Genomic DNA, 141,745 nt, shown 5'->3' with positions numbered 1-141,745 from the left:
CTGCAGCCATAATATATATATATATAAATTAAATTATAACTTTTAGTTTATTAATTAAAAGTTATAATTTTTTTTAACGGGGACAAATCTGAAATCCCACTAAGCCCCAATATACAAAAGAAATAAATGTTAGTTAACTCTACTATATTAAAGATGGACCGTTTAGTAAAGTTTAAATGTGGCATCATCGTAACCTTGTTTACTGCTTGACATCATCGACCCTTGGCTCGATAGACCGTCTCAAGTAGCTTCAGAGTATGATACAAAACAGAAACACTGGAAGCGACACAGTTTGACTTTGACTTTGTAATTCGTGTTCCCTGGTGAAACAATCTAAAGGAGCGTCACCTAGTCTCGCTGTTTGCCAGGATACATCTGTGCTGAGGAGGACACATGTTAGACGGTGTGATGTTTATTTTCCTTATTTCTTTGCATGTATGTATTCTAATATAATCTTTATCTTAATTGTATTATTATAATCAAGTGGGGTTTCATCTTCCATCTTATTCTATATTAACTATGGCACTATATCCCTGTTTCTATGTTCATTCTATGTCTATTCTTTACTCGGTGCATGTAATTACTTCATTGTAAAGCACTTTGACCTGGACTTCTTGTAATGAAGGGTGCCATACAAATAAATGTTATTATTATTGTTTTTATTGGTATAATTACCTATCATTAGTTTGATTACCTTGACTTAAGTTTTGACACATGTTTGCGTAGGTAGCCTCGCTGCATTCCATTGTGTTGCCAAGCCTTCAGTTTACATCATGTGGGTGTTTTCAAACCCTGTCATCTGATTTGATTTATGAATTTCGATCTTTGCTGTCATCCAGTGGTTGAAATGGGGTAATGCAGGTCAGGGGAGGCTCCACCATGTGGCGCTTTGTTGTAAATGCATGTTTATGCCAATTTACAGTAGAAATGTTTTGACATCTGCACTGCTCTGTTAATTTATTTTTATGTACTTTATTATGTTAAGAAAGATAAAGGAAAGAAAGAAGAAAGAACTCGATCCCAAAAATCATTATATTGCTATGTTGTTCAGAGACAGAAAAATATAGAGAAACGGGGGGGAAAAAAAACACAATATCTCAAAAGTGTACAACATGAGCAACAGTTTATCAAAATGTTGACGGGGGGGGGAGTAAAATTACAAAACCAATGATAAAACAATTAAATTAAATGAAAATACTAATCAGTTATTTGAGTTTAGTTAAGTGTGTTTTATTTGCACCACCGGCCACTGGAGGCGCTGTTACTAAAGACGCAGCCCGACATGTCCTTCCGCTGCCCCTTCCCTCCTCCCGCAACTGACTTTTTCTTGTGGGGCCGCGGTGAGAGCATAATGGCGATGCACCGGGGATCCTCGAAATGGCTCTTCACCCGGGAACAACTGGACAATACGCCGTCTCGCCGCGGCGGAGTTGAGGCCGACAGGGAGCTTTCTTACCGGCAGCAGGCCGCCAACTTAATCCAAGACATGGGCCAGAGACTGAACGTGTATCCTTTGGTGGAAAAAAGACGCAGGGGTTAGCATGTGTCGGGGGTTAGCATGGGGTAGCCTGGGGAGGCCGCGGCGGCGAGGCTATCGCTGTTAGCACGGAGGCTACTTGCAGTTATAAATGTCTGTCTTTCTTTTTTCTAACACCCGAAACCGCTACGGAAATGCCCGTAAACGCACACGGAGTACTGGCGACGCGGGCGGCCGCCGCCCGGAGCAAACGGCCGCGAGGCCTGCTAGCACACCGGCTAATGCTACGTGTCTGCTAACGGCCGAAGCTGCCTCTATTGTTAGCTCAGAGGCTTATTTGTGCTCCAGTTTTACAGACACCGAAGATGTTGAGGCGTTATACTCGGTTTAGGGTGTACATTTAACTTCCGGGCCGGGTTTCAGCCCAGTTTTATCTTGTAACATGTACGATTTGCCGGTTATCTCTCCTCTTTAGTGTGCTAGTGTGCCATGGTGTCTCCTCGCTCGCGGGCCGATCTGTGTGTCCTTCTTCTTCGTCTTCTTTTGTTGTTCCTTAACTTCTCTCTCTCCAGCTCTCAACTCATCATCAACACCGCTATAGTCTACATGCACAGGTTTTATATGATCCACTCCTTCACCAAGTTCCATAGAAACGTAAGTATCGTTCTTGGTATTGATCCGGGCGCCGCAGTTTGTAGCCTTTTAAGCCAGACTGAGTCATCTCTGTGTGTGTGTGTAGATCATCTCCCAGACCACCTTGTTCCTGGCAGCCAAAGTAGAGGAGCAGCCCAGGAAGCTGGAGCACGTCATCAAAGTGGCCCACGCGTGTATTAACCCTCAAGATCCTCCTCTAGATACCAAGAGCAACGTGAGTACATGATGATGAAGAGGCTGTACAGAGGCCAAAGGAGCACGGAAAACACCCAAACACACACACGCACTAACACACAGGCCGCTGACGTTCCCTGGCAGCTGCTGTTACAAGTGTAGTGCGACACACACACACCCCTCTGCCAAGGCCGAACATTTCCCTCTACCTCCTTTATTTGCCATAAGAGGCATTAGTTGAGCTTTAATGTGACATCATCAGTATGATAGTGCTCAGCTGTTCTGGGTGTAGATACATGAACTATCCCTGCCTGGACACACACACACACACCTCCCGCCCAGGTTGCTTTCTGGTGTCGACATGACATCATGGAGTGTCTGATCATTATTATTGACGAATCAGCGTTTATTAGCACATCTTTAAGTTATTTATTGATGTATTTCAGGCATTCCACCAGCAAGCTCACGAACTCGTGACGCTGGAAACAGTAGTGCTGCAAACGCTGGGTAAGTGCTTCTGCTCCCACAGGGTCAAGACCACACGCTCCAGGTCCCCCAGTCTGACGGGGCCGCTCTCTCTCCGTCTCTCCCGTGCTGTAATGTCGTGACGATTCACATCCGTGTGTGTGTGTAAGCGATCTGTGTCTGACCCGGCGTGAATGCGGTTCCAGGCCGTAGCTTCATCGCGTGCAGATTGTTCCCTCCTGCCGTTCCTGGGCGGGAGCGTCTCCACTGATGAATTTGAGCGGTTGAACACTTAAATGTGTCGCTCTGCCGTCGCAAATAAAGAAATTAACAATCTGCTCACCTCCGCCCCCACCCTCCACGTGGGGTCCAGGGCGGCGGCGCTGATCTGAGCTCAGCGAGGTCATACAGCCACAAACTGACCGGTTCAGGAATCAGATCAGCGGCGGAACAAATCTGATGGCGTTCATATGAGTGAAAAACAAGCTCGGCCTGCGTCGTGAGCGTAGCTTGGCGGCGTTGTTGCGCGTATGAAGCGTGAAGTCAACATGTGTAACACGTGACCCTGCAGAAGTGTCTGAACGTCTCCATTCCATCTTCCAGGTTTTGAAATAACAGTTGATCATCCGCACACAGATGTGGTGAAGTGTTCCCAGCTAGTGAGAGGTACAGACCCTTCACCTCTACTTCCTGTTTACACACAACACACAACACCCACACGCACCCACAACAGCTCATGTTTGCAATTGAACTCTTTCCTGAGTATCCAGTGGTAATTGGATGTTTGTTTGTGTGTTTTGTCTCTACAGCGAGCAAGGATTTGGCACAGACTTCCTATTTCATGGCTACCAACAGGTTATTATCCTGTTCCATTCTTGCACTGTGATGGCGCACTATAGCTTCCTGTCCTGCAGGGACGCCCCTGTCCCGTGTCCAACGCCCTGCCTGCAGCCCCGCCTCCCCCGGCCGGGCTGCAGGGTGTGTGCGGTGTAAAGTACCGGGGCTCTGTGTTGGCACGAGGGGGCCGGTCCTCAGTGTGAAGTGTAGTGCTGCCGTTTGCCTCTCAGCTCGCTCGGTAGTGCACATGTCTAAACACACACTTGGTAGCCTGAATATAAATTGGCGCTAAAGATTGAAGGGTGTAAACTTATGTTGTGCTGGTGAGTATCGTCACAGTTCATCCATGTTTGACCTTTAGAGTTTAACTGTCAGGAGCCAGAGTTGATTCTTATTCTGTGGTGGATTTTCCTGCTTTTTTGTTTTTATTAGCAGCACAACACCGTGTGTGTGTGTGTGACGTTTGGCTGAAATGTTGAGTAGCTTTAGGGAAGACGAGCAGCTGTGTGTGTGTGTGTGTGTGTAGCAATGGCCACCATTGATCCTTAAATCCAGAAATGTGTTTAACACCATCACAATCTAGCTGGGCCTTACGTGACCTGTGTGTGTGTGTGTGCGCTCACTGCTCTGTGACCTCGTACAGTGAAATGATCCAAGTGTAGTTTAAGTGGGTTGGAGGATTCTGCAGATGTTTGGCTCAGCAGCTCCTCAGCACAGAGCCATGAACCCACACAGAGCATTCAGGGGTACAGAGAGTGTGTATGATTGTGTGTGTGTTAGTGAGATCAGAACGTCTTTAGGAGTGTGACATGTTCTTTCGGGACCATTTTGGACTTGTGGGCGAAGTCGAGCGTTGGCAGGAACCATTTAGTTCTGATTGAGGCGTAGTCGGGCCGGGCGTCTCGCTCCCTATCTAATATGAAAGTGTGAAGGTAAATGCTGCTGTGTTGTGCTGTGAGGTCATAGGTCATGTGTGTGTAACTCTGTGCTCTGCTCTTTGTGTGTGTCGTCTCCTGCAGCCTGCACCTCACCACCTTCTGCCTGCAGCACCGACCCACCGTCGTCGCCTGCGTCTGCATCCACCTGGCGTGTAAGTGGTCCAACTGGGAGATCCCCGTGTCCACGGACGCCAAACACTGGTGGGAGTATGTGGACAACACGGTGACTCTGCAGCTGCTGGACGGTACGAAGCCATGCCCCCAAGCCCGCTGTCGCCATAGCGCCGCTTAAAGGCGTTGAGGTCTGACAGGTTTTTGCTTTTGTCTTTTTTCCCCAGAGCTGACCCACGAGTTCCTTCAGATCCTGGAGAAGACGCCCAGCAGGCTGAAGAGGATACGCAACTGGAGGGTAAATGTGAGCCATGCGCCATTTTGGAGCAAATTCAGCCGAGAAAGTTCTGGAATGTGTCGGTGAGACGTTTGTTTGTGTTTCAGGCCATCCAAGCTGCTAAGAAACCAAAGAGCGAGGGCTCCACGGTGGACAGTGCCTTCCAGGGGACGTCCTCGTCCTCTTCCTCCCTAGACAGCCTTTCCGGTGTCACCGGCTCCTTCTTCCCCTCTACGTCGGACTCGTCAGAGATGCCCTCCCTCAACGCCATCGGCGCCTCGTTCGACTCCTACCAGGCGCTGAGCGATCACTCCAAGGCATGCGGCTACGACCAGTTCCCCTCCCAGCCCCCGCAGACGGACTTCACGCTGGTAAAACTCGAACACAAAGCTGCCGGCGGGTCGAGTAGCAAAAACCAGCAGCAGCTCGCCGCCAACCCGCCTGCTTTTGCACGGCCGCAGAAAGTCTTGACTCTGGAAAAGTACAGAGAGAAACACGCGGCGGAGCTGGCGCTGCAGAACGGCCGTGGAGAGGAGCCGGGCGTGGACATGTACGCGGCCCCTCCCCCGCTCCCCACGCACCACCACAAGAAACGCTCACAGCCGCAGCAGAGCGGCGAGGGCCGCAGGGAGAAGTCCAGCTCTAAAAAGTCCCGCCTGCAGCCTTCGTTTGCCGAAAACGGCACCGCCAGCAGCGAGGAGCTCAAGATGCGAATCAAATTTTCATCTGAGCGTCACGGCGGCTCGGAGCAGGGCGCCGCTCTGCCCGCTAAAGACAAACACAAAGAGCACACGGGCCACCGCCACCCCAAACACGGCCACTCGCACCCGTACGCCCTCAGCGGCAACGGCAGGGGCACGCTAGACGCCGCCGCCTTGTCCCTTAGGGCGCCCGGCGGCCACGACGGCGGCTCGTCCGGCTCGTCTCGGAAGAGGCCGCACCCGGACGGCACCCACCACCACTCCGGCAAGAGCGGGCGGAGCTCTAAGGCCGCCATCGGCTCCTCCCACTTTGCGACAGAAGGCGGCCAGAGGCTGATGATGGAGCGACACGCCCACAACGGCACCAACGGCGTGCTGAGCAACGGGCAGCACACCGACTACAAAGACACTTTTGACATGCTGGACTCTTTACTAAGTGCCCAAGGAATGAACTTGTAACCCCGATGGTCCCGAATGTCGTCTAGGGTCAAAACTTAGGAATTAAGAATGTTCAATAGAATTTAAAAAGTTAAAAAAAAAAGAAGAATTTATTTCTCTTTAAGTTATCTGAATTCTGCTCGACCTTCAGTCGTGTCGACACGCTGAGTCTGGATGGTTAAGATGTCAAACATGTAAAATTATGCATTTTAGTCGTGCACACGCTTGGAACGGAAACAAAAAGCTGTCGACGTGATTGGAGAAACGAGTTTACCAGTTATTTTAACGCGAGCGATCATTCTGATTTTATCTATGTGCATGTTTGCGGTCACAAAGGGAAGAAGAAGAGGCCGGCTGTTTGCAGCAGCTGGGGACGGTTTACAGCGCGTTGACATTAATGTATGTACATTTTTGTATGTTGAGACGTTTTATTCCACTAAAAAAAAAATCTCAGGTCTTGAACTTTTTTGATATACGAAAGAATCTTCCTCCCGCTCTGGGTTCGTTCCCCCGTATCCGTGGAGACACGCTCATCCGTCTGGCGGCGGAGATTCAGTATCTTGTCCTAGGAAAACACGGTCTGCTTATTTTTCCGAGTGCATCAGAACGCAAACGTGAGTCGGACTCGTCTGGGGCGACACAGGAAGTTTACGTTCCATCTGCTGTGACAGTGCATCAGAATATAACGGGCTCCGACCCCACAGGCCTTGTGAATTGTACCTTGTCGATCTCTGCTACTACTCAGTATGATTAAATGTCTTAATATGAGAAAATGAAGATCTCTAAACTAAGATGATAAGTGTATATATGGGGACTGTAATCCAGATTAAACCAGGCTTGTTGCTTCAGTCCCCACCTTCCTGCGTTCAGTGTATCATGGGATCTAAAAGCAGACTCTGTATTTAAGAACATATCCTCAATTTGTGTATTGGGAGCCCGAATAAAAGTGTAAAAGTGACTTTTACACATCAAAGCTGCTCTCCTCTCATGTCTTTGATATGAACTCACACTTCTGTCACATGTGGGGATCGCATTTGTTTTCACTTCTCGTAGCTTGTCCATGTGGGACACCGGTGTCCCTGCTGTAAAACTGTAGATTACGGCAGAGAACCCGAAAACTGCCCACATTTTGGAATGAACGCAAGGAATAATGGAGTGCGACACTAAAGCTACTTCGCTTTTATGTTACTTGGATGTAGATGATTTGGTTTGAGGCACAAAAGGACGTCGACCTAAATCCTCTCCCTGTATTGTGTTATAAAAGTATCAGAAGGTTGCTCTGGTTTCTGTGGTGATGTGATTGTGACATAATGATGTAATTCCCATGAAAGAGGCGCAGCTGCAGTGAGGAATGAAGCGATGCCACGACGGCTCCACTTTGGGTTTCAAAGTCACACGTCAGGAATTACAATCTCGCTTTCTTCCATAAACCACACAAGGGTTTCAAGGTTGAAGCGGCTCCTTCCTCCTCCTCCTCGAACAATACGGCATAAATGGCTCATTTGTGGGTGGAACATAAATCCAGTTCCTGATAATTAAGCAGCGCCCTCTGAGCAGACGCAGCACTTTCACCCAGTATTACCTTCTAATTTTAGTGAGAGAGACAATGGGGAAATTCAGTGGGAGGACGTCGGTGAAAACTCAACCATCTGGACGTTCTGGCCCGCTGGTGGGAGGGTGATGATTTATTTTCAGCCGGATGAATGCGAGACGCCCACTGCTCCCAAATCCGCTAAGATACCACAGCGACCAGATCCAGAATTAAGAGCCATCTGAAGGAGAACGCAGTCCAAGAGCTCCAATTAGAACACACACCCACACACACTAATAACCGCACAATGGGACGGTTAAGGGTTGATTAGGCTGCACATACAGTATGAATATAAAGGATTAAGATGAAGACGTTTTATTTGATCTCAAGTCCTCCATCCAGGCCACAAGAGTCATCACTCCCACTTATTATGTTTCCATTTGTCCTCGTTCTTCACTGAAATGCAGCAGAAACCGTCTTCATGCAGGCGCACGCCTCTGCTGTACAACCTCGCCGCCACTAGATGGCAGTGTGACCTTTGGGCTTTTTGACGCATCGACAGGGGCGATCAGCAAACCCAAACATCCTGCATCATTCTCTTTGTGTTCTTAAAGAGGGATTTTTTTTTCTTTTTTGGGAGGCGAAAAGCAAACAAGACGCAGCGGCGGACGAACAACCTTGAAAAAAAAGGACACAAGGCGACCGCCGAGCTGCACGCCGGAGCCGACCGTTCTAATTAACAGATTGAGAGCCGACGGACGACGACGGCGGGCTCAGGGACGCGGCTAATTCGATCAAAAAGGGGGCCTTTGTGGAGCAGCATGTGGTGCACTTATGTCTATACGACGCCTTAATGCAAATGATGCCCAGGAAATTGTGCGGGAAAGTGGCATAATTATAAGCCGTTGAAAGTCTATTGTCATTCCAGTCTGAGAGGTCTCTCTTGAAAAATCAGGAGCTGATGGAAGCCGGAGTAAGTACCTGAGATAGAGCCTGAGGGGGGGAAGTGACTGGGCCGCCATTATGCCGCGCCGCTGCAATTATACCCGGAGATTGGCAGGAGCATAAATTAGCCTCTGCCTGGGCGGAGAGAGCGAGGGGGCGAGCGACGGTTCAGCTCAGGTGTGCGGCTCGCTCTCTTAAAGCAGCTGGAGAAAACAAGACCTTATTTCATTTCATCGTTCCCCCCCCCACCCCCTTTCTCCGTCCTCCTCTGTAATTACCCAACTCCCCCTCCTCATCCTCCTCTTCCTCGCTGGCCCCGCGCTTTATTGGCCCCGCCCCCCTCCCCCCCCCCCATGCGCACATGCCAACATCTCGCGGGCCTCCATCCACGCCGCAGATCCGTGTTTGCGGCACGAGCACCAGCTGTCGTCCTCTTTTTCCTTTTCTTTCTTTTTTTCTTTGTCAGAAAAAAAAGAAAAAAGAGACACGGCAGCGAGGAGGAAACAGTTGACGCGAAATGTCTTCCTTCCCCCTGCTCGTCCTCTCGCTCGTCCTCTCGCTCATCAATAATTCACCGCCGTCGACATTTGAACTAATTATGGCGCGGCGACGGCCCTATTTGAGCAGGGTCCTGTCACATGAAAGCAGCTGGGGCCTCGCTGTCAGCACAGGCAGGAGACAGCGGCGCAGGCTGGGGCCATTAAAAACTAACACACACACACACACACACATGCACACACACATGCATAAACATGATGTGCTACAGTAGCTCACACACACACTCACACTCACACACTCTCACACCGATGCACCTGTGTGGGTTGTTGGGCCTCCTCATCCGGGCCGCTCCGGTTTTAATTATCCCGCCGCTGAAGTGTTTTCCTTCTCTATTGTCTGAGGGCCGATGATAACGGCTCGGGCAGAGATGGAGGCTCTCCGCTGGTTTGTTTCATTAGGGAGCATAATGACCCGGCAATCACAACACCACCAAAACACACACACACACACACACACACACACACACACACCAGCGTAATTATTTCCCTCCCTGTACTTCACTTCACACTCGCACCGCCGCTCACACTGAACTGAACACACCGCCATAATAAACACAAATAACATTAAGCACTCACTCACACCGTCTTTGTAGCTTCATTTTAAAACAAACTTATATTATTTTCTGACACTACCAAACTATTTCTTGGGAGTATTTGTTTCTTTACTTGATTGTTTATATTTTTGTAATTTTTTCCAAAAAAAATTTCTGCTACAACTATAATACAGATAATAATAATTATAATTATAAACCTGCAGCATTTGTGCTTGGGATTGCAGGTGAAGCAGGTATCAATCAGTCAATCAATACTAGGTGTAATCAATAACACAGGTGTCATCAATCACAGTAATGATCCCTGCTGGCCTCACAGTTTGCAGCTCCGGTTCAAACAAATTCAAAAATACATATATTTTTGTCATTTTCTTACTTTTGCATTGCTGAATTTTCACCTTAACTGCTTTTACTGTGTTTTATTGGAGAGAGGAAAAAAAACTGTGAAAACTGCAGCCGAGCTTCATTTTTAGCAAACTGCACACACAAGGAGATTTTAATTTTTTACAAGGGAAGAAGGTGTGACATCATCATCATCGCCCTCCTCAGACTGGAGCTGAGCTGCTGCTGCATCAGGCCATGAGGACAAACACCAGCGGCCTTATTTACTACCAGCGTGCCTCAGGTGGGCGGCAGAATGCTGCTGCTGCTGCTGCTGGATGAGATGCTGGAGAGTCGCCGTCTGACCCCAAGAAGCAGCTTAAGGGAAGTTTGTTTCTCCAGAAAGCAGCGAGGAGGAGATGAGTAACTTTGTTTTTACTTTCAACACTTCACTGCATCTACGATCAATTGAATACTGACTCAGGGTTTTTTGTTCAGGGGTTCAATTTTAATGAGGTGTCTTTATTCAAATACTACTTCCACCTACTTTTGTCCGCCTGGTACTCAGATCCGTGTTCAGCAAAGTTACGCTGCTTTTGGAGCTGCGTCATTTCAAACTGCCACTGGGGGCAGCACAGAGTTGCTCACAGCGCCCCCTGCTGGCTGTAACGGCTGCTCGTTGTTTGTCTTCCTGCAGGTTTCTGTGTCTGACTGTGAACACTGACCTCTCCCACCTTTGTCTTCCTCTTTCACTCTCGTTTGCTTTCAACATTTCGCCTCCTTTGTGTTTAAATCGCTGCCTTTTACTTACTTTACCGGTTGGTTTTCGTTTTCATCACGGCAATGGAACAACTTAAATAGAAATTAATTGATCGCAGTTGCTGCTTGTTCCAGTTAAGTCAGTGGAAGCTATGAGCCTTCACACTGGACTCTCCCATTCATATTTTGTCCTCTGGCTGGTGCCATAGCAACATGGACACGTTAAAGCCACCCCTCATGTTTTATGCACGGCGGCTACGGAGACTGACCATCAGAATTACATAACAAGGAGGTGTGTGTCTGGTGTTTAACACTGTCCTGCTCAGCCCCCAAAAAACTATACCAAACCAGAAATGTGTTATTCCCCAGCGCCCAAAAGTTTCTGGTGTGGAGTGAAGAGAGCCATGACATCACAGAGCGGCAGACTGGAGATGCCAGGTGTTGTTTAGATGAACCAACATGGAGAAACAACCAGCAGTGACAAGAAGCTTCAGTCTCACAAGGATGGAAACCAAAACAATGCAGCAGCAGCGGCGGTCTGTTGCAGTCAGGAGATTCAACATAAGCTGGAGACTTGGCCAAGATAAACAAACTCCAAAAAAGCTGGAAAATAAAAAATATAAAAAGAGCCACAGGGACTTCAGCAGAGTGTGAGCCGGGCCGTGAAGTTTGAGTTTCACAAAGACCGAGCTGAGTAGAAGGTGGATCACCATGGTAACGCTTCATATTCACATATACGTACGGTACAGTGTAAATGTATATATTAGATCGTGAGTGAGTCAGTCTATAGTGTGTTCAGCTCTGTGGCTTGTTTTCCTGAAATCACTTTCGAAATTTTGCCGGTCGAAAAACAGATCGTAAACAAACTGCGCCATGGCCGTCTTGTTTTTTTTAGCTATTTTGGAATCAACACACACACACACACACACATACATACACACACACACACACACACACACACACACACACACACACACACACACACACACACACAGTGGCAAGGTACCTTCCCAAGGAGCCGTTTGGGACTCAAACAAAGAACCTTAGATGACTGGGAATCGACTCTTTCAACTCATCTCGTCAGGGTTTTGAGTTTCGTGCCACTAAGATAACAAAATGACATAACGCTGCTTTATCCTCCTCCTCTCATTGGCCAAACTGCATCATTAATTTCCTTGATGATCCTCCTCAATCCTGTAAGACGTTCCGGAACGTCTTTGACGAGCGGGGGCAGTTATTTAGTGAGTCAATCCTCGGATTGTCGGGTTTCAGTGGGAGATACAACCGGGTGTCATCAGCGTAGCCACGAAACAAAGCGTTTATGGATTATGTGGCCGAGTGGGAGGCTGAGGAGGAGGAGGAGGATGAGTTGGTTAGCGAGCACGAAGGAGATGAGCCTCTCGGAGCTGGATTTGGGTCGGCGGGGCAGAGAAATCTGGTTTGGTGTGTTTGCAGTGAAGGTGCTGCCAAGGGCTTATTGATATTTGAAGGTGAAGCAGCAGCAGATGAAAATAGAGCTTCTGATCCCATCTGACCTTCATCACTGCTGTGGTTTCATAGAAGACGTCGCAGCCTCACGGCCTCGCAACAGGCTTGACTCTAAATGTGTTACTGTAATCAGAAAGGGCAGAAGATTGTTGATGTTCCAGTTGTCCGTGGCGTCTTATATAAGTCAGAGTCCAGTGTTACAGCAGACACACACTCACACACACACTCACACACACTCGCCTAACAATCACACAAATTGCTTTGCCACCGAAACATTTGTAATCTTTCACCAGAATGATGAAAATGTATCCTTCTATGTCCTGAACAGCTGTGTGTGTTTGTGTGTGTGTGTGTGTGTGTGTGTGTGTCTGTGTGGAGGAGTGTGTTGATTTCTGTCTTCTTCATTTCTTTCCCTTTAATCAGGTCCTCATTAATGGTAAACATGACATCTGGACTTATTTATGCATATTTGTCCATTCATCTTCATCGTTATACACTGCCTCATCTTAATAGTTGGCAATGCGCGCACACACACACTCATACACCTGTAAACACACACACACACACACACACACACTTGGATCATTATTTGTCAGCTTTATTACTCACATTACTAGAATATGTTTGATTATTGCATTCACTGGATGCATTGTCTTCATTACTCTTACTTTTATTTGTGTGTGTGTGTGTGTGTGTGTGTGTGAGTGTGAGTGTGTTCCCCGCAGACGCGATTAAAATTTCACCTGAGCTTCATCATCATGGAAGGAGTCGCAACCGCGATGCCACGAGTTTGTCACAATCAAACGTAATAAGAATAAATGCACAAAAGGATATTAACCCTTTGAGATCCGTCGTCGTCTCTAAATCCTTTTCTACTGAGCTCCTTCTGCAATCATTAGGGTTCATGGAGAAAACGTAAAAAGAGATTTTGAGAATTAAGCTGTAATATATTTGAGAAGAAATTTGAAATGTTGTTTAAGGTCATATTTGCTGGAATACCCACAATGCACAGGGCCCTGGGTGGGCGGCCATCTGCCTTGACCGGTTGGGTTTAGAGAGAAAGGTAGAGACTAATGATATTAATACTAATCACAGGACAGAGTCTTCATCTCTGCAGCAATCTAAAGATTTTTGGCGTCACGTAAATGACAAAATAGCCTTGAAAGTTATTAAATTGAGCCAAATCGCCTGTGTATCACTATAATCAGTTCTAGAGCGCTGTTTCCTGTTTGAGGCTCCGTATCGGTTCCACAGTGCATCACGTATCACTAATTACTGGTGAAATTGGTCTCTCCATGGTCGCTCACATGTCATTCTGTCTCTTTACTGTGGAGATTTAAAGCAGTTGAGTGACAAACCGTAAAGGAACCGAAAGGGTTAAGAAAGTGGCAGGAATGTGAAGGTGCTTGGTGTGTCAAAAGGAGGAAGGAGTGAGAATAGAGAGACGATCCGCGTGGGAAGGATTCATTCTGTGCACCACCGACAAAAAGTGACGAGGCTTCTATTTCCATCCTCACGGAAAAAACACGGAAACCAGCCGTCATCCTAAAAGGTGTCAAGATCTTCCGGAAAAATGTAGATTCTGCTGGGGTTGCTGGGTCACTTTCCCAAAGTTCCATGTCAGACAACTTCAGCTGATTTTTTCAAAAACTTTGTCATTAAAGTTATCCTAGCGTGGCAAACATCCCTGTCGTCGCTCCTCTTCCTCAGTTCAGCGCGTCCATGCGGCGCAGACGGAGCTGCCGTCCGTCCACCTTAAACGTTTCTCCTCACATATGGGAAAAATCTGATTGATCACACTTAAGTGTTCCCAATCATAACTGTCGCTCAGCTGTCAGGAGACAAATGGATCATAATATTCGTCACCCAGCTGCTGTCAGAGCGCTCAGCGACTCGCACGCCGTGACACTCCAGCGCGCCGGAGATTTTCCAGAAGTGTTGATTTTTTTTGTGTTTTTTTTTTATTATTTTCTCCTGACAAGTGCTGATTGGAGTGTTTCCAGTTCAGCCGATACGGATCAGGGATGAGACGTTTGAAAGCATCTAAAGAAAAACAACCACTTTAATTAACTGACAGTGTTGAAGTATGAAAACACTGATTTTCACACGCGGTGATGATTTGGCTGTGGTAAATTAGATCACAGCCTCCGTCAAAGTCGAGGCAACAATTGAGTTCAAGTAAACCTAAAGAAAGAATCCTTCTTTACACGTTTAGAAGGTGCTGCAGGTTTGAGCGTAACGACTTCAGAGTCAACTGCTCCAATCAGCGAGATGGGACTGGGAGCTGTGTGTCGTTGAGCTGCCCCGCCCTATAAACACACACACGCACGGGCTGAGCTCTGATGTGATCTGCTCCTCTCTGCTCCTCAGACGGTCTCAGGAGAGGAGGAGCAGCAGCAGTGCAGGGGATTGATTGATTGTTGCTCATTGATTTACAACAGAACTGATAATCTATGAATGGAGGCGTGTTGTGGCGTTGTTGCCGATCCGTGTGTGAAGTGTGTGTGTGAAAGGGAAAGAGTGAAACCTCCAGCATGAGCTCATGTGACCTAAATAAGAGAGGAGGGAAGGTCACGTTTCGTATTTGAAGCGTAAATGTTTATTTACAATTGAATACACAAATAAACAAGTTTAACATTTATTTTCTGCATAATTCGGTTTAATGCAGAAATCCAGGTCATTGTAGAGAAACACTTTACCATCAAGTATCACAAGGCCAAAATGATTAAAGTGCCACCATTGGGTCATTTGATGTAAAGGAATTGAGCTCAGAAATTGTCAGAAAAATGGGCGTGGCCTATGTAGACGGACGCAGGAAATTCATTTTAAAAAAAGTGTAATTCTCGGTCGGTTAACTATTTGAAAAATCAAACAGATGGGCGATAAAAACAAAGTTCACGTCTCTGCACAGAATAACTTTGAGCTTCTTTTGCCTTTTGCACCGACGCACTTTGGCGCGGGCGTGAAGATCGCCGCCATCGCTCGGCCAGAAAAAGCAAACCCACTCAAACGACCACTTGTGAAACATCTTACCAGTTATGTCAGATTTACATTCAGGATGACACGCAGTGGGCGAATCTGAGGATTTGGATATTTCTGATCCTGTTTGCCACAGAATGTATAATAACATTGGCTGAAAAGGCATCCGGCACCATAATAACTGCTCCTCTGTTATCTATTAATAGGCCTTGGCTGTTTGATAATAACAGCAAAGAAAGCGGCGCCATAATGTGGGCTTACATCACAGCTTCAAACAGCCTTTGGCTCGCGCTGCAGCATTATGGTCCAGAACACCAAGAATTGTTTGCCGCCGGGAAAAGGTGTCTAGTTCTTCCCGCGTGTGTTCGGTCTAAATCGAGTCTCCGGCGAACCCCCGCCGACGCCGATGCGCTCTCCAACCGGCTGCTTCCCCAAACGCCTCCCGTTTAAGTTTGACTCCTTCCTTGGCCTCTGGAAAACTTCAAGCCTGTGTGTTTTTGTAGTTTTTTTTGGCGGTTTGCTAATTACGGCTACACGGCGCTCATCGTCCAACGGGCAGGAATCCCAGATTTGAATCGCCAGCCGAGCAGAATCGATCGTTTTTGCGGTTTCAAACGCCAAATCTGGAGGTTTACTGCGAGGTGCCACACAGTCTTTTTTCGGTTTTAGGCCCTTTGCGACTCCCTCAGTTTCCCTCCCGGCGTTTAGACGGTGTCAAACCTGCGTCGAGGACATTTCGCCACGCAACGATGTCAAGTTGTCCGCCGCGTGTTCCCGCCGTTATGTGATGTCGCGCGGACAGAGCAGAGGGCTGATGGAAGACGCTTGCAATCGCCCTCTCCTCATTAGACGGCGGGCTGACTGTGCTCATTAGGCCGGCGGCAGCGCGATGGGGCTCTATTCTCCAGAGGTGACCAAAGGTGCTTACACAGACCCTCCAAGCCTCAGTAATGATGCCCCGGACCTGTCACTCCTGTCACCAGACTGACATGACCTTTTTATGGCTCATGCACTGAAAAAAAATCCTCCTAATTTCATTGGATGAGGCAAGAGAAAGTCCTGTTTTTTTTCGCCCCCCAAATCTGCCCGTTTCTGCATGACACAAACTTTCTCCGCTGTTGATTCAGTCGGCTCGAATGTCAACAGGCGCCTTCCTGTGAATTCATTGTCGCTTTTTAAGTGATTGCGTGTTTTAATCTGGGCACAAAAGCCAGACCTTGCTATTAAGACCTTCAGTGTGAATTAGAGGCCCACTGAGCGGTGGCGGCGGTGGCGGCGGTGGCGGCGGCAGCGGAGCGGCTGAATAGACGTCTGGAAGCAATCTGTGAAGTGATGGCTGATCAATGAAAGGAAAATGAAATGGAAGATGAAAAGATGTCTTTCAAGGCCTGGTGAAAGGAGACGACGACGGACGTTTTTTTTAATTTTATTTTGGTTGGGCTTTCATTTTAACCTCAATCATCCGCTCGGCACACATGAAAGAGGAGAACGCGGCGATTCTGATGCCCACTGCGGCGCTTCCTCTGGTGTCAAGTGGTGGCAAAAACCTCATCCCACAGAGTTCCCCCCCGACGCCGGGAACACACACTGGGAGCGGATGAGAAAGAGGGGCGTGGCCTGCTAGCCTGAGCGCTCATAAACAACAAACTATTCCTTTGCTTTTTTTTTCTTCCACCTTTGTTTGGTTTCCCATGTTACAGCATCTTACCAATCACGCCCTTCTCACTCTTCTTCTACTCTCGCTCTGCCGCACTCCTCCGGTGCCTAACTCGTCCTAGAGCACCATCTCCTGGCTAAAGCGCGTAACACGGTTTGAGCTCGCGAGATCATTTAGGTGGTTGCTATGGGTTCTTACCGTCCATAAATGTGAAATCTGATACAGCCTCCTATAGCGTAAAACAAGTAATAAACCATGAGGTCGTGGAGTTATTCTTGATTTGCTAAATGGGTGATGTTGCTACAGTATTTAACTCTTTGGTGCCTGTGATGTTTAGATGTTTGTCTCAGTTTGCATGGCAGCGCTGTGCACATTAACACGCCGACACGTCTCAGCTTTAAGGAGGAAAGACGCAATAATAAAATCCAGCGGCGCTTACATCACTCTGACATGGCGTTTGTAAATCGATGTGGCGCTCGCAGGGGCCCTCGCCAAACAAAGCCTGATTGTAATGGGCCACCTGGAGCGCCAATTTAGACCCACAACAGCTCCGACGCACAAGCCAAACGGAGCAAAAAGCCAACACGTTACATTAATCCTCGCCAGATTGGGGACTGTATGAATTATGCTAAGAACCTTATCTGTTATTTCCCCTGATCTCCTGCTGGGCGAATTGATTGCGTTTTTCGCTCTTAATCCGCGGCGTGCCATGCATCTTGGGAGACGACCAGGGAGCCATCTTGAATAAATAGAATTTGGACTTGACAAAAGCCGTCTCCAGCTGAGCAATGAGAACGCGCCCCCCCCCCCCCTCCAACGCCAAAACCACATTAGGAAGTCGCCGGCTCGAGGTTTTAACGCCGTATCGACGTATCGATTTTCCTGCGTGCGCCGCGTTCCCCTTCCAGCTCCTCGCACAAGCAGCATTTGCATACGTGACACTCATCAGGATGGATCAGCCCCCATTTTCCCCAAACGCCTTCTGTTGCTGCGGCCCTTTGGAACGTCTCCGTGCAGCCGGAGACGCCGTTTTTAATGAGATTAATTAGATCGTTTATGAGTGATGGTCCTCCACCAATTACCTGGGCCATAATACTGTTTTCCCTCAACCCAGGGCGTCGCGCGCTGCGGAGCCTGCGCCAGCCTTCAGCGGACGCGGGGGCTGCGGTGGGGAAATGATTAATCATCTCATCGCCGTCCCCAGAGATAATGTGACAATAAAGACAAAAGCCCCTCGTCGGCTGTGCTTGTTTAAAGCCAAGAATCGCTTCCTAAACGCCGGCTCCAGAGTTCAATTAGACGACGCGGGCGCGGCGTTTCAGCACGTGCGTCCTCGTGATCTTACGCCGTGACGCCGCACAGGCCTGAGCTGCAGGACCGGGCCACATTCCACCAGGTGACACCAGAGTGTGAGGAAGAGATGGCGGCGTGCTTTGAAAATCGGCTTTGGCAGAGGGGCGGTGGGTGCGGCCTCCGCATGCGGTCGCTTCCTCTGCCTTGCTGAAGGGCAGAGAGGGTCAGGGACACAGAGGGAGCGCAGCAGAGAGCACGGCAGGCGGGATTCACACCGCGGCGGGGTCGGCCAGCCTGCCGGGTGCTTGCGGCGCCCCCGTGCAGGCTTTTATTGGCCCTTCTCCATCACACCTGTCACAGGAGATTGGGTTGTGCGGAGGCGCTGAAAAGGCCAAAGTAGATTATGAGGGCAGGCGAGGAAGAGGAGGAAGAGGAGGAGGAGGGAGGAACGGAAGGAACACCAGCAAACCTGACGCCACACCGCCTGAATGTAAATGCTGATTGAATTATGAATTATTTGTTTGGTTTCCCGCCGTCCGCCCCGAGTGTCGCCGCTCGCTCGCTCGCACGCCGGCTGAGGGAATTCCAAACATTTTTCCTGTCCCAAACCCCCGAGCGGACAGATTTCCACGACAAGCCGCCGTCGTTTCATTTAATTTATGCTTCTAAATTGCACCAAAGTGAAACCCGAGATGAGAACACTCCTCCTGCTCCGCCCCGTAATTGGAGGATCTTTGACGGAATCGAGTCACGGTGAAATTAATCTCTCCCTCATTGTGCCGGGGGGGCCGTGGACCCCTCAGAGCCCGCCGCACCGGCCCCCCTGGAGGATCCCTGACCCACATTTGAGAAACTCTGTGCGACAGCGTTGAGGCGCATCTCTTATTCTTTCAGATCACACGATCTCTGCGCTGGATCCCACCCATCCTGTCTTCTATTTCGGTCTCTCCATCCTCTCCTCTCTGCCAAACACATGTGAGGGATTTGTGGTCAATCTGCTCGTTCTGAATGTCGACCGCCTGTTAAGTTTCAAAGCTTTTACAACCAACTTTTTTGGTCGGATTGGCGAGAAATGTGGAACACACACTTGCCGTCCCCAGAGGATGAATTCCAACTACGGCGAGCAGACTCAGACTTTTCTGTTGCTCCAAGTTGCTCCAAGTTCCAGAGCACCAAGTTGTCTGCGTTGAACTTTGACCCCGTTTACAGAACATGCAGTTTACATTCCCGGAGCTTGAATTTGTATCAGTGTGGGTGTGTGAGGCTTAAACTCGATACTAGCGGTGTGAAATCCAAGATAGAAGATGCAGAATTCCGTCCTCGCTCGCTGACTTGGAATCTGGTTTTCCGAGCAAAGAGCTGCCGGATAACAGAAAAAGGAAAACGCCAAAAAAAAAACTTTTTATAAAGGGAATCAGCTCCGATTCAGCAATGTAACGATCGTCGGGCGTCCGGCCTCTCCGTGGTTGTCGGCGTCGGCGTCTCCATGGCTCCATGTTCCTCCTGCAGGCTGACGGGTCGTCCAACGCAAACACACGAGTCAGGCGGGCATGCAGGGCTCCTCTTTACCCAGAAGACCCTCTGGGAAGAACGTGAGACGTCTTCATCCGGGCGCTGCCTCATTACGGCTCCATCTGACAAATACACACACCTACACACACACACACACTCTACGTCCTCTCTCTTCTGCCTATAGACTTTCCCATCTGACAAACACACTTTTGTTTGTGGAACACACAGACATACGCGGATACATGCAGGACACTTTGTCACTCTCTCATACAGTTCCCTCTCTCTCTCTCTCTCTTTCTCCCTCACACACACACACCTTTTGGGTGTAATAAAACAGCAGATCAGAGTCATTGGCTGCTGACAGGGACTGACACTGAATCCTGCTGTTGTTGGAAGGCTGCCTGGGAGATGTTCATTACTCACAGAGCTTGTCGGTTTGGACAGCAGAGGAACGCCGGCCTTATTAAGTGGAGACCTGGAGCAGCCGGAGGGGAAATACACACACGCCCACGCTCGCACCCACACGGCCTCCCAGGAAAGTTTGAAGGCTCTAACCCGGGCGCTGCCACGCTGCCGACACAAGTTGTGGCAGAAGAGGAAGAAGATAATTTTTTTTTTTTTACCAAACTTTTTTTTGTCCTGGCTGTGTCTGAATTTGCTGAGCTCGGGGGTTTGGACGCAGCTGACAGACGAGACAAAATCGGGACACGACGACGTCCGCCAACGTGGAGAACCGCGAGGCTTTGACTCTTAGTGGCTAAAGAGGGAGAGGGAGAAGGCGGGAGTGAGAGAGCGAACCAGAGGGGGACAGAGAGAGAGAGAAAGAGGGAGAGACTGAGAGAGAGAGAGAGAGATAGATGAAGATTTCTGAGTGTTGAGGAATGTGACGCTCTCTTTCAGGAGCCTGCTGGTATTGATTGGAGTTTCTGATGACTGTCTGGCTCGTTGTATAACTCGCACAAGAGCAGATTCAATATTCCCGACATCGCTGAACCTGAAGCCTTGTTTCCATAGTAACTCGGCTCTCCGTCTCTCTAAACATAGCCCTCCTGACTGACTTTAGCTCTGCTCAGATCATCAAGCACAGCTGAGGAGGAGTTGGATGCGTGGAGACGGACAATAACGTTCTCCACTCCAGGCGCTTTGGACGGAACAAAACCGACATCGTTCTGTACTCCGACATCAAACCGCCGGTACATTTGAGCGCCGTAATGAAGCACGGGAGGCAAAAAGAAGCAAAGGAAAGCAGAAAGAAAATAGGTTTTTATTTCATTTGGGAGCACGTATCCGTCATCCAAAGTGCAGGGAGGAAGATTTACTCATCGAGGGCACCAATGAGGACGCGGCGTGTGTTTTAATCACAGCCCCTCCCCCCCTCTCCTTCATCTTTCACCTGCTACTTTCCACCAAGTTTGCACATTCTTAAAATAGCAGCGTCTCTCTCTAAACAACATGCTCCATTTCAGCCCCCAGCACAAAAAAAAAAAAAAAAAAAAAAGGGGGCCCGTCATAAATCACAACCGCCGCACTCGTGACGGTTCGGGGGCGAGCGGGGAGTCGGCTGAATTTGCATTCGACGGTGGTGAAAGTCTTTGGCGACGCAGCGCCACTGCAGCAGAGTCGGGCGCCATCTTTCAGCCACGCCGACCCGGAAAAAACAAGAAAAAACAAAAGAAAAAATTTGGCACAATCGGCTCGAAATTGGGCGTCACTTCCTCACGAAGAACCTGGTGATGTCCGAGGCGACCTTGGAGGCGGCGGCGCTCTTCTTCGCCCGGCTCCGTTCTTTGGCCTGCCGCGCCGTTCTCTGCGGAGGGGAAAATGGGACACGGGGCGAGAGAGAGTTTAGACCCAGCAGAGAAATGTGATCGAGTTTACAAAATTTCACGGTTGCCGGGGGAACTTTAGGTCTGAACTGGGTCACTGGTGTTGTGTGTTCTGGAAGTTGGATCGTTGTGAAGATTTGCCGTTAACTTAAGAACGTCTGTTGGCGGTGCGATCCAACTGATTCCGACGCTTACAGTTGGGTGCTAATGTGTGTGTTTTACTTTGACATTTGACCCTGAAACGCCACTTCCTGTGTCTCGTCTCGTCTCGTCTGAAGTGCTGAGTTGAAGACCAAACATCTCCAAAGTGACCCCAGACTCCTAACTCCCGAAATTCCGCCAAATCAGCAACGTGAACCTCGTCTCCCTCAGGCGTCGCTTCTGTTTACAGGCCCGGTTGTCGGTGATTATGAAATATTGATCGAAGACGTTGAAGTACCAAAAAAATCTTCCCAAGACAGAAGCGACGCCGGGTTCTTTTTCGCAACAAACGCCATACATCAATGTGACACGCGGCCACATCATAAGATCATATTACCGGCAATATCCAGCTTTGTGAGGGATGGGATGACTTTTGATCAATGTGGTTTGACCATGGATCACATTACTGCCACCATACGTGACCGTCAGCATGAGGGATGGCCGCCTCCTTATATATAGAGTGTATATATATATATGTGTGTGTGTGAGGGTTTGGGACCCGTGGACCTTAAACGCTGGACAAATTGCTTTTTTCTCCGTGAGCCCTTTGGCGTTAAAGCTGCTGTTCCGCTTGTTACCGGTGCGGCCGTGTGGAACGTGCACCTACGGCTTTGTGGCAGACGGTGCACAGGGTCTGCAGGTTGTCTAGAGAGCACTGTCCTCCGCCGCTGTACACCGGGCGGATGTGGTCCACCTGCCAGAAATGCCCCTCAGCCGGCGCCCGGATCATCTCGTTCAGCTGGAGGAACACACACACACACACACACACACACACACACACACACACACACACACACACACACACACACACACACACACACACACACACACACACACACAGACACACAGGGACTTAGTTTTTGTCATATTGCTGTAAATTGTTGTAGCGTCTTTCCTTTCAAAGTTTCATTAGAAGCTGCAAAATTTCAAAGTAAAAAGTAAAAAGGTGTAAAGTCTGCCCTTCTTCTCGGTGATGTCATACTGTCTTACTTATTCCTTATACTTATACATCTTACATACATAAAATGGACTAGCTCCTCTTCGTCGAGCACGGCCGGTGGTTTCATGGCGCCCGTCCTCCCGCAAACACAAACGCCTCCAACAAATCAGTCAGATCAAACCTAATTCCAGCACGGTTGCACTTCTGCAGCCCGAGCCTCACAATAAAAGATAATAAAAACAAATATGCTGGAGTCTGGATGAGGACGCGTGACGGCGGCGGCGGAAAACCCGGAGAAACGAGAGGCTGAGAGAGACGAATATGAAGGGAAACGCAGTTATGCTGGCAAATCAGCCGCCGCGTTTGCATGCAGATTGCGGCGATAAATCACTTTGTTCAAACATCAGGAAACGTCTTTAATGTGGCTGAAATCTCCACAAATGGGATTTTCAGACGGTTGCTAGACGATACTGATCGGTGCCTCGTACTTCTGTTCGATCCAGGCTTTACCGCTTTAACGCATCGACCCCCTTAAAAGGCCAAAATGTGACGCTGGTGATTACGCCGCCACCGTCGGGCCGATCAATCACCGGATCTTGTTGCGAAATCTTAATTAATTTCTCCCTAAATTCCCATTTTGGATTATGAAGCATCACTTTATTGTAAACTCCCTATTTCAAACTAATCTCTCTCTTTGTTATGCAGATGAACACATTATCTGTCATTCCTTAGGTAAATTAGCGGCTAGCTGACGGCGGCTCAGCGTTCCTCGTCTTCCTCGTCTTCCTCAGCCTGAGCTAATGAAGGAGCTGAACCCTCGCACAACCTGCAGCGCTCATGCGTACACGAGCAGGAGCAGATTACTGAGCTCCAGTGGAGCAGACAGGGAACACTGGGAACAATGTGACCTGGAAATTGAACTAGCGTCTGTGTGTGTGTGTGTCAATCACCAGTGTGCGTTTGCAGAAAAATGGTTTGTTATGAAAGTCTGAAGGGAACAAGGGAGCAGAGCAGAAAATGACAGAAAGAAAGACAGAGAAGAGAGAGAGAGAGAGAGAGAGAGAGAGAGAGAGAGAGAGAGAGAGAGAGAGAGAGAGAGAGAGAGAGAGAGAGAGAGAGAGAGAGAGAGAGAGAGAGAGAGAGAGAAGAAGAATTCCAAGGCCAATCCATTTTCCTACTTTGAGTGTTAGTCTGTTGACATTAGGCAGTGAGCTGGAATTGATCCCAAGAGATTTAAAGAACAGGAGCAGGGTTCACACAAACACACGGAGAGAGAGAGAGAGAGAGAGAGAGAGAGAGAGAGAGAGAGAGAGAGAGACTCCAGTCAATTGAACCCTACAGTGTGCAAACACCAGACACCTTACCCTTAAAACACACACCAAAAGACCCCACGTGTCACAAGAAAACACACACACGGAAGCAATGTGATCCACACATGTGCCGAAAGGTCAGAAAATATTAACACACATATGCCTCGATACTACTGCAATCACACACACACATGTGCGCGCACACACGCACACACACGCACACACACACACACACACACACACACACACACACACACACACACACACACACACACATCAAAAACTACCCCAAGGTAAAGAAAACAACCCTATACACATGTACACACACACACACACACACACACAGCCCCCCCGTACGGCGCCAAGAATGAGCCTCTAATCTTCAGGCTCCTCCACGCTGCGGCGTCTTATCATGTGGCTGAGTTTGTTTCCTCTAAAGCCGCCGCATCGATCGGCGCTGATGCTGCTGCGGGCGCTGGGAAGGAAGCGAGCGTGTGTGTGTGTGTGTGTGTGTGTGTGTGTGAGAGAAAGAGAGGGAGAGAGCAGAGGGGGTGGCTTTGCAGGATAACGGCCAACCAAATCAAACCGGCTTACTGGTCGAGGCCTGGCACTGGGAGAGAAAAGAAAAAAAATCAATGGGCCCAGCAATCCATTTACTGGGAGCTGGACCCTCGGAGCGACGATCAACCTGTGTGTGTGTGTGTGCGTGTGTGTGTGTGCGTGTGTGTGTGTGTGTGTGTGTGTGTGGGCGGGTGAGATGGAGTGTACAGGGTGATGTTATTTTGGTGCTTGCACATGAAGACAAGAAAATGAGAGGGAGGGAGTGGGAGAGAGAGGGTGGGCGAGCGAGAGAGAGAGAGAGAGCTCTGGGTTGTGTGTATGAAACAGTGCGGTGGGAGGCAAGATGGATTCCGTTACAAATTCCGATTCTTGAGACGAATGACTTTCGAGTCCTCATGCTGATGAAAAATCCGTTTCTGAGTCTCACACACACACGATATCAGTTTGTTGACGTACTAGAGCATCAACACGAGCAGCACACAGCCTCTCACTTTACACAAACAGTCACCTCAATAAAGTCTGGGCGTCCACCAGATAAACAGCAAAACTCAACCTAAGCTAGGATAGGCTAGGATAGGCTAGTCTACTCTAGGCTACGCTAGGCTACGCTAGGCTACGCTAGGCTACGGTGAGAAGGAGTGTCCCACCTCTCTGAGTGACAGCTGGGCGAGCCACGTGTTCTCCAGCATCTCCTTGCGCTGGGAGGGCGGGGCGTCTCGCACCTTGAGGAACAGCTCGTGGGCTTGGAGGCCGCACTGCTGGCAAACGCCTTGCTCCGCCTCCAGCACCCGTGAGCGCATGTACGTCTGGCTGGAGCGCAGCTGGAACTCGTCCTGGCACCTGTGGGTGGGAAAGTCAACAAAACGGGAAAAGAACGACATGAGAAAACATAAAGACGCGTTTCCATTGACCGTGTTTACGCTAAACATCAGCAAATTCCAATGGATGATGTCATGCTAATAGGGCTGTAACTTATTTTCCTACGTGACTTCGCGTTCGTTGCGCAAACCCATGCGAACGTTTACCCTCACCAACGACGAGGGGAGGTCACATTATCCGATCTGCTCTGGGTAAACTCTCGCCGTGATGGCATGTTTGGCTGCCAGATGGGTGGGCTTTGGCAGCGAGGATGACGAAGACGGCAGAGCGTTTGATTGACAGCTCCCCTCAGACTGCGACTGTCCCGGCGCCGTAAACCTTCATCCATCTGCTGCCGCACGCGAGACGATCACAAACCTCTCAGCTTTACATACATCTGCTATCTGACATGAGCCTACGGGGAACAAGGAGTCAACTTCGCACTCTTCACAGCTCGGGAAACTTTACAATCTATTCCCTCGACTTTTCCACACTTGCATAGGAATCCTGTCAGTTATAATTCCTGTTTATTCTGCGCTGCCAGGAGCTCGCTGTGTTTAGCGCCGGCTCGCCTTACAGATGGAAGTTGTCATTTGATTCTCTTGAGTCCGTTTGGTAAAAACATTTGCACAGTGACGTTCCGCCCGGAATGCAGGCGTAACTCGATTTACCTGTCGCCTACGTCTCCCTCAAAGAATCACACGTAAACGAATCGCTCAGGTATGAATCACGGCTAGCTTCAGACTTTTCCCACCTGTATCCCCAACGATGTATTCACTGTGTGGGAATGCTGTTTGGGGAGAAAAGTCCTTTGAGTTTTTCCCCGCCATTGTGTCAAAACTCGACCAAACCTGTGGCTGCAGAATCGGGTGTCCCAGGGCCCGCCGGTAGTCGAGCAGGCTTGCTGGCAGGACAAACAAAGAGGGACGCCCTGGCTGTCCACCGCCTGCAGGTAACCGTCAGACGCATCAGGCTGCTCCTCTGCCTGCTTCTGCTCCGCCGGCTTCTCCTCCTCCGGCTTCTCCTCCTCCAGCTTCTCCTCCTCCAGCTTCTCCTCCGCCGGCTTATCAGACTTCTCATCCCGCCTGGAGAGAGAGAAGGAAATGGATCACAGCCCGGGACGCGACAGAGTGTGGTTCTCGCCTCACCGCACCTTCAGGGACGTGAGATCCTCTGAGGGAGTCTCACTTTAATTGACCTCTCCCAAGGTGTCTTTCATTCTTTCATCTCACTCCTGAAACCTTCATCATACCTTCCTCCATCAAGAGCCGTCCTCCAAAGTTTATGAACGTTCAGGGTTCTATTTTGTTCTTACAAATGAGAGGGATTGGCAGCAAATGGCAGAAATGAACTTCTTTCAATGTCAGAAGATCGGCTCTGCCATAGAAACATGAATATTTATGAATAATAAATAGATTCTGACAATGTATGAAATCCCTTTGATTTGATTTTTGTGCCTCGTACCTTAACTAACTCTCAGCCAACAGGCAGATTCCGTTCCGTCGGTGTCAGCAAAGCAGCAGAAGCACAATTTAATATACATTCAGCGCATAAAAATATATATAGGCCTTACTTTACAGTCTGCAGCCGCAGCACCGAGGGACATATGGAGGATATGTATGATACGTCTGCACACAATGCCATGTACTGTATGTTTGTGTGTGTGTGTGTGTCCTTCTGGCAGTGACGGTAGTGAGTTTGGGCAGTTGCCATGTTGTCCCAGCAGGGCGCTAGAGCCACGTTGGTGGGGACAGATGGACTAAATTCTCCGTCCCTGTGGTTTACAACTCAGACAGACAGGGAGAGAGAGAGAGAGAGAGAGGAACAAAGAGCCGGAGCGACGCAGAGATTTAATCACTGAGAGTTGGAGGAGAAAACCCTCTGTGCTGCTTCAGAGTTGAGAAGATCCCAAATATTAGAGGTGGCAAGAGACTGGATGAAAGACGGACGGAAATAGAGTTTTTACTCTTAAGCCCAAAACGAGCGCGGCGGATCTGAGGCAGCCTCCTGCGAGTTTATAAGTGACTGTAAATACATCCGACAGACGGCCTCGTTTAGTTTGATTAAGACGTTATTCACATTCACTTCAGATTCATTTATAGTGACGTCTGCCTAAAGAGCTGTGAGTAACAGCACCGGGAGCTTTAACACACACCGGCGAGTCGTGTTGATTCAGCACAGAGTGATCGCTCGCTGCCATTGGAAAGAAGCTCCCATTCCTCTCAGTTTCACTCCTAAAGATTCACTTTTCTGTCACACAAATAGGATCAGATGTCGAAAAATCCAGCGAGAGAAGATTTCAGTCCCTGACTAATGAGCAACTTGTTTTATGACGCTCAAAGGAGAACATTGCGTTTGACATTAAGTCTCTTTCTTTTTCGTTAATTGAATGAAAGTTGAATGAAAGTTAGTGGAGGCGCCACAGGGCAGTCATGAATTTCCGTGTTTACCACATGATGATTAGCAACACACGCTGTGAGGCCAGACCAAAGCAGAGTCTTGAAGCCAGCTCGCAGCATGATGCCAACAACCATGAAGAAGAACAAGGAGAAACGGCTTTGTAAACCGGCATAAAACAGCACCACCACAAGGGGACAGCATCTCTAGAGTTGAACAGTTTTCTGCTGAATAAATATGATAGAGGGGTAGGAGGAGTTGATCTTAGCCACGCCCCCTGATGAAAGGACTGTCGCAGCCTCTAACTTTATGAAGAAAGGCTTGATTTACACAAACATCCATAAATCCCTGATAAAGTCTGAACCTTAAGCTTAAAATATACAGATCTTTACAATGAGCATTTCTCCTCCTTTGCCTGTTTTTGCATTGGGACTTCAAATGCACTTGTTTGACAGCCCAGGTTCTTCTCCGATAAAGGAAACAATACCGTGTGTGTGACAGAATGAGCTGTGCATATCTCAAGACTCAAGCAGGCCTCCTCAAAGGGTTAACAATCAGCTCCAATCAGCCATTACTGAAGAGGAGTGGATGATGAAAAGTAGAGCTTCTACACTAAAAAAAGAACAATATTAGCAGTAACGATGCATCCTGAAGCCCAAACAGCCACACATTCCAAAGACATTATCTCAGGCACGCCACATCAGCCACTGCCTTTGTGCAGGAGCGAGTGTGTTTCCATAGTAATGTTCCCTGCGTGAAGTCAACTGGCCGTTGCATCCTGATCGATTGTACTGTGGTGTGTTTTAACTGTGCTGAAACACTCAGCGGGCCTTTGAGCCTCTGCCACCATGCACACGCAGATCTCCATGGAGACGGTAGAGGAGGGAAAAAGGAGAAAGCGGCTTCCTCTTCTGAGAGACGAGACGTTCTGTGGACGACGTATATCATTAAGAATTCCGGGCCATTCCAGCAATCCGTCCTCATGTCCTTACGTACCTCTCAGGCCTGGGCGGCGACAGCAATGAGGCGGATCTCCTTTTATTGAAGAAGTTCTCCTTGGTGACCAGCCGGACGCTGCCTCCCTCCTGCTGGGCCTTGTCCAGGGAGGCCTGGGCCACCTCCTCTTTCCCTAGGTACCTGGAGGGGGGGAATAAAGGGTTAAACGACGCAGTGAGGGATGGAGGATGCACATATGTTGTGTCGACAGGACGTTTGGGGATGAGTTGAGGTTTACGGGTCGGGCTACATCACGGGACAGAAGATGGGAGCTCTGAAATGTGATATCACCCATGTAGACCCGAGGAATCGGCCAGATAAATGCAATACAAACCTTCAATGAAACGGCTCCATCTCTGAAATTCCAGGCGCATTCTCATATTTACTTGGCATCAAACTGCGCTTAAATGCACCATTTCTCCCTTTCATTGCTCATTCCCTATTCAGTTTGTGTTTATATTCTATTTGTCCTCTTCTCCTGCTGAATCCTATTACTTTTTCCGCTGCAGCAATCTAATTTCCCCACAGGGACCATCAATCATCTAATCTAATCCATCCTGCCCCACCGCTGCTTTTATGGCCCCTCTGATACCGGCGCCGGGTGTGCCTGTTGAAAATTGCGCGAATCCCTACGTGTCAATCTGCACAGGATTAAAATGACCCCGGGATGTCCGGGAAAAATCACTGACATGTTGGTTTTGGTTAAAAGTCTCGCGGGGGCAAAACTGACCAATCACCGACCCCCACGGGTAATATTAACCACGTCCAGAGGGGGCGAGATATAGCGCTCTAATGATGCCCTCAGGGAAATGATCTCTGTTCTCATTCGCTCCTCTACGGCGAGGTCAAACACAGGTCGCTGCTATTTTGCAGGATCTGTTCAAACGCGGCCGAGACTTCGGAGGACAAAGCCGGCGCGTCCGTCCCAGAAACCATTTTGTTATCTCGCGAACTGACGTAATCGAGCCCGGAGAAAAACGGCCATCTTCCCCACACACACACCAGAAAAACATAAATGCAAAGATGGTGAGCGAATGGACACAAAACAGTGTGAGTCCATTGGCACACCGCTGCAAACACAAGTCCTTCTCCTCCACGCAGGAAGAACAAAGGCCCCTTCTTTCTAGAAAATGAGACGGCTGCAGCGTTGCTCAAGGATACTTCTGCCAAGTGGCTGTTTGGCAACCTCGGGGAAGCGAACTAGGAGCCCTCTGCCCGATCTTGACCGTGAGGCTCTAACGTACACCCCCTCTTATGGAGCAGGTAACATGCTTGGCTTAAGAGCACTCTGAGCATCTTTAGAACCTGTCAAATACTAAAGCGGTGAGGAAGGAAAAGAGAGGTGGAGGAGAAAAGAGAGGGAGGAGAAAGTAATGTTTTCAGACGCGTTTTAGATAGCGCCGTCAATGCTTCAACGCATCTTGTTGCGTTACTTGACGAGAGGCTCCGTCACCTCTGAAGCTAAATCAATAGCTGCAAATAGCTTCAAATAAACGAACGCCACATTGCCAATAATCAACATTTACGCGGCAGTGTGAGAGTGGGGGAAGACGACACTTTGTGTTGTTTAGTTTGCTGTGACACTTCTGTGCATTCCTCCGAGAGAGGGGAATGCAGGCAGAAGAAAGGAGGGATGGCAGGAGGTGGAAAGTGGAGGAGGGAGAGGCATCAAAGAAGAGGAGCTTCTCTGGAAGCCAAGAGAAGACGAGGAAAAAGTCTCCATCAAACAGAAGATCATCCTCTGCTTCAAAGAGCCTCAGCACAGAGGGTGGATGAAACAAGATGCTGTACGCTAAACTGGAGTCCAACTGCTGTGTGTGTGTGTGTGTGTGTGTGTGTGTTTGTGTGCTTTATGCGGGGATGTGTTTGGGCAGTTGAGACTCGAGTAGTTCTCTCTCTCATGTGTCAAACATGGGCAACATTCTTCACCCTGAGGAACTAGGGGGCTGATATCAGGGGTCACTCAGGGTCTCTACGGCAACCCAGAGGGGAGAGACGAGGAGATGGAGAAGCTTCCATCCGACCTGAGCTGAAGGGAAAATGTCGGTTTTCTTCAAAACCACTTGAAACATTTTTGGTTTTCAGTTATTGTCTTTGTGTCATGGACTCTGCAAGTCCCCTTAATCATCCTGTTTGGATTCTATGTGTCTATCAGAGTGATTGATCACATTTTAGACCCATCCAAACATTTCATCTGTCCCTGGTCCACTCAGGCTCATGTGGTCGAGGCCTTGCGATGCGATCGTAGCTAAACGCGCCTCTTGACTGATACCAAACGCCAACACGTTCTTTCTTCCTCCTCGCTTTGTATCATTCTGAATGTTCTGATGAATGTGCTGCTCTAAGGTCGCCGCCGCCCTCTTGAATGCTGATAGCAAAGTTTAAACAAAGACAAGTTTAATTACTAAGAAAACCCACAAATGTCAGTAGAAGAAGAAGAAGAAGAAGACAAGACGAGACGAAAGCTCTCGTCTCCTAATCAAAGCCATTGACACGGACAGAATGGTGGCGAGACGGATTGTTTGAACGCGGTTTGGTGCTCGGGGTCCTTTCATGTGGCACCGCGTGAGCACACGAGCAGACGGTGAACCTGCAGACCTTCAGCACCACGGACAGCAGCACGACTTCGCCTGGCTCTTGCATTTCAGCACCAAGGACAGCGGCTGTGATACAAACCTGTGTGAAATCAGACTAACGAGCCGCCACTGCTTTGATGGATTGCTGCTCCGCTACACACACACACACATATGCGCACACACTGGCCTCTCTGAAACACGGCTGTGGTGCTCTCTATAACACACACACACACACACACACACACACACACACACACACACACACACACACACACATTCCCAGCTGCTGCACTGTAAATTGCAGTCTGTGTGCACTGCAGTGGGCCACCTCAGAAGAAACAAGGTGCAACTTCACATATGTTCACTATTAACCTAACAACTGCCAGCTAATACAGTGCTGAGGACTCATTTTAAGCATGTTTGAGGATTGTGAACGCACCGTGTGGGGCTTTAGTTATTCCTGCTGTCAGAAATGAGTCATTTATCGGCACGCAAAACAGCCAGTGGTGAAGAATTTGGTGCTTCTCCACAAAAAAACCCCAATAATGTACAGCTGTACATTCAGATGGACACATGAAGGACACACACACATACACACACACAGGCAATGCGAAGCCGTCTGGCAGCAATATAACAAATTACCATGTCAACAAAGATGGTAATTAATGCATAAATTACAAGCCGAATGCAAATCCTCTCTGTTGTTAAGATAAAAACAGCATTTCAGTATTTCCAGTAAAAACCCCCAAAAAAAAATCAAATTTGGATGCTAAGGATGTTTACTGCATCATTATTATTATGGTTGTCTTTCTGCCCTTCATGTTCAATTCTGTGCTACACGTTTTAATTAATAAAACAAACAGAGTTAAGTTGGATGATGCTGCACACTGTAAACATCTGATCCCACTACACAACATTAATTAAAACATTAAATCACCGATTGAATCACTTGCACGGCTCCTTGTATGTGTTGCCTGGCAACCGCGCTGCTTAGCTACTGATATTTTTGAAACGCAGGGCGGCACACGCATTAGATGGTGAAATATTTGACGTGAATTGTTTTTATTGCAGTGGGCGTTTTGTAGAAGCAATAAGCCAAGTGAGGCCGGGGTTTGGAGTAATTTTAGCTGCGAGGACGCAAACTCGATTAAAACCCGCTTAGATCCTCCCAAATCATCGTAAATCACAAACCACTGACTTATGGCGGAAGCGGTCACAGAGCTGGAAGTGCAGACAAAAGCGCATTAAGTCGGAAGTGGTGAAATCGGAGCGTCTCGGGGCTGCGAAGGTGAGCCGGGATCGCCCCCCTCCCCCCCGCTGGAGCCCGAGCTGGAGCTTGATTGGTTCTGATTAGTGAATAAATCAAACAGGTATCAAATCAAGCAGGGCCAAGTGCCTCCTACTCACACCTTGATTAGGTTCATGCACCCAAACACGTCCCTGGTTGAGAAACACAGTCTCCCACTTAGGACACACACACACACACACTCCGGTCTACCCTGTAATTGGCGAAGTCTCCCTGCCGCTACCCGTGCCTGCTGTAATTAGCGTGCCCGCAACAATGCTTGTTTGTCAAAAAAACAACACACACGTACGGCGCCCATCGCTCCCTCACTTACATGTAAAGCTGAAACTCTTTGTTACGCCCACACACAAATGCAGCAAGCGCTCCCCTGCTTAGCGTCATGCTCAGGGCGGTTAGTTTCCCCCCCCGTGAGATCTCACACGTCACCTGTGGGATTGTAGACGAACACGTAAAGCGAGTACACAGACTGGACCTAAGGGGGCGCTAGGTGGGGTTAAGCAGGCGTACAGGAGGAGGATGTGTTGGCTTCATGGTTCCCAACGATCCTCTACATGTATTTCCGTCTGGAATGGGACCCGGCTCACCTCTTGGTGCTGGAGTGAGGCCGCTGGGCGTTGGCGAGCTGCTGCAGGCCGAGGGCGGGGCTGATGAAGAGGAGGCCGCCGCGTCGCAGCAGCTTCTGCTTCATGGCCGCCAAGCTGCTCCACTCCTGAACCAGCCGCAGCACCTGGAGCAGACATCACGCTTCAATTCTCTCTCAATTACAGGCTGGAGCACAAACTGATGGTTTGATTTATTTACAGCAAAACAAGAGGAAAATGCATACGAGATCACACACACACACGCACACACACACGCAGGCACTCACACAGAGACAGTGGAGAGCTGAACAAACCCATCACACCAGACTGAACTGTTATACTTTTATCCAAATCAAGAACTCCATCGCTGAGAGAAAATCCACTGGCAGCAGTAACACATAAATAACACAAAGCGCTGAGCTCTAATGGGCAATTTACTTTGCTATGATGCACTTGAGAAGTTTTGTTTCATGGATGAAACAGTAACCAAACTCGATATGGGCTCGACTGACAGTTTTGAAAGCTATCTTAACGCCCCGGCTTGACATTTTCGCAGCGGCAAGCATCTCTATTTTAGGGATAAATATAGGTAGCCGCTTTCAAACGCGAGGCAGTTAGAGTGAGGTGATGAATGTAGCAACAGAATGTTCCTGACACCTTCGTCTTTAAATGTTACCAAGAGTTAATAAGTCCAAAGCTGAACTCAAAAGTGAAATGCAGCAAATGAAAAGGGAACACAAGGAGGAAACGAAAACGTCAAAAGAAGGGACGTGCCGGCGTTTCCTGGAAGTGGAGAAAGGGTTTCAGACGACACGTGGATGTGTTTCTGTGGAGTCGTGTCAGGTTTGGTTGAGTGGGCCGGTTTCCACTCCTACCAAAGGTCGGACATGAGGCCGTGCGGGGGCGGAAACCAGGAGGGGGATTTGATTGAGTCGCTCTGTTGCCGGACAAAGGTGCAGTTAAAATTCCCCACGTTTGAGGAGAGGAGCAGATTCCTACGATCCTGCAGACGTGATTAAGGAACCGCCTGCAAACATTTACCAGGTCACTAAAGCAGACGGGGACAAAAAAGATGTGACTTGAGAATCAGAGCGTAGTGAGGCGAGACCCTCAGGTGTCTCCCTCGCCAATAAAACACCCGGGCGTGGGCGTGCGGGCGCGTCTGCACGTCGGCTACGTCCCCCTCCCGTTTGATGCATGCTGAGCGGCCCACATACAAATGGCTTCCTTGGTATTGATTTTGATGGGCAATTTGGGCGTAACGCGGCGTGAATGATGGGCGAGGGGACGGATGCAACTCACGCCTCCGGTTTACAAACCCCACATAAACAAGGCGTCAGGTGGGGGCCCCGTGTCAGCGGCTCGGTTACGGCCCTGGCAGATTGCAGGATTTAATATTAGCCGGTTGGCGTGCGGGGTCGTTTGAGGCGATGATCCGTCTCCTTTAACGACCCTCATAAAACCTTACTTTCTCTTTGGCTGTTCTCCTTGGCACCAAACCCCTCTTCCTCTCCTCTTCCTCCTCACTACATCATCCCCTCCCCTCCTCTCCCCTCCCCGGCTCTGCGGTGTGGCCGAAGGTGGGCGTGCACGCTCCACCTATCTGTCAGGCTCGCCGCGCGGCGCCGCCACTCGTCTTCCTCGCGATCCGGAGGCGTCATTAGTTTCACATCACACCGACACGGGTATCCGTTAAGTTTAATAACCGTCTCCACAGCCCCGCGCCTTCGTCTGCCCGGGGTCAGAGGGAGCGGGGGAGACGCTCGGGCCGTGATAAAACAAAATTATCTTAGTCTAAAATGAAGGTCATCCTGAAAACAAAACCTCCAACGACTCTCCTGTGTGCACGTAAAACATTCTGTCATCCAAAAGAACAATTTCAGCCATGTCACACCGCTACACTTTCCTTTTTGTGTGATCGATCTGAAAACCCATAAACCATTAAAAGAAATTACTCTCAGACCAGGAAGCAAGTCTCTGTTTCCCCCAGCGGGTCAGGGCTCAGTTTATAACCTGCCTGTCCTCGACCTGGGACTTGTGACTCTCTTGCCCATGGACTTGTGACTTGTGTCTGTGTTGATCTACAACTTGACTTGTGATTTGCATTTCTTAATAACTTGTAACTTGACTTGTGTCTTGCCAGTCTTCACCTCTGAGTTGAGTTGGGACTTGCGTCTCGCCTTCCTCAGCGTTTCAATTGATTTTTGTGACTTGTCCGTCTTTTCTCGTGACTTGAAAAATTACCACTCTATCCTACCTCTGCCAATCGTCAATGCGTTTCCAGTAACGACACATTAAGTGGGTCCAATCTCTCTCACACACACACACACACACGTTCATGAATATCAGCACAGCCTGGTGGGAAGATGGACCTGGATTCGGTTTTCCCGGCGCCGGGTGAAGGCCTCGGGCAGGTCGTCCCAGTTGTCCAGTTTGATGTCCAGAGGGACGAAGTTGAGGCTGAGTGGAGCTCCGTCCTGACAAACGAGGAGACGAGCAGAAGAGCCCAGAGCAAGATTTGTTACCATCATTACTCACACAACTACTGCAATTAGTAACAACAACAACAACAACAACAACTGCTACTAACACTACTACACAATGAAATGACTGATGAACACATTACTGTAAAAACACTCATTGTGCTCGGCGATGCTTCACCTTCATGCTGCCACGTTTAGATTTCTCTCTCTAAAGCTCTTAGAGAGGAAAACAACGCTCACTTTATTCTACAAACGTCTAAATGTTGATTTTCACTGATTTTGGTTTGGGTGGATTAAGACGAGACGTGACTGGCAGCTGCTAATGAAGACGTTCTAATTTAACGTGATGCAATCGGCGCAACTTTGACAAGGCTCCACTCCGCCAAACTAGGAACACTTGTCACTGAAATTACAACTTGCCGGTGTGTGGATTGCAGCAGCGCCAGACACAAACACACAAACCAAAATGTGTTGAAGTTGTGAGGGAAATGATGAAAACCGAGGAATCGAGGATTGATGTCCGGAACAAATGATGTCACTGGTGTTGTGTATTCATCACAATCTGAACTGAGTCTATTATTACCAACATTTTGGAACGATTTGAAAGTTCTGATTCATTCATTTGTGTGATGTAAAGACAAAGAACGAGTTAAAGTCGTCTCTGCGGTTGTAATTGTACACTAATTGTTGTGTTTACATGCTGCAGCACTGTACACGTTCTTTCATCAGAGCCATCAGATCGCTTCACGAGTATCTTGCAGGACCTGAGTTCAATTACACCAAAGTTCTGTGACACTTCATCAGGTTGCCATGGCAATCCGTGCTGTAACCAAGGTGCTTGTTAGCGATCTGTCGCCTTCTCCCTTTCCCTCTAATCTATGGAGACGTCTGTTTCCCTGTGACAGAACATGTGCGATATTAACAAAAAATAAGCAGGTTTATGAGCGGTGTGAGGGAAAGTGCACGGGCCATCACGCCCACAGGAATGTTCGTCACAGTGATTATGGGTAATCACGCTGCCTGGGCTTCAAGGAAACTGTGTGATAATTGTAAAAAATAACCACGGTAAAGAGCATTTGGGCTGTCATGGCTGTTTCATTAGCGTTAACGATTGCTAATTCAAAAGCAGGAGAGGCCGCGTTTGAAACCAGAGAAGATGGCACGGGGAACGTTTCGCACGCGTCAGGCTGACTTGTGAATGCTGGCACACACACACGCACGGCTGGAGACAGGAGAGGACATTAAAGTCTAAAGGTTACTTCCTTCAAGGCAGCAGCCGGACACGGATTGTGAGATACGAGTCAGCATTAGCTCGCCCTCTCCTCGCCGGTGGAACCCACACATGTTTATTTGGATTGTGGTAAAATAAATATCATAGCGAGTCAGTGGAGGGTTGTGTTGTAACAGCGTGGCGCAGGATTAGAGCTCTGCTAGACGCCCACTGAAAAAGCTCCGCACCATCCTTCCTCACTAACAAGCTCCTGGATACAAATGTGTCTGTTACAGTTGTGACTTTGAGGCTCAAATTAAAACACGCGAGGGCCGTGAAGGAAAACGGGTTACGTCGGCTTTGTTCATCATGAAGACGTGGTGGACGTTAAAGACACAATAAAAGCATCGAGGCGTTTGTCCCGAGATGTGGGGTTTTCACGTTAAAAATAAATCTGCGACGCCGGCGGTGAGTCCTTGAATAAAACAACTGGAAAATAAGGCATAAAAATCTTAACTCTTCCAATATTTCTCGTTCTACCCGGGTGACAAATTGTGTTTTGATTGCGGCCCCTGTGTGAATTCCGCTCCCGGCCTGGGATTATCCCGACGTGACGGCTTTCCAGACAGAATTCCCTCAGTTTATCATCACAACGACAGCAGGGGGGGGAGGGGGGGGATTTATCTACCAGGCTCATCGTCGCCTCGGCCACACGTACATGACACTCTACGGCCGTCTGGGTTGATTCAGTTCAACCCCCCCGCCCCCTCCTCATCCTCTTATCTGATCCATTGTGAATGAAACAAGTGTGTAAGTGTCATAATCTGCTTTCTGTTGGAGAGGAGAAGGCAGATAGCTTGGGAATGGAATCAGGAGTCCAACAAGGTGGTTAAACCAAGTCTTACAAAATAACAGGAGGAATTACTCCAAACTAAAAGTCAGTGCATGCCAGCCTCCTGCACTTTCAAAATAAAATGTGTGCAGCTTCCTGGATCTGTAAATTTATAAGCGATCTAACCGACGGTAAATCCTCCCTCTGCGGCCTCCTGTTGTTGCTGTTCATCAAACTGAGCAATGTCTCCGTCGTATATTTGACAGAAAAGGAAAACATTTGATATATTTTAATAAAACAAAAACTAAATCTACACTCTATCTTTTAACCGCCTGTATTCCTACGAGAGACTGTCGGAGCCGGGGGTCGGGGAAGGGTTAAGCAGGAATTGTCAGTTGAAAGACACCAGGCTTGTTTTCCCTCAGTGTGCACGGTGGTACTGCATCGAAATTAAACCAGTGATGAAAATAACAGCGTGGAAATCTGTGTATTCCGAAAACACGACACTGGAAAAGCAATGAAGAGTAGAATATGGTTTCTGGTACCTTTGAGTACAGATATATTCGGTCTGTGTACTGGCTGGCACGGAACTGGAGGCCCGGGTAGACTGGGAGGGAGGAGCTGGCATCGTCTCCATCATCATCGTCATCATCATCATCATTGTCTTTAGTATCAGCATCAGCAGAAGACACACACGCCGCAGCTCTGGGGCCTGCAAGGCAGAGAGGAAGACGCTGACTAACACATCGCCGCGTGCAAACTGTGGGATCGGCTCAATTTTGGCTTTCGCCGCCTTATTGGCGACACGGTTTGCTACACCGGTGATGCAACGAGCGGCTCAGGCGTCGCATCCCCGCATATTTACGACGCAGCACAATATTAGAAACGGGGGGGAGGGAGTTGGAGGTGATGGAGCGACTGCGACTGAACGTTTCAGGACCACGGCATCGACGTCATTAGCAGATGTGAGGCACAGAGACGAAAGACAAAAGAGAGAGAGCGAGAGAAAAGAAAGACAAATTATGAGCGAGATGATCAAAACGTTTGCAAGTTTGCTCATGAATTTGAGACGGAAAAGTGAGAAGAATGAGAGAGATAAAATGACGGTCACAGAAGGAGGGCAAGGGAGAGAGAGAGGGAGAGAGAGAGAAAGAGAGACAGTCATTACTGTCAGCGATGTGGCTGTCGCTCGTCCCGCCAGCATCCAGCAGGAAAAGGTCAGGCGGTGGAAATGAGACTCGACCACGCTTCATTTAGACAATGACCTATAACACTCTGATAATACTCGCCTTAAATCACTACGCGTGGTCAGTTGTCTGCCAGGTCTGTGTGTGTGTGTATGTGAGCGAGAGAGGAAGAGAGAAGAGAGAGAGAGCGAGAGACTGTGTGTGTGTGTCAATTTGAGTTTCTAATGGTGAAAAATTACACTCAGGTGCTATTTGTGACAAGAGTGATGTCACATAGCAGCGGGCGTTACAGGGCTGTGCCTGGAAAGATCAGCTCAACACACAAGGGTTGATTGATAAGTTCTAGGCTTTACTCATTAGGACTGTTGGGTATATATGCAGCGCTGCTGTTCAGCGCCTTCTCACACCATTTTATTCCCTCACTGACTTAGTCACCTCTTCCCAAATGTGGAAGAGTGATTAGTTGGAAACCATGTGGTCCCAGATGATGACATCACACCATCTGCGGAACATTTTTGGGGCAGCAGAGAAGCGGACGACAGATGACATTTTTCATAATGTCCTAACAAGATTCTGTTGGAAAAACTCACTTTAACTTAACTTGTGCTTCTATTCTTCTGTATATTTCCTCATATTCCCATTACATCATTGCTAGGTGTCGTATTCGTGCTACTGTTTGACATTAAAACTTTCCCTTTCCTCTGTGCGATAGCTCTAGCACAGCCCGTCTTTCCTCTCCTTGACCTGTCTCTCATGAGTGCCATATTTCATCGGCGCAATCTTACCCGGTCTGGCATGTTCCGTCCTGATGTGTGCGGCCGCTCCTGGTGGAACGGCCGCCACAGACCTGGAAACCAAACATTTTTAGGACACAAAGAAATCCCATCTATCTCTCCCCCTGTATCTGTAATGAAACCTAGCAGCTCTGCAATGTGCGTGGTATATTGGTTGTAAGCAGTTTTTTCTCCCCCCTCCTCCCCCCGTGCGTTTCCCCTGTTTGCAGTGGCGGAACGCGCCAGCTGCATTAAGTGGGCCATTTATACGATGGGGGCAATTCATCTTACAAAGCCGTCTTATTAGACTGTCACTTACACAGTATGAACAGTGCCTTCAAAACACCCCGGGGGATTTATCTGTTATTTTACTGCAAAAGAAAGAAAACAACGCCTAATTGGACTGAGTCATCTCATCTTCTGCTGGATCGAAACAAAAGATGACACAAAACCCCCCCCCCCCCCCAAAAAAAAAGAGAAGAAGAAAAGAGAAATCCAACCGCGCCGCGCTCAGGGCTGCCGCAATGTGTCGCCGCTGCCGCCGGCGCCCCTTGAACTTACATCCCGGATATCGGCCGTATCGACGCGCGGAGCGTTTAGGCCGCGCAGATAAGGCCAGACGGGCGGAGAGACAGACAGGCTGGAGGAGTGATTGCCCCGGCGGCGCGGCGAGGGAAGTAATCTCAGAGCAATCAAGAGGGGGGGGGGAGCGGCGGTTTGCCTGCCTGAAGCCACGGGCAGGTGGAGGAAAGTCATTAGGCGACACTCTTGACCCCATAGGTCACTTTTATTGGACAACGTGCTGTGTTCTGCATTAAGAAAGAGAGAGGGCGAGCGCGGCAACGGCACGCAACTGACCAACAAACTACCGGATAGATAGGTAGATGGATACATGGATGGATGGAGCCATTAGCCGCCTCCGGGGAAAACTACACGGCCAAGGTGGGGAAGGGGAGGGGAGGGGAGGGGAGGGAAGGGGAGGGAAGGAACAAGTTGGCATCCAGCGGCGTCTCTGTAGTGCTGCCATTTCTGATCGACAGCGAGGCTTTTATCTCTCCCCTGGAGCCGCTCTAAACAGACAGCCCTCTTTCTGAACCGGAGCAGGCGGCTTCGCTCACCTTTAGTATTTTGTCGCTGGGAGAAAAGAAACAAAAGCCGCGCCGTTGATGAGGTGGAGGGAGGGAGGAAGGAGGGAGGGAGGAAGGAAGGAGGGAGGAAGGGGCGTGGAGCAGAGAGGGAAGAACGCGCTCTGGGGTGGGAATCCCAGACCTGCCTGGGGGCACAGGTAGCCACGGAGATGAGGGAAATTAGCCACTCCGCAATCTGTGGACGCTAACAGATGTCTTTGAGTGTGTGTGTCTAAGGACCAATGTGGAACAGACAGGTTGCATGATGGGTAAATTTGACAACACACAGTGGTGGTTGTTGTGTGTGTTCGTTTATGCAGCGTCACCGTTATAGACAGCGGCTTCGCTTGTGTGTTTGTTTCTAATAATTGTAGTTTATCGTTTGGAAGGTCTGGCAATTAGATTTCCAACTTCCATCCCATCCCACTTTGGACCAAAGGCGACACAAAGAAAGCAAATCCTGAGCCGCAAATCTATTTAGCATCCATAAATATCTATGAGTCATAAATACATTACATACATCGGTGATTAATGCATCTTGTTTCAGAGTTTGGAATTGAATTCTTTAGGTTTTGTCAGGCTGAATAAACCCAGATAAATAAAATACAACACAAATCATCCGCTCCTATTTTATATTTCTATGAACTTGAATTCTAAATGATTGCGTTCTAAACATTATAAACATTATAACGTCAATGGGAATTGACAATGATGTTCCACTTACGCATTTGAATAGATAATAAAAGGACAGCCTCTGTGTACAAAAATGTTCAATTTGGGAATATCTGTGTACATTTCCAGCCGCTTTAGGTTCATATTCATCATAATATCATGTAAATTGTATGTAGGGGTTAAAATGCTGCTTTGTCTCCCTGTAATCACATGATACTGTTTCAGATAAACTACTGCAATCGCATTTACATGTGTTCAAATGCTGCAAATGGCACCTAAAGTCACATTGCTCCGGTTTCATGCAGTTTGGAGCCCTGAAATGATATCAGCTCAATTACGTCCTTCAATAACCTGGAATGTCTGCAGGCTTTCAGTGGCGGTGCTCAGGTCACGCATGGGCTTTTGTTAGACTTTGCTAGACTGGCATTTTTTTTTTAGAGCTCTTCATATTGCACACAGTGTAATTAGTTCTTAGTAATTAGCGCAATTTATTGCTTTGCGTATCCCTTTGAGACGCGAGTGCTCGAGCGCAGAGGTCTTAATTTGCAATATTACACGGTGTGTAATTGGGAATTTTGTTTCCTGGGGTCCCTGGGAGACGAGCGTAGACATGTGGACGTCTGTGTGGAGTGCGGTGGCGTGGAGGCAGGTTTGCGTGTCAGAGATGATGGACAGGGACGGCGGGTGAAGGGGATCGCCAAATTTGCATGTCACCGTTGACTTTATTGTGTTGTTCATCACGGCGGATATGTCACCTATTTGAACAAGCTGCACCCAGGAGGGGGGCGGATTAATGAGCTTTTCTTTCAGGGCAGTTGTAGCTTGATGTGAGCAGAAACAGGCAATATCCCCAACTAGATACTAATAATAGTAAAAATAATAACGCACAGCCCCATATGGGATGAAATACAGCCCCTTATTGGTTTGAAGTGATGATATTAAACAGCATTATACAGGCAGGTGACAATGCGGCACCAGCCAATTTCCCTGGATATGAAAAGGAGGAGATTGCAGGTGGGATTACCCAGTGTGTGGTCAGGGGGGAGGATGCCTCCGCCGCCCCCGCCGCCGCCGACATCTCCTCGCCCTCCTGGTGATTGTTTGCCTTTGAGCTGCCGCTTGTCCTCCTTCTCTGCTTCTCCTAGTTTCTGTTTGTCTTTGAGGGGATCATCCAGCTCCACCCCCTCCTCCTCCTCCTCCTCCTCCCTTTCCACGCTCTGTTTGACTTGCTGCGGCTCTGGCTCGTCGCTGTCGGAGTCGGAGAGGACGATGCAAGCCCGGTCCCTTTGGGTGGAAGGGGGTTGCCGAGCCCCGGGGCGCTCTGGGACACAAGGAAGAGAGACATAGAGACAGAGAGAGAGAGAGAGAGAGGAAGATGGAGATTACGTTACGGGCAGGGCTGCACAATACAATCAGACTATGACGGGTTTCACTCCCGAGCGAGAGATCCATCATCTGGGCAAGGTGACAGCGTGACAAAATGACTGCTGACATGAAAGTAAAATTCAATATGGCTCATTAATGACGTTATTAGCTCTCACCAGTCCTTTGAGTGACTATTTTAGAGGATGTGTAAAATTCACAGACGGAACTCAGAACATAGCAGAATATAAGGCTGATGTCATCAAATTTTACAAGGAAATATGTGTAAAACTATGGGCCTGGGGTTTAATAATGACTGCTATCTTGGTAATTGATTTCTACTTAATGGCCGTCGAGTGGAGGTCAGTAAATCTGGGGGAGATTTAGAAATCCTTTGCTCAGAGGCACGTCAGATCAAGGCAGGAAGTTTCAGATGGAACACCTGCCACCCGTCTCTCACCGCCTCTCCGCTCAACCCGCAGATGTAATTATCTCCGTGTCACATTGTTTTGTTAATTGCTCGTCAGCATCATCTGCAATCAAACGTAAACAAAGTAATTGTCAGCGATTGCCGCATCTGTGCAGCGTTTGGGCCGGCCGCTGTGAGCGATGTGCAGGCGTTCCACCATGGCTGAGTGCCAATCTGAACACGTGGAGAGACTGTAGCGATTGTTCTGTGTTTCCACCCTGTGCAGGCAAACGCACCGTCGATTTAGCTTTCGTTCATACAGCAGAAGCAGTGTTGGGGGAAGCTACTTTTCAAGCTAGCTCCTCGTCTTCCTAGAGAGCTTTGGGGCTGGGTCGGGAATGTTCCTGATATTGTGGGCCTGTAAAGCCCTTTGAGACATTATATGTTATATAGAGCTATAGAAACAAAGACTTGACATGACTTGACTCGCGATTTTAGGTGATTAAGCTGCAGACGAGCTACGACCAGTGTAGTTAGCTTAAAAGTAGCTAACTACACTGAAGCTCCTTCAAGGGATAACGTCCTTATATTTGTGCCGTTTAACTCCATAGCAATTATTCATCATCATCATTGAGTGACTTAACATGACTTTAAAGCCTAATGTACAGATCTGAGCACATTCTATTTAGTATTACATCTAAAAACTATCGAATCGTTTCAGCCATACTCGTTGCTAAAGGTGGAACACAGCAAATCAAACTCTGCTGGCGTCCTGACATTCACTTTAACGTCTCCCTTCTTAAACAATGATTTATTTTCAGATGCAAAAAGTCATTGGCTGCCGGCGTGCGGCGGACGCCACGCAGCAGGCGCGGCGCTATACAATCTCCCGTTTCTACTTTCCTAGTTAATTTTTCATATCATATCCTTTCACATTATTTGCTGAACCTGAGGTGTGAAATCTAACAAGACAGTAAGTTGTGAGACTCGGGGACGCAGAGGGCTAATTAGTGATCCAGCCTCTCTGCGGCTTGTTTCTTCAAAAGGCCAGCCTCTAGTCGGCTTCCTCAAATGTCATCTCAGTCTCCGGGCTCGTGGCCCCGCTGCTGCCCCCCTCCGCTAACAAGCCGAGCGAGACCGCCGGGAGACAGCTCAATTTGTGTTAAGTTGTCCCCACCGAGGAAGATGTTAACGGGAAAATCCTACAGGGCCGTGCCTCGACTTTACCACGCAACCCTCTTGTTCCCCCAACCCCCCCCCACGCCCCAACCCAATCAGAACCCCATTATGTGTGTGGCGTGTTGAGAGGCTTCCAAATCCAAGCCTCAAATTCAGACAGGGACGCGTAAACACACTGCCAAGTTGATGACATAAGTGTGTGAGCCACGTCGATCAGACAGTTAGGAGAAGCCACTTAAACATTGGCGTTAAATGGTGGTGAGATGAGGAGTTAGAGGAGGTGCAGAGAGCAGGGAGGTAACCACTTTACCCTCTTCCTCTCTCGCCCGAGGTGCTAAGAGACAAATTGGCGGTCTGAAGGACTGAGCTGTGCCCACACACACGGCCTGAAACAGGAACGCAAAAGCACAGAGTGAGTGTTTCTGGAAAGTCTGCGGGCTAAAAGCTGAAATGGTTCCAACAGAAACTTTTGGGTGGATAAACTACGGGGGTGGAACACAACACAGATCATATCAGGATTCTTTCCGTTACATCACTGGACTCTGGGTTCATGGATGTTAGGTATCATGGACGATTTATCCTGGGAAGTATTGATTTTAAGCGGTATTTTCCATTTTATAGGCATGTTAAGACTCCACTGTTTCATTGCAGTTTGCATTTCTGGTATTCAACAATGCAATTACATTTACCATTGTGACCATAACACCTGAATGGCCTGTTTACACTCAGTGTGTACAGCAGTACTCCAGAACGGGAGACTGGAAGAAGAGCAGTGTGTGTATGTGTGCTTTTGGCCAATTAAAGCATCACAGATGTATCACAACAGACCCCTGAGTGAATAAAATCACACTGAAATCTTTGGAATAGGCCTTTAAATTTGGAACACAAGCGTTCGATTGCAGTGAAACAACAAAAGCTTCCTGCAGTCTGATGAATTTTCCTCGGCGCTTCACTCCTGAGCTTCCTTTATACTGAATGAGACCTCCTGATGTTCTTGCATCACGCGTCAGTATATTCTGTGATTCTCTACAAGCTGTCATTACGTCTGGGCGGCGGGGGCGCAGAGACAGCGCTCTTCATCTTCATTGTGAGAAAATGTTGATCTTGCAGGGATAATGTTTCAAGGAAGAATACGTGTGTCACTCCCGAGGTTCTGCCCTGATTATTTTTCTGCATTTCTCCACGCTGAGGATTGCGGTGCCAAGCTGAGCGATATCTCCATAAATACAGTTGTTATTTCCCGGCACAGTCTGTCATTTACAAATTTAGCAGGTTGTTAAATTTCACGTCTAGCGCGCTGACACAGCCCGCTGCTGTGAATGCAGAGTGGTGCTTGTGTCAAAGAAGAGTGTGTGTGTGCGTGCTGAATAGTTATCAAGCATCTGCTGCAGCCCCGGATAAAATAGCAAGGGAAGGGAAGGGGGGGTGAAATTTGTTAAAAAGAAATGTGTGGGTGAGTGTGAGTGTGTGTGTGTGTGTGTGTGTGTGTGTGTGTGGGTGTGGGTGTGTTATTCTTGCTGAGGTGTCAGGGTGTGTGAGCTGCGGCTGTTTAAAGTCCATCATCCTCACACGTGGCGGACCAGGCTGCTAACAGACGCTTTTTTATAGCTGCGCCCAGTTTAATCGGAGGGAGATTTGAGGATCAGAACAGAGGAGTGTGTGAAAGAGTGCGTTTAAACAAAATGTTTATGTCGCTGTTTTGCAGTGTGGGCGATTCAGGAGGTTTTTAATGTCCATTTCTGTTGCATGTTCAGCGCCTTACATCAGAATTCCAGTTATTTCACGCAGGGTTTCCACCATGGGGCGAAAAAAAATCGCAGACCTGTCATGGAATTTTCCAGGCCTAGAATGATGGAATGCAGAAAACCTCTTTGTAATGTCTATCACATTCCATCGGATTCTTCACATATTCCAGCCCGAACCTGAGAGGAGAGACAATTGAGATGTTTCCTTTTCCTGTGACAGTTGCCAAGAGACGCTATCTTGCAATTCCAGGTTCCTCGTGTGAAAATTGGCCTGGAAGATAAGGAAAGCTGATGGACGGGTTTTGGAAGTAAATGCGAAATAAGTGTGTCCGTCCTATAGATGGACATGTATGTTTGTGAAATAACTTTTAAATGAATCAAATCATCGTTTTTTCCAATCACTTCTTATCACGGCAACCTTTTCCTCTCCACAAGGAATTTAGATCTCCAGACAACAGAGATCAAACTGAACCCTCAGTGCCATCTCACTGCAAGACCTTAATTAGACTGAAACATTGATGTTTTGGTAAACAATATCTGGAGCGTTTGGGTGTATTAGACGACAGCCCTCAGCCTGCCAGGTCAGAGAAACTTCCATCCTTCCTTTCCTTTGCTAGATACAATCACAGCCTGTCAGAGATTTATTTTTTTCAGTTTGAGCTCAACTTTTTTTTCCAACTTTTGTGGAGACGTTTGCAGCGACGCCTGCTCTCTCTCTCTCTCTCTCTCTCTCTCTCTCTCTCGGTTTCTCTCACTCTGTCTCTCTCTCTCTCCCTCAGCTTGACAGGTGAGAATTATACTGTGTCCTTGTCATCTGCAGAGGGAGAGAGAGAGAGAGAGAGAGAGAGAGAGACAGAGACAGACAATATTCTCCGAGCTATTTCAGACTCAGCCTCCATCTTCTGCTATCACGCATCTCCATCTGGTGAAATCTGTAACTCTGCTCAAAAGTATTATGTCAACAGACTGCTGCCATTGATACTGACGGGGAGAAAAATAAAGCATTTCTGTTACAGGTGTTTCATTTGTCACTGACCATGGGATTATTGTGGTTTTATCATTGGTATCCAGACTAGATGATGTGTGTGTATAGAAAACACACACACACACGCTCAGACACACGCTCAGACACACACACACACACAGACACTCACACACAGATGCGTTATCAGTTGTTGGTATCAAACTCAAGATTGGCAATCCTACCTGACCCGACAGAGGAACGCGGGCGCTCGCACATCTCGCAGTACGGCAGCAGGTCACTGTTAGAGTAGGTGCAGGTAGCGCAGTCCCACTTCTTGCTAGAGGCGCCCTCTGACAGCCGGCGGGGGGCCAGGGCCGAGGCCGGGGCGCTGGGACTACTACGACCGAATCCCGCCATTGCCGACCTCCTCCGCTTCCCCTCGTTTCGAGACCCGAGGCTCACGCTGGCCCGGGGCGTGCAGAGTCTTTTCAAATGCGGGGAGAAATCTTGGTCCGGCGGGGTGGAGGTTTGGGCGCGGGAGTCTTCTTCCGTCTTATCAAAGCGCGCTCCGCCGTCAGGCAGCGTGACAGCCGTCTCAGAGAGGACGGAGGGAGACGTTTCTTCATCTTCTGTTCTCTTCCTCTTCTTCTTCTTGGTGGCACCCGGGGAGAAGAAGGAGCGGATGTCGTGCTGCTTGTCTTTCTCAAACTGTGGGGAGAAATGCAAGCTGTAGTTGTTTTTCCTTCACATCTAACAACAGAGAGGCGGCCGTCCCAAGCGAATCACATAATTCTGAAACATTTCTTTATCAAAATGCAAAATTCACACTGATATCAAATCAAACCCCCTAAGAACCTTTGGGAATTAGCTTGTTTAGGCGAGTTATTCTAACATTAAAATGAAGGAAAGAGAGATGCAATAGGTCAAATATTTGCAGATGACACCATTATTTATCTATATAAGACAAATGCAGTGGATCATCATCTGATCAACTGGAAATCTCTGTTGCTATCATTAGAAATTACTTTTCATTTTGGAGCTATTTGATGCTCTTACCAGGTCCATGTACCTTTGAATGGACCCTTACAGAGCCATGTAGCTATTTCGGCAAAAGGGGAATAGTGGCCCGCAACAACAAAAGCTAAACGTAGCTTCTGGCTTCCCAAATAGAACTGTGTTAGGTGAAAATGACTGTAGAACCAGTGGTCAAATCAGGGTCTATACTACAGTCTACAGCAGATCAGGTGACACATTCACTAGCATATTACTTAAAGCAAGGTTGGGCTATAATACTATTCACAATTTGTCTTTTCTTCCCTTTTGGAGGCCTTTATTAAACTCCACTAAGGCAGCATCACTAGAATGACAACACCTTCACTTTTGAGTGGCATTTTTCCTCCCCAAAGGTATGTCTATGTCACGGCAGCTCTCTCTATAAAGCTGAATAAAAGACTTCTCGTCTTTCTCCCTTGAAAACCTCCTCACGTAGCGATTTCAAAAAGGTGATTTGGAAGTGTGATGGGTTAATTTCATTTAAATACCAGAGCAACCGAGACCTAACTTAAAGTGGAGGTGAATTAAACTGAATAAGTACTTGGCCTAATGTTCCAGATGACTCACATGAGTGAAAAACACTTCGTCTTTGACACTTCCTGTGTTTCCTTGCAGCGGCAGGACCCGCTCGCTCGGAGACCAAGCCTGGGCAAAGTTGAGGAACTCCCACTTGTCCTTGTCTCCTTCGTCGGCATTCAGATATTCCTTTCTTCCATTCAATGTGCTGCCCGTCACCGTTTCCTGGAGGAAAAACAAGGTCGATCACAAGAAATACAATGTGACAATTCATTATTCATCCTTTCAATGAACAAACCTTGATAGCCAGGATTACTGATGTAAATCTCTAAATCCTGTACTTATATTCAAATTTCAATGATTTACTTTTAGGTTCATTATCTATTCACTTGCATGAATTAAGTGAATGTAACTCACTAAGACAGTCAAACCTTTCCGCAGTGCTACTATATATGCATGCGGTATAATTATTTTAAGATGTGTGTTTGCCATTGTCACCGTATTCTCCACGGAGCAGTCTGAGGCAGCTGAAGTGAGATCGCATTCATTTAAACGGAGGAGCATTAATTAGTGATACTGTGCCTTTGCCACAAATGTGCCATTGTGACGCGTTGTGATTTATGATTCAAATTAAATCTGACATCAACTAGGCCACACCAACGAATGCTTAGGTGCTGGAAAACGAGGGCGAATCCAAGCCTCTCCAGATGCCGCACCTTCCTGTTTAGCATGGACCACATGACGGTGTCAAAGGTCCCCTTGGCAATCAGGTAATGGACGTTGACGGAGCAGGTCTGCCCGATGCGGTGGGCGCGATCCTCTGCCTGTTTGACGTGGCCAGGGTTCCAGTACAGCTCGGCGAACACTACATGGCTGGCAGCTGTAAAGGTCAAACCCTGGGTGAGAGAGAGAGAGAGCGATAGAGATTATGCGTAGTCAGGCACATTTCCCTGTCGTGGTGACTTGTTTGTCTAATAAAGCAGAGCCCAAACACTTTCAAATTTGGTAACAACCTCAAATTTGTGACCACTCTGGAAAGTAGTATATGTTAACTTTTTCTACCAGTGCTTTAAAAACCTGGATTGCAGACCTTTTCCATTTTTATAGAGATGTTGAGTCACACATTATGTATCTGCGTGTACCTGACCAGCTGCCTGGATGCTGAGGATGGCCACGCGAGTTTCTGGGTCACTCTGGAACTTGTGGACCAACTGAATTCGCTCCGAGGATGGCACGCTTCCATCGATGCGGATGTAACTGGCCTGGATCGACAAAATAAGGCAGAACACAAAGACGTTTACTGTTTTTAAAGTTAAGAGTGCGACAAACAGAGCGATCAGACATGCCTCATTTATGGATGCGCTAAAAAGTGACAAGCGAGAGACCAGAAGCGTTTACATCAGGCATATTCATTTGCGGGAGGAGGAGAGAGAGAGAGGAAGAGGAGGTGGAGGAGGAGGAGGAGGTGCTGTAGGATAAGTGTGCGGATCATTTCTATGTGGAACATGTCCGTCTTTGTGATGCTCGCTGGTATAGCAAAAGAAGGTTATAGAGGGGAAAAGAACATTTCATTAACCTGATTACTATTGAAATGTCATTGAAAGCAGACAAAAGATAGAAGGGGAGCTGGAATGAATTAGTTTTAAACCCCCTCTCCCACCTATTAGAGAGAAATAGAGCCAAATAACAATGGCACAATATGAGAGGCTGGACAAAGAGGGGACGGCGCTGTGGTGGACATGAACCTGACATCACTGAGCAGCTGAGGCACCATGTTGTTACTTTTTAAATGACATCGCAGTGGAGTGTTTTCATTTTGTGCAGCTTTTTATATCAATCCATCTCCATTTCATTTCATTAGAGGTGCAATAAATGACCCATAATGCTCTAGTTTTACAGTCGCTTTGACACAGGGAGAATCATTCATCAAATCATTCCCTCAGTGTGGCTTCGTGCTTTGGGATCTAATCCAGACATTTCTTATTCCGCGCTTGTTGATTTTGGACGAATCCCAAGACTGACCCGCACCTTTGAAGCGCCTCTTAGCTTTGAGATTTCAGTCTATAAGGCATTCCCGAGGGCTGAGAGCATAGTGAGCTGGCCTCTTAGTAAATCAAGGAGGTAATTACACGCAGATTGGGAGCGCAAATTAAATGAAGGCCCATTGCGAATGCCTCTCTGTCCTTTGCAATGCAGAACACCACAGTGACATCAGAGTTTAACCGTTTCTGTGAACACCGCACAAAAATCCAAGTCTTGGTTCAATCATATAAATAATAATACAAATAAGAATAAGCGTCATATTCCAAAGGTTGCCTTTAAATGTACAACAACAGGATTGTGTACTGATTTACCACCAACCAACTCCTCTGCAGTGTTCAGTGTCAGGTGCAAGGTGGAAAAATGGAAATTCACAGATCCCCACAGGAATGATAACGTAATGCAATTAGAGTTCAGCATCTTCTCAGGTCTCATCTGAAAATCTTCATCACATCTCGCCGCTCGTCGTTCCTTTTTTTAGCCCCTCTTTGTTAATTGGTAAGTGTGAATGCACTAAAGGGTGCGGGTCTCACAAAGGAAGGTGTTATCACACGTCATACCGCTGCATTACATTCAACCAACACCTCCCCGACCCCTGTGACACACATACGCACATACAAACACATACACATACACACACACACACACGCACACTCAAAGTCTTTCACAGGTTGCTGGCACTGAGCTAAGAGAATCCGTTTGCTCATGATGACTTGTGAAATGTGCCTTGGGAGATAAGTTGTGGAAGGAAAGTTGAACTTCTGTGGGGACTTAGAGTGAGAAAAAGTCGACTTTGCTCCCCGAATTAGACACTATTTCATATCTCACACACGAATATTGACGGAACACCACTAAAAGTCATCTGCCCCTGCGCTCCAAATGCTGTTTTCTAAATGATAGAAGTACTGCACTCGCTAAACTTTGTGTAAAAGTTGCAAAGACTAATAATACATGACTGCTAAAGTCAGCTGCACTGCCCCTCGCTTATGCACAAGTGCAACTTGTGAGCCGCACAGCTCAGTAATCTGTCTGAGTTAATCACAGTTACGGCAGCACTTTGACTTGCAAACACAGCAGGACTGTGGATGAAGGAATCAAGCTCAAATATGGAGTCAATTACCTGTAGTTAGCCAGGGAGGAGAAGTGAAATATGAATACGTTTTGCACATTTTGTACTTCTAGGTTACCATTAATGTGCAACTGGGGTCTCGGTTTGCTGGAAAAAAACCCTGAAAATCTAAAATGGAACTGACAGAAATCGAGATATTCTTGGCAAAAGTGAAATATGCAGCGGGCAGAAACGGAGCCACTTCTCTTTGCAAAGTGATTTATAGTGAGCGATTAGCACAAAATCTCAAATCTCTTACTTTTTAAACACTCCTTTAAAAGTATTTCAAGGGGGCATATTACATTTTCTCTTACTTCCTCTCATTTCATAGTCTAATAAAGTGTTGAACATTGTCAAGGTCGCACAACCCGCTGCAAAATTGGCGCACTAAATGGACTGCATCCTGTAAGAAACCTCTGGGTACCAAACTGCCTTGAAAGCTTTGTATTGTGTTTGATCGGTCCTTTACTTCCTTCACACGTTGATGTCACCATATAACACACACACTTAGACACAGACACAATGGATAGTGAGCGATTGATTCAGCCAGTCCTGATGCAGTTGCAGTTGTTTTCACTCAGTGTGCATGGTGGGAGAAGAAAAAAGTCAATCAATGCGTTTTCTTTGCGTATTAAAGAGCTGCAAACCTTTCTGAACAAAGCTCTAAATAAAAATAAGACTACGGGAATCAGTTTAGTGCATCTGCTTTAAAATACTACATGGAAGGAGCACATTAAGCCACCGATTCACCGTCCAAACAAAAGGGAACAAATTGTCTCATCTGGCAGGTTAACACGAAAGCAAAGCCGGTGATGAGAACGAAATGGATAAAATCAACCAACAATTAGCAAAAGACAGGCAAGACATTAGAGCAAATTAAAAACAGAATCGGTCCTGATTGTTTCCCAGCGGCCGCAGCGGAGGAAGGTGGTGAAACGACTAAACGAGGAAGAAACGCGAGAAACACGGCAGCTGGTTGAAAGTGACACGAGGTCAAACCGTGTGGAGCGAAGCAATTAGGCTGCGCGTTGTTCTACTATGCTTTCACAGATTTGTAAGAGGAGAAATCTGTCTTTACGCGAAAAAGCAAGATGATTAATGTGTGCATGTAAGATATTATATTGTATTTTTTTTTTAGACTTCTTATGTTTAAGAGATCACAGCAAAGTCACGTGATACGCCTTCATTCATCAGTTTCTGTAGGCCTCTGAATGAACCTGTATAGTTGCGCGCTCCTACACCACAATCAAGGCCTTTCAAATCTATTTTCTCAGCTACAAAACAATATTAAGGCCAAACCCAGAAATTACCAGATGATGAAAATCCATGAAAAAAAGCAGATGGTTCCGTTGAGACATAAAAGACCTGAAAAGAGAATGGAAGTTTCATACAATAACTTCCACAGATTTGCAAATACTCATCATCTGATACGTCGGTCAGTGGACACACAAACATACACACACACACAACCAAAATGGACGCTGCGTTCCTGTTGTGGTCACATTTTTGATTTGTTGTGTACAACATGTAGTACGTGGGGAAGCGTCTCAACTTCCCAGTTATGATGAGAACTTTTAAAGGTCTACAGCTGAATTCATGACTAAATGATTAAAGTAAGCAAAGCACCCGAAAGCAATGGAAACACATAAACAAACACGGACGATTCTGCCAGGGGTTCAGATTTCTGCCTATCAGAACTCAATTTCCACTCAGTAGCAAATGTAGCATTTTAAGCGAGGGCATAATTCCAGTTTGCATTGTTGCGTTTCCTACTTTAACTCCACTTTAAACACTTTTTCAACACTGGGGCATGTGCGCACGGCCCGGGGTTACCTTGGCCTCGATGGCGGCTTCGGTGCAGGCCTGCAGCATGGTGAGGTGGTGGGCGAACACAAGGAACTTCAGCTGCTCCGCCTCTAGCATCATCTTAATGTAGTCCTTCACAGCTCCCGCCTGACACACACACACACACGCACACACATTCACCCCAAACAGAGATACAGAAATAGACACAGATGAATGAGAGCTAGTGAATCCATCACTTCACTCGCCGACCGCACACAGAGGAATCGGCGAGATCAGTGAAGAAGTCAATTAATCACCGCGGCATCCTTTCTCTGTGATCGATTCCCTATTGAATGCCAGGGATCCAGACTTTAAAAGGAGAGAGCCCGCAGAGCGACTCCGACGCATTTGTCAGCTCGCAGATAGTGAGAGCAAATCAATATCTCACAGGCTTGGAGATATGAGTGGTGTGTGCTGTGTTTTTGGTGGTATTTGTGTATTGAATGACATCCTCCAACCAAAGGGCCAACTTATTGATGTCACGCGAAAAAAGAGAGAAATTTAAGCTGCACGGTTGTACGGCAACCTGTTTTGGCGGAAAAAGCCTTGGCGACATGATGTGCCACGCCTTATTTGATGGATTTGTGATGGTTTACACTTTAAAGTTTGAGTCAAATGCTTCATATTGTTTCTTTTGGGGGGGAAACTGTGAATATCCCAAATGATGACTATAAGGCTGGTTAGCTGTCAGGGTGTCCAGAATTACTGCAGCCAGCAAAAGTTTAGTTTCTGAACTATTGTATTCTTGAGTTATTTGCTTGTTTCATGCTTAATGTGACTGGTGGCATTTCTCTTGTTTGCCTGTTATCGCTGTGTTGTTTGTGAAGCGAGGGATAACGCTGATTTAAAAACATCACAGTCTAAATTTGCCAGCATCTCCCTCGTCGTAGGGGAAGCCTCCGCCTTTAATTGACAGCGGGAAGCTAACAATCTGGGAAAAAAAGGACCCAGCAGGGAGGCTAGTCAGTTAACAGTACCCTGCAGGTATCCCAGCCCGTAATTCCACCGCGTAATGCTGACCGGCGATCACGGCGTGATGGCTGTGGCCGTTTCCTGTTAGCTCTCCGCAGAGCTGCAGGGAGATGTGCGAGCGTGTCACCGAGCGATCCCGCCGCTCGGCTCATTTCAGAGCCCCGGGCCAAAAAAGCGACCGAGAATAGCACCAACTAGTGAGAAATACTGAGGTTTGATTTGAGTCAAACAGAGCCCTTAGGAGAGGCTTTTTGCAGACAGGCCCTTTCCTCGTTGGTGTGAATCCCACCCCACACCTCCTGCAACCTGACAACCTCTGCAGCCATCACACCTGCTCTGGTGGGAGAACCGCTGCTTTGCCTCGCTGATAATTAGCTGATGCGCCTGATAATGAATCTCTCCGCTGGGCCTGCCGACCCCGCTCTGTTCTGGGAGGGGGGGAGGGGAGGGGGTGTGGGGGCTACAGGGGGGTCCTCATTACTGACGGCTTGGCTTCGCCTGCTTCCTTCCGCTGAGTTTAATTAGTGCACAAACTTCTCGGTTGTCTGAAGCGGCCCGTTAGCTCGCTTTAAAGTCCAGCATCAGAGCCGTCCTCTCTGGGTAATTGGGAGCAGATGCTTGGCGGGTAAAGCAATAAAAATACCCCAAAGGCGTTTGGCAGCTCCGTCGCCAGGCAAACTGGCAGGCAGGCAGGGGCCGCGCCGCTCGTCAGAGTGACATAGATGTGTGAATCTATCGCCCCGCTCCACCCCTCCCTCCCCACAGGTCCAAAAACAGACAGAGAACATGTGTGTGTTTGTTTTTTATGAAATACAGAGTGTGTCTGACTCTGAAAACCTTTAGGAGAGGAAATGAGACTTGGTTTGCAGTATTGGCTTTGTGGCGGGTGAGTGGGCAGGGGGGCGCGGCGTAATGAAAGGAGGTCCAGTGTTAGGCTAAACTGAGCAGAAATCCAATCAGCAAACAACACCAAGCGCAAAAAGATCCAAGCTCACAGGCGGGCTGAGCGAGTAGCGCGCCGATGATTGCATTCTGCCGTTATCTCCGGTCTTCGTTAACCTCGGGGCCGCGCTCCTCACGGCTGAGGGCGTCAGGCTAATTGAGAGGAATGCTTGGCTCTCGAACGTGGCAGATGATTGGAGAGTGATGGATTTGCTGGATATGTTTACTCTGTACAAGAGTTTAACTACAAATAAAACAAATGTTGAAGCACTGAAGGTTGGAAGGATCCAGATATTGAAACTCTGCATGAGGTCAGAATTCAGAACTCGGCTCTCTGTGCCTGTGAGATATTGACAAGACAACAGACGCCAGGTGCTCTGACCCCCGACCTTCCTCCTATGGATCTGGCCACTTTCCCACACTCGGCGTGCTTATTTTCCTCTCATTAAAAAGCGTCACTTCAAACTGAGAGCCTGCGGAGTTTCCATGGCAACTACATCACAGAGATGCTATTTTAGTGCAGCGTGTAACTTTGAGATAAGGAGTAATCATGCCAGGCTGGACGCAACTGAATAATACCTCAGTTATAACTCCCTACTTTGTCTAAGTGCTTTCACGGGCGACCATTAGGCTCTGTTACCATGGCAATGGATTCCCTTGAGACCTCATTGAGTAGATGGCCAAAGCGCTCTGAACATCAAATGATGCTGTACTATCAATTCCATGATTTCCTGATACATGGAAATGAATAAAAAATGGCCCATTTTAAAGCTATTAAAAGCGCTTTGGTTAATATGTTTAGCTGCCACAGGATGTAAAGGTTAAAAACCATCAGAAGCTTAAACACGTGCATTTTCATCCCTCCAGGAGACGTGTGTGTGTGACACGGAGCTTGTTGTGCTGGTGTCATTACTGCCATCAGGTTTAACGTTACACGCTGGGTCTGTCCCCTTAAAGTCGTACTTGGATACTCAAGTACAAATTTACCATTCAGATTGTTAACGTGCAATGTTTCTACAAGTACGCAGAAGAAAGAAATATTGTGTGCACTCTTCTGTCAATCGAAACATTGCACATTGACGTTGGACAAAGGGGGGGAGAGAAATCCAGCGCTCTCTCTGCCTCCGGGGCAGCAATACTGACGAATTGGAAACAGCACGTGATCCCAAGTGACTGATCGGTTGCTCGCCAATCGCAGCTTTCCTGTGTTAAAGGAAAGTAAACGGAGCCCTGCAGGTCGGAGGCTCTGGAACATGACCTAATGTTTGAATATACTTCATGTCCTCATCGATTCATGAGGTCCATATGCTTCTGTCCATTTTGTTGTTGCTCATTCTTATAGGTTTACATAGAACCCTTCCTCACACAGTTACGAGTGACATCATATGAATAATACAGACAAGTGTAAAGTATTTTCCCCAAACCATTGAACATTTTTGGATTTGAAATGATAATGATGAGGGAAAATCAATGACATTCAGTTTTCATTGGGAAACCTTAATGAGTCCTCAAGGTTTTGGAGGCGGCGAGCTGCTCTGATTTATCATCGGTGGCTTTTTGGCACGAGCAGCTCACATATGTGCCTTTGAATAAACTAGTCAGAAAAGTTTAGGGACTGCTTTTGCATAAAAATGGGACGTAGACTGAGCCGCTGTTATTTGATCTCGCGTCAATGGTGAAACATTAGTCTCTTGAAATAGAGAACGGCCCGTTTGAAATGATAAATACAGAACGTGCCGGGGGGAGGGGGGGGGGGCTCTAAAGACAGATGGAGGTTTGGGTTCTTTGAGCGTTTTGGTTTTTAAGGCCACTGCGTGTGTATTTGCCCATTGTGTTGCTTGTCTCACAAGCACAGTTACCTTGGCAATAGCGGTCTGCTTGTACATTTGTGTGACCAGGCTCATGACCTCGCCGAAGGGGGTCTCTGCAGAGCCAGGTCCCCTCATCAGTCTCTCCCACTGGGCGAAGCAGGCCGAGGCCTCCTGCGAAGGAACAAGGAGAAGCAGAAAGACGGTGAGGCTGGCGTCCCTTATTCGTTCACCCACCTTCCCTCTCTCTTCCTCGCTCTCTGTTTTTGAGATATAAAGGGCAAAACAATTAATGGTGCTGCTGGGTGTCCTACTTTCCCTGGAAGAGAAGGAAAGGAAGAAAGAGAGAGAGATAGAAAAGAGAGAGAGAGAAGAGAGAGAGAGATGGAGAATTCCCAAGGATGCCACCCCCTCCGACTGGGCTGCTGTGTTAGGTGGGTCATGAGCGTCTCCCAATTATAGCCGCCTTGTGACAAGCCGGGGTCGAAGATGGAGAAGCAGCCGGGCCAGCACAATAAATCAAAGATGCCTCGCCTGCTCTCAAGGTGATTGGCGAGAAGTATTTAAGGCGCCGGTGCGAGCGCGGAGCGGAGCACAGTGGGAGAGGCTGCCGGGCGAGGAGCAACGTCTGCTCCCGTCCTACCCCGAGAGCGGAGCGCCGCGGAGAGGCCGCGAATACATTGTCGACATGTAGGTTAGCGCTGTTTATCATGAAAACAAGCACGCAGATGAAACCCAGGGAATTAACAGCAGGCAGCCTGAAATATCTGATCATTTTGTACAATATATTCCTGTTTTCTGACAGTAATGCAACAATGCAACAACAGTACAACTTATTATGTAGAAAATGTGGCTATAAAAGCAGCATGGTGTGTGTGTGTGTGTGTGAGTGAGTGAATGCAAAGAGCAAGCAAAGAGAGAAACGAACCCCTCAAAGTGTAAAATTGGGACATTTTGTGATTCGTAATCTAAGTGAATCCAAGCTAAAGACAAAATGGAGTGAGATGGAGCACTTTCTGAGGTCACCGTGTACCAAGCGCTGCCAAACCGTGGCCAGCCAAATAGCAAATCTGAAAGAAGAAGTGAGCCCGGCCTGATTAAGCACATACATACATAAGAGCGTGGGAAAGAGAGAGAGACATGTTTCCACATTGTGGGTTCCACGGCGAGCTCAACGCAGAGAGCTGCACACAATTTCACTCCAAGTCGAGCGCAGATCTGTGCCGTAGGGTTTAACGAGCGAATGTTTATCGCATTTAATTACAGCTAAGGATTCCTCTAGTATCTGCTGAGCGAGAAGAGAAAACCAAACACTCCACCTCCCGTGATATTCAGCGAGGCGCTACACTAACGCTGACAAAAGGCCAGGAGTGAAAACGTAAAGGGCAAGAGGGGCATAAAAAGTGTCTGGCGCTGGAAGATAAAAGCCGTCATTAGGGAGTAAAATGAGATCGAAAGGAAGGCGAGCGTGCATTAAGAGCTGCCGAACAGATCTGTAGGCACGCCGACGAGCCGAAGCATGCGTTCGCCAGGAGGGAGTAATGTCTGCCGCGCTGCCCTGTGTTCGAGGATGACCTCCGCCTGATACCTGTCGCTCACATCCGTCTTCGACTAGCGATGGAGATGAATCGGCCGTCTCAGAATGTCGCGACTCGCTCGCAGATTAGCGGAGATTTATTTGTTTGGATGGCCACAATTCTTCAAGAGGGACTAACAGGAGGACTGGTGAGGACCCCGACCAACGGGTGGCTCCAGGAGGGGGGGCTAGTTACTGTACTTACCCAGAGAAAGGGACTGTTACTTAATACCTGATACAAACACGCTATGATACAAACACGTTTTGTTTTAAGTTTCAATTGTTGCCCACTGCGAATGTTCCAGATTTATAACTGCGGAAAGCCTGGAAAAGAAATGATGTATTATATGCGACGCCGACTGCCAGAATAAGCACCCTTGAATATGAAATATGCAGATGGTGTAAAAGTAGTATTTTCCCCTCCAGGCTTCAGTGGCCCCCACCGTTTGCCGTGGGAGGGCTGAAAGAGGGAAATATAGACTCGCACAGGCGGAACAATTAATGGTTAGTGAGAGCGTGAAATGGGTTTGACGGGAAAAATATTATTCTGTCTTTGGCGCAGGTGTGAACAACTTCGATAGTCTCTGCGCCTACGCAACAAACAGACAACAACAACCGGCAAACGCAAGCCGCGGTCCCTTTTTTGATTTTTTCCCCCGAGGACTATCTCAGAGCCTCTCCCCCCGTGATCAAAGACTGCGATTGTTTCACCTGAGACCGAGAGGAGAGCGTAGCGGGAACAAGCGCGAGCCGTGACGTGAACTTATCCAGCAGTTCCTACACCTGCGCTCAGTGGCCTAATTGGTGCCACTACGGAGAAAGATTGACCATATTTAGCAACTCCCCCAATTAAAGCGTCCCCGTAACATTTAGGAAGATTGGAGTAGGAAAAAAAAAAAAAAGTCCTGCATCATCATTTTTCCGACCGACTTCCTTATTGTTGTGTCATTCCTGGAGCGGGAGTTCTCTGCTTAATTAGTAGAGAAAAGAGCTCCTCCACTGTTTCTCCCCCCTCCTGCTCCTGCTGATATGATACAAAATAAAACAAAAGGCTTTTTTAGTGGCTGTTCGGGGAGCGAGCGTTGAGTTTTACTGCTGCGGCTTTCGCCTCTCACGTCGGGGAGACACACCGACAGGCGCGCGGGACGGGTCAGAGGGTCATCTCGCCCGTTTGCACGTGTGCATTAACACACAGGCCCAGTGCGGCGTGGGCGGTAGAAACTGTTACCAACTGTACCTCGAACTTTTGGAAGACTAATAAAGATGCATTCGCCTACGCACAAACTATGACATTTACTCGACAGCTACCATGACATCCTTATTTATTATATGGAGAAAAGGGAACACACACACACACACACACACACACGCACACACATGCGCGCACACACACACACACACGGCAGTCAGAATATCTTTGGCCTAGAGGAGATTCTAAAGTGGCATTAGGGAATAGGGACTCAAAATGGCAAAGATAGCCATCATGCATGACTAAAAATGATGAGGAACCGAATCGAGAACGGCAGAAAAATATCTTAATGCTGCTGAGTCCACTTTTCTCTGTTTCAACGAAAAGTACATCCACCTGCAATGAACCTAGAGGGAATAAATACTGTGTTGTGGCTCAGGCGTACGTTAATGTCACACATCCGGGGCAGGCAACGCTGACATGTTGGAAACGGCACAAGATTATAAAGAAATGTTAAAAGAAAACTGAATTTGCCTGCAAAAAAGCATTGTTGGCGTCTCTTCTTCTTCTCTGGTCCAACCCTAGTTTTAGGAAAAGGCGTAAATCTGTGGCGTCAGTATCTGGGAACGTTTACAGTTGTGGGATATCATAGAAAGACACTTCATTCGTTGGAACATACAGATACTCTATCATGTCCGCACACGCGGGGGAGCAGCTACCTTTGCAGCGTCCTTTGGCAAGTCGAACGGGATGCGCTGTCGGATTTTGGGCGGCAGCTGGCTGAGGACGTCGGCTTTGAGGCGGCGGATCATGATCTGGCTCAGCCTCTGGTGCAGCTCGTCCAAGTTGGACGCCCCCCGATAGTCCCACTGCCTCCGCTTCCCAAAGTACCTGCGAGAGATGCAACCGCGCCGCGTGAGGAGAGGAGCTGCGGCTGCTTCTGTACATTCTCAAACCGTTACTTGACCATGAAAACTTACCAAGGAAGCGGGCGGATTTACAGCGATCGCCTGGGGGAATAGTTAAACACATTTCAACAATCCCACTTGGGAGCTGCCCAGTATTACAGCAGCCTTCCCTTCGTTTACCACTGAGCCGCTCAGCTGGAGCAGTTGGGGAAAGTGTATTTTGCTTAAGGGCACTTTGCAGAGCAGTAACTATTTTGTCTAATGGCCACAGCAGCAGGTTCATCCCAAAACTCGCCTGTAACTCACACAATTTATCAGCCAAATGGATTTTCAGAATAGAACTGGCCCTCCAAACAAAGGCTGGTTATCTGCCATATTGGCTCCAAGTCCCAACAAACTTAACAAGCCGCAGCCAAAATGTGCTGCTTCTCACTCTGGCGTTTAACAATAGCTTCTGTAGGAGGGAAGCTCATTCACTTCTAACATAACCATATTTCTGGCTCATGCGGGGATTTAAACCAGCAACTTTTCAGCTAGCGGCCCGCCTCTGTAACCTATTTTCTGATACAATTACAAACAAATACTGTAACTATCATGATGGTGACAGGTGTGGTGTGTTGGCTTCGTGTCGGGGATCAAAGATGACACCGGCACAAAACAAGTGTGTGTGTGTGACTGAGAATGCCAAAGTATTATTATACACACACACACACACACACACACACACACACACACACACACACACACACACACACACACACACACACACACACACACACACACACACACACACACACACACACACACACACACACACACACACACACACACACACACACACACACACACACGGCGATGCTGAGCTCATCCCCAACCCATCTTGAAGCTTTGATGGACGTCCAGATTAATGCATCTGATGTGACGGATGCCGGCAACTGGTAGCCAACTGGCATTTAACCCTTGGCTCCATTTTGATGCCTGGCTCAAAGCGCAAACCCTCAACCCAGCGGCATCACTACATGATCAGGCACAGCCACTCACTATCTGTGTGCGTGTGTGTGTGTGTTTGCGTGCACTGCCTACCTGAAATGGGCGTTGCAGTATTTCTTGGCGTAGTCAGTCCAGGTTCCAAAGCTCTTGGGGTAGAGAGCCTCAATCTGTGAGAAAAGCTGGGAAACAGACAGGAAATGGACCTTATCAGCAAATGTAAAGGACAGTGTTCGTGTTAGTGTCTGTCTGTGTGAATGCGAGTGTGTGTGTGTGTGTGTGAGTGAGTGTGACTGAGCCAAACAAATCCTTCTTCTTAACGCAGCGCTGCACTGAACTTTTTTTCGCAACTCGCAATTATTCATCTGTCAAGTGGCTCACCTATGTTGTGTGTTTGTGTGTGTGTGTGTGTGTGTGTGTGTGTGCTACATTCCACATCCTGTTACATTTTGTCCTTCACCTAGTTTGCTGGTGTCCATGTTGTGTGAGCGTGTGGTAATTTGTGCAGAGGAGACATTAAGCAGGTCGAGGCGCCGCACGGTCAGAAACAACATATGCAGAGAAATTCAGTAAATCATGGAAGTCATCAAAGGATCATTGCTTCAAATAGATTTTAAAATAACGTAGAGTATTTGGAAGGAGAATCTTCACGAGTGTCTGTATGCATCACCAGTGGCAACAATAGTGTCGGGGATGTGTGTGCGTTTGTGTGTGAGTGTGAGTGTGTGCGTAGCTGTAAATTTTCGGCATTTGCAGCAATTTCTGGAGTAATGACGGGAAATCATCGGAGAGGCGATCCGATCCCAGAGTGCCATCCTCAATTCGCCACTTGTACGGCAGCTTTGCATCAGCTGTGACTCCCACCACACCCCCACCCACCCACCCACCCACACCCCCACCCACCCAGGCACACACTGTTGAGATAATAGGGTGGGCGGAATGAGGGCACATTGTGAACGGGTGCAGCACGCCCTGAGCTGTGTGCTAACTCGATGTCAGCGCCGCGGTGAGTAATGATGGCAGCGGGGAGACTGGCACAGAGGCAGGGACAGCGCTTATCAGGTTTGTGCTGCGGATGATAAAATGTTCGACTCAGTTTCAAGATTCCTGTGTGGCAGAGACGGGGAGGGAGGGAGGGAAGGAGGGAGAGAGAGGGAGAGGGAGGGAGAGGGAGGGAGAGAGAGAGAGCGAGAGAGAGAGAGAGCGAGAGGGAGGGAGGGAGGGAGAGATATCTAAAAAAAACTCAACCTCAACACTGCAGTCAGGAAGGCAGGATGGCATGTATCACACACACCCCACACACACACACACACAGACACTCTTACACACCTATCCTGCGAGTGCCAACTTCACTCCATTTTTGAATTAATGAGCTGCCTGGATTTCATCAGTTAATTGTCACGAACGGATCCAGGAAACGCCGAGACAAGAGCAAACCGTGTCGCTCCAAAAGAATGGGTCCTGTTACCTTCCGTCCACGTGTGTGTGTGTGTATGTGTGTGGGGGCTATAAAAGTGGGCGGGGCCTGTAATACATACATAGCCAAAGAACAAACACAGCTCAGAACGAGATGACATATGTAACAATGTTGTGGCTCCCGAATTGGCAGTGTTACCCTGACAACACAGACTCCAGAAGCAGAAGTTTGAACTAATCAAATCGTCGCTTTACATCCGTCTTCAACAGACGGCACAACTTTCTTAACCCCCTCTGCTTGCTCCTTCCTTACACACATGATCCTTATACTAATGATGTATGATATTACTGACAGGACATAAGGAATACAGGATTGATATTGGGCCTATAGAAATAAAGCTGACTTGCTAGCTTGACTCGAAAACCGTATATGAGCTCACTTTGAATAAAATAGAATAAAAAAAGCCATAAAGCAAGTGGGTGTATGGACATATGCTGCATGTAAATACAGTACATTAAGGAAGTGTGTGTGTGTGTGCGCGTGTGTGTGCGCATGAAGATGTCTACTGTCACCGTCAAGGCTGAATTCCTTTACATCAGCTGTACGTGTGGGGGGAAATTGGATTACTAATATTTAATGCTTCATTATTCACTCATTCATCACAGACGTCTTGGTCGTGTGGAGAGTTTAATGGGGGAGAGGAGCAAAAACAGAAACGCTAACAGGATTATTACAAACAGTGTAAAGGCTTAATCACCGGGGCCATCATTAGCGCGCCGTGTAGCAGCAGAAGTTCTTATTGACGCCGTTATTGTCTGAACATCGGGGGCCGCTGGAAAAGATTTCCTATTCACACCGAGTCCACTTCATCTTCAGGGGCAGCGGTGATGGAATGTGTCTGCAATCTACTGCCTCTATATCATATATATATATATATAAAATGCTATAATAAATCATTATGGAGAGGGGAGCGGCTGTGTTGTCCTGTGAACATCCCCTCTTATTGTCTCTAAATTCAATAGTTTCCCCCTGTGTCACTCTTTTTATTACTCGTCTCATTTATTGCCGCACTCTGTCGCTTCATATCGGGTTTTGTAAATGAATTTTTTTTTTTTTCCCCGCCGCAACAAAGGTTATTGAAATAAGCGCAGAGGATCCTGCAGGATAAAGTGACGCCCGAGTTAATTGGCTTTTCGGGTGGGGGGGGGGGGACGGGGAACGTGTGGATCTCTGCATAACCCGATCCCGAGCAGGTTCGCTCTGCCGTCTATGTGAGTTGCCGTGGCGATGGGCCCTGCTGTAAAGCAAAAAAACGCTGTTGCGAAACGGAAAAAAGGCCGGAGCTGCGTTTAATCTTTAATTAAAAAATTCACCACAGCGTTTGGAGGAGGTTTTAATATAATGAATAAAGTTTATCGGGTCTGTTTTCTTTTCTCCCCCCCCCCCCATACTAGTCAGCGGGGTCATTAAATTTTCATAAAGCTAAATTTCTGTTATTATTGCTACCTCCTCGGGCCGGCCTAGGGCTGGAGTGCCGGTGAGCAGGATGGCTCGCTTGGCGCTCTGGATGAGAGGGACCAGGAGGTTGGTTCTCGCCGCGTTCCTGGATTTCAGGTAATGCGACTCGTCCGCCACGACCACGGCGAAGCGCTGCTTGGTCAGAGCCTCCACTAGGGGGCGGGCATCGTTGGTCAGCAGGCCGTAACCCAGCACGGTCACCTTACTGCTGCTGATCCCCCTGGAAGGACAAGAACACACAGCTTTACTCATTTAGAACATTGTGATGAAACAACATAAGAACTATGAACAGGAAAAAATAGAACTAAGGGGACTTCCGGGTCCCTGAAATTAGCCAAAATGAAACAAAGTAGAATTTTTCCACCTGCATCCTCTTTGTCAGCAAACAAGCAAACTTTGTCCTCTGCATTTAACCTGTGCTAATTATCAGGAGCAGTGGGACGGCACAGTGTGGCACCCGGGCACCAACGCCAGGTCTCGTCTAGTGCCTTGGTCAAGGGCAATGGCAGGGGCATTAACCTGGCACGTGTTTGGATTGTGGCGGAAAACCGGGGAACCTGGGGAGAACTCGGACGGATGGAGAGAGGACGTGCAAATCCCAAACACAAAGGGCCGTGGCAGGCATGGGAATTCAAACCAAGGACCTTCTTTGGGTGAGGCAGCGTTGCTAACGGCTACCGAGCTGCCATTATGGCTGCAGCTGTAGGCGATAGAAGCGTCTCACCTTTAACATCCACAAAGACCGGCACAAACTGTCCACATCCTTTCAAACGCTCTGGTTCTTCTTGACATAACAACCCAACCTCGACGGGTCAAAACGGGTGTGTGGATATTTGATAAATGTTAAGTCACACACACACACACACGGTCACACTGCCGGTGACAGAACAGGGCTGCCTTTCCTCCATCCTCTCATCTGCAGCTCTAAAGAGACGCTTCTCCTTGGATGCGACGCCTCTCCTTGGATCTATGGCAATTTCTATATTTTCCAAGCTATTGCACAACACAACACAAACAAAGCACAGGATGCAAAAGCACCGAGGCGACTTCAGACAAATCTTTTTTTCCGAGGAATGAAAAAAACACCCGAGCGTCTGTCAGGCTCTAATTCTCTGCTTTTTGCAGAGCCGACAACGCTAAGGTGCCATTCATGTTCTCTATAAAAGAAATAAGGGAGCCAAAACACTAAGCGGAGGTGCTGCATAATCTTTTTCCCCGCTCCTCCGTTCAGTCATTAACACATCCAGTGCGAGGACACGTTTCCCCCCAGAAGGGTTTTCACAACCTCTTTGCGCCTCGTCTGTGATGTGAGGTGCAGCTTCTCTCCCTCCGAGTCACAAACACGGAAAAGTTTGCTTCATTCCATCAGAGAGAAAAGGAAAGAAGGAAGGAAGTAGGGGAAAGTTGAGGGGATGAAAGCGAGAACAGGCTGTTCAATTCAACGTCGTGAGCCGACGCAAACTTTGATCAATACAAACAACTGTGAGGATAAGGCAGGATGCTTCGCCGCAGCACCCCTCCCCCCCCCTTCCTACACTTCCTGCTTAGAGAATTTGAAGACATCACCCCGACGCGATCTGTCTGTCAGTTCTGTCGAGGTGTCTGGGCCTCCGCGGCTCCTGACACCGAGCCGCAATTTGAGAATAATGTGTCAGCCCTCCTCTCCATCGATCACGCCCTGCGGTTCTGTGAGTGAGCGCGTGCGGCCATCTTTTTCCCTCCCTTCTCTTTTATGCCACGCCGCTAGCACTGTCTGTCTGTCTGGAGACGAAGAAGAAGAAGAGGCGCTGTGAGACGGAAACGGGACAAAACCGCGCCGCTCGTTATGCGATCGCGACTTCTTCTCGAGCTCCGATAACACAGGAGCTGCAGCACATCCATACAAAGGCATGAGACTATGGATTACGTGTGGAGTATGTAATTGGTGAGATTATGGGCTCGGCATAGTTCAGTGAGCACAAAGGGCCTCAGAGATCACAGGTCTGGATATGCAGGAGAAGAAGAAGAAATGTGTCTTTTTAATTAATAATAAGCTCATTTACTGAAAGGAGGATGTTCGTCTTTCTTTTAAACGTCTTCACTGTTTAACCTTTCATCAGATTACTAATGGAGTGAGAGTCTGAGCATTCACGCCGCCGCTTCCTCCCTTTCAACACATTATATCCTCTGATAAACCCGTTCATCTGATGCCAATATTTGCCTTTTATTCAAAGATTGGATATTGGCCAGGCGGTGTCTTTCTTACAACTCTGATGAATAAAACGCCTGCTGGCTGATTACTTATTTGTTGTCTATATGAGGCAAAATTGATTCAGAGGAGGCATTGTAATAGAATTTTCTCGGCGCTCGCCACGTGTAATCATAAATGTTTTATTATAATTATTATTGTTATGCTTGGAGTTAGAGAATATTGAATCTGAAGGGAAGAATCATTCTGCGTATTTCTGGACGGCTTGTAGAAGGAGAGTGGTTGGAGGTGAAGGCAGGCGGCGTGTCACAAAGAGTTACAGGTGTTGGGGAGGAGAGGGGGAGGGGTGGGATGACCTACATGGTGTGGCTCTTGCTCTCCACCAGGTTGACGTCTCCGGGTTCCAGCTCGGGGATCCACCTCTCCAGCTCCTCGATCCAGGGGTACTTCAGGGAGGACGGCACCACCACCAGGAGAGGCCACTCCTCCCTGAAGGCCAGGGCCACCGCGATGGCCTGCACCGTCTTCCCAAGACCCATCTGGGCCAGCCAAATCAAAAACACGCGGCCAGGGGAGAAAAACAAGTCAATCGGGCGGTGACTCTGCGGTAAATTGCATATGACGGCCCGGTTGATGTGAGGCCCAAGAGTAATAAGGTCTCAGAATGATTCTTGTGTCAAAACTGATTAGGCACGTGGGAGTGCGGCGCCGGGCTGACAAATTAATTTGGAAGGCAGGCAGCGAAGTCTCGGGTTCATTTTTTTTGGGGGGGTGGGGGGATGGGGGGATGGGGGGGGGGAGAAATAGATTCTCTGAGCCAGCCTGTGTGTGCACGTGAATGTGTGTGTGTGTGTGCTTACCTCATCAGCAATCATACATCTGTGGGAAACAAAACAAAGAAGAACTTTATCAGATGGATTTTCAGTGGGGTAAATTGTCTGCTAGAGCTCACGGAAGGATGCAAAGCCTGGAGTAGTTTCGGTCCGCCGCACATATGAGCATCTCTCACTTAATGTCTATGTTTCCATCCATCTTAAAGTCTACAGAGAACCTGTGATGTCATATCAGAACACAGTAGATCAGAGCTTTCACGGCAACAAATTCTACACACTGGTTTCCGTCTCTGTAGCGCCTCCTACTGATAGAACCTGATGGGCGAGAAAACCTTTTAAGAGCAAAGAGTCAAAGTTTGAGTGTGCGTGTAAACACACTGAATCACCGTGGCTCTTGTACATTCCTACACCTTCTTTATGAACCATATGAGCTGCATATGACTTCATAATGAGCTCCTGCAGGTGTATTACAGCCATGCACACACACACACACACACACACACACACACACACACACACACACACACACACACACACACACACACACACACACACACACACACACACAGAGGACCGGCAATATCAATGTTATGCTTTCTGAAAAAATGTTTTCCCAAGATAATGAGATCATTTTCTCTCGTACTCGGGAAAAGTTGTTTTCCCGGCCGACACGATGCTTTGCGGATATTGCCACGCCGGCCTAATCACTACGGGAATTATCCTCCTATAGCATCGACGGAGCAGCGGGAATGTTCGCATTTCTGTTCAATCAGGCTGAAACAGCTTTAGGCCTTACTACAGAAAATCTACATATTATTTATATATTCTCAAGATCTGGAGGAGAGCGTTTATCTCGTTATCTCCAGGGGAAGACATCTCTCCTCTTTCTGGAGATTCTATCGCTCGTCCTCTCCGCGTTTCCCGTACATTCCAAAGTTTTCCCCCGTGGACAAAGTGCCGACAGAAGCCCTCTGCTTCTCTCGGCCCATTGTCGTGACCTTGCTTATTCATAAACGCTTCCAACATGGTGTCAGACCAAACAGTGGCACAGCGGCGCTCTGAATGCCTCAGACACAGCCTCTCATTATTCTTTCTCCTCCTCCTCCTCCTCCTCCTCCTCCCCCCATCTCCGCCCCATTTCTCTCTTTCAGCTGAGGAACATGATTAATGTGCACCTTGCCACTGGTGGTTTTTCTAATTGCCAGCACACCGGCCCAGTCAGCGCAATGCGCACACACACACACACACACACACACACACACACACACACACACACACACACACACACACACACACACACACACACACACACACACACACACACACACACACACGGATAAGTACACACAAATGCACACCTACAAAAGTACACAGGCAACACACACACAGTCATGAACAAAAGTGAAAAGGTGTGAGCACACAAATGCAGACACATGTAAACGCACACACCCACACACACTTGCTTGCGCACACACCCACACATACGCACAAACAGGGGGGGAGGGGTGACTGGGGCAGGTGCTTGCCATTTCTCAACACATTAATCATCCTTCTTTAAATAACCTGAGTGTCGTCTTGACGCTTTGAGACTGGGAGGATGCTGCGGCGCTGTTGCCTGACAACAGCACGGCCCCCGTCGCAGCATCTTCTCTAATGTTATCTCTGAAACCCACCGGCCCCAAAGTGTCAGGGAAACCAGGCTCCGTCGCCTCCCAGCCGCTGGCCGGGGACGCTTTGATGGCTTTGACCTCTGCACAATGATGTGTTCAGCCTGGCCCCGTCTAACCCCCGCGCTCTGGACTAAACCTGCGCCCTGCCACGGACGATAAAAGCACCGGTCAGGAGGTTGGACTCTGCATTGCAATTCTGGCGCCAAAGGTGCTACGCCGCGCTCGCCACCTCATCAGGTGCAGACGATATCCAACCGGGTGCCGACATGGAGATTAATGGTGCAGTAAGAGCTTAGCTGGCTGTTATCAGCGTGGCCGGGGCGGTGGATTGTGTTCATCCACGACCTTTTCACTTACGGTATCTTATAAGAGAGGCAGCCTTGTCATTGTGGCTCTGCCTTTGTGCGGATGCATGCTGAGTATCTACTTTTACACGGACATGTCAGGGGGCTCTTGGGTGCCACGGCCCAGGGGCATCAGAATGAGTCGACTCAGCTCTGTGTGCAGTTCTGTGCGTACTTTGCTGGATTCTGACCTAAATTAGCGGAAAATCAATCAAAAGTTTTGGCGATGAAACAATTTGTTTGCCTCGTAAGATGATGGCGGCGCTTATGAGTGAGTACAACTTTTAAAAAAGTTCACACCCAGCGTTTGCTAAATGCGGCCATCCACAATTATCTGTTTGTGTAACGATGAAGAACTGCTCAGCTTTTTACTTTAAAAGGTTTCACTTAAAGGTTCCCTCCTTCCAAACTTAAGCAGAGGGCTGTGGCAAATGTCTGAGAGAGGAAGAAGAAGAAGAAGAAGAAGAAGAAGGAGAAGAAGAAGCAATGCTCAGCAAAGAATTACAACTTTTTTAACGACACAGCCACGCGTGCAGGATTCCAGGTCAACACTTTGTCTGAGGGAAAGTCTTAAATAAAGATGCCCGATGCAGCTGGGGACTCGTAATTGTCGGCGTCCTGATGCTTTCCCTATCACGCCGAGCGCTGCGTCTGTTAGATTGCGGTCTGCTGTCTTTCGCCCGTTTTTCATTACGCTCTTCGCTCTCCTGTTGCTATTACAGTAAATGGCGTTAGGCCCTAATGGTGCTTTTACCCTGACACTTCTCTTTACAGGCAGCCTGCCTCTGAGCCTCCAGCATAAATTATCCAACATTTAGCAAATATAGGACTTCCAGCGGGAGATATTGGTGGATTCTGTTATTGCGAAATACTAAAAACTTCTACACGTTGCATGTTGTTGCTCAACGATCAGTGAATAAGTGGCAAAGGCAGTGACTGATGCAGAGCTGTTAAGTTGTTTCTGCTTTTCATGCTGCAGCGTCTACTGAATCTCCTTTTGTCTGCATTAATAATTCACAGGTCTATTTCCACCCATTTCGTCCGGGGCGAACGTGCTGAATCAACTGCTTCAGATAACGTGTTAACACCGGCCGCTCTCTCTTGCCGCTCCTTCCATGCCGCAACTGGCTTTGAAGGTGTCATGGCTCTGGACCTGCGCTCTTATTAAAACAGGAAGTCAGAGCGAGAATTGAGGATTAATTCAATTGTCGCTCGTTGCAGATAGAGACCAACACAAGTTATGGATAACAAACACATATATAACAATAAAAACAACTATATCTGCTTGATTGTTTATTTGGTTTGGGGGAAAGTAGGAAGTCTTTATCATTTAGAAGGCTCAAATTTATTGCAAAAGTAATTTGATGCTAAAATTTAAATCTATTACTTTCCAGATTAATTTTATAATTGAATGAAAATAGCCGTAAGTATGACATTTAAAACTCAATATTTACTTGATTGTGTAACTTTTATTCTTTGATTGGAAGGTATGGAAGGTGTCAAGTGACTGATGCCAAAGTCGCTTTTGTGATTAGAATCTAAGTTGAGTCTCAATGGTTTCTGTCGACAGGAGGACACACACTGTCACAAATGTCACGCTTGGCGAGATGAGAGCAGGGGTGGACAAAAGGAAGTCTTTACGACACTTGGACAGGGGTGGCACCGCATCCGAGTCTCCGCCCTGCTTCGTACAACAAAATCCAACCGGGGCGGTGAGTGGCGCAAATGATTTTATGGAGCCACTCTGTGCGGCATCTATATTCTGAACAATACTTAATGGGGCGACACAAATACAGCATAAACACATCAACTTGTGTGTGTGTGTGTGTGTTTGTGTGTGTGTGTGTGTGTGTGCGGACGGAGAGTAGGCTCCGTCGAGGGAATGGATTTCTCCCCGTAATTCGACCGTCAAGAGGAGAGACGACGACGCTCGGCGCTTATTGATCTCCTCTCACATCAGCAGAGCGCCGCCTTATTGAATAAAAGCACGGCTAGTCACTTGCAATAAAATTCCGGACAGATCAGAGCGGAGTGACGGAGGCGGCAAACTCGAACGGGCGCAGGCCTACACCTTAATGGAGGTGACCGCCGAAGGGTTTTAATGGAATAGTGCTTTAAGGCTAAATTAGACGTATGAGGTGCAGGAATCCAGGAGGTTGCATTGAAATGTTACAACTGGGAGGGAAAACCGCAATCAAACTTTCCACATAATACATTCAAGCACAACTCAATGTGTTTGTTATTGTTCTACATCCCCACATTCTCCTTTATCTAACGCCATAAAAATTCCGCTCGCCCTCCTACACAGGCGCAGCGAGCTCCATAAGTATCTGGATTGCAACAACATTTGATGTTTTGGTTCAGCGCTCTTGATGCTCTGGATGGGAAATGACACAATGGCTACGAGAATAAAAGGAGAACATCCGCCCACGGACGCTCCTACGCTGTCAGATATTCACCATCCATCTTTGTTCAGTGCATCCAGGAGTTATTTGGCAATGAAAGGCTGCCATTTGTTCTTTATTATTGTTGCACGTCAGACTGCTTTGTCTTCTTCCCCATCCGAACAGATGCGACACGCGGCGCGGCTGCGATGCGTTCTGGTCTACCTAGGCGACCGAGGCCTACACGCGTGTTGGTCTCACGCCGACACGCCAGGACGAACACCAAAACCGGATGATTAAAAATGATGTTATACAGATTTAACCTTTGCAAATGCCACATATGCACGGGAAGAAAAATACAATAAAATGGATACATAAATGCATAAAAATGAAAGGTTACATTGCGAACAACAGCCTTTCTCTACGCTCTTACAGTCTTTTAGGTAGTTTTGATACAAACTGGCAGCTCTAATTCCATGCCATTTGCTGAACCGCACCCTGCTGTGTGCATAATCCCATTAGGGGGGAGCCACAGACGCGCAGAAATGTCACATTTACCATTAAAAATAGCATCATTACCAACTTGTAATCACCCTTTCATCTGTGTGAAGCGTGTTTATACATACGTGAGATGTAACGTCTCACACGGATAACATGCATATGCACCAAACTTGGAGCGTTTTCACTTTACTTCAGCGGCTCCTTCCTCCTTTGATATCTCGCGCTAATGCCATTTCCATTTCGCGCCCCCCTGAGAGACGCCGCTTGGCCGCGCTGCTCTTACTGTCACATCGATGCCAATTGACTGAGGTGGCTGTCCACGCGGTGCAGCCAGAGCCAATTGACTTCTGACCCGCCCATGTAACAAAGCGCTGCCTCCCAGTGTTCCCAAATCAATATGGCCACCCGGCACAACGGTGGCGGCGCTCAGATTGGCTCCCCCTGCGTTGACCTTCCTGAGACACCCGAGTGTACATTGACTCAGGGAAGAGGAAAATGGACAAGAACTGGACGAGTCCTACTACTCACGCTCAACACTTAGCAGATTTAAGAGCCAACGACAAACTTCCCATGGACTCCACTGTTTTCAAAGAACCCGACCTTCTGATTTGAGAATATATTGACATACTCTTTTGAAGATTTATAATGAGTGGGCCATTATAAGTTGGCGGGGAATACATTTTCTCTCCCTGCGAGTCGGTGAGGTGGGTCAGCCTGCCTTAAAGCTGCATTAGGCAAAATGTGTTTGCAAAAATAACATCTTATTAGACTAAATCACACATTGAGGATGCGGCAGGAGTTCTCCCTGGCTGAGATACGGCAGATTTGCCCTATTTGAATTCAAAGCATGACAGTGACCAACTTCTATTGCTCTTATCTCGCTGCTGATGTATCACATTACATCAAAGACTCTCTGTAGTAAATGTGAGTTTGAGTTTTGATTATCGATGCCGCCATATAGAAATGATGGTTATAGCAGCTAAATGGCCGCCTCTCCCAGCCATTCAGAGCTGCAAATACAACATTGTACTTATACTTTACTATGTACTTAACAACATATATGAGTGTCCTGCTGGTTTAGTTTGTGTGCACAGAGTAAATGCAATGGTCCTGCTTCAAAAAGAGGAACTAAATCTGATGTTTGCAGACTCAATTGAATTTATAAACATCAATTAAATTCTTCCACCAGCAATATATTCAATTTGCAGAACAACTAAAAACAAGCCGACCTTTATAATCAGCATTCACATCCTCCAAAGACATTCCTGAATACACAGACATCATAATCAAGGCTGACTAATTGACAAACAAACAATAAAGATGCAATCAGCGCTGCTTACCTTCCATTCCTGGATAAGGCAAATTCTACCCCCTCCATTTGGAAAGGCATCAGACGCTGCAGGAGCTTGGGAGGAAGGCCTGACAGTTGCTGCGGACATCTTGCGGGAGGGCTGAGGTCCATTATCATCTATTTCCATTACTGAGCCCTCGTCAGTTTTAGTGCTTGCTTAGTCACTGATTTCAGGCTATATTTCTAGAAGAAAGGGGGGAAACAGGACTTAGAGCGTAATTGCATCTTTTGACTATTTTATTTAACTATTAACATCAACTTAATGATGATGGAGAACTCTTTGCATGTTGCCACAGGAAGCCTCAGGGCCTAATGTGGTGCTGTTCCTATGCTGCCTTCACGTGAAAACACAAATATTCTAAACAGAGCAAGTTATTCTCTACAAATAAAAGCAACAGTGATGTATTTATGCTTTCATTATTATGTTACTGGTTGTTACTGTACGTGAATAATTCTTGTTAGGTGATGTCTGTATATCACAGCTTTTATATTTGCTGCATAATTGTAACAATTAAAATGATAATATACGTGGTATGCGTGTTTTACTGCAACACATTAAACTGTGTTGCGTGGATCTAATCTGAAATGAAATATAAAGAACAAATGGATTTCCTTATAGGGTGCCATTTAATGAATTTCCGAACCATTTATTGGATTTCTGTGTTGGCGTAACAAACTCAGGTCTTGAAGGCATCTTGCAGGTTTAGCTAGCTATATGAAACATCACAAACACGAACCATCTGTTCCATAAAGGTAATTAATTTTTCTTTAAATGTACCAGCTATACATCAAACTATCGCCGACGCATGTTGGTGCTTTACTTGTCTAAACAAAATGCATATACAAGTACAAATGTTCAGAATAGCCACATGTAGCAGAATAGCCCTCAGCTAAAGCGATGAACATTAACCGGAACTAAGGACGCGAGCCTTTAGAAATAAAAGCATTACAAACAAAAGTCTGTAGAAGCGCTTATTGACATTCGCAATTAGGTAACTATTACTGCCATGATTACCGGAAGCTAACGTCACTTTTGATGTGAAATTGATCAACTGTACTCTAATAAATTCTAACTATAACCAAGATTATACACATGATCTAACAACTTAACACCATACGCGTTAAACTGTTAGTAGCTATACTTAGCTTGCAAATTACTAAAGCAGAGGAGAAATGTAATGACAGCGCGAATCGTGGCCTGTGTATGTAGCAACTGTGTAACGAGTGCGTTATGTCCATATGTCCAAAACTATGGTGCTAAGCCACTTATGACGAGATAAATATAAGATGACCGATATAACTTTCATTTCGTGTACGTGTTTGCCTACCGGATGAGGCCGTACACCGGAGCGTAGCACGCAATCAGCATTTGAAAACCGGACTTATCTGAAACACCAAAAAGTTTCGCGGCAAAGTCCAGGTACACTCGGTTTACCTTCACCAGACAGCCCGCCGCAGAAACATGAGCGGTTCTACTTGAAAGTTGTGCGCAACTTCCAGGTATTTATATGGCGATATGATCTCATTTCACCCAGAATTACCGATACTTATATCGCGTAAAAAAGATAAACGGTCTAACACGCTGTCATTTGCTTCCATTTCGCAGAAAACCCCAACAACGGATTCGACGTGACATATTTCCAGCACCCTGCGTGTCGGACGTACGGGGCTGACGCACTCTGCCAGCCTGCTGCTCGCTCGCTCGCGCTCAAGCTCGAGCTACTTCACCGCGGCACAGACCTCTGCTTCGGCTGTAAATCAAAGCGGTAAGGTGACGTTAGATACCGACAATATCCCGAACACCGGGCCCGCGGGTTTAGGGTGACGGTTGTCGGTGTGCTAAATATCATGTAACGCTTAGCTTGTTAGCAATAAACACGTCCCCTTTGCTAGTGCGTGACAGCTGAGGGCGCCGGTGTTTGGCCGTGTACGGCGCTAGCAAGCCTCATCGTCAAGGTAGCTTAGCATCAGCATGTTCCAACGCCAAATCTAGTACAAAACTCTAGCAAGTAAGCTAATCGCTTTCTTTTCGGCAACGAAGCGCTACGAGCCTCTCCCACTCGCAACGAACTACCACCCAATTTATTACTCATTTGTTAGACCAAATAACACATAAATCAGTATTATATGAACTTTCAGACCTGTTTTACGGCTCCGCTACTAGCAAATAACGTCAACGTTGAATGCACCAACGAGCCAATGTGTAGTGTTAGCCTGTTTTACTTACAAAACGAGGCTTTTTACCAGACTAATGCTTTTATAAACTGCTCGAGTAAGTGTTTTATCTTAGCCGAAGATTACCTCTAAGTATTATTTATCAGATTGTGTTAACATATGTTGTCCGGGGCAAATGGCTTTGTCTATTAACAAGGAATTGTGAAATTGCGAGATTTTTCAATGTAGTTTGGCGTAGTGGTCTCGCCGTGCAGGAGCGACTCGATCGTATTTAAGGAGCTGAAATGTACAAAAACGCCCTTATATGTCTTATCATCTCACGTATATGGTACGATATGTTATGTATGTCATTTTATGACAGGATTCGATGTACATATTGTAGATTATTAAACGATCCGGTGTATTAATGTATTGTGTTGCAGCGGTACCTGGAAACCAACCCAGACTTGATCAAATTAGGGCGGAGTGATTTAATGCAGCATTTCGGCAGACAAAAATAACTTTTAGTCAATTTATAGATGAACAGAATTTTTGCTTCAGATGTGATGAATGTACAGAAATGTCGTTTAATTACAGAATTACACATTTCAATGCTAAGGTTGGACAGATTTGATTGTCTGTGCATATTTTTCACTCACTGCATTAGTGGCAGTAGAGGATTATTAATGTACAGTAAATCTCACTTGGACCAGGCCGATGTTGGTAAAAGCTCATAAATCACACATGCAGCGGTCTAACTCATTCTGTCCCTTGTTTAATTAGGAACCCATGCCCAATATAGCCCTGGTGCACTAAAGCGAAAGTATTATTGCCATTTCCACGCGCACAGAAAGATTAAATTGCTGCCATGATGATGGTATCATTTTCATCAAGGTACCAGTGAAGCCTGCTGGATGCTGGCTTAGGGTGCGGAGGCAGGCTGTTTCCTTTCTGTAGGATCTGTATTAAGACCTGTGTAGTGTGTGTACTGTACTGTACTGTAACAGATCCTGGTGGGTAATAATGACTGTAATTAGTGCTGTTGGAATCCTGATCTCGCGGCTCTCAATTTGGTTAAACCCAGACTAGAATAAAGTCTTTTTTTGCATATAAATTGATCACTTCTTTTCCTTACTTGCACCAGCTGGCAGAGCGTTGCTGCAGGATTCTTCTCATAATTCCAGCTGACAGTGTAATGTAATAAGTATATGCTATATGCTTTGCTTGGATGCTTCATTGTCCTTTCTATCTGGAAGTGGAAGCAGGTTTTAATAGATTGTAATTGTCTTGCCCGGTCCTGTCTGCTGTGGGTCTGCTCAGGCCACAGTGGCTGCTCCTCTCTTGACCGTTCATTACTCTGGTTGAGGCATTTTCGGAGCTGATGACATTATCCGATACTGAGGTTGAGGATGCTGTGTAATAGCTTTCTCCAAAGATGTGGCCCCGTGACTAAATAATTCATCACCTTCCAAGGGGGAAATCTGTCTCTTCTATAATATTTGGTCTGGGCCATTAAATAATTCAACCGTCTATCCATAAATTGTTTGTTGAGTTAGTGACCTTTTCGTGAGATTAAGGAAGCACAATAATAAATTCTTCAGAGACCTGGCATAGCAAATGGTACAATAATGAGGCAGGACTGGATCGCATCAGTTTGTCGTCGCCGGGTGTTGGTTGCTAAGTGACAGCAGGAACTTTTCCACCCACTGTGTTTGCCGTTAGTCTGAGTGATTGAGAGGACTAAAACAATGGCGTTATGGCAGTGTGGACTCAGGTGGAAATAGGCCTTGTGTGTGTGACGTCCTGAATCTCAGACAACCCGCCAGTCATTCATGAAGCCGATTCCTTTTTTTGGGAGTTCTTAATCGGTCCAATCCTCATGGTGATTATACCGCGTACGGGAATAAAAGGAGAACTCGATTTTGCCGTGAAATAATCTCTCCAGGTGAATTCTGGAGGCGTTTTTCTCCCTCTGTTAAATCTGCCTCCATCACGAAGGACAGATTTAGATGAAACGGAGGAGAGTGAACGTGAAGTTACTCTTTAATTCCTCCAGTCGCCATGTTGTCTTCTAGCTCAACCACCTATAACTTAACACCACGTTTACCAAAATATGTATCGAGCTATATTATTTAGTCGTATTTGTATGAAAGGTTGTTATTTCAGGTAGTGGCTCTCTGAGTTAGTGCGATTAGCTGCATCCTTGTGGTCTTGTGTGAAAGCGGGGTGCCAGCTTTAATGGGAAGGTAGCCCAGCGAACAGCTTGGCCTCTCAGCGGCCAGCGCCTCCCCATCGACTCTCCACCTGGTCTCTGCGCACCTAGCTGGCCGCGGACACGTTGCTGGCGTCCCCTGTCCTCGCCTGTCCTCGCCTCCTCCCTGCACGTCTTCTCTCTCTCTCTCTCTCCCTCTCTCCATTTTACGCCTCTTCTCTGCTCTTTTCGCGCTGATTTCATTCCTCTTTTCCCACTCTACCTCCCACCCTCCATTTCCTCATCTTCTCATCCTCCTCCTCATGCTCTCTTTCCCTGTATCCTATGTCCCTGACTGCCCTTTCCCCCTTTTCCGAACCCCGCCTCCACCCTAAAGCAGAGTAGCTAATGAAGAGCCCCATTTAGCTGGTGACTTTGGTTCAGTCGGCGCTCTGCAGCGCCGGTTGGGTCTCGGCTGCTGTGACTGGCTGTTCAGCCGCTGACATCACACAGGGGCCAGCTGTTGATTTGGCGCTGTCTCCAAGGCTGGCTGTCTTGATGGGTTGTGGCAGGTAGACTTGTGCTTGTAGCTCGCTCTCTCTCTTGCTCTCTCTCTTGCTCTCCCTCCCTCCCTCCCTCCCTCCCTCCCTCCCTCCCTCCCTCCCTCTCTCAGTGACACTCACTCCCTCGCCCTCTTCCTAACATTCCCCTCTCCCTGTCTTACACTCTCACACACTCGAGTGAGCGTACAGGAGGCAGCAGGCAGCTGCCGAGGAGCGAGCTGGGAGGTGACTCCAGCCTCCTCTCCAGCAAATTGTGCCTCCTGTACAATGGAAACTAAGCGGCTGAGTAGCGGAGAGGATGGAGGGCAGTGCTGCCGGGCAGGTAGGTCCAGCAGCTTGCAGCCACCGTGAAGTGAGCAGTCAGAGATGACACGCGCCTTTGCTAAACTCCTTTTCCTCAGGGTTTCTTTTATTTCTCTTTTCATTTAGTTTCATCATTTTCCTCTTTGTTATCTGACTAGGAAACCTCCCATGTGATTGAGGTTTGTGTGATATCTGTGCTTGGCTGTTAATCGGCCACATGAAGTGAGCTCATTTTCTTCCTTTTAACAGAAATCAGGAGTTAATGAGGTAATCTCTTTCTCCACGCATCATGTATTCCATTTTCTTTATTACCACATGGCAGCAGCGAGTGTGCATTGTTTCCTTTGGCTTGTTAAACTGAGCGCAGCAGCAGATTCGCTCTCCTGCTCTAAGCCTCCTGGTGAAGTTCTGAGCGCTGTTGTGCTTTATATGGCAGAGACGATTAACACAGATCAGCCAATAAGAGGCTGCTCTCCTGCCAACCTCGCTCTCCTTCTCCCCAATTCCCCCGTTTGTTCTGCAGGTGTTTTCGGCAAATGGACTTTTAATGACTCTGGCGGACTTTGAAGTTATTCTTCCCACGCAAGGCTCAATAGATTAAAACTGCTTGACTTGCATGTTATTTTTCCCAGTTTATTGTTTCGCCTCTAATTGCCTAGATTGATATTCCCTGGAAGCTCTCCTATGGGATAGGTAATGGATTACCTACATGCTCTGCTGTGGATTTAATTTATTAATGCTGGCTGGCTGTTCCTCTGCTGCGCCGCGCCGCCTTATGCGACCTGCAGGCAGAGCGAGCGGCGCAATTAGAGGCTCATTTGTGCCTGTTTATGTTTTTTTTCGGTTAATTCGTTTTGAGCTATTACGGGCACTTCCTTAAACCGACACTGCCTCAGTCGCCCAGGAACGGAGGCAAACGGCGTATGAAAGTGATATCATTTCATAGGCTTTACGCTAATCGTCTCCGGTCCAATTATATAGCTCCCCTGTCTGCGCTTTCCTTGCTTTGCAATTAGCAGAAATGGCTAGAAAATGGGAGATTAGTTACTCAGTTAAGCAAAACACCGAAATCAATTTTATTGCAGTGCCACGAGTGTGAGCCACCATTAGTGACCTAATTAACTGTTTATTTGATGCCTGATTTTATTAGCCGGTATGCTTATCCTCACGCCTCGCACTCTGCTGAAACCGCTTCAGTGTGAATCCGCCTTTTTCTGGTTTGTCGGGAAGCCAACAATTTAATATCCTAATGTTTGAACTTGCCTCTGTGCGTTGCGCTTCTCCTGGTGGAAATGTGGCATTTTTAGAAATCTGCCAGGAACAAGAGGTAATTTCCTTTCTGTGTGGATCAGAAAGGGCGAGCGTGCGGCTGTAGCCCACAGATATGACATTACCTTTGTGTTTGTGTCTCTGCTTTTGTCTGGTAATGCTCGGCTGAATAGAGCTCTGTTTAGTATTCTACATCTCTGCAGACAATATCCCAGCTGTGCTGTGTCGTTTGGCACCGCTCCGACCGGTGTCTGTTTTTATGTGACGCTTTAAAAAGCCCGTCGCCGGCAATGAAACATGAAATATTTCTTAATGTGTAATCATGGGGGGGATCTTACGGCTTGTTTGCCCCGATTGTCAAAAGAGACATTAGATTGTTCCTCTTGATCACGCCAAAGCGTCAGTGATGGCTTTTTCCTGTGCCGCCTGCGCTTGACTCATCTCCCGCGTCTCTCGAGGGGAGAATAGAGCCGGGGGTGGAATCGGCGGATAGAGGGAGTGATGGAGGGCCCTTCACCTCTGGTCGAGCTGGTCACAGCCCAGACAAGAGCCCCGAGATGAGCAGAACAGAACAAAGTGGCGGCGTGGGAGGGAAAGGTCGGCCTGTGGAAGAGAAGGGAGGCGGGCGTGGGAGTTTGTGTGCATGTGTGTGATAATGAGTGTGCTGGAGAGACCTTGGATATATTGTGTGTGTGTGTGTGTGTGTGTGTGTGTGTGTGTGTGTGTGTGTGTGTGTGTGTGTGTGTGTGTGTGTGTGTGTGTGTGTGTGTGTGTGTGTGTGTGTGTGTGTGTGTGTGTGTGTGTGTGTGTGTGTGTGTGTGTGTGTGTGTGTGTGTGTGTGTGTGTGTGTGTGTGTGTGTCTGGCGTCCACTAGGCTCTGCTGCACCTCGTGGGGATTGAGAAATTTCTCATTGTTTCTTTGCAATCGAACATAATTGTGTGTGAGGAGTGTGTTAAGAGCCCGGTGTGTGATTAACTCTGCTCGCTCGGCGGCCACCCAGTGACCCCACTGTGGGTTTTTTGCGAATCAATTTCCATCGAGAATATAGGTGCGAGAGTGTGTGTGTTGCTATGTGCATTAAATGAAATCAATATTCTCCAGTCGCCGCTGCTCAAACTGTGGTCAGACACGACTCGCTGTGCTGCCGACGGCTCATAGATTATGTGCTAATTGTTTGCAGATGTTCCCATTTTGATGCACCAGTGCTCTTTGTGTGCGTCGGTATGAGTGTGACGCCGCTATTACGCCGTCGGGCACGGCGATAAAGGCGGCGTGAGAGGGCGCCGCTACACCCAAACAATGCCTGAGGGAGCCTCTCTGAGTCGGCCGCGCTCCGCCGCGACTGTAATGCCAATGAACCACTCCCTGTGTGTGTGTGTGTGTGTGTGTGTGTGTGTGTGTGTGTGTGTGTGTGTGTGTGTGTGTGTGTGTGTGTGTGTGTGTGTGTGTGTGTGTGTGTGTGTGTGTGTGTGTGTGTGTGTGTGTGTGTGTGTGTGTGTGTGTGTGTGTGTGTGTGTGTGTGTGTGTGTGTTCTCCTAGGTGTGAATGTTTTTTTGGGGCATCATGTCATACACCCCATTAGCATGCATAACCCCATGTCTTGTCACACTGTGTACACACGCGCTAGCTGTGTGTGTGTGTGTGTCCCGACGGCAACCTGCCAGGCAGCGGCTGTGCTGTCCTCTCAGCAGCCTCTCGTCATAAAACCCAGAGTGCCAGCAGCTAGATTCAACCACACCTGTCAGAACAACTTTTATGCGTGTGTGCAAGTGAGATAGGGAGGGAGGGAGAGAGGGAGGGAGAGAGGGAGAGAGAGAAGTATGCAGAACCAGGACTAAATCACTGATCAGCCCCAATTCACTTTGGCATTTAGTGGCTCAATCTGATAACACGATCACTAATATCAAATAATACTGATGATGCTCAATGTATAGTAAGAATGTAAAATGTGTTTATGTTTAAAACAGATAAAAGCTCGGCAAAGAGCTTGAATGGAGTTTTAGATGAATGATCGTATCTCTGAATCGTCCGGGAACAGGAAGAGGCGGCGAGATGAGATCATTCTGAAACCACCAACCAAACACACCAGAAGACGACAGAAGCGCTCGCTAAGTTCTGTGCTTGATGAAATATATTAATGATGCGAGCAATGACAGAATTCCGCCCGGAGCATCCGGCTCATTCAGACGCTGGTTGCCTCAGCAGCCTCTTGCCAGCACATGGTTGAAGCGCTGCAGGCTCAGGCAGACATTTCCACCACAAGTGCACCAAATTATCTCTTGTTAAGACGGCGTTGAGCGTTTTCTGGCATCTTTCTTCATGTCAAATCACGTGGGCCGTGTAATATCGCACGTTTAGAAGAGGTAACGTAGCAACAATGAGGCACAAAACGCTCGCAGGGTTTGGCATTCAATACGAGAGCCACCCACTTAAGCAATAAGATATAACAAAAACCACAGCGTACTCGTGTTTCAGCCAGACAGTTTGAACAAAAGCGCGCACCAAATGGCGACCGATCCGCCGCACGTCCCCCCCCACGCCCCCCCCTCCCTGTCATATCCCAGTATGTGGCTCTGGCAGCAGGCTGAGGTGTCACGAGAAAGGAAGATTATAAAGCGAGTGGGGATTCCACTTGACCTTTTTTGGGCTGGCACGTTGTCGCACCGGTACCGCGGCAAAGCCGGGCTTTGGCACCGTCGGGCGCCAGAGGCAGCGTGGCGTCCTCGACCGCTCGCTGAGGCGGGGATTAGAGGGCAGAGGGAGACTTCTGGCCCGCAGGAGACGCGCAGCAGTTTTTTGGGTCGGCGCATCTCTGCCTCTGCGTTCGGCGGTGCACAAATGATGGAGTCGTGTTCTCGCCGTAGAGATCAGCAGGGTGAAATGCAAATCAATCACCATACAACATAATGGAATAATAATAACGTATAAATTTAGCTTTAGTCTTTTTTCGAGCGGTTGAAAGTGCGGCTGTGTGTTTGTGGAGCCGCGGGGTCTTGACTTGTGAGTGGGTGAGGAGCTTCTGTTTCTAAACGCACTGAGAAGAATCACATTTATTCACATCTTGAGAAATTCATTCAACAAATACTTTCCTCTCCAGTGTCACCTCCAGACCCTTTCAGGGTCTTTTGCAGTTGTCTGTTCCTTGCCGGGCCAATGTGACCCGCTCGGTCCAGGTCAGAGGAAACCCGGCGTAAAATAAAGATTGCACGCTCCGGGAAAATAGAAATTTATGTGGCACCAAATGGCCGAGGATTTTTCAGGAGAGAAATGCTATCTTCTTCCCCCGCTGCTCGGTGAATTCCTAATGCCCGGTTTTTACGAGGTTGGCAGGGGTGGCTTCTCCTGTTGCCGCTGCCGGCACCGCGCTCCCATCTCTGCGCTCATCCATTATTTATGGCGCGTCGGCACGCACACAGGCCCCAGAAATACACTCGCCACGCTCTCACTTTACCACGCGCTCTTGCTCCGGCACACAAATATTTCACATTTGCTGACATTCCCGAATGCTGTCAGTCCACGCGACCTCTGTGTCAGCCCCGCCCCTCCCCCTCCCCCTCCCCCTCTCCCTCTCCCTCTGCTGCCGCGCCTGACCTTCGACCTCTGTCTCATCAGGTGCGCAGTCCTCCTAACCCTCTGCTTTTCTCTGTGGCAGGTCAGCGAGGGTCGTGATGGTGTCGGAGGCCCCAGTTGCTGCCCACAGCGGCTGAAGCAGACATGGGTACAGAAGTCTCGGGTGGCATCGGTAGGCTCGGCCTCGTTGACTTCCTTCACCCCAACCTCCACTGGCTTTAACACCAAGTATGTGTATTTGTGTGATGTTTGATGTAATGTTGTATCTGGGAAAAGCAATGATCAGCACAGCAAAACTGATATTATTTAAAAGTGACACCATTTTTCGGTTAATTAAGTTCAACCAGGATCATTAACATTGTGTAGCATTCTGGAGATGTTTGGCATTCACTTAGCATGTCTTTTGGTCTGTGAATGGACATTTGTGGATTGGCAGGAGCCTCTTAAAGCTCCTTTTCGTTTACAAATATGTTCGCAAAGTGTTTCTCTCTGACCTTTCATCCTAAAACGTGTGTATTTGTTCATGGATCATAGTCCTGCAGTAACGTCCGGGTGCCTCCTCCCATCAGTTCACAGCTCACGCAACGTCAGGCTGAGCAGCTGAAGGGACGGTGTGGAGACTTAGTTTAAAGTAATAGACCTGGAATTCATGCCTCCTACTGATGAAATCAAATCTCTGAGCCCCATGAATTCCACCATTCGCCACAAGGGGCGCCACTCAGCTCGACTGCCAATCATGTGTCCTGTTCTCGGGTGGGAGGAGCTGTAGAGGCAGGGGGAAGGGGGAGGAGCTTCTTTAAATATTCAGAATCGTATTGCAAAAACTTTAACTTAAATTCTTCTTTTTTAATTTTAGAAAAAAAGGTGCACATTGTTATAATATTAACTTACTTAATTAGATTGAATTACCACAATATCCTGATGAGAGGAGCACTTCCATTTTTTTATGACTAAATGCTACATTTGGTATTAGCATCAGTATATCATTTTCTAAACAAAAGCCCAATTAAGATTTATTCTCACTTCTAGAGCGCATGATGGGTTTTTATTTTGTAATTTCTATAAATCTCGATCTGATCTCAGGCCACGGGGAAGTGATCCCATTAACTTAGACAAAATAATGTGGAAATGGATGATTAGCGGAGCGATTAGCGAGCACAGTTTGAGAGCGTCGTTGCATCCCGCGGCTTTTCACAAATCAGCTTCATTTTAAAAATCCCCCTTTAATATAATCTGTGCATATCAAATATCCAGCTCAGCAACATTAAGTGTCAAAAACACATCCAGCAGCTCAGATATACATTTTTCACGCTATATTACGTACATTCATTCTAATATCCACATGGGTTTGACACTTATGTCCATTCTCCGGAAAACTAAAATGAAATACAGATGTCATTGAAGAAATCTGTCATCACAGCGCAATATTGAGAAGTTATAAATGTTTAATAACAGGATGCTTTCCCTCACCCTCGTAATAAAGACCAATTTTCCACCCCGTATATTCCCACTCCCTTTTTCCTTAATGTAGCACTCGGGATGAAATGATGACGCATATTACTTATGCAGTCAAAACATCAGGGATTCTAAACAGGCACACGGCGCAATTACCACAGCCATGAGAGACGAGCCGGGGAAATTGAATGCATCAAAGTGAGGCCAAATTTAGCCTCCGCGGCCCCAGCCTCCGCGATAAAAAATGCGTTTGGGTGAATGAACGATCTGGCGGGGGACAAAACAGCCGTCCGTCACACGCACCCCGGCTCTTGAAAATATCCGTCCCAATATTGCGCCGCCGGAGAGGCTTCACTCATCAAAATGTCAGCGGGCCCGGGCTAAATATTCAGAGGCGTGCGCGGGACTCTGGAGCATTAAGCTGTTTTTCCTTCCAGAATGTAAAAATAATGTAAAGCAGCAGCAGTCGGAGCGGAGCAGCCGGCGTCGGCTTTTGTTTGCGACTCTGACAGGTCATTGAAATTCAGCGTTGGCCTCTCAGTCGCCCGGGCTACATTTTTGGCTAGCTGCTTAACCTCGCCAAGCGCTCACATTTGCCTGGCAGAGGAACTCAGGAGAGCGGGCGGATACCAGTAAAAGTTGATTACTCTGACAGAGAGGAATTGGACGCCACTACTTGTAAGAGTGCAGTGCCCGCTTGCTGCATCAGCTCTTTCCGGGCCGTGATAAACTGTCACACAGGAAAAACGGCGCCCATCTCTGGCCGGCAAATCCGTCCAGGGCGTCACGTGCGGATCCATTTTTCTTTCCTGATGTTCAAAGTGAATTTGATGAGCCCGTTTCTAATTAACCTATTAATCATAGTTTTCCATGTACCAGATGTCTGCCGCCCCTTCTCGTGTGTTGGTAAGTGTGTGCACGCGAGTGTGTTTCGCCGCGTGAGGCCTGACTACATAATTAGGGCGTATCAGCAGGATGGAAGTCGCACCGCGTCTCCTACACAGGGAGGTCGCGGCACAACATCATCTTCCCGCGGCGGATAGAGATCGGCAACAACATGCAGTCTTTGTCTCCCGAAACGTAAACAATTTCTGCTTGACTTAACCCCCCCCCCCCCCAAAAAAAAAGGCCGACATATGGATTCATTCAGACCTCATTAAATTAACCAACCAGAGACCTGCCTGCTGGAGCTTTTTGCAACTCGGATTTCCTGCACGTCTCCCGGCTGAGGGTCCCGGTCGCGCTCACACCCACGCGCAGATTTATTGACAACTTCAGCCTCAACTTTTTCCGCCTCTTACTGCTGAGGCGATGACTTAATGTATGGTGTTGTCAGTAATTCCAGTTTTTTCGAGGGGCCGGCCGCATACACAGATTCAATTTAAAACTCTCCCCCCGGACATGAATCAGATAAAAACACAATGAAGTATACTTTGCTGGATTTGAGATGATTCAGGATTTCTTTGCTGATAACAAATTATATTTCTCAGATCAAAACAGGTTCAGTATCGGGTAACTCGAATAATTGCACAGCGAGCCGGCGCTGTGTCTCGACTTTAGTGGCTGCAGGGGCTCGCAAGGGACGGCGGTCTACTTACAGCGCTCACTGTTTGGGATTAAAGAAAAGTGTGAACAAGGCTGCTAATTATGTACTTAAATGATTCCTTCGAGGAAAGTACGGTCAACAGCGATGTACATCTTCCTCTCTTCCAGGTTCTTCGTATTCGCCAGCACCTCCCAGTAAGATTTTGCGATGAGAATGTCCGACACGGTCGACGCTGAAACGATGAAGGTTTCCGAGGCCGGCGACACGGTACCACCTCCAAAAGACGCCAACGCCAAGTCTGAAGGTTCAGAGCAGAGCCAGACCAACAGAGACGAGCACAGCGGCGACAACAAGAGGGACGCACAGGTAAAGAGCTCCGCCTCAATGAATGAAGAATGTATATGGGTTAGGGTACAGCTGATGTCTCAATCAATCACTGAGAACAGCATAAGATTCTTTAGATTTAGAAAAGTGTCTGTTAAGTGCTGCATAATGGGGATCAGCCATTTGTGATGTAAATATAGTGCATATAACAACTTTACATTAAATATCTGATGCATTTTGTAGCCATAGTTAGTCTTGGTTAAACACGTCGCTGCTTCCTTCCTTTCTAAATTAATTCAATACATTATATATATACAGTATATACGTTGGATAATCCATTTAAGTGGGTGTCCTTGTCCACAGTCCTGGAGTGGCTGCTGTGTTAGAAGCTGTCGCTCAGGCACACACACACACACACACACACACACACACACACACACACACACACACACACACACACACACACACACACACACACACACACACACACACACACACACACACACACACACACACACACACACACACACACACACACACACACACACACACAGAAACCGGGCTCACTCGTCAAAATGTCATTTTTTCCGACGGGCAATGACAGAATCTCCTTTTGAACTTTTCCTCAACTCCTCTCATTGACATCTAATCAGTGCGGTTGGAGTAGTCAGCAACCTGACCGCAGCGAGGCGAGGACATATGACATCTCTCCCAGCAGTCCCACTCCTTTCCAAGCTCATCTCCATTAAAATTCAGTAACAGTCAACGTCAAACAGCCAAGCGCCCTGGGGATCCGCTGTCACCCGCGGCATCCAAGATGATCTCCCCTCTGCTTCGCCAGGCAAAATTATTCCTACACGGTAGAAAATCTGCACCGACTAAAATAATAATGCCAGGCTCAAGTCTGCCTCACCGCAGCCACGCAGTCGTCCAGTCATTCAGACACGACACTCTCGTCCTCAGAGCTGATAGAAAACTTCCCCGGGCGAGTGTGGAGGAGATCGTTCTGTCGTCAAGCTCGTCGGCACCGCAGCGCCGCGGTTTCCTCTATAGGAGATATTAAAGCTGCTGATCTAGTGGGGATTCAGGACAGATGAGATCAAATAAACTGCTAATTAATTAGGTCTCTGTGTCATTGTGAGGGATCGTCCTGGGACGAGACGGAAGGCGGGCTCGTAAAACAGAGCTTTTAGAAAGGAACCCTTGTTGAGTGTGTCCATGTGAGGAAGGAGCACTTCAGAGGGACGACGCAGATGTATGTGAACCACGGTCAAGTGCAGGAAAGGAGAAGGATTGGGTTTTTGGCCACAAACTAAAATTAGGATTCAGGCCAATCTTGCCTTGTTGGTTGGAGGCCTGGAAAGAGGGAGGGAGGGAGGGAGGGAGGGAGGGAGGGAGTCAGGCAGATAATCTGGAGCTCAAATCCTGGTTTATCTACCAACTTCCTGTCTCCGTTTCCCCCGTGGAACAGAATGACACCAGCATGGGGGCAGCCGCAGAGGAGAGAGGAGGCGAAACGGGGGAGGAAGAGAGCGGAGATGAGGTATAAGAGCAAGGAATCAAGGAGAGGCCGAACATAAAAGAGAAACATTGTGTTGGCGAAGGAAGGAAGGAAGGAAGGAAGGAAGGAAGGAAGGAAGGGGAGCAGAGGGGGAGATGGCAGGGAATTGATGGAAGAGGGAGAATGATTCACCTCCTTAACTCACTCCAGTGTTTGAAAAATGCCTTCCAATCACCGGCTCGCGTGGAAAACGCGGGTGATGGAGTGCGCGAGGTCAGAATAACTGGAAATTTTCTACATTTGACAGCTGTGCGGCGGCGGTAATTTAAACCAGCGCAGGCGGGGGGGGGGGACCCTCGCCGCCGCATCAAGATGTTCAGAGCGGAAGTCGGGGTTTAGGTGAGACACCTGGATAGAGTGGCCAATGGCACAACGGCGCTCAATGCGGAGCTGCAAGGTGTCGCTCTACACTCACAAACTGGATGGTGTGATGGAAAGAGATGGAACATTTTTGATGGACTTTTTTTCTCGACTGTCCTCTCATTAGCAGATTTGCCTGATTTGCAATTTTTCTTATTCAATGATTTCAGGTAAACGAGACCTTGCTTTGCTTTTCACATCCCGCCATCACGATCAGAACGTGGAATCAATACTCTATAGATCCTCACATGCTTGGCTCGTTCAGACATGCAGGAGAGTTTTCCTAACCCAGTTTGTGACTCTCAACTCGAGCGCAGCTCAGTGGAAACCCCACTTTTTGTCTTTCTCCCTTCTCTCGTCACCTTCTATCGACTTTAACGCGTTCGCTCCACCTCATTTTCTTGGCGACCTCTGAATATAGGATGCATGTCTTCCCCCCCCCACCCCCCCCGGGTCTCATTCTATTTCTTCTCCCCGGTCCCATCCCCGTGTTATTATGCGGCGCACACAGGGGGGCTCGGCGGCGCTGGCGGCGCTGAAGCTCCTGACCTTTTCCGCGCCGTGTTTTTGGGCCCGCTCGGAATTTTCGCCGGGGGGTTGGGAGACGACGAGGCTTATTCGGTGGCGAAGTGCAAGGGCGTCGCTTAAACGCCCCAAATGAACACCGTGGAGGGAAACGGAGGCGGTAGGACAGGAACGGGGACAAGAAGCGAGGGGGAGGGGGGAGGTGGAAGCACGGGGAGGGGGGAGGGGAGGGGGAGGTGAGCGTAAGGGGAAAGACTGGGTGACTTTGCCGCCATCTGCCTCCAGCTCTCCGGCTCCGTCCTCTGCGGCAGGACAGGTGGCTGCCGGCCGCCCTACTTCTGCTGACTTCAGCCCTTTCCCTTTCCCTCTCCCCCCCTCTTTCCCGTTCCTTTATCTCCTGCCGGCATTGTTCATTCCCCACCGGCCCCGCGCCGCTCAATTAGCCGGTGTAGCGGTGCGCTCACAGTCCCAGTGCTCCCCTCCTCCCCCCTTCGCACGTCCATATTACCTGATATAGAACGGACGGCGGCAGGTCACAGGCATCAGAGACGGGCCAATAGCGTCCATTTCATTATTTTTTTTATAGGCGTTATTTGGCCCTCGAGCTCAGCGAGGGAGGGGGGGGGGGCGGTTTGTCCTTTTGATTTTTAGAGGACAGGTGGGAAGGACGGAGGTACATGTGGCTGTGTGTGTGCACATGCATGTAGGGATTAGGAAGCAGAGGACTGGGCACCGTTACAATTTAGACTCAAACAGCCACTGCCAGGTTTCTCTTCCCTTCCCCTTCCACTCCTGTGCGTGCAACTGAGAGACCTTCTGTTTACACACACACACACACACACACACACACACACACACACACACACACACACACACACACACACACACACACACACACACACACACACACACACACACACACACACACACACACACACACACACACATATACAGTAAGCACACACAGCCACTAGCGCGTGAAGTACAGCGGCACCGAGCTGTCTCAAACCCCGGTGGATGGCTGGTCTCTCTCTGCTTTCTGCGTCTCACCCCGGTGCCCGGGTCTGATTCACTCGTTGGCTAAACGGACCCGGGAGCTTGGCTTTATGTGTTTGCGTGTAATGTGTGTGTGTGTGTGTGTGTATGTGTGTGGCGACACGACGCGGCTAGTTTTGGTAGCATATGCGCTGCAACAATTAATTAATTCTCCCATGGATGTAGCCGTGTTTCTTGTCATCTATAAGAAGTTCTGATTCCTCTCTGCATATTTCCGACACCTTTCTCACCTGTGCATGCTTGAGATCACATCTCTGACTTGAGCCAATTTCTGTGCTTTGTGTGTTGCTGACTCTCCTGTGCGCCTCTTCTTCTTCTTCTTCCTCCCCTCCCCCGCCCCACGGACAGCCTGTGAAATACTCCAAGGTACGACTCGTTTGACACGCATGTTTATGCAAGGACGCCGCCGTCGTCGCCTGTCTCGTGTGTTTGGACTGCGCTTGTTTGCTTGGATTACATTGGAAGCTTGTAGAGACGTTTTTTTCCGTGACTGAACACGAGGCCTCGTACGGAGAAATGTGTTGGGATGCTTCTGAAGTTTAGAGTTATGATGAGGAGAAGAGAATGTAAACGGTTGATAGTTGTGATGCTGCAGTGATGTTAATGTTCGCAACATGAGAAAGCTGAGGTGTGTGTGTGTGTGTACGAAGTTGCCAGGTGAAGTTAAAGGTTGAGTTCAGCGATGGGGGAACAGAATGTGAAGCTGAAGTTTTCGGCTTCATAGTTTGCTTGCCAAAATGGATTTTGCCTGCTGGCTGTTGTTGCTTTACATCGCCTTGCTTTTGGATGCGTGTAACCATGTGGGCGAGCGAGCGAGTATGTGTGGTTTCTAACTGTGCCCACCTGCCTGCACTCCCCCCCCTCCTAGCCCAACACCAGGCTAAAGCTGGTGCGGAGCCTGGCGGTGTGTGAAGAGTCCTTCCCCTCCCTTATTCCCGAGCCTTCAGCACCTCCTCAGGTAAAGACTCTTGACAACCAAAAGAAGGTTTTGTTTCATCCGCTCTTGTCATTCCTCACTCATCTGATCTGCCGCATCTTCATCTCACTGAGCCCCGTCTCACCCCTGACCCTCCGCTGCGGCGTCCTAATTCTTGAACGCTGTAGCAGCGGCCCGGGTACGGCTCGTGGCGTCGGAGCAGGCGGCCCTCCCGTGTTTTGGTTAGCAGCCGCGCCCCGACAGCTCCGTGATTAAATACCTGCCTGATGAAAACATCACATCATCAAGTGTGGAGCTCCAACAGTGAGCGGCTGCTAGTTTGCTAAATCAACTCTTCTCTTACACCGCATCTCTGGGCCAATCCCCCCCCCGATCAAACCTACTCTATTACATGCCACTCTGCACAGCTCCTGGGTTCACACACACACACACACACACACACACACACACACACACACATACACACACACACAGGTGCTGTCTGTTGGAAGCCTTTCAGCCAGTCAGCACCCAGCGCCATAACCAGAGGGCGGTGTTATTCCCACAACAGTCTCGCATCGTCTGCACTCACACGACGTCCTGTATTACTGCCATCAATCATGTCGGGGAAATTACAATTTCCACATGTCAGCTACAGAGAGCTGTGGAGCGCTCTAATTGAATACTCCTGATATTTCCCTCGCTACTGTTATTGGGGCCCGGAGTTCAGACTCGTCGTGAACAGAGCTCTGCGGCAATGTAACCTGGAGGAGGAGGAGGAGGGAGGTAAAAGCAATAAAGGAAGAAAAGAAACACATTAGTGGAGGACAGTGTGGAGTGTTGAGCTCTGATTTGCACTGGAATCAGAGCTGGAGATCGGGCCTGAACCCGACCCAAACCTGGAACCGGAGCGATGTGGGTTTGTGACCTGAACGTAATCTGGTGGGTCGAGTCCCAGCCCGACGCGGGGCAGAGAGTTTCGAGTATGAACCTCGTGTTGTGTTGGAATGGCCTCGAAACAGACCGGTACACAAACCTGTGCTGTGTGTGTGAGTGTGTGTGTTTCAATAGTTTGTTTGCATTGAACCTTTCTAATTGCGAAGGAAATGGCTGCAGTTCATATCATATCATGCAGGACACGTGTAGGAATTATAACAATAGCTATTAGTGTGTGATGGTGTCATGATCATGTGTCCGTAAGCATCATGTATGGATCTATAGGTGATCCTTGTAAACCGCTAGTCAGGCTGTCCAACCGTCTCCCCCCACGTCCCTGAAACGCTGCGTTCGCCCCTCGTTTTGTACGCGCGGCTGTCAATTCCACTCAATGGGTTGACAGTGGAGGGCCTCCGAGTGCGGGCTGCGGTTTTTGTCTCGGGCTGACAGAATGTTCATTACGTATTCAGAGGGCCGTCATTTCCACGCCGACTCGCCTTTATGTTGAGGTAAATGGGTGTCAGGACACAAATGAGGCGGCCCGCAACAGCTGCACATCAAACCGCCGCTGCTTCCACGCGGCGCCCAGGGCTTTATTAAGCAGCCACAACATCGGCAGAGAAATTCTTTCGCTTTGACACGGGGCACACACACACACACACACACACACACACACACACACACACACACACACACACACACACTCTCTCTCTCATACAGTCTCGTTCAGACAATTAGTCAGTCACGTATCTCATTAGCATATTGCGTTGTCGTTTATTTTCAGGGCGTCTTAACGCGGCGGGAGAGAAGTCGGGGTCTCATTATCTTTGCTTCGCAGCTGTTGCGAGGCCCAAACGTGTGACCTTTTGTTACGGGTTACCCCCCCCTCCTCACCCCCAAACACTCTGCCGACCCCAACACTCACTCGGTCCTTCATTCATTTTCTCACGCACACTCCCACCTCCCTCCCTCCCGCTGATGTAAGGTTTCCAGAGTTGTGTGTTGAATCCATTTACGAAGCTCGGGCGGCCCCTCGTCCTCCGTTTGAGCTTTTCCTTTTTAGCCCTCGTGGAATTGTTTGTGTGTGTGTGTGTGTGTGTGTCCATCATTTCTGATAGATTTCGCCGGCCACCTGACCAGATTACAACGCGGTCGATTTAAAGGGTTTTTACAGTCGGGGGGGATTACAGCCGAGTCGTCTTTCTGTCCAATTTTAAGGGATGAAAAATGCTGCGCTGTTAAATTCCGGGTTGGGGGTTCATGCATTATTCAGTCACTTCATAAAAAAAGCGAGCTAATCTGGCAGATTAATTGCCATAGCGATTTGGATTTCATGGATACAGGCGGGTTATTACCAGCAAAGGCCTGTTCGGGGTCTAACGGGTTCTGGCGATAAACCAGACGGGGTTATTAAAGTCTCTCAGAGTGGCCGTGTTTGCCCGCGCTAGGCCCTAATTAACCTAGAACCTCGGGCGAGATCATACGCGATGAAACGGCTCGAATTTAATGCCTCCTCTCCAAACGATGCCCCCCAAAAATGCTGACACGGAGCTCGATTGAACTGGTGTGTCCCACCCAGCCGAGCAGACCTTTTAAATCGTTTAAATCGAGGAGCGTGCAGCGACACAGGGCCCAGCGTTTAGCGGGTACACACACACACACACACACACACACACACACACACACACACACACACACACACACACACACACACACACACACACACACACACACACACACACACACACACACACACACACACACACACAGACAGGAGTTAGATTTCTTCCTTCTTCCCCCTGAACAGGATGGATTCCTCCTGCAGCCCTTTGAGAAGGACGAACGATCCACGCCGGTCCAAGCGGAGAAGGAGGACGGCTGCGACAAGGCAGACAAGCCCGAGAAGACGCAGAGAAAAATGCTCTCCAGAGGTGAGGCGGCGTGCAGAGATGCCTCCCCCCCCCCTCGCTTCCACAAAACAATGTCCTTATCCGGTGTTTTCCCTCTTTTGAATTTCCTCAAAAAACGTCCTTGCTGCCACTCTGATTTTCTTTCCTGCATTTTTAATGAATTTCTCGGTGTTTTCTGCCGGCGTGAATCACACCATCTGTTACACGCCGCTTTAAAAAAAACGATCTTTATCTTCACTCTTTATCTTAATTTGGTGCGAGTCTGAAGGTTATGAAGAGCCGATGACTGCAAAGGCAGATTCGTCACCGCGGTTACAGGAGCCCGGGCTGAAATATTTCCATTATCACCTTGGCTTCCTTTAGATCATAAACACCTGGGGCCTCATTTATAAACATTACATATGCGCCCCCCCCCCCCACCCCCGAAAAAAAAGAGCTTTAAAAAATGAATACTCACACAAAAACAGGAATATATATTTTCAGATTTGAGTGTGCAGATCACCCCTGAACCCCCCATAGAAACTTTTGATGACATTCTCCTGGTTGCCGATGAGAACCAGGCGCCATTGTGACGCGCCGAGCAGAGAGATCCACGCCATTCCGTCTAATTACCGCCCCCCCCTCAGATATGATATTTTCAGGCTCGGTGCCCTCGATTCCGTCCAGAAGCGATCCTCCCATTTTTTTACGCGATCTCATTATGGGCCGATAATTGGCGTGATTCGGTTAATTGCGGAAAACTCAAGGTGTGAAGCAATTATGCAGATTCCCACAGGCTGGTAAAGGTGTCTGCAGGCCCCTCCCCCCCTCCTGCCCCCCTTTTTATTTTTCTGGGAGCAACACCGCTGATGAGGCACAGGCTCCCAATTATAGAAACCAGACCCTCGCCAAGGGAGGGGGCTGCAACATGGCCCCCCCCCCCCAGCCTTTTGTCATCCGATTACAGCTCCATTTGACGATCATCTCGCCTCTCCCTTTGCGCAGCTCCTCCTCCCTCCTCCTCCTCTCCCTCACATGAATCTTTCTATTTTGGGGATTTATGATCTGACTTCCCCGTTTCCCCTCTGTGATAATGGAATGACGGGCTGATTAATTTGCGTATAAATATTTGCAACATACATTTCATTTTATGGTTGATTTTCTTTCCTATCACGTTAACGGGGTGGAACCTTTTTTTGGATTTCTGCTGATTTGTATGAGAGAAGTATACAGAGAAAACGAAGCTGAGGGAAGTTTTGGAATGTGGATCAGTTTGAGCGCCTGAACATCGCGCTCTTTCTCTCTCTCTTGGTCAGATTCCAGCCAAGACTACACTGATTCAACCGGCATCGATCTCCACGAGTTCCTGGTCAACACACTGAAAGGCAACCCCAGGTTTGCTACACACACACACACACACCTGAATTTGTCTCCTATGCTAGAACATTCCCCCTTTGTAGCTCAAAGTTCTGAACGTTAATGAATCTCTTTCCTCCTTCAGGGATCGAATCATGCTACTGAAGTTGGAGCAGGACATCTTAGACTTCATCAGCAATAACGAGTAAGAAACGATCACTGCTTCTTTGTTTGATGTGTGTGAGCCCTCAAAGCAGCCGTTTAGCCAAGCGCGAGATGTGAGATGTGCGCCTTGGATCGAGCCAAATCCCGTCTCTCTCAAAGAACGCGAAGCTGACGCCGCATGTGGAAAAATGGATTCCCATCAAGAGAACGGCTCTCCGATGAAAGCAAGCGCAGAAGGGGCCTTTCCAGTTTGAGATGGGCGGCCGCTCCGTGCTTCACAATTAAGACGCACAGCTGTTCGCTTCCCCCAGCTGTTTGAGTCGCGTGTGCCGCGCCCAGTTTTGAACGCGTTGCATCATTTTCAAATGGAATCTCTCAACTCTCTCTCCCCCTTCCAGCGCTTTGCTGCTGCATCAAAGTGGCTCCGGCGGTTTCGTTCCAGCGGAGCCGTTAGATACGACATCAAAAGTGACACGCGAGAACGCACAAACAAGTGTGTTAAGAATGGGGAGTGTGTGCGATAATTGGAATGAACGCAGACGGCAGGTTGACGGTCGGCTAGGCCTCGTGATGGAGACGACTAATGAAGATGTGTTTCTGCAGAATAGCAGCGGGTTTAAAGACTCAAAGTGCTTTGGAACATTTTATTTTATCACTTTAAGGGATAACAAACTCCTGGCTCTAATCAGATGTTATTTTGGGATTAAAATAGTGGAATTAGGTGATTAATAAAGCATTTCACTACATTTATGTGAAACCTCTTCGTTGATTCTCCCTCCAGCAGCCAGAAAAGGAAGTTCCCTCCCATGACGTCCTACCACAGGATGCTGCTGCACCGCGTGGCCGCCTACTTCGGCATGGACCACAACGTGGACCCCAGCGGGAAGTCGGTGGTGATCAACAAGACCACCAACACTAGAATGTGAGCGAGCAAAGTGGTGAATTCTGTTGGGTTCGCATACTTTACTGTCAGCCTCTTCTCCCAAGATGAAGCTGCCACTGAAAAATCTCTTTCCTTTCTTTCCCGTCACCGACAGACCCGATCAGAAATTCTCCGAGCACATCAAGGATGACGGGGCAGACGACTTTCAGAAACGCTACATCCTCAAACGAGACAACTCCAGCTTTGATCGCGACGACAGCATGGTAGGTGTCCCCCCACCAACCCACACACACACCCACACACACGCACACACAGACACACACCCAGAGCTGTCACGTTCAATTCTGACATGTTGGTAAGAGTGGGACAATCTGGCGTCCCTGACATAGCTGTTAAAGGAGTGTGTGTGTGTGTGTGTGTGTGTGTGTGTGTGTGTGTGTGTGTGTGTGTGTGTGTGTGTGTGTGTGTGTGTGTGTGTGTGTGTGTGTGTGTGTGTGTGTGTGTGTGTGTGTGTGTGTGTGTGTGTGTGTGTGTGTGTCTGTGTGCGTGCGTGCGTGCGTGCGCGCGTGCGCGTCCTTTTCCAGATTCGTATGCGTTTGAAGGCTGACAAGAGGAGCAAATCGATGGAGGAGCGGGAGGAGGAGTACCAGCGAGCCCGAGACAGAATATTTGCACATGATGTGAGCACTGTTTGTGTAGGCGGAGTGGGGATGTGGGTTGAGGAGGGGAGGGGAGGGGAGGGGAGAGGAGAGGAGAGGAGAGGAGGGGTGCAGGCATGTTGTCGTTATTCATGTGCAAATTCAGTCATTTTTGATGGGTTTTTTTACCACCAATTACTGCGGCTTTATGAGCGCATGAATGAGGTTTCTGTCAGGATTCTGAGCGGCGTCTTTGTGGCGAAGACAACCGCTTTGTGATTTTTGATTGATTAATTGATTGATTTCTTTGTAACGGCCCTAGAGTCAAATTCTCAATGGCATCAAGACGATCGGTTTTGTTGTAACGTAAACGCACAAAATGTAACGGCCAACGCTGCAAACAGAGAAGCAGGAAGATGTTTCAGGGGACATTTAACTCTGTTTTGACTTTCCTGTGCTTGGAACTGATGGCCATTTTCCTTTTCCCGCTCAGGGAGATCAATTCATTCTGGATCGAGGGTGAGTGATAGAATGACCTTCATTCAAATCTGCACATTAATGTTGCTGTCAGGCAGTCGGCTTGTTGGCTTTGGAGCGTCTCATTTTTCTGTCTCTTTTTTCTTTAGGGCCCAGGATGAAGATGCATGCATGAGCACCCAGCAGAGGCGTCAAATGTTCAGGTATGTCCACTCCCCTCCCGCCCGCCCCCACCCCCCCACCCCCATGCCAGCACGTGAACAAACCCACTGCAGTGGGTAACTCCCCAGTCTTAATTGGCTCTCGGAGGAGCAGCAGCTGATCTGAGGATTTGTTTCTCCCGCTAAGGAAAGCTTCTGTTCAAATGGGATTTTCTTCCCGTTCTTCCTCGCGTGGGCCGCCCCCCATTCAGGCCAAATTCCCCCACACACTCTCTCGCAAAAACCCACGACGCTGTTTTAGATTTTCAGCTCTTATTGATCAAGCGTACATGAACATAATGTTTTTGTAGCCGCGGGTGCAACGCTGCTGATAAATAAATCCACAGGAGCTGGCGGAAGCCTAAACGGATTATAGGCGTGGGTCCATATTGATTCAATTTAAGCATTTATGAGCTTACACGGCTACAGGCCATTTTTAAGATATGTAAAAGCCTTAAATCATCTTGCATACAATGTCCCTCAGGTTGCAATGGATTGCTGCAGCTCAAGAAATTGGTAAATCAGGCAAATTCTGTACATGAAAGGATCTAATTTAACAGTGCTAAACTGTGTTCCCAAGCTTTACATTCCTCCTTTTCCATATATTCTCAATTACACTGAAGCCAAATCCAGAGTTTGCTCTATATTAACAATTTTAGGCAAGTTGCTTTTTTTATTAATTTGACAAACATAGACTAACTGCTTTCTCTCTCGCTCTCGCTCTCACGCTCCCCCCCCCCCCCCCCCCCCCCCCCTCTCTCAGGCTTCGGGCCGGCCGGTCTGGCACCAGCCGGCAGAGCAGCTCGGAGACGGACACGCTGCCGCGGCACGGCGACCCGCGGCCGTGGAGCAGCACCGACAGCTCGGACAGCTCGCATCGGCTCGCCCCGCGGCCCCCCATGACCAAGGCCAGCAGCTTCAGCGGCATCTCCCCGGGCTTGGTCCGTGGCGACAGCACCGCCAGCAGCAAGAGCACAGGAAGGCTCTCCAAAACAGGCAAGGGAGGCCGAACTCCAACCGGCGTTTCAGAGCCCGATCGTTTTTCGTTTTGAAATTGCTTTGACGATATTGCGAGCGATGTCCTGAACTTTTCCCCCTCATTTATGGTAAATTAAAGATTTTCCACGGTGTAAAAACGCCTTGCACACGCAGTCTGAAATGAAAACTGCAGCGACTTGCACTTTGAGAGCGCAGCAGTCAATATTGCGCCATCTACATATTTTTAATGAATTGTTTTTTACCCGTGAAGAGGCCGTGTCAGACCGCCGCTGTTTTTGTCAGATGCAGCTATTTTTCTTGAGATTGATGGCTCGTGTCTTTAAACGGGGCCCTCTTATGTGCCTGCCAACGCCAAACGTACCCGGGAAGACGTCTTCACTCCAACGCTTGATCTCATCGTTAAGTGAGCAAGTTAAACGTTCAATTACTCAGTAAAGGCGGAGGAAAGCCTTTGGAGAAAATCACTAATTAGCCGTCACACTGCATGAATCCTGCGCCGAGCTTCGAGAAAACCCCTCCGGCGCTCGGGTCAGCTGAGGCCTTATCAGAGCGAAGGTTTGTTGTCCCGGCGAAGTCTGCCGGCCGCCCCTGTAGCCGGACAGCTGTCAAAACTGATTACTGCACAGCGACGCCGCGTGACAATGGAAGCAAGCTGACAGAAAAGCTTCTTGAAAATGTGCAGCAGCAGCAGCAGCAGCAGAGCGGTGCAGGTGTGGATTTGCTGCATAATGTATAAATCTGTGGCGCTGGAAGTGGCGGGCACGTCGCCGAAAACGAAGTTAGCGTGCCGTTCTTCCGCCTCAAAATGATGCATTCCTTCTCCAATTGGCTGTGATTAGATGAATGTGTTCCCTTTTTTTCCCCACGTTTGTATTCTTAATCTCAGTGAAGCGCTTGGCTCGGCTTTTCCCTCCCGTCTGTTGGCGTTCATCCTCTCTCCATTTTGTTTCCTCTTCCTCTTCCTCTCCTCTTCCGCCACCATTTCTGTCTGTTCTGACATTTTTCAATTTTTGCCCATCCGCCCGTCTTTGCAGGGAGCTGCATCAGGCTTTGTGCTTGAGTGGTTTTTTAAGTTGTTTACGCGGCGGCTGGCTGCCCTCACATTGTGTTCTGGGAGTGGAAGTGGAGGAGACATTTTGTGTCTGCTGCCGTGTTTCTCCCCGGCACTCTTAAAAGCCTCTCTTTGTCACGGCTGGCACAGCATCTCTGTCTGGGAATCTTTTACAAGGAACAGACTCAATCCTGCTATTTATTTCAACTGATTACTTTACATGAAATATAATTATTGTGACTGAAATAATAGTGACTAGTAAATATGTCATTTAGCCCAAATCTGAATCTGGGTGAGGAACCTGAAATCATGCAAACAGCTGTTTTTGATGCCTTTCCTTTCCTTTCCATTTAGATTTTATTCATTGATCAAACCTGCTTGTTTGTTGTTATTTAGATATTCTCCAGCACATTTATAGAGCAGTTTGGTGACGCAGGGGTCAGATTTCTAAAACAGTAAATGCCAGAATGTAATCCAATTCTTCACAATGAAAAGCCGCGGCTTCTTTCTGTATTTATTATTTAACTTGATAACATCATCCATCCGACTGAAGCGAAAGTAAAAGATAGAGTCAAGCTGAGGATGACACTTGTTCTCACTGCTTCCTCTCCGTCTCTCCCCCAGGTTCGGAATCGTGCAGTAGCGTCGGCTCCTCCACCAGCTCGCTGTCCCGCCCCCAGCTGACCCTGCCGGCCTCGGCGGCCCCGCTTCGATCCAAAATCCCCAGCACGCCCGCCATCCACCCCGTCAACGACACCAGAGGCTCCGGCCACTCCGACTTGGTGAAGAGCGTCCCCCCGCAGCTGCCACCGGCCGCCGCCACAGCAAACTATTACATGTTGCCATTGGAAGCCTCAGGGATACCGCCTGGCAGCGTTCTGGTCAACCCACACACAGGTAGCTTAACATTTGACTGCAGCTACAACTCACAGAGGACACAGTGACCTCAGAACACAACAGAAGGTTCTGACCCGAGCCACGCCTGCCGGGCCCACATTTTCCCCGGCTCTTTAAGCTTTCTGTTGTGGTGATAGTCATGGCTCGGGGCAGAAGTGCAGTTTTGGCCGAGGCTGCAGTCGGTTTGTCAAATTAGTAGTCAGACCAAAGTTTGCTGATCAAAATGCACCAAGCAGATGGGAGCGGTCTGTCAACATTTATTATGAACCCCAACACACACACACACACACACACACACACACACACACACACACACACACACACACAGCGAGTATGCACTCTGGATCGCACACATACACCCCGGTGTTGCCAAAGTTGTTAATGCCTGCAGATTTCAGCTCAAAGTCAATTTTCAATTAGATGCAGACAATCAAAATTATGGAACAGCTTCAAATGTTTGGTTAAAATTTCTTCCAATCCAAACTCTCTCTTGTAGATTGTACCGAAAAAATTCTTTCAATATGTGTTTTCTAATGAAATAATTCCCCTCACTTAGCTGCAGTGCGCCGCCTGCTCTGTGTAATGATATTGGATGTGGAGGTAGAGACCCTAAACGAGCCCCTCTGGACCTCTGCTCTCTACCTACATAAATAAATAAAACTCCAGAATTCCCTCAAGCCCGATACCTCGACTTTAATTCTGACATCACCGTGATTTCCGGTCTTTCTCCCCGACAGGCAAGCCTTTTATCCATCCCGATGGCACCGCTGTGGTTTATAACCCCGCCGCCGCCGTCGCCCCCGCCGCCGCCAGGAGCTCGCAGCAGGGGAAGACACCGCAGCAGCTCGGGACCCAGCAACCACCAACCAATCACCTCCACTCGCAGGTCAGTTGTGGGGGCGGGGCTCCTGCGCTGTAGATTCGACTTTTGTCACAACTAACTTTTCTCTTCAAAGCATTAATCTGTTGGAATGTTGGAATGAAACCAGATAAACCTCCTACCTCTTTACCACCATCTCCGCTCCTTCTGTCCATCTTTTATGTCCTTCCTCCTCAGCCAATCTGTCCTCCTCTCCAGCCGTCCTCCGAGCCCGTCCACAACCTGACGGTCTCTTATCCTCCTCCTCCTCCTCTTCTTCCTCCCTCTCAGTTCCTGCCCGTCTGTCCTAACCAACAGTACACTGTGGTACAGAACTTCTCTTCCATTTTTATTATTATTGCTCCCTATCTCTCTGTCTCTCTCTCTCTCTGTCTCCATCTCCTGTCAGACCTGGCTCATAAAGAGCTCGTTCCTCTTTCCTGTATCACCCGAGCTCTGTTCTGACCCAGGTCTTCACACCTCTGTCTTCTTACTTAATTCGCCGGTATTTTCCGTCCCTGAGCTCCACTAACTAATAATGCAAAGCCCAGTTAGAAGCACAGGAAACGGCGCATGTACAAATCCCTCTATCTAATGAGAAATCTGACCTTATGTGATATTTGATTACCGAGCGTTTGTCTCAGAAAGGTCGTAGCCGATGGTGTGTGTGAAATAAATCCACCTCAGAGCCGGATTATTCCCTCAATTAACTCTTCCATGAGCTCATTTTGCAGTCTTTTCCAGTAGAAAGGTGCACCCAAACCCAGCGGGGGCCGCTGCCCCCCCATATATAGATCCTGCATTCGGTTAACCTCATTTCTGACCTGGATTTAGTGGAAGACATGCCTCTGTGACTAATTACGCCAGTGCGAAGTCCCATTAATATTTAATTCCTAGCCAGATGTTGCCGTTGAATAATCCATGACTTAAAACACTATGTTTCCAACAACATGTCAGAAGTGACCTCAGCTGGCACGCCGGCGTGATGGAGATAAATAGTTCACTTCAGATCTGTCGCTTCTGGACGCCGGTCAGACATCAACCGACTGGGGATTTAAAGTTCTAAAGCCAGTAGGAGGCTAGCAAAGTGGTTAAAAGTTGATCTGAAACTCTGATTTAATGGGAGGCGTCCATTTCAAGATGGCGTGGAAAACCTGGAAAAGCGTTTTACAAACCAGCATGAGAAGGGTCAGATTGATTTAATTTATATTTCAATCCCTGGTGTCAAAGCGCGTCACCATAGTAACCGTCTGTGGTCATCTGGGGGCCGTCTGTTTGCGTATGAAGATGATGTCGCTCTCTTACACTATAAGGCCCACAGTCCAGACAAAAAAATGGAGGATAAGGCCCTTGATTTTGAGGCGGAGCTTATGATCCATTCGGACGCCATGTGACGCAGGCTCTGATGGACGCCGCACTCGCTGCATGTCAGTGTGCGCCTGCGGTGTCCAAAGCTGCTTCCTATTTTTCTCTTGACTCCCCCTGATATTGAATCCTTGTGTCCTTTCAGCCCGACTCCCTGAACGCCCAGTTCGGCCACATGACTCTGGCCCAGCAGCCGCACGGCGACGGCGGCGCCTCGGCCTCGGACGCCCGCCACTACCCTCCCATGTACCACCACCACCACCATCCCCCCATGATGCTGCAGGGAGCGCCGCCGCAGCAGCAGATTGCCAGTTACATGGTGCCGTCTGCAGGACACACCGGGGTGCAATCTGTCCCGTTCCCGACCCCCGCTCCCACCCCGACCCCCGGTTACCCAGGCAACACCCCGGGCCCCGCTGCTTACCCCGGGCCCGCGCTAAACCAGCCCATACTCCAGCAGCACACCTACGTCCAGCAGCCTGTCCAGCAAGTAGGTCCATCCTTCACTCAAACACTTTGATTCAACCATTAAGACGACAAATTCACTTTTTCAAAACATGACGACTGTGAATGAAACCCAATCACTCCATGACTCCAAATGTCTTGTTTACCCGGATGGCAACATGAATCCTCCTCGATGGCATTTTGCTTTAGCTGCAGTCAGGACAAATACTTTGGGAGTACTGAGTCCCTGTAAAGCTACTTGATTGAAACTCATACATGTGTGTGTTCGTGCTCGGTAAACACACCCTGGATAAATAACGGCTCCAATAAATAAGTCAACACCTCGGTGTAACGCTGAACTCTGACTGCGTTCAGACTGGCAGCTGGTGTCGCTCCAGCGCCGCCCGCAGGCTTTAGTGAAGCCGTATCCAAGTTGCGATGTTGGCAAGTGTAATTTTCTCCAACCTGTAAGAAGGCGTAATATTTTCTGGGAAGGACGGGCGGCATCTTAAACGCAACGTTTTCACACTTTTTCATAGCATTGCCTCACCCTGCTCGCCCCCCCCCCCCCCCGCCCTCCCCCGCCCCTCCCTCTCCTCATCACGACAGCAAATCCCCAGCTTTAATATCTTTCTCTTTCTCATAAAACTTAATGAGCGATTCCTCAAACGGCGAGGAGGAAATTACATAATCGAATATTACATTTCTCGCTGTAAAAAAAAAAAAGGAGGCGGGGGGTCGTGTGATTTTTTTTTTTAATGTCAGCACTGCGCTGAGGCTTGTCAGCCTCGGATCCCTCGCCACCAGATTATGGAGGTTCGGAGCCGCTGCTTCAGATTCACACTCATGATTAAAGATCCTGTGATGTCACAGGTTATGGCCGGTGGATTCACGCAGGGTTTGCCGGCGTTATTACATATTAAATGTGTAGTTTTGCGTTTCCCGCAGGTGTCGGCGTGTTACTGCTCCCCACCCCACTACTCCCACTGCTCTGGCCAGCAGCAGCAGCAGCAGCAGCAGCAGCAGCAGCACTACCGGCCCCCCGTCACCCCGCTGCCCTACAACTGCCCTCAGAGCCAAAACCTGCCCCAGCAACAAGGTATACACACACACACACACACACACACACACATCATGCTGACTTTTCGTTTCTGGTGTTAGTTATATACACTACAAACTCGTTGGAATGATGCTAAGTATGGGATTGAAGCTCTCACACACATTCTGCCATTTTCTGTTTCGCTCTCCTACAAATGGTTTGTTTGATTTTCATGAAATCTCATTTCAAATGTTGGCTTTTCTGCCTTTAATTTCTCTTTTCTCTTGAGTTGTTCCAACTGCGTTTGAAAGCAGCTGAAGCACATTTTTAATAAACAGAGTTGAGATTTGAAGCTCTTGCTCGCTGGACCTTGCCGCCGCCGCCGCCGCCGCCGTCCTGCCAGACGTCGGCGGACTCATTAACTTCACACTCTGCAGCTCGACTCGCCGTATTATTCACCGCGTTGCGGTTGTATATTTCTTCATCAGAGAGCCGCGCCTGCCGCAGCCCAGCAGCTACCGTGAAGGACGAATATCTCCGTCTGTCCCCCCCCCCCTCCCTTCCTCTCTCCCTCTCTTCATCTCCTCTCCGTGCCGTGTTGGTTTGTTTGTTTTTATGAGTCTGATGTCTCTCTGGGAGTCGTCCACTTGATTATTCTGGATTCTGGTTTTTTTCTTCCTCACCGCGGGAGAAGAGATCGTTAGCTCCCCTCTCTCTCACTCGCTCTCCCACGCACACACACATACAATTGCTTAACTGAATGTAATTTTCACGCGTGCTCACACACACACACGCACGCGCACACACACACACACACACACACACACACACACACACACACACACACACACACACACACACACACACAGGCACAGCAGAAGCATGCACACACGTCTCTGTAAGTGGCTGCGGCACTGTTCTGTCATCCGCGAGGCCGCAGATGTGGCCCCCCTGCTGGGCGCGAGCGGGGGAAAGACAGCGGACAGATGAAGCTGCCCTACAGAGGCAAAGGCCAGCAATTAACTCACAGGGACACGGGAAGAAAAAAGACTTTGTCCCCTTTGCTTCTCCGCCCATTTTTGTAGTCATTTAGAAACGTAACTACAGGACGATGTGAAGGCAAGAATCTGCTGGTGTCCTGGTGGAGGAAACCACAGGATGGAAGGATCATATCTCTCTCTCTGACGCCGTACATTTAGTGTGAACGTTACGATGAGCCTTATGTTGCACGGAGGAGGAAAGCGGCACGAAGTGGAGCGTGGGGATCCGGGGCCGGGACGCTGTCTGAGAGGCCTCTACGAATCTCACAGTGAACCGGTCTCTTTTCCAGCCGCTCACTCCTCACCTATGAAAACGTTACAACTCCATGGATTCACCTCCCGATGAGGACAAACAGCGGGTCGTTCAGTCAGCCAACGAGTCGCTGGGAAAGCAAAGGGATGGGATTGGGTGGGTTCTGATATCGCGGCCATTTCATGCTTGGTCTGTAAGTGAAGGTGGGAGCCGGGGCGTGGATATAAATAGCCCCCACCCCCCCACCCCCCCTTCACCCTCCACCTACCCCCAGGTTCCTCGCGGCGCCTTTCCATTGTCTGGTCGTACTCTGCTCCCAGGGTGACGGACTCTACAGACACCTTCACAAAAGGACGTCCTCTGCCTTTGTCGCTTAGATCACCGTGTGTGTGTGTGAGTGTGTCACTGGGGACGGTATTTTCTCATTTCTCTTTTCGTCACCTTGACATCCCCCCGCCCCCTCCAGCTCGGTATAAGCGCCGCCATTTTAGGGCCGGTGTGACTTTGCGTGGCCTCTAAGTGTCATGTGCTCGGTCGCTCTAAACGCTCTTTAACAAACGCTACAGAGACGCAGGCCAATTCTCTTGTTTACCCCGCAAACCTAATGGCTCATCGACGCGGCCCCCTCTTCCAGCCGTGGGAGTCTCTGCCACTACGAGCGGCGAGTTCAGACCACCGCCGGCTAAATCAAATATATCGACGACCTCATTTATCCTCAGTGCCGCGAAAACCTGCTCGACTGTAACAGCTCAACTCGCCGTGCTGAGCGAGCCGAGCGGCCTCGCAGCTTCCTCGCAGCTTCCTCGGCCCCTCCGCTCCGCCGCTCGCTGCTTTGTCTCCGAGTCGTAATCGCGACATTGCCGTGCGCCTCGCAAGCAGATTCCGCACTCGTTACAATCGAGATAAACAAGATCTCGTATTTCAACGTCAAATGTCGATAAGCGAGCCTCCATTTCCTGTTTTAATCTCATTCCCCTGCTTTATTTATTCTTTGCCCTGGGCGCTGGTTTCACTCAGTCACGCCGCTGTGCCTTTTCTCATTTTGCCCCAGTGCACCAAACCATGATGCCAAACCCAGCGTCCGGCTACCAGACCGTAGTGGGCGTGCAGCCAGCTCCCAACCTCGCTCTCGCCGGCAACCAGCAAAGCAATATGGGGAACCAGATGCAAGGCATGATGGTCCCGTACCCTCCAATGCAGTCTTATCAGGTAGTGTGATGAGTGTGACGCCAAATAAGAGCTGTTAGAGAGACAAATGAAGGGATAAGAGCTGTTTGAAAGTCAGACAGTAACGTTTCCTCTCCTCCTCCTCCTCCTCAGCAGGTCTCTGTGCCACAGCAAACATACCAGCAGCCGGTGTTTGTGTCGTGCCAGCCGGGGCAGGGAGCCGTGGCTGTGGCCGGCATGCAGCCCTGCTACAGCCTCATCCCCCCCAACCAACACGCCATGAGGTACAAACCCCACCCGCCGCTCATTCGCCCATTTGCCAGCTAATTATCCGGGCCAATCAATTGCACTTTGTTTGTTTCTTGGTGGGGTTGTGCGACTGATTTAACACTTTAGATGTGCAAACACAATGTGAAACACAATGAAAAGCCTCTTAGAAGTTGAAGTGAATACCAAACGTATCCTAAAGGCACCAACTTCAGATAAAAAGACTGTTGGTGACTTATTTGGACGCAATTTCCCTGAAAAACTTTGAATCTTTGTAATGTGGTCAACTCGGATTAATCTTCGTCCTGTGAAAGCGTTTACGTTTCACTTTGTGTTTGCTTCAGTGAGCTTTAGACGCCCTCTGTCTCCATCCTGCTTCATCAAGGTGCCTCGTGCTTATAGAGCCGGCCGCCCGCGTCCCCACAGCGCCTCGCGGCCAAGGTCATCTTTGTTCACTGAGCGGGAAAAAATGATGTCATTAACCGAAGCTTTGCGGCGAAATGTGGGCGTGGGGGGCTGACAGATGGAGACCCCGGCGCCCTCTTAAAGAGCTCCGGCCATCACTCTCCCGCCGCGGAACGGCGCCGACCGCCTCGCTCGCTCTCATTACGGCGAATTGATGGAACTGGATCACCGAATGAGAAGCACGTGATTAGTTTCTACCGTCGCCGGCCCAATCAATCGGGTTACTGGTGAGCGGCGGAGCTCTGCTGGGACTCATGAACGCACATATTCATAACAAACAACCAGACAAACTCAGAACAATGCCTCCATTCACACACACACACACACACACACACACACACACTCTCACACTCTCACACTCACTCACTCACTCACTCACTCTCACACACACACACACAGGAGGTCACTTTCTCATTGTCCCAGCTGTGTAACTGGGGCAGCGTTAGGTAGGGCAGTCGGCGTGGAAATGATTAATGCCGCGTTGTCGGTGCGCCTCCGTCTTCTCCCGCGAGGGACCGAGCCGTCCACCTACATCAACCTGCTTCAGGCCAGCTGGAGCTCGGCAGCGCGAGCGTCCCAGAGGGGCGGCAGAGCTTACAGAGCAGCCGTGCCGCCTCACAGATGGACTGCAGGCAAATCTGCAGCGTTGTTGCTTGTTGGGTAGCACTTTAATATAACAGTTAGTTTTAACTCTTCTACAGTAGTTTAGCAAATATGGAAAAAGACCAAATCATCAGGCGAGGAAACTTAAAAGCTCTTTATACATTTTGAGGTTTCATGTAGCCCTAACTTAATTCTACAAAACCGACAAAGAGATTGCGACATCTTGCTTCACGTGACAGCGACCGACCAATCCGCTCACTAATGCGGCATCACTGAGCTCTGTCCAGCAGGGGGCGACATCGTTCAAGCTCTCAATTCAGGGACACTTTGCCCGCCGCACCACAGCTCCACCCAAAGGGCCCAGAAGACCAGAAGACCTCTGAGCGTTCCACTTTCTGTTGTAGGTTTGGTGTTGTTGGTTGTTTATGCACCACTGACGGGTTTACTGTGCGTTTGTGTTCCTCAACAGTTCAACAGTGAGTTTCTTGCCGGCCCCGATGATGGAACAGCTTCAGTTCGCCCAGACCTCAGCGCCCTGCGTCTCCCAGCAGCACCTGGGCCAGCAGTACGCAGGTAACGCTCGCCGCCGTGCTCGTGATGTGGGAGCGAAAAGTCAAATTGTGTAGTAAACGGGGGCTCTCGACGCTCCTCCTCCTGTTGCCTTCCCCTTTCTGGGCTGGTATAAGCCGTGTCCAGATGCTGCTCCCCTGGCTAATGACCTTTATGACTCACGTCTGATTACGAGCAGAGAGCAGCGGAGGGCGCCGGTAAACACTTTTAATTGGCCGTACTAGGACGTGATCGGCAGGTGAAGCCCGGGCGTCCTTCGTCCTCGCGCTGTCGAGTTACGACTTCTTGCCGAGCGCCGCTCTCATTACGATTTCCACTCAGCCGACGCCCAAACCTGTGAGCTTAAAGTCCACAGCCTTTAATAAGATTAGAATGAATCAGATTTAATAACTCAGACTGCTATTTCAGTCTCTGCCATCATTAACCATGAGAAACTAATAAAGTTTCTGTTGCCGCCGAAGTGCCTGTAAGCAAGGCAAACCTCCAAACTCATTAATTTAAACATGCATATGATGATGATGATGACAATAAGGTGAAAAATCCCCTGCAGAATGTAAACATTAATCATTTTTACAATAACGCAGTGTTTACCCGTTTTTATTAAGCACCACTTCAAGTCTAATTACACACGGCCCTCTGCTGTGCCTCACCATGGAAACAGAGCCCGCTGCCGTCTCACCGCCTCCTTCGTCTTCCCTCGCAGGTTTGTTGCCGCCGCCCCCCGGCAGCGGCATGGTGATGCTGCAGATGACGGCTCCGGCCTGCCACCAGCAGCGAGCCCCCTCCCCCTGCCAGCGGAAGCAGCCGGGCCACAAACACCCCGGGGGAGGAGCCGACCACCAGCGCGGACGCCGGGCCGGCGAGATCCCCGACAACTCGCAGGTACAAAGACGATCTTTTACGCTGCGCGGCCGCCTTTACCTCATCTAACTGCGTCCCAGTACTCCTGTTTGTTTTACTGAAACTGTGTGTGTGTGTGTGTGTGTGTGTGTGTGTGTGTGTTCCTCGCTCTGTCGCTGCTCTGCCGGGGTGTTGTGTGTAGAGCAGCCTCCCCTCGTCCCGACCTCACTCCCCCTCATCAGGCCAGCAGCCCAGCATCAAGGGCCTCCCTTTGGGCGTCTCACCCATCACTGTCATGGCTCACCATCCGCACCACCACCAGCACCACCAGCACCACCACCCGCAGCTCCCTACAGCCTTCTGCCACAGTGGACAAGGTCAGACACACACACACACACGCTGATATTTAATCACAGTCAGAGTAGACGGAGTGTGGGTTTGTGTGGCAGCCAGGCAGATTCTTCATGCTTTGCCCTTTGTCTGGTCTTGTAGGTGAAGCTCACTTCTCTCTCCTGGGCCAACCTCTGCAGTACAAAGCCTCCATCAGACCTCCGCTGATCCACACTGCCCACATGATGGCCAAACACCAGGTCAGACGCACACTACACACACCCTCACACCCCTCCCCCCTCCCCCCCAAACACTCCCTCTCACTACCTCTTCCTCCTCCTTCCTCCTCCTCAGGGTCCACTGGGGGTTTGGCGTAGCGGTCACGGGAGGAAGTCCAGCAGGAAAAGCGTGTCTTCAGATCTCAGTGTAGGTGAAGCAGGTAATGGGAGGTCCAGAGGGAAGCTCCGGCTCGGGGCGGGAATCTCTCCGGAATCCAATGCTTTTAGGGCCGCAGCCTTTTAATGAAACCAGAGACAAATGTGAACGCTCTGTTGTTGCTTATTCAGGCGAGTGTTATTAAAAGCGTGCAGACAGAAATTAAATCTGCCACATTACCACAGAGCGGTGAATGAAACATTAGGCTGCATTATTCATAAACAGATATTAATTAGGGAAGAATTCATTAGAAATGCGACGGCAGTTTAGCAGGTCTGCTGGAGTTACATCACGGTTTTTTTATCGTGTCAGAAATGTGCTTGCCGCGCTCCGATCGCCGCGGAAACGAGGGCGTTTGTGAATGTAAGCAGAATAAATTTCCAACGGGGCAGAATCCACACCTGGCAGTGGAGGCGGCGGCCCTGCGGCACAGGAAACGTGCTGATTATTCCAAACTATGGCGCCGGGATATTTTTTTTTTGCACTGGCGGAGATATTTTCTGCATTATTCAGCCGCGCCTGTCAGCCGTCGCCCTCGTACGCTCGGCTTGTCATTAAGTGTCGGCAGAAAGTTTGCCATTACATCATCGCTTTGCTGTTTTGTCGAATGTCAGAAAATTAGAAAATGTTTGGTTTTTGTGCAGCGCTGCTGGAGGTCGTGTTCTGATTCCCCCCTCGCCGTCCGGCCGCTTCTCCACTGTCAGCACTAACTTAGCAAAGCCTCCTGATTCTCACCCGTGACTGTTTTGTTCACTCGCCGGCTGTGCTGCTACTTACGCTGCTGTCTGTCTCTCTCTCCGCGTGTCTGCAGTAAGCGCTCAGATCCTGGATGTGACGGATCCTCCAGAGGGGATCGGCCGCCCGGACGCCCACCACCTACTGGCTCAGTTCTGTGGAGGCGTGGAAACGACCCAGCGGCCGATGGAGCGTCGGCCGTGGCTGCGCGACGCCACCAGGGGCGGCGCGAGCGTGGAGCTGCACACCAGAGACTCGGCCTCCTCTTACACCGTCCTGGCCGTGTTCCCCTCCGGATTCGCCGCCCAGAGCGCCCTGCTGCACCACGCCGGCCCCCAAACCACACTCAAACTCCGAACTGGTAACGGACAAAACGAGGAGTTGTGACTCGGACAAAGACCAGCGTACAGCTGCTACGTTCTCTCCAAACGAATGCACATCCAACCACCTGCCTCTGCTGCCTCAGTCTGGCCCGTCTCACACCGAGGCGTCCCAGACTCTGTCCAAATCTGAAATCAACAGTTTGAAGAGTGAATGTTTCATTTTATTTTGTTTTAATTTGTTTTGTTTTTAAATTTTTGGACCACATTGGGTCTGAGCGGGGCCGCCCTCCTGTTTCTGTTCTGTTTGTTATCTGTGTGTGTGTGTGGCTGCTCGGCTCCAGCAAGCGGCCACTCCACCCGTCAGTCAGAGGCTCCCAAATATCCTACAAAACAAAACAAAAAACGAGTTTGCTGTTAAATAATAAAAATGGTTTGTAAGCTTTGGGGATAAAGTGGCCAGAATGCATTTCCTCCCGCGTTGCTCCAAACAGCAACCATAGATACACAACTCTCCACATCGTCTACTCACTTCTGGTTCAACAATGTGTTTGTGCCACTTCTCCTCCTTCATCGGGGCTCGGCGCCGTGTCGTCACGTTCCAATCACACCGGCCACATTTCATTTCATTTCATTTCAGTGAATCTCCTCAGCAGTGTTCCAGCTCGATTCCAGTCGCCGACTCAGGTTGCCGCGCAGATCTCCGCTTCCAACATCGACACGACGGAGACGCCAGAGGCCGAGAGCGAGCAGCAGCAGCGTCGTGTCGCACGTCAGGAGCGCCGGGAAGGGTTTGGGTTTTTGCTTTACTTTTATTTTCTTTCTTCACATGAACCCCAGCAGCTCCGGCTCAGCTTCCTCACCACACAGCGCATACACAACACGACACACACGTCAAGTGTGAGCCCGTACAGTATACACACTGAATAATGCATATACTACCTGAATTATTTAAGGTCACTTTTATACACAGTGATTGTTGCATTTGCACTGAAGTGTTAAAGAAGATGGAGATTTGATTGGTTTGTTGGTTAATCGGACAGGGCCTGGATTTTTTTTTTTCTTCATTTCTTAACCCCTTCATTCATCCATGTTTGTTGCACTCGGATCAGGCCACTTTGTTTTATATTTAAAGATGTTTATATGCACAAGAAAAATGCAATCAAAAGTTTGTCATCTACCTGCTTCATTTTCTTTTTGGTTTCCTTTGTGTGAAATCATGACACGTGTTCTGTGTCTGGCGTGGCTTATTTTGTTTGAATCTAATAAATGTTTGCACCAACGTGTCAGGGTCGCTTCTTCAGGATGTCGCCGGGTAGAAAATGGATTAAAATGTTTCCTCTGAGTGAATTTTCCCATTGTTAATGTGTGGAAACTGCATAGGAAATGTTGCCTTCAGCCTTTGGGGCATTGCAGATAAATTTCCTACTTAGTACTTTCATTTGTAGCTGCATAAATCTGCAGAATACAACAGCCAAATGTCAAAATATGAACAGTAGCGCCACACTGCCCCCTGGTCGCGCCTGCGTGTAATTGCAGCGCCTGTAATTGAAAAGGGGAGTTGAAACTTGAACCGAAACTCGCATCGGGATTCGTGCTGCATAGAAACACCGCGAAAGCAAACAGCAACAACGAGTCGAGTCCCGCCGCCATGGAGGCCCGCAGGACCGTCGTGGTGTCCGGGATCCCGGCTGCGCTCCCCGCCGGAAGGATGGCCGACAAACTGACGATCCACTTCCAGAGCTGCAGGCGGAGCGCAGGAGGCGACGTGGAGGAGGTGAAGTTCCCCACGGAGCTGCACGGAGTCGCGTTCGTCACGTTTGACAAAGCGGAAGGTAACACAAACAAACAAAGGGACACACACACACGAATAACGTCATCGATCAGAGCTCGTCAGTACTTCTACACACGCCTGCAGTACAGTGGAACATTATTAAAGATGGCGCGTCTCGCACTGAGAACAGTGTAAACATTGAACGTTAGAGGTAGAGACTAACTTAAAGTACTTTCACCTAACTACTACACTGAAGTTCCATTTTGGTGTCCAACCTGTGAGAGTGCTGTACTGCAGTGTGTGATGACTGCAGTGTGTGATGACTGCAGAGTAAACATGAGCTGCAGGGTTACAAAGGGAAACTAGTCGGAGTGGTTTGATCTTTAAACTGACCTGAAGGCTTTAAAGTAAATATAATACTGTGTTTTTAATAAATCATCCCACAATTTCCACGATTTCATTATAAACTCCCAAACTTGACACATGTGACTTTCTAAAGTACGACTGAATACTTACTACTTCAGATACTTCAGATGAATTTGAGGCCATGGTGAGAGTTTGTTAGGTCAAACAATAAAAGATTGAAAAGAAACACACACACACACACACACACACACACACGTGATGACACAACGGAAGTCAAAAGGCCTCAAATCCTCAAATGTGTGGCCTCCTGCCTGCATGATTGAAACCACAGTTGAAATGAAGGCGTCTGTGTCCGGATCCTTTCACGCTCCGCTGCAAACTGTGTGCAGATGCGGAGCAGGTGATCCTGAAGCCGCAGCAGATCCTGGCAGACAGCGAGATTCCTGAGGAAGTGGCCCTCACCGTGTTTCCCTTCACCCCGGATGTAAGCGTTAGTGGAGACTTTATTATCTTTCACTACTGCCTGATCTTTGAAGCTTCTGATCTTGGTGCTCTGGTGCTGCAGGTGTTCTTCTACGTCACCGCCGCCACGCTCGACCTCGCCGCGTTCGGCAGCGATGGGTCGGCGATGATCCAGAGACTGCGGTCGGCCCACAGGTCGGTACGTTTCCGGCCTTTAACTCAGGGGAGTAAAGCCGCCGTGGAGGGGCCTTTCAGGGCGATCCGGGCCCTGACAGACGACCTCATCAGCAGGGCCCAAGCCCAAAGCGCCGCCCTCCAACTGAGTGAAACTCTTAATCCCAGGCCCATATCTCATCAGGAGTTCTCCGGCTCGCTAAGCTGCTTCAGTTCTGAAACTAATCGGGACGCAGCGGCAGCCAGCGGCTTATCGAGGTCGCCGCAGAGCACAGGTGAGGCGAGCGGAGTCCAGGCCCGGCTCGCAACCGCAGGAAGGCAAAGCTCTCCTGTCAGGCGAAGAATTCAGGAGGAGAGTTTGGATCTGTGTAGGGAAAACAGTCCCAAACAATCCAGCGTGTTCGCTACGGATGGAATGAGACGGTCACTTAGTGGGACAGAGTGTAGCTCTGAGCCAGGAGGCACCAGGCAAGTGTTAGGGGAGGAAGGGATGGAGGCAGGGATCAGATCTTCCTCATCCAGGCCGGAATGGCTGCCATCAAAGCAGAGCGGTCCGGGCAGAGCTTCAGTGAGCCGGAGCGGCGAAGAGACTCGTTTGGCAGAAATGGAGGAAAAGCTCCTTCATGCATCTCCGCTTTCAGACGGCGAGGACACAGAGGAGCGTTCAGAATTCCGTCCTCGGGAGCTAGAGGACGACTGCATCTGGGTCGACTCTAACATATTCAGATACATCAAAAGATTTGACGCAGAGGAGTTTGAGAGGTGCTTGAGAGATCAGGAAGTGTCCATCCGGCACGGCGAAGACACAGACCTCACGCAGATTACGCCGATCGGACGCCAAACGGGCTCCCAGCAGGCCCTGGAGACCCTAAAGGTGCTGGTGGAATACAGGCAGTCCACCTTAAGAGTCCACTGGATGGACTTTGATGTGGCCGAGGAGCGCGAGGAGCAGAGGCTGATCCACATCTGCCACCAAGAGAGCGCCTGGTACCGGGATGTTCTGTACGTGGTGGAGCGTTCAGGCGTCAAGGCGGTCGGCCCGTCAACAAGCAGTCACCTGTTCTGTAAGATGGTGAAGGAGAAAATGACTCAAATGAAAGACACACATGTCACACACGTGTAAATTACAGTTAATCCATCATCCATCCATCAGAGAGAGAGAGAGAGAGACTGACACACACACACACACACACACACACACACACAGAACTGGACTGGCACACACAATAGCCACACACACACAGGTCAGACCATGATTAAATGGTTGTACTTTTACTAGTGGCCACCAGGCGGCACAGTTGCGCAACATGTTACTTTGATTGTGATGCAGTATTTGTGTGTCAGTCTGTGTGTGTGTGTGTGTGTGTACTGAACCTGAAGCTTGTGAGTTGTGTTTAAATAAAGCTCCTCTCCTGTCTGCAGCCTTTGTTTGTCTTCTCTTGTGTTGATGGGTGGATTAATAATCAGACTCGTCCTCTCTGCACTGAGTCTTCATTAACCTCAGCGTGTATTAATTACACAAGTTAAGCGTCTAATTAATTCCACTAAATTGCAAAAACAACAGATGTCAGTGCGTCTCTCTCTCTCTCTGCACGTCTCTGGATTCTGCTGTCCAAAGATGATTAATCGCTTAATCAGCCGAAACTTTCCGTCTTCATTTCATTTCTTCTAAACAACAGAAAACTTCAGCTCAGCATAGACATCTATGCTCTGTGTGTATTTACATGACACTTCTAAGTACGTTATGACTTTTAAACCTAATAGCAGTTTCATTTAAAGTTTATTTACAGACTTCAAATCAAATCAAACAAGCAGAGAATGAAGGGAACATACATTAAAAAACATTTATATACAGACACTTAAACACATAATGAACCTCTTAAACTCTTGATTTCCCTCAATAAATTCCCTTTTAGCATCTGTTGAAGTTATTCTTGCACATACAGTCTGCACACACACACGCACACGATGTATGAACAAGTAGATACAGAATCTATATGTTACAGAATGTAGACAAACTTGTTTTCCTACAGATATTAAATCTAAAGTTATATGACAGCAAATGTAATAGTGTTCGTGATATTTATGTATTTATATATAAATGATGGCATAAAGGTTTGAAATAGCTACGAAGGATTTGGGAAAAGCTTATGAGGTTCAAATCTATCGATCTTATACAAACTAAACGGTGTTTGTTGTTCTTGTGAGCTGCATTATGGAGCAGTATCAGTATTGGACGGCAGGGGGCAGTGTGGCACTTTGTCCCACACGCGCAGCATTTCTTCTCTCTGTGAAGCAATCATAGAGTGTGTGTTTGGCAAGCGGAGAGCAGATTGGCAGGAAAATGATGTCAGTTGGATGTCCCATTACACACACACACACACACACACACATGCACACACACATTCACACACACAGGCCTCTTTCCAAGCTGTGTGTGTGTGTGATGTGTGAACATTAAAGATGCTCAGTAAAAAAATCCCTTTTCCGCAGAGAGTAAAACACACTCGTATTATTTAAATGAGCTCCATCACTGATTCATTATGTGAAAAACAAGACACACACACACACACACACACACACACATACACACTGTAGACAATCGCTCGTCTCCCAGACACACACATTGACTTGTTACCATAGGAACGTAGTGGAGGAGGTTGCTGAGCTGCAGTGCGGGGCGTCGTTAGGCGGTGAGGGGGGGGTGAAGCTCTCAAATACAACAAAAACATCCAGGAGGAGGAAGGACTTACATTTCCAACCAAACAACTCTTCATCAGAGAGCAGCGGGCGCCTCTTCTTCAAGCGCAGACCTCTCGCTCTCTGACGGCGCCTCTCTAAACAGTCGCGCAGTGTTTGGGTGTGTGTGTCGTCTCTGGGAAAACCCTGAATTCTCCCCTAAACATGTTGAAGTCACAAGTCAAGGAACATGGCTCCTCTTCCCACATTATGCATGAGGTGTTATCATCAGGTCGTGTCCTTGAATATATTAGGCATGCATGAGTTTCACGCCGGTGGTCAAAAAACAGCGGCAGGCCTGAGGAAGAGGAGGAGGAGGCTCAGATCAAGGACGTCTCAGCGGGGACAGACACGGACGCTCTGCTGGGGTTGGAACATGTGATTGGATGCCGCCTATCGCCACCACGCCCCCCCGCTGTTTAATTTAGTGTGTGAGTGTGAGTGTGTGTGTGCGTGCTGATGGGGTCAAGCCTCGGCACAAACATCTTGGAGGCTAAAGGCCAAATAGACAAGCGGCAAGCCTCCTCCGTCACTCTCGCCGTGAGGAATGAGCTTCCTGTTGATGGATTGCATTCTCCGGGATATGTGTGTGTGTGTGTGTGTGTGTGTGTGTGTGTAGGTGCGTGTGTGTTGCAGTGCTAACTTGCAGGAGAGGGGAGGAGGAAATATGAGTCGTGTCTCCCCTCCCCCTCCACCCCTGGGTGCTGGAGAGCCGAGATGGACGAGTCTGACAGAAGAAATTGGGGGCGACAGACGGGGAAAAGGTGTGTGTGCACTCATGTGTGTGTCTGTGTGTGTTAGATGAATGTATAGTGTTTAATTGGCCGTAACGTACACAGATCAAATCCCGTCGAATTGATTCTACAATTTGTGTGACAAAGGGGTTTAGCTATTTGGAATTTTTGGAAATTTTCTCCATATCAGGAATTTTACGAGTAAATACACAAAGCACAGGCTCAATCTATCACACTGAAGGTAATCGGACATATTTATCCCATAATATCCCAAATGTCTAGTTGAAACATATCCCTGTCTGAGCGTTCTCGGCCCTGGTGGAGGAATGGACCTTGTGGTCGCCTCACAGACGTCTCAGGTCTTCACTTGGGGAGCGAGTCTGTAAAGTTTGATTCCATTCCGCTCCAGCCTGAGTCGCAGTCCCTGCAGGTTTTCCTTCCAGCCGAGCGACTCGTTAGAAGTCTCACCTGGAGCTCTGGGCCAACAGGTGAAACTAATTAACTGCATAATGAGATGAGAACCCAGCAGGAGGACAGAGGGGGGAGGGGAGGGGGCGGAGCTTATGTTTACTACAGACCAGGTGCTTCATGTCTACTGCATGTTGAGATATCAGGGAGGGATTGAGGCCTTCATCTTCTTATTCTTCTCTTTCTCCTCTCTTCATCTTGCTTCCCAACCAGGTAACACACTTTAACACACACACACACACACACATCCACACACACACACACACTCACTCACTCAGGTGAAACCGTTGACCTGATTGGCAGCTGTGTTCCCATTTGTGTCTTTGGCTCTCTGAAACCTTTTGTATCCAGAAGAAGGAAACCATTTCCTTCCCAAAAAAAAAAACGTGAGGATTGACACCACGGATCAAACCTCATTTCACTAAAGTGCACTTAGTGATTTTTCTTTCCCTTGGTGGAAACGGCTGTAAATGGCTCCTTGTCTGTTCATCTAAGAGGGCCCATCTGCTCAGCCGGGGATGGAAACCCATCCAGGAAGTGCCGGCGTGATTATCCGTCTCTCCTCTGACCATTTCAAACAGCAGGCAGTTTAGCCGGGCGTGAGGAAGAAACGCAACTCCCCCTGTTAAAACCTCCGTCACCGCAGGCCGCAGCACACGGACGCCACATGTGAGCCCCGCCACGACTGGAAGGGCTGAATATTAAAGACGTCTTTCTCTGGTGTCCTCTGGGAATAAGAGGAAGAGGAAGCACCTGATCAAAACCCTGTGAATCATCTGCAACGACCTCAAACATCACATGGACACTGGGGTCAGGGGTGTGAGTCTCCCAGCCGTCATAGCTCAGCTGAGGAAAGACGTGCAAAAGAACACGGTGCGGTCCGTTACTTTGTTTTATACAGAAAAGAGAACGTCTGAGGTTTAGCTGAAACGACGGGAAGGAATGAGTGGACAGATGGGGCAAGAGAGAGAGGGGGAGAGAGAGAGACATGATGACGTGTGTGTGAAAGGTTGTGAGCTGGAATTTGAATTTTGAATTCATGGCATCTTCCCCTGGCCCGCCGAGCCAAGCGGACGGTGCCAGAGAGGGAGAGAGAGTGTGTGTGTGTGTGTGTGTGTGTGTGTGTGTGTGTGTGTGTGTGTGTGTGTGTGTGTGTGTGTGTGTGTCATGTGCCTGCTGGAATCAGACAGATCGTAATGATGAATGAGACACAGGACGATGCTGGAAACATGAAATACATTTACATACACGAAATACTCTGATGACTTGTTGGTATAGCGATTAAGCAGAACACATGGAGGGAATTAAGAGGATTCCGTTTGAGGACGAGATAAAACTGCCAAGATCCGCATACAATACACACCACAGAGAACACGATACACAGACGAGTGAGGGGAAGGAGCTGTGAATAAATATGACATAGATATGAATAAATACATAGATAAAATAAATACATATACTGCAGTTTACACCTTTCTAAACCTGTTAGTCGCAGTAAGCTAACATGGATTTGTCCGCTTACACTCGTCTCGTTCCTGAACCTGCAATTCCCAATTGGTCCACCAGGCGTCCTCCCACGTGTTCTTCTTCCCACACTGGAGCTGCGTTTTGATTGGTCACTTCCTCTTTCTCTTAAATTGCTTAAATAAAGGCCTGATCATTCCCCCGTGTTTGTTTATCTGCATCCTGCTCGTTTCCTGATTGACCTCTGGTTTTCTGGAACCTGCTTCACGTCCATCATTACATGCGATGCTGAGTGTCAGTATGAGCTCAGTTGAACAGGATCTACGCCGACATCCATCATCAGTCTCTGCACTGTTACAAGCGTCCATGCTGCCAAACCTGGAAGAGAGAGAGAGAGAGAGGGAGACACGAGGATCTGATTATTGCGACTCGAGTGTTTAAATTCTCCTGGAAATGTCAGCGGAATCATCAAAGCGTCCGCCGGCTTCATAAACCTCTGATCAAAGGCATTCTCGACATACCGCGCCTTCTATACTGTTAGCTAACGGGCGAAACGTCTCCATCTGCGCTGCGTTATTGGTTTTTATGGGAGTTTTATAAGTGGAGACAGATTGAAAGCGGGAGGGACGGGTGACTTCCCTCTGAGCTCCGCCCCCTCCTGCACACCGACTCTGTGCCGCATTGGCAAACGTGTCACGTGTGCCATTCCGTTTTACAAAGAATTCCTTGGGGCTGAACTCCTCAAATGTTGCATTAATGCACTTTCCTCCGTGCATTAGCCTCTGCAAGCTAGCCCGCGGGGGTAAACACAATGGTTTGTTCCATCTGTGTGGAGACGTACAGTAAAACCTTTACCTCATCTCAGCAGCTTCTTATTTCTTTATTGGTTTTAAGCCTTGAGGTAAAGATCTTCAGGAACAATAAGAGACAAGATTTTTGCTCTGACCTCATATTTCCTGATCAGCTGAGCTCATTCTGGCAGTCAGCATCGCATGCAATACATCATTTCAACACGTCCCAGTGAAGATTCAGTCAGTACGTGTTGAGTTAGCAGGCATAAACACAGACTGAGAAAGGAAAACATGAATATAAAAGAAGAACAGAAGTTAACCTGAGCCTCAGATTTAGCTCACGCCCTCGTCCAGAGGAGAGCGGATCTCCTGCTCTGCTCAGGTTATGGTCTTTATTTAAGGGAACCTGGACGTCCTTTTGATTTATTAATTCATCTATATTTTAGAATTTTGGTACACCCAGCTACTCCTGCATCGCCAGCGTCAACGCATGGCAGTCACAGAAGGGAGAACAGACTTCCCCTTTGGCCTCTCACACCCTGAACTCCCACCACCGCCGCTCCCCCAGTGTCTCAAAACGACCCTCACACCGGTCCAGAGTGTCCTGATCTCCAACAATCTGTCTACAGAACTTTCAGAATCTTTACGTTCTTGCGAGAACTCCTCTGCAAGAACTGGAGTGTGAATCAAAGCGTTTACACAGACAAGAACCTGTCCACCAACGCTCATATCTGCACATTCCTGCAGACACACAAACACACACACACATGTATACATGATTGCAGCATCGCTCCCCCACCGCTCTGGAAGGGTTAAGGTTCCTTGCTGAGCCTGGCGTTGATTTCGAGGCCGTGGTGGCAGCGTGTGTGTGTGTGTGTGTGTGTGTGTGTGTGTGTGTGTGATGGAGTGAGGGGGGTGTGTGTGGGCTCAGTGTGGAAATGCTCCAAAGAATGCCCGAGCATCAACAAGCTGCCGACACAGAGGGGGAGGGGGAGGGGAGGGGCGTCCTCCTCTGATCTGATGTAATGGCAGGGAGATGCAGATCACCATAATGCATTCATACGCAAAAATATAACTTAACATATGCAAAGCCGTGCACAGTAACCACGTCTCTCGTTGTCGTGGCGAAGCTTTCTAACCCCCCCACCCCCTCCCCGGCAGCCATTTGTGGCTTCGTCTCGGGGCCCGTTTGAGAATTAGCGCCGCACTTATATAGGCCAGAAAAATGTCCTGGTTGTGGTTTATATTTAGCCTGGATGTGAAGTGTGTGAGGAGGTGACGTTGGCGTGGATGCAGCAACGTTTTCGTTCGTACCCGTCCGTGAAAAGCAGTTAAAGCTGAACGTCACTCCAGTGGATTAGTAAACTAACTTCAGTCATTGTAGCATAAATGTGCTGCTAATACTCCTCCACTAAAGTATTTGAGTATTTGCTCCAGGTTAATGGTGAAACGTTGGCTTCCTGCTCTGAGAATAGTCTCACTGTACAGTGAGGAGTCGTATATTTAGACATTAAATCAGCTGTTGTCTCACATTAGCAGCTGAGGGCCTCAAATAAAGCAACGTGTTTGTTGTCAAATCCCTTGAAAGCCTCGAGTTAGAACTCATCTCCAACCTGCTGTCGGCCGACAAAGCCAGCTTGTCCGCGTTAACAACAGTCGAGCCGAACGAAGGTTTCAAAAGCATCTCCTCCCGTGGGACTCCCGCTTGACGCCGGAAGCCGTCGCCCTCATCCTCACCTCGCACATCACACGCCGAGCGCCATAAAACACGCCCGGCCTCAGATCTGGATTTCCTCGTAATGGGATTGAACTCATCAGCGTGGCTGTGGTGGGTCCTCGGGGTCGTAAAAGTAAAAGCCCACATCCGCACGCAGCAGCCACGTTTCCTACCATCAGGAGGAACAAGCAGCAGGTTCTGGTTTTAGATGCCAGACCGCCAGACTGCATCAACGTCTGGGTCGTCTCACAGTTTAACGTTCAGCGTGTAGATCTGAATGCGAGTCTCCATCTTCGCTCTGCCGTCGTTTCTCTGCAGCCCAAACCCGTAACTCCTGCTGGGGTTTAGTGGGTCTGCAGTGGCGGATCAGCATGTATTTGGGCCCAAAGTGGCACCGTGTGAAGGAACCTGAGCTCCTGTTCACCAGCAGCGTACGACACACAGATCTGATCATTGTCTCATCTCCTGTACTCCTAACGTGTAGAGATGCTAATGAAGACATCATGTCACGCACCATTAACCCCCAAAAATGCACAAACTTCCCCCTGAGAGTCGGGTCATCACTGGAATATTCACTCCATCAATCTGCTCAACACACACACACACGCACACACACGCACACACACGCACACACACACACACACACACACACACACGATACACACCGTGGGTCATTGAATCAGTGTGTATCCATGCTTGAACACTCCCACTGATTGATGGGAGACTTACTGTAGGCTGTCCTTTCCCTTGTGTGTGTGTGTGTGTGTGTGTGTGTGTGTGTTGGCGCTCTGCCCTCGCTGCCCCCACAGTACAGTCAATGGAGTATTTCAAGTTAATGGTTTATTATGGGAAATGTCGTCGTGTGCGGGGGAGGAAACAGAGTCCCGCCTTCTTCATTAAGGGGTCACAGTGAGGTCATAGGTCAGACACGTCACAGAAGCAAATACAGAAAGGTCTTTGTGGTCATCGCATCCTTTCTGACAGCATGTGCCATCATATCTCCGGTCTAAATCAGCCTGTGATGAACAATTTAGACTTTCTATGTGCTTACTAGCTGACATCAGGTGACTCATGCAGTATTTGCTAAAACTGTGATTTCCCAGCGACCTCGAATGTTACACATCAGCACTGGCAAAGGGAATTAAGGGGACATCTCTGTTTAACACTAAATCAGAAGTCAAATAACAGTGAAGTGCTCCCCAAGGAAATAACATTTTATTTGAAAGGGTTTAAATCATTGAATACATTAAATATTCATTATGTAAAGGATGGGAATGTGGAAAGAAACAAAATAAGAAAGAAATCAGGCCAGGAAGTAGAAAAAGAACTGTAGGTGCACAAACAAACAAGTGCAGTGATGACTATAGGGGAATTTAGAGGAGGTTAGGAAGTGTGACGGGCGCTGTCTTGGCAGTGATGTTGCCATAGTGACAAGTACAGGAAGAACAGCGATGTCATTCTAGTGATGTCACCGTGGTGGAATAACAACAACACCAGTGATGCAGAGGAGAATTCTGGAAAGTTGAGTTAGTTTTGAACTTCTCTCTCTCTCTCTCTCTCTCTCTCTCTCTCTCTCTCTCTCTCTCTCTCTCTCTCTCTCTCTCTCTCTCTCTGTCTCGCACACACACTCATCAGGTCACTACTTGCTCAGCAGGTGTGGAAGCAGAGTGGAGGAGCTCTGTGATGTTAAACGTTCCTCCCTGCATGTTGTTCCATTATAGTCCCTTGCTTAAGCTTGATTTGCATGTTAACCAGTCACCTCCTCCACTCAAATTGTTCCATTTGTCATCTTTTACATCCTAAACGCCTTCATGTTGTAACAAAGGAGCCATTTTGTCTCTCGGTTCTCCATGGTGCCTTCACTAACATGTATAGTTTCCTGCATTATTTCCCCCTGAGTGTGTTCACGTCTGCCCTCAATCTCCCTGTTTGTCGAGGAAACCCCTCTCTCACTGAAACAAATGAGTATACTGTGTGTGTGTGTGTGTGTGCGTGTGTGTGTGTGAGTAAATGTCATCGCTCCCCTGACTGAATGCACGATGACAGAGATGACCGTGGGGCGAATGTGACATCGTGGGGGTCGAATCTCAGCGGCAAACCAAAACCCTTCCCACACATTCCATCATTTCTTCTCAGTTTTTGTTATTTTTAAGCAATCTGCTCGAAGCGTAAAGGAAAGGAATCTGACTCATTCCTGTTATTTCCCATAACGTTTCTGGCAATTGCGACACAAACTCCTCCGCTGCTCCGCGTGTGTCTCACAAATTATTAAGAATTCCTTGTAGCTGTTGTGTGTGTGTGTGTGTGTGTGTGACCCAGACTTGAACCGCTGTGCCGCTGTTGATAAATGCTGGAAACCACAGACCTGCTGCTGAATGAATAATTCACATTACATATAGGTGCAACATATCTGCACGCTGATGTTAAACCGGCTCCATTTCTAGAAACAGGCTGTAAGAAAGCTCCGGTTAGAATCGAATGTGTTTCTTTTTCAGAGTAATCATGACTTGTTGTGATTTATAGCTCTGTTAAACTCTCTTAAAGCAATACAGGCTGCGTTTGTGAGCTCTTTGTTCTTTAGAAAGAGTGACTCTTACAGGAAATAGACACAAAGCCGAGCCGGTACACACACACAAACACGCACACACACACAGAACTAGACAGACATGAGAAATGAACCAGAACTGAGTTATTGTTGGATTCAATCTGCAGGTTTCCAAACTGTGGCACGCGTCCGGGCCAAGTCCGGGCCCCTGTGAAGTGTGTTGAAAGGCCTCCAGGGAAGTGTGTGTAGTCACAAAATGTAGATTACACACAGAACAAACATACGGGCTCCTCGCAGAGTATGGTAACACGCTGAAAATGACTGACTGATGTTTGAACGGTGGGAGATGTTTTGTCTCGCCCCCCCCCCCCCCCCCCCCGCTCGTCTCATTACTGCAGATTTATGGTTTACATGAAAATGATAAAGATCAGAAGAAGAGGGCAGAGTTACACGTGGCCAGTGGGCATATTCTACATTCCATAGTAAAAAAAAAGGAAAAGTCCACAGTCAGCAATAAACGCTCCCCCTCCCAAAGGAGGAATTCTGGGAGATTTCACTCTGCAAGCTGTTGTTGTGAATGAGGTCAAATGCATATGGTATGGAGATGACAGCCAAATAGAGCTATAGTGTGTAGAATCTCTCCCCCCCCCCAGCTTCTCTCCTGGCAGCGCGGGGGCCCTGGAGGCAGCGCTCCCACACGACAGACGGGACCCCAGCACAGCCTGCAGGGTGGAGCTGATGTCTCGCTGCAAACGCCTGCCAGCCTCTCTCTCTCTGCCCAATCGCTGCCACGGAGGGCAGAGAACTCATGCAGAACGCTGCCGGTTTACCATTTTGATGATATTAGCCGTGGTGCTGTTCAGCCTGGAGGTGAGGAGCGCGAGGCCAAGAGACCAGAAGGGGTTCTGCTCGCAAAGATAGGAGAATTGAAATGTGCTGCGTTGTGCGTTTAGTTCTTTTAATTTGAAAATCTCTTCTCAGGGTCTGAATGAAAGGAAAGGGATAGAAAGAATGTCTGTAATGTGAGTGTGTGTGTGTGTGTGTGTGTGTGCGTGTTTGTTTGAATGGTGTTTTGTCTTCTTTCCTTTTCCTTTATGAAGATAGATCACACACTGAATCGACGCATGACCTCTGGATCACCTCAGTCCGTCACAAGACGCTCAAGATGTTCTACCTGTCAACACGTCACACACACACACACACACACACACACACACACACTGTGTCGGAAGGAGAGAAACACTGATGCTGCTGCTTCACACAACAACCAAAACGATAAATCATCATTTTCGTAATCTGTGATCTTCCCAGGCTGAAATGAGTTACAGCTCTAAATTCCTTTGGTCTGATGCTCAGTGGGAATGTTATTCCGGTAACCATCCAAAGAACTGCATGTCTCCAGGTATCTCCCAGTATTCCCGGATTTCAGTTACTATCATACTAAATATGGTGCTGGGTTTGATGATAACAGATGGGAGGTTTGCCGCTCTTGTAGATGAATACATGACACACAGTGATCACACAGTCATAGACGTATCTATCATGTTGTTATGGACTCAATATTATAATAGACATGATCTACATGTACTGCAGATCTTCATCCTGTGAAATGTCAATATGCAATTACACTTATATTGGTGTGTTGAAGAAATTCAGATATGAAGAATTGATATGAAGAGATAATTGATCATTGATGAGCTCAGATAAGCTCCATGTTTACGCACAAATGGTTTTTGTATTCAGTTGTGCGTTTGGTAGTTTGTCAGTCAAACTTTGTTACTTTTGTTCAATGAACTTTTTTATTTTTGTCATCCACTTCACCACATTTGTATTTATCGAGATTATAAAATATTTATATAAACTGATTTGTGTGTTTTTGCAAATGAACTCCACTCCACATTACACACAGAAATATAAATATAAATAGATTCTATTCTATTTTTACTTCCCGTAAAAGAAACATAACATAACAAACATAAACATGAAACATAATTAATTTAAAAAATAAATGTTAATAATTCTCCGTCAAAATGTAAATAATACTATTATTTATATTATTATTAGTATTAGTGATAATCATAATCGCGTGTGTGTGTTTGGGGGGGGGGGCGGCCTAGCAGCCCGGCCTGGCCCCGGCTGTAATTCAGGGTGTGTGGAGGCTCTCCGGAGGAAGGAGAGGGGGAGGAGGAAGAGGAGGAGAGCCGCTGCTATTGGCTCCTTTGCTCGTATAAAATGAACCAAATGGCTCTGCCGGCTCAGAACAGGCGGAAACACCGGGAGGGGCTACGAGGTTTCACCGACACCCGTCACCGATCATCTCGACGCTCCTCTGCGCGATCCGGAGCCGGATTTTACCGCTGCACGCTGGAATCAATGCGGGACAGACGCGGCTGCCAGAAGGTCTCCCTCAAAGCCGCCATGGATCCCAGCACCAGCGTCAAGTGCAAGATCGTGGTGGTGGGAGACAGCCAGTGCGGGAAGACGGCGCTGCTTCACGTGTTCGCCAAGGACTGTTTCCCTGAGGTGGGACCCGCACACCTTCCCTCCTCCCGCCTCCCTACCATCCTCATCCTCACCGCAGGCCGGGACACGATCCTCTATGAGCGCCTGTGTGAGGATGAGGAAGGTTGGCATCGTTAGCGTTTTGACTGCGTTATGTGTTATTAGTAGTAGTGTTAGTAAATGTGGTGCTAGGTGGCTGTGATCAGTCAGAGTGAGAGAGGAGAGAGGGTGCAGCTCTGAGGGGAGGAGGAGGAGGAGGAGTTATACAGCTAATCACTGAGATCGATAAAGTAAAAATGACAAATACTCAGCTTCTTAAATGTTTTGGATCAGAGTAAATCGATGTTTTTAGACTTTTAAAGACAAAACTGAGCTATTTGATGACATGGCTTGGATATTGTCACTGTATACACGTTGGTTCTCAAACTGCGTGGTGTTTACCTGCGATGGTACTGAAAACGCCCCCTGGTGGAAGGAAAGAGAATTTTCTCTGCGGGATGAAAACTATTGAAGTCAATGGAAATTCTGTCATTGTTGCAAATGAGTCACAAAGGAAACAAGTTTATTGTTGATCAGTTATTAGGAATGTAACAAGTTTCAGCACATTATTCTGACTAAGCGCCACTATGACATCACTGAACTGAATTTGTGTAACTTAAAGTCACTACAGTGTGCATGAATTATGATTTCTGTGTGATTGTCAGTGTTTGAGACCCCCTCCCTCCCTCCCTCCCTCCCTACTGTGTAACCTGCCGTCTCTGTCTTATTGTCTGCGTCCTTCTCCTCTCGTGTCTAACCTGCGTCTCGTCTCGTTCCTTTGCAGAGCTACGTGCCCACGGTGTTTGAAAACTACACGGCCAGTTTCGAAATCGACACGCAGAGGATCGAGCTCAGCCTGTGGGACACATCAGGTAACCACACACACACACACACACACCATCAGCTGTTTGTGTTTGTGTTCTGCTTATGTGTGTGTGTGTGTGTGTGTGTGTGTGTGTGTGAGCCTCTAAGGGTGAAATGTCCCAACATGTCGAAACGGGCTGGTCGCTCGCCAAAACGATCAGTGACATGTTTCTCCTCGGATTAGACTCGAATCGCGTCACCTTTGACCTATATGGGTGAAGTCATAGATATATGATTGGACTGTGAGCAGGGCTTGTGTTCATGCATCACACACACATACACAAATGTGGAAACATCTGGAAAAACACACTTTGAAATCCTGCCCGCTGAGTTTTTTGGAAAGTTTTTGTTGAGCAACACATGTACTGGCTCCATAACGCTAATCGCTTCTTGGTTGGACTTTGTGCTCAGGGCTCAAACCAGCTGCTGCATCCTGTGTGTGTGTGTGTGTGTGTGTGTGTGTGTGTGTGTGTGTGTGTGTGTGTGTGTGTGTGTGTGTGTGTGTGTGTGTGTGTGTGTGTGTGTGTGTGTGTGTGTGTGTGTGTGTGTGTGTGTGTGTGTGTGTGTGTGTGTGTGTGTGTGTGTGTGTGTGTGTGTGTGTGTGTGTGTGTGTGTGTGTGTGTGTGTGTGTGTGTGTGTGTCCAAACAAACCTACTTGTACATCCATCAATGCCCAAGCAGTGAATAGCACAGCAGTCAGGCGTGCGTGAGGCGTATGTGGTGTGTGTGAAAGCATGTGGTATATGAGCGTGTGTGTGTGTGTATGTGTGTGGTGGGAGGGGGCGAGCTGACAGCCAGCTGTTGCGGGTCCCTAGCCTCAAATTCCTCCGATGTTTGCGTAACTATCCTCAAACGTCTGGATCAGCTGGAAACATCCTCCCTCCCCTCAATCTCCTCCACAGATCGTAAACACACAACTTTTCACTTTATGTAAAATGAAAAGAAATGCATCAGCGGAAGATTCCTCATATCCGGGGCTCAAAATCAAATTCCCGAATCCCAGGAGTATTAGAAATGTGCAAGGCAGACAAACAAGAGGCAGTTTTTATTGCAGTGTGTTGTTGTTTGCTGCGGGCCTGGAGCCATTTCTTTATTTCTCCTTCATAAAACATTGTGTGTGCGTGTGTGTGTGTGTGTGTGTTTGTAAAAAAAAAAGGGGGGGGGGGTCCTATTAGATCAGTAACCCCCTCACCCTACACACCCAATGACTGATTGATGGAAGCTTTCGGCATGACTGCTCCCTTTGTACTGACACCCATCGGCCAATCAATCCCTTATCTCTAGAGGTATGTTTGTGTGTTTGTGTGTGTGTGTGTGTGTGGCTGCCGGGGAGTCAGGAGGTTGCTGACCATCCAGTGTACCCTGGGACAAAGACCAGGATGCAGAGATGAAGACAAACATGCGCAAACACACACACACACAGACAGGACAGAATCCACCACCCCTCCTCCCTCACACACACACACAAACACACACACACCTATCCCCACTGTGGTGGTCTTTGTTCTGCAGTGATCAGAGTGGCCAAATGAAGGGAGGGTGGGTGTGTGTGTGTGTGTATAATGAGGTCATTAAGGTAAATGCGTTGGTAGTTGTGCTGGCTTCCATTTCTCCCCTCCCCCCTCTCCTTGCCTTGCTTCCTGGCCCTCGGGGGTGCGAGGATCCGCCGGAGGCCGAGGCTGGGCTTTTGATGCTTCTCTCTTGTCTCATGGGCAGAGGAAGTGGATCACGCGGTCTTCTTGCCTGTCTGTCCGTCTGCCTGTCTGCCAGCAAAGGTGCTACAGAGTCAGAGTCATTGTTTTCCTCTCATCTCAATTTATTTATTGTTTTCCTGATTGCTTTATGGTTTTTAAGATTAGTTTCAGGTTTGTTCCCTCTGAAATCACATTCGATTGGGACTTGATCTTGTGAGATTTTGAGTGTGTGTGTGTGTTGTGCTGTTATATGGTGACGCGTATGTGTGCTGTCCACACACTAGACGACACAAGCGTGCGTGCGTGCGTGCGTGCGTGTGTGCGTGTGTGTGTGTCACATGTCCAACATCTGATGAGAATCTTGTGATCTGGGCTCAGCTTTTCCCTTTAACTGTGAAAATCAGTTGTTTTTGTGCTTGAATTCGTCATTTAAAGAGATTCCTGCAGCGCTTTCCGAGGAAAACCAGGACAAAAGAGGAACGAATGCCAAACAGACGGGAAGCAGCAGAATGACTGAGCCGGTTCAGAATATCAAGGCCAGATATTTTTGTTGTGGAGTTTCTGGAGCGTTGCATGTGTTTCCGCCTTAAAGCCCGGACAGCTTAGCTTTGGGACTGTATTACATCCACACACACACACACACACACACACACACACACACACACACACACACACACACACACACACACACACACACACACACACACACACACACACACACACACACACACACACACACACACACACACACACACACACACACGCACACACGCACTGTGCCCCCACCCGTCCCGTCCATCCGCGTGTCGGCAGCCATTGTCGGGGTCATATCGCGTTTCTGGGCTCAGTGAATTGGAGCTGCGTGTCTGGCATTCCTCAGACTGAAGGTTTGTGTTCTGCTCCTCCACAAAGACCCCCATTGTGCCGCCGCAGGCCCCCGCGTCCTCGCCGGAGAAAGAGAGAAAGACGAGGCGGGGAGGAAATTGAATCAAAGCCGAGTTTGCCGATCGGTTACGGCCACCAACACGCCATCCAAAGGTCGCAACGGAAACCTAGAAGAGACCTGCAGCAGGTTTCCAAGATTCCGTGTCTGTTCCGGTCTGTCCTTTCTCTTCCGTCTACATTTCCACGCTGCTTTGCCAACCTGTCTGAACGCACTTCCTCCTTCCTGTTAAAAGCTGATTTGCGTGAAACGGGAATGGAGATGAACTCGATACGTGCCTGGTTGTCGAAGCAGCTGCGTTTGTTGGATGTCCTCCTGCAGGGGGACGTCCCAGGTGTCCTCACTAACACCGGGATCTGATCGGAGCGTTTGCTTCAGATTGGATCTTATGTGTAATCTAATGTGTAACACAGATCTGGAGTGTGATATCAGTGGGACGTCTGAACTCAACACCATCAATTTAAATGAAAACCTAATCAACTGTAAGGTGGAACGAAGACAAATGAGCCATAAACGTAAACAAAATGCGGCCTGTGAAACATTTATGTGCTGTCGTTTCTTATTTACGGCGGCGGCGGCGGTAAACAAATCTCATATCGGTGTTCCTGATTTATCGGTCAGACTCCAGAATAAATTGCAACGCGTCCTCTGAGAGGTGACATTTTGACGGCGCAGGAAGGCTGGACGTGCCTGTCGCCTGTTTACTGTCTCCACAGGTGTCCCCCAGGGCTTAACACCCGTCTACACACACACACACACACACACACACTCTCATGCTGCCCCTGTTCACCTCAGCTATGTTAGCAATGCAGTAAATCAGCAGGCCTGTTGCCGTACCTCCAGTCTGTGCTGCAGCTGGCTCGTCCTCCGTGCTGTGTGTGTGTGTGTGTGTGTGTGTGTGTGTGTGTGTGTGTGTGTGTGTGTGTGTGTCTGTGTGTGTAAATTTCCATGTCAGTACGGCATTAAAATATGGTTTGGAGGCTTCCCACTGACGGGGAATTTGTTAAACATAATGAAACAAAGGGAACATGAGAGAGTGTGGCAACTTTCCGTGATCGTCTGGGAGTGTTTGGGACTTTCACAAGTAAGCGAAGGAGAATAGAGCTCAGTGTGTTTCTGACTTGTTTCCATTAGGTGAAGGCTTGGAACAGAGCGCCGATGGAAACAAGCAAACCGAGAGGGGGGGGAGGAGGAGGAGGAATGTTTTCATGTTACTAAGTCATGGGAATTTTGTTCATCAAGGCCACACTGGATGTTTGGTGTTGTATGGGAGTGTTATCCATTGTCACGTTGTGTGTGTGTGGAGAGGAGGAGGGGCAGAAATGTGTGTGTGCGTGTCTGAAGGATAGAAGGGGGGCGGGAGAGGGTGTGTGTCTTCCTTCCTTCCAGATTTAGAAACCTAGTGGGAGAACAATGACAGGAGCTAATTAGATGACAGTCACCAGGTGTGTGTGTGTGTGTGTGTGTGTGTGTGTGTGTGTGTGTGTGTGTGTGTGTGTGTGTGTGTGTGTGTGTGTGTGTGTGTGTGTGTGTGTGTGTGTGTGTGTGTGTGTGTGTGTGTGTGTGTGTGTGTGTGTGTGTGTGTGTGTGTGTGTGTGTGTGTGTGTGTGTGTGTGTGTGTGTGTGTGTGTGTGTGTGTGTGTGTGTGTGTGTGTGTGTGTGTGTGTGAATGGTATTTCCTCTTATCTTTCCGGTTGGCTGGACGATGACCTCAAAGCAGAGTTTTGTCTCAGCAGCGGTTACAACGACGCGGCTATAAACGCCAGACAAGATGGTTAACGTCCTTGAAAATCATGAATACACACACACACACGCTGACACACACTCTGAATTATTTGAATTATGTGCCCAAGCGTCAAAAAAAACATGTACGTAGGCTCACAGCGGCATGCAGACATCACAAAGCCACTCCGACGCGGCGTCTTCCTCTCATGTGGCCGATAACAATAATCAATTCATGGAGAAATGTCAACCAATGCCGTCCCTCCCGTTTCTAGTCTCGGGCTCCGATTTATTCCGGGGAGCGTGAGACGGGTGTGAAGAATGGGATGTAGACTGTAGATTGTTGTGTGTGTGTGTGTGTGTGTGTGTATTCAGTATTCCTGCTCATCCCGGACTTCCTGTGCCGTGTTGGCGTATGGAAGCATCATGAGATTCTAAGTCCTTAAAGCTGCACAGGCGGCTGGATTCCTTGCCGTGTCTGGAATTTTGGGCATCTCAGCAGTGTCAGGCGGAGCTGTGATGGTAGGAAATGTTGTGAAACTGAAAGTGTGCGCTAGTATTCCCAATTACATCCCAGTTTGTAATCGTGGACAGATTTCAGAAACTTGCAGAAGACCAGGAATTCCCATTTACCTCTCCCCTTCCCTAAAGTGATTGTGTGTGCCGCTTTCATTAGACCATATGATTCATTGCGTCAGGATTACAAACATATACACAGACACACACACACACACACACACACCAGCCCCTCCCCTCTCCGTCGGATGCAAAGCATGGCTACGCTTTGTCTCAAGAATCATGTTCGTATGCAACTCATTTGGCTCGGAGCTCCATGTCCAGCTGAAGGTTACAGAAACATCAGGTTGGCAACTTAAGTGTCGTGAAGCTCAGGTGAGAACAGTTGGGTTAAAGTGTTGAGGTTGTGTGTGTGTGTGTGTGTGTGTGTGTGTGTGTGTGTGTGTGTGTGTGTGTGTGTGTGTGTGTGTGTGTGTGTGTGTGTGTGTGTGTGTGTGTGTGTGTGTGTGTGTGTGTGTGTGTGTGTGTGTGTGTGTGTGTGTGTGTGTGTGTGTGTGTGTGTGTGTGTGTGTGTGTGTGTGTGTGTGTGTGTGTGTGTGTGTGTGTGTGTGTGTGTGTGTGTGTGTGTGTCGAGACCAGAACCTTGGCGTCTGATGACCTTTTGATTTTTTCGTGACGCTATTATGAACACACACCACTTCCTGCTTCGGCACAGAGAATGTTCGCTGTTGCACGATTGCAAATTAGTTGCACATGGATGTAATTGCGTTGACTTTAGCTAACATTTGGTAACTATCAAACGTCTGATGGAGGCATTATGGGTACGAAAAAACGTCCTCAAGTTTTGTATCCAGACTGATTCAGCTATTGTTGTCTAGTTATTGGTTCCTATGGAAACCTGAGCTGGCGCATCGTGTCTCGCTCGGCGTGGAAGGATGGGCGGGTTGTTGTAACTGCCAGAGTCTCTTCAGGCCACGCTTGATGAACGGCGTCGTCTCTCATTCAGACTGTTTGGATTTGGAACACTACATCCCTGAGCGTGTGTGTGTGTGTGTGTGTGTGAACGTGACAGAGCATTCCTGGCTTGGCTCCTGGCTTTCCTCCACGTCCGTGTTTGGAGAGGACCTCCCGGGGGAACCTTCAGTTACCGTAAACAAAATTCCCCAGATTGTTGGCGGCGGGTCGTGTGTGCGGTCAGCCCCCGCCGGTCATGTGATCTCGACTCACCTTGGCACGTCGGCCCCCACTCTCTGCCTGTCAGGGCGAGGGACGGGGGGGAAAGAGGGAGAGGGCGTCGTCTCCTTCGCATATGGTTTTGATTTGAGGAAGGAGTCGTTCCCTCGCTCTGAAGTTCTCTGAACGTCTCCAGCACACAGTCTTGTCACAGTCAGCACATTTTTCTTGTGATTCTGCGTTGTTGTTCTCGCTTGGTTGCTAAGGATTATGGGCGAGCTCGCTGCACGCGTGTCGTATGAACCTTGACTGTCGGTGCTCGGAGGGTAAAAAGCAAAGGTTTAAGACTTGAAAGATGCCATGAATGGATGTTTTCTGTAGAGGTTTGGGGGATGATGCCCCTGTGAAATGTTCCCCCGCATAGATCTTAAGAGCAAATTGAATCTGGAAAATTCCTTCGCCTCAGTTCTGTTCTTCTTCCTCTTTTGATTTGCTCCGTGGTCATGGGAAGAGCAGCTGAGGGGATTTTTGCGGCTGTTGGTGTAATTAGTTTACAAGGACGACCTGGAAAGACTATAAGGGTCACGTTGACGAGTGTGTGTGAGACCAGAATCATCCAAATTGTTTGAGATGTTAATGTTGTGTTTATTGTTTCTTTGTTCCCAGGATCTCCATACTATGACAATGTGAGGCCGCTCTCCTACCCGGACTCTGACGCCGTCCTCATCTGTTTCGACATCAGCCGCCCAGAAACCCTAGACAGCGTCCTGAAAAAGGTGGGTCTCGATCTTTCAACCTTTGATGGGTTTAAGTCTCAACTGCATCAAAACACTCGGCTGTCTGCAGCTTCAGTCACGTTAGATCTCATGATGTGAGGTCATTCAAAGCAGCAATGTCGTCGGGTTTAAATCCCTTGAACGCCGTAACACCCTTGGCTCAGTCTTGAACTAAACTGCCGCTGAGGCGATCCTGGATCCCCCGGAGGCTCTGCTCTGCTGCTCTGTGGTAATTTTGTCCAGACCACAACAGCTTTTTACCATATTTCATTTTTGTTGTAGAAAAATGTGTCCAATTTAAAACGAGGGTAGAACACCTCAAACCCATCATGGAGGTCTGCATCCTTTAGACACCTTTCTTGATAAAAGTGTTTCCCCGTGACAACTGTGTCCTATAAAGCAACATTTAAAGATGAAGAGGAGCTTCCTGCTTCCTCCTTGGTGTAAGTGACACCGTTAAAGTTCCAATAAAGTCATTAACTTTTCCAAAACACGTTGCAATGTAGCAATACCTGAGAGAACTCCAGCCCAGGTGTGTGTGTGAGAGAAACACACTGGTGTGTGTGTGTGTGTGTGTGTGTGTGTACAAGTATTAGACAGCCTACACAAAGCAACTTCCTCTTTGGGTGGCGGCAAACTTGATCCCCTGAGCAGCCAGCCAGTCAGCCCAGAGGCACATTAGCCGCAGATTCAATCCCTGAGAGAAATGCCATCGATCACAGAGAGTTTATTGTTGTCGGGAGGAAACGCAGGGATTATTTGTGGTTACTTTGCAGGGTTCAAAGCTGCAGGGGCTGCAGGAAGTTGCAGCTTTGAACCTTTGTACTTAAAGGGCGGGCGAGAACGCAAACTCATGGGATTACAAATAAGTCCATTCAGGTTTTAAGGTGCTAAACGTTCCGTCACGTACTTCATTTGCACCATGATAAGGAGTGAAAGCGTGAAGTCAAAGACAGAGGATAGGAGGAATAACATCTGTGTTGGTTGGTTTGATTGTGTATCAGCGTCTCCTCATCCGTCTTCATCCTGCTTCCATTTCTGGTGTCCCTGTCATTTCAACACTTTGTCACCATTAAAGCATGATTGTGTAAACTCCTGCCCGGCCTCGTTGGCGGCTTATGGGGGGGAAAGGTGGAGTGAAAATGAGATTGTGACGAGAGCTGGTTTCTCTTTCCCTCCGCAGTGGAAAGGGGAGATCCAGGAGTTCTGCCCCAACACCAAGATGCTGCTGGTGGGATGCAAGTCAGACCTTCGCACCGACCTCAGCACGCTGGTGGAGCTCTCCAACCACCGGCAGACACCAGTCTCCTATGACCAGGTACGCTGCTCTGCTGCATGAAACCTGTCACTAAAACCCAGCAGGAGGTCTGTTTCCTTCTCTGACAACATTTGGCCTTCTCCTCCTCCTCCTCCTCAGGGTTCCAGCATGGCCAAGCAGATCTCGGCGCCCTACATCGAGTGCTCGGCCCAGCAGTCGGAGAACAGCGTCAGGGACATCTTCCACGTTGCCACCTTGGCGTGCATCAACAAGAACAACAAACACGTCAAGCGCAGCAAGACGGCACGCTCCACCAAGAGGATCTCACACATGCCCGGCCGGCCCGACCTGGCGGCGGTGGCCACGGACCTGCGGAAGGACAAAGCCAAGAGCTGCTCGGTCATGTGACTGATCGGACCGAGGGGGCTTAGACTGAGGGGAGTGAGGACGGAGCGTCGTGCAGGCAGGAAGTTACGGAGCAATACTCTCTCCTGCGCGTTCGAGACCGCGCTTTGGTCTGGAACAGGGTTTTACACGCTTCAATTCATGTACATGTTACTGGAATACACCACACCAATGAAACCTGACTCGTCCCGATCTCCCCGGCCCCCCGCCCCCACCACCCCGCCAGAAGAGGAAGCTATCAATCAACGGGCTACCTGCTCGGGGGGGAGGGAAGTGACGAGCTTCCTCCGGGAGGACGCAGCGGACGCAACGGAGGGAACAGGAAACGAGCTGGAGAGGTGATGTCACCCGGAGACGCTAATTTGTAGAGGAAGGTTAGAGGAAGGATTTCGGAAACATATGAGCTTTTGAACGAGAGCCAAAGGAGACAGAGGGGAGGAGGGGGAGTGTTTGCTGCCCAGGAGACAGGAAAGAGGAGCTGCAGTTTGTTTGCATCGGATCAAAGACTTGTTACGGCGAAGTTACGGTCGGGAACTGATCCACTATCTCTCGGAACTGTTCAATCCGTGCACGGAACCAGATGGGAAGAGGGGTCGCCTCAATCCTGCACAGTGGAAGTCAGACTCTTGTTCAACCCCCTAACCCCTCCCCCGTCTTTGATATGTCGTCGTATAATGTGAAGTCATTGGTGTAACTGCGTCATAGTTTTGTTTTAGCTTCATTTCGATGGGTTTCGACCAAAAAAAAAAAGAAAAGGCAGTAGAGCTGAATTCCACTCGATCGCAGTGTTGTAGAAACAACAAAAATAACAACAAACTGTGTTTACAAATCTGTGCTTTTTATTCTAGCGGGAGTGCAATTAATGAGCTTTTTGGACGTATTGACGCACTTTTTATGTAACTTTCATAATCACAACTTTACAAGAAACTCCCAGCGTGCTCGTCCGGAAACCAAAATTTCCCGTTTTTCGGCAGCCAAACTCTTGAACCAATTTCACCATCTGTCGTGTTTTCTGCCCCGTGTACTTGATCTTTTTCTTGAATGTCGATGTCACTTTCAGGTGTCCTTGCCGTTGTCGTTGCCATAATATTTATTGAATGATATATTTTCCCTTTAGAATAAATGCAAAGCCGAGTGAAGACAAGTGTGTTTTTCTGTTTACTCCCAGCAGACCAAACGTGTGAATGTGTGTTTCACAGTGACGCCGAAGCAGAAGGTTCAGATCCTCCTACATGAACATTAAAGCAGAATTAATTTCCAAGTGAAAGCAGATATTTTAATACGAGCTCCGCAGGGAAACACTGGAGGAGGTCAAAGTAGATTCACGGTGACGGGTGAAGGAGAATACGGTCAGATTAGAGCTCTCAGAACATGAATTTGATATCAGCCAGGACCCAGGAGGCTCCGATCTGAGCTCTTCTCCTTCTTCTCCACCTTAAAATTGGATTAATATGTTGCAGGCCACAGCTCCAGTTATCATATTTGCTGTGTTTGCTTCCATTATTTCCCAGTTTCCCAGGGCGCTCACATCCACATTAGTGCGTTTACAGTAAAGTGCACTTGGGTCACTTCAAAATCAGGAGAAACAGATGGTGGAAAAACGAGGTAGGAGCTAAATCAGCGTTCAGCATCAAAGGCCTGTGGTGTAAACGGTCCCTCTGGCTCACAGCGCTCCATGTCTTCCATCTCTCCCCTGCTCTAAATCAGCTGATTAGCAAAGAGGCACCAAATCATCAAGTGCAGCTAATTCAATGCTCCAAGTGTGGAACATGTGAGTGTATGAACAAATCAATTGGTTTTAAAATGCATGTAGGGTTTATCAATATCCTTATTTAGACTCAAGGCCATAAAGTATATAATGTACATGTGTCCTTTGTATGCAGTGCCTACAATCACAACAACTGCACATTTCCTTAAAGGGGCAAATCCAGTTTTTAGCTTCAAAATCATATCTATTAGATGTGTGATGAAGACTACTGACTGAAATCAAACAGAAAGCAGCTGTGATCCGTCGTCTTTGATCGGGCCCGTCTGTCCCTGTGGGCGTGGCCGGTATAAAGCCTGGTATTGTGCTGAGATGACATACCTTGAGGAGGTTTTCATGGTCTCGCATGAAGGTCTACTACAGTCTCAGCTCTTTCTCTCCCTCTCCCTCTCCCTCTCTCTATCTGCTCGTGTCTGTTGGCTCGCCAGAATCTGAATCCCCCGCTGAACGTGGAGTCTTAAGTGGCCTCCTCAGTTAAAAGCTGGTTCTTTTGGAGAGGGCTGAAGGACACAAACAAAAAGCTCTCTGTTTGCGTCCGTGGCCCTTTAAAAGGCGATCGCTGCAAATGGACAATGTCACAGAGGCTGGGCCGCCCGTCTCCCCTGGGGGGCCACAGAGCAAGCAAACTGCTTTCCCTCGCCAAGCACGCCTATATATCATGCCATGACTTGATCACACACACACACACACACACACACACACACACACACACACACACACACACACACACACACACACACACACACACATACATACACGGCCCAAGATGTATTAGGTTGTCAGGAGCAGGGAACGTGTGTATGTGTGTGAGCGTCTGGAGGGAGGGGGGGATCAAGGTAGGTAATAAATGTCAAAGGTGAAAGATGCAGCTACATTCCTCAGGGCCACGCGGGCGAAACGCTTTCTAGAGACTCGTTTCTTATGTTTCCTACAAGTGCACTGACATAATATACAAAGGTTTAACATATTTGAGATGATTACAGAAAGGAGCAGATGGAAACCAGATGCGTCTCCTATAGATTCAAAAGGGAGAACGTTGGTCATTCCTGTTCTGCAGCTCTTTATGTGCCAGATGAAACCTTCAAATAGAAAATGGACAGCTATCCCTTAGTAATCAGGTGAACAGTTTGGCTTTATTTTGAAGGTTTTGCTAATTCAACGAGCTAGATTTGGCCGGAGTTTCTAGACTTTTTCTATACACTTTTTCAAGTAGGAGAACAGGGAATTTGGACTTCTGACTTGTCTGGAGTGCATCAGAAGTGAATGCATCTGGGTCAGGATTGTGGTTTTTGTTTATTTAATAGAACCATGTACATGATTACAGCTGGGTTTCATGACCAGAAGGAAACGGATCAACACATTTTACAGTTTATTATGTCCCAGAGTCTCTTGATAGGAGAAAAAAACCCAATGTCTGTTCTGCAAATCATACTTTTATTTTGAAAATCCCAAAACAGTTTCAGAAAGTAAGAGTCCTAAATATGACACATAAAAACAACATGTTTCTGTTATGGTTACCGTCACTACAGCTTTCCCCCTGCACGTCTGACTCTCGGCTCAAATTCAGATATAGATCAGGTCAATTCTTGGAGGTTGGCTCAAAGGCATTGTGGGTAATAAAGGAAATCAGATCCAGACAGATATATCCCAAACTTAATTATGCTTCATCACTAAGCAGCTCCAAGAACATGAACCTTACTGTGTGTGTGTGTGTGTGTGTGTGTGTGTGTGTGATATATCTGAAGCTGTTTAACCTCCTTTCTTCCACCACCTCCAGATTGTAACGGTACATGAGCCTGACCCAGATACTGTAATAAGTCTGGAATCCCACTCAAAGCAGAGCGCCCGAACACAGCACTGGTCTCTAAAGCCTCCCATGGGTGGGCTGAGCTGCGGTCCACCCTGTGTGTGTGTGTGTGTCTGTGTGTGTGTGTTTGTGTGTGTGTGTGTGTCGCAGTAATGGCTCATTTTATCCCTCGTTATATAAGTCTGGGAGGTGAAATGAGCTAATGCGTTGATTGCAGATGTGATTTGTGTTCTGGCACTCTGCAGCTGTTCACACACACCCAACACACAACCTGACACACACATGATTTATGACTTAATGTGACACATTTCTTAATTTGACATGCACCTTTGGAAAGCTACACACAAACTAGGTCACTGGCACACACAGGCCGACTGCTGCCTGGCAAGGGAGCGTCAATCATCTTCAGGATCTCCATGGTAATGAAGATCAACGGCAGCCATCAGCTTCAGACAAAGTTTCAGAAAATCATTACATTTTGGACTTTAATATCAAACTAAATACACTTTTCCGTCCCTCCAGTGAAAAGGAGAATAAGTTTTGAAATCAGGATGCAGCAGGATCTTCATGAGGCTAAAAGTGTCTATTGCTTTTTATTGACAAATGAAATTGCTCTCCTCAACATATTACATTCTGTGCAGAATCGACTCATCTCATATTGAGCTCAGCGTCGTCGCACAACAGCTCGATGAAGCAGAAGTCATCGCTGCTCACCCGCAA

The 141,745-nt window shown here is 48.4% G+C and overlaps 6 protein-coding genes and 1 long non-coding RNA gene across 14 annotated transcripts; 5 read left to right on the top strand and 2 right to left on the bottom strand.

Moving 5' to 3' along the window:
* The first annotated feature begins 1,293 nt into the window (after window positions 1–1,293).
* Window positions 1,294–3,711, top strand: ccnt2b (cyclin T2b). The gene is made up of 6 exons (XM_076152455.1): window positions 1,294–1,506; window positions 2,050–2,131; window positions 2,217–2,345; window positions 2,752–2,812; window positions 3,374–3,436; window positions 3,580–3,711. The coding sequence occupies exons 1-6, from the start codon at window positions 1,352–1,354 to the stop codon at window positions 3,654–3,656; spliced, it is 567 nt and encodes a 188-aa protein (XP_076008570.1). The 5' UTR covers window positions 1,294–1,351; the 3' UTR covers window positions 3,657–3,711.
* An 85-nt stretch (window positions 3,712–3,796) lies between these two features.
* On the top strand, window positions 3,797–7,049 carry LOC143002378 (cyclin-T2-like). Its single transcript, XM_076152454.1, has 4 exons — window positions 3,797–3,930; window positions 4,627–4,790; window positions 4,884–4,960; window positions 5,041–7,049. The coding sequence occupies exons 1-4, from the start codon at window positions 3,920–3,922 to the stop codon at window positions 6,091–6,093; spliced, it is 1,305 nt and encodes a 434-aa protein (XP_076008569.1). The 5' UTR covers window positions 3,797–3,919; the 3' UTR covers window positions 6,094–7,049.
* Window positions 7,050–20,930: 13,881 nt separating this feature from the next.
* On the bottom strand, window positions 20,931–76,456 carry zranb3 (zinc finger, RAN-binding domain containing 3). Of its 3 annotated transcripts, none has more exons than XM_076152405.1 (22): window positions 76,096–76,456; window positions 74,300–74,493; window positions 68,088–68,106; window positions 67,588–67,766; window positions 65,028–65,259; window positions 62,201–62,286; window positions 60,929–61,100; window positions 57,496–57,618; window positions 53,711–53,830; window positions 49,872–49,991; window positions 49,446–49,625; window positions 48,781–48,954; window positions 47,403–47,868; window positions 42,526–42,822; window positions 38,288–38,454; window positions 35,590–35,694; window positions 33,221–33,363; window positions 28,755–28,895; window positions 26,213–26,446; window positions 25,151–25,343; window positions 22,300–22,431; window positions 20,931–21,472 (listed from the first exon to the last, which is right to left on the bottom strand). In XM_076152405.1, exons 2-22 carry the CDS (start codon window positions 74,425–74,427, stop codon window positions 21,374–21,376), a joined length of 3,510 nt encoding a protein of 1,169 aa, XP_076008520.1. In that variant the 5' UTR covers window positions 74,428–74,493; window positions 76,096–76,456; the 3' UTR covers window positions 20,931–21,373. The 3 variants fall into 3 exon arrangements, with proteins under 3 accessions (XP_076008520.1, XP_076008519.1, XP_076008521.1); XM_076152404.1 differs by lacking the exon at window positions 76,096–76,456 and adding an exon at window positions 75,639–75,779; XM_076152406.1 differs by lacking the exons at window positions 20,931–21,472; window positions 22,300–22,431; window positions 25,151–25,343; window positions 26,213–26,446; window positions 76,096–76,456 and adding exons at window positions 28,192–28,686; window positions 75,639–75,791.
* On the top strand, window positions 75,988–113,597 carry LOC143002349 (R3H domain-containing protein 1-like). Of its 6 annotated transcripts, none has more exons than XM_076152410.1 (25): window positions 75,988–76,076; window positions 84,444–84,589; window positions 87,530–87,728; window positions 92,057–92,146; window positions 94,848–94,971; window positions 96,246–96,324; window positions 96,431–96,490; window positions 97,235–97,372; window positions 97,488–97,596; window positions 97,918–98,013; window positions 98,465–98,490; window positions 98,598–98,651; window positions 99,412–99,644; window positions 101,323–101,595; window positions 102,333–102,481; window positions 103,965–104,309; window positions 105,212–105,362; window positions 107,647–107,804; window positions 107,916–108,046; window positions 109,567–109,670; window positions 110,371–110,549; window positions 110,710–110,884; window positions 111,000–111,097; window positions 111,192–111,276; window positions 112,084–113,597. In XM_076152410.1, exons 3-25 carry the CDS (start codon window positions 87,570–87,572, stop codon window positions 112,392–112,394), a joined length of 3,327 nt encoding a protein of 1,108 aa, XP_076008525.1. In that variant the 5' UTR covers window positions 75,988–76,076; window positions 84,444–84,589; window positions 87,530–87,569; the 3' UTR covers window positions 112,395–113,597. The 6 variants fall into 6 exon arrangements, 5 of the variants coding, with proteins under 5 accessions (XP_076008525.1, XP_076008524.1, XP_076008522.1 ...); XM_076152409.1 differs by having other exon boundaries at window positions 97,232–97,372; window positions 107,919–108,046; XM_076152407.1 differs by having other exon boundaries at window positions 97,232–97,372.
* Window positions 113,598–113,924: 327 nt separating this feature from the next.
* On the top strand, window positions 113,925–116,818 carry LOC143002329 (uncharacterized). Its single transcript, XM_076152366.1, has 3 exons — window positions 113,925–114,162; window positions 114,857–114,951; window positions 115,033–116,818. Exons 1-3 carry the CDS (start codon window positions 113,979–113,981, stop codon window positions 116,224–116,226), a joined length of 1,473 nt encoding a protein of 490 aa, XP_076008481.1. The 5' UTR covers window positions 113,925–113,978; the 3' UTR covers window positions 116,227–116,818.
* Window positions 116,819–127,804: 10,986 nt separating this feature from the next.
* Window positions 127,805–138,209, top strand: rnd3a (Rho family GTPase 3a). The gene is made up of 5 exons (XM_076152458.1): window positions 127,805–128,084; window positions 128,887–128,974; window positions 135,681–135,790; window positions 136,974–137,108; window positions 137,208–138,209. The coding sequence occupies exons 1-5, from the start codon at window positions 127,935–127,937 to the stop codon at window positions 137,454–137,456; spliced, it is 732 nt and encodes a 243-aa protein (XP_076008573.1). The 5' UTR covers window positions 127,805–127,934; the 3' UTR covers window positions 137,457–138,209.
* Window positions 128,123–128,952, bottom strand: LOC143002383 (uncharacterized). The gene is made up of 3 exons (XR_012963792.1): window positions 128,861–128,952; window positions 128,505–128,588; window positions 128,123–128,168 (listed from the first exon to the last, which is right to left on the bottom strand). It is a non-coding gene; the product is annotated as an uncharacterized LOC143002383 (long non-coding RNA).
* Window positions 138,210–141,745: the final 3,536 nt, after the last annotated feature.

This window comes from Genypterus blacodes, unplaced genomic scaffold, assembly GCF_046128005.1.
Source record: "Genypterus blacodes isolate CSIRO-AG114 ecotype Tasmania unplaced genomic scaffold, CSIRO-AGI_Gbla_v1 ptg000056l_1, whole genome shotgun sequence".
In the NCBI taxonomy this organism is placed as follows: domain Eukaryota; kingdom Metazoa; phylum Chordata; class Actinopteri; order Ophidiiformes; family Ophidiidae; genus Genypterus; species Genypterus blacodes.
Note: the sequence above shows the minus strand (reverse complement) of the source record. Positions and strands in the feature narration are given on the sequence as shown.

What these genes read in the sequence shown, in the direction of transcription:
- ccnt2b (XM_076152455.1), top strand. Translation starts at nt 1,352, where the DNA reads ATGGCGATGCACCGGGGATCCTCGAAATGGCTCTTCACCCGGGAACAA. An exon ending in ATGGGCCAGAGACTGAACGT is followed by an intron (nt 1,507 to 2,049) that starts GTATCCTTTGGT and finishes CTCTCTCTCCAG; the next exon opens with CTCTCAACTCATCATCAACA. An exon ending in GTGTTCCCAGCTAGTGAGAG is followed by an intron (nt 3,437 to 3,579) that starts GTACAGACCCTT and finishes TTGTCTCTACAG; the next exon opens with CGAGCAAGGATTTGGCACAG.
- LOC143002378 (XM_076152454.1), top strand. An exon ending in GACTCTGCAGCTGCTGGACG is followed by an intron (nt 4,791 to 4,883) that starts GTACGAAGCCAT and finishes TTTTTTCCCCAG; the next exon opens with AGCTGACCCACGAGTTCCTT. An exon ending in TACGCAACTGGAGGGTAAAT is followed by an intron (nt 4,961 to 5,040) that starts GTGAGCCATGCG and finishes TTTGTGTTTCAG; the next exon opens with GCCATCCAAGCTGCTAAGAA.
- zranb3 (XM_076152405.1), bottom strand. Translation starts at nt 74,427, where the DNA reads ATGATAATGGACCTCAGCCCTCCCGCAAGATGTCCGCAGCAACTGTCA. An exon ending in GAGAGCAAGAGCCACACCAT is followed by an intron (nt 65,260 to 67,587) that starts GTAGGTCATCCC and finishes TTGTCCTTCCAG; the next exon opens with GGGGATCAGCAGCAGTAAGG. An exon ending in GCACCGTCTGCCACAAAGCC is followed by an intron (nt 21,473 to 22,299) that starts GTAGGTGCACGT and finishes TCCCCTCCGCAG; the next exon opens with AGAACGGCGCGGCAGGCCAA.
- LOC143002349 (XM_076152407.1), top strand. Translation starts at nt 87,570, where the DNA reads ATGAGAATGTCCGACACGGTCGACGCTGAAACGATGAAGGTTTCCGAG. An exon ending in ACAACAAGAGGGACGCACAG is followed by an intron (nt 87,729 to 92,056) that starts GTAAAGAGCTCC and finishes CCCCCCTCCTAG; the next exon opens with CCCAACACCAGGCTAAAGCT. An exon ending in GAGAAAAATGCTCTCCAGAG is followed by an intron (nt 94,972 to 96,245) that starts GTGAGGCGGCGT and finishes TCTCTTGGTCAG; the next exon opens with ATTCCAGCCAAGACTACACT.
- LOC143002329 (XM_076152366.1), top strand. Translation starts at nt 113,979, where the DNA reads ATGGAGGCCCGCAGGACCGTCGTGGTGTCCGGGATCCCGGCTGCGCTC. An exon ending in CACGTTTGACAAAGCGGAAG is followed by an intron (nt 114,163 to 114,856) that starts GTAACACAAACA and finishes AACTGTGTGCAG; the next exon opens with ATGCGGAGCAGGTGATCCTG. An exon ending in TGTTTCCCTTCACCCCGGAT is followed by an intron (nt 114,952 to 115,032) that starts GTAAGCGTTAGT and finishes CTGGTGCTGCAG; the next exon opens with GTGTTCTTCTACGTCACCGC.
- rnd3a (XM_076152458.1), top strand. Translation starts at nt 127,935, where the DNA reads ATGCGGGACAGACGCGGCTGCCAGAAGGTCTCCCTCAAAGCCGCCATG. An exon ending in CCAAGGACTGTTTCCCTGAG is followed by an intron (nt 128,085 to 128,886) that starts GTGGGACCCGCA and finishes GTTCCTTTGCAG; the next exon opens with AGCTACGTGCCCACGGTGTT. An exon ending in CAGCCTGTGGGACACATCAG is followed by an intron (nt 128,975 to 135,680) that starts GTAACCACACAC and finishes CTTTGTTCCCAG; the next exon opens with GATCTCCATACTATGACAAT.